We start from the raw sequence: 103200 nt of genomic DNA on the forward strand, positions 1-103200 counted from the left end.
GTTTGAGTGTAGTTGAAATGACTTTTTCTGTCCCTGGCAGAAAGACTAGAATGATGTTTTTATTTAGGGATCTGCAATCATGTTGCCATAATTTAAAAAAAATGCAACGGCTCATTTTACTCTAAACCTCAAACCCAAATTTCTAGGTAAAATAAAGTTTATCTCTTCGGAGTGTGATAAGTAACGAGGAAAGTAAAAGTGACAACTGGTACAATGGTTAAGTAAATCGTAATGATAGTTTTCACATTTTGATAGAAATAAGATTCCTTTGTTCAATTTCAGTGTATTAATCGTTAATAAATATCTTAACAGTTTTTTTATTAGGTTCCATTATTTTCATCTTATTCTCTACAACATTGCCGATGTATAGTTCTAGCTCAGTTATCATAGTTTATACAAATATTCTTACTATCAGATCTACTGGATAACTTACCACTAGTAATGTGACCATTAACCAAGGGATTTGTACTTTTGTCTTCTGGCAAACTAACATTTCTGGACTTAAGCAAAAACCGATCAATGGACTCTATTCCGACTACTTGCTCATCAATGCCTCGGTTGCTGTAGGTATTCTCTAAGTTCAGTTTGTTTTGCAAAAGCACCGCATCCTTTTGGCCGGTGCTGCCCCCTACGAGGACGGTCGCAGAAGCAGGATCAAAATTTTCATCTGGCTCGGGTGGCTCTAGGCCTGTCAGTACGGATACTGCTTCAGTACTATGTAGATCTAAAAAATGATTATACTGTTCGTTTTCGAGGGGCTTTTCCTTTTCAAGAATTTCATTGAAGGAATCATCTTCAATGGAAATGATCTCTTCATCCATTAGGCTATTGTTATCATCTTGCGGCTGCTTGAGCAGCCCGGACGAAGACGACACAAGGATCGGTTCGGAAATCTCTGAAATCCTCTCGTCTTCCTCGTTGGTTGGTTTACTCAGAGAGATGCACGTTTTTTCATCTAGGGTAAAAGTCGAATCTTGAGAGAAATCGACCCTGGTTGGATCACCCGGAGAGCTGAGTGATGAATCTCTTGGCCAAGGTGGCGCAAATTCGAGGCTCTTTGGTGGTTGCGTACTGCTTTCACTTCCGGTCATTGAACCGGACTCCGTCGTGGTCGTCACCGTAGCCGCAGTAGATGATGATTCATGGCGGGGTGATCGTAGGAAATAGTCGGGAATCTCGCGATCGCGATTGGTCGGTGTGTGTGATTGTGATGGTACTCGCGGTGATAAAATTTCATCCAGCACATCCTCAAAATTGAAAAGCGTATCATTTGAGGCCATAAGTGTTTTGTTTACTCCCATTGCTGTAAGAGATTCCATGCATCCAGTGCTGGGGAATATCAATAGATGAGAGTCTTGTTAAACTTAATTATTTGCATAAACAACCTACCTTGTGCTTTCAACGTAGTGGGAAGCCTCCTTATAGTAGGATGTTTTGTTATAAAATGATTCGTCTTCGCTCTCCTCCATGATCGGAGAAAGAGTTCGCTTGTAATTTATAATCATCTCGTTATCCTTTGCCGATGATGTCGATGGAGCATTACTAGCTTCATCCAAATCTCCGTATTGTATGCCATAATGATTCGGACTGGTATCATTGCTTTATAGAAGAAATGCAAAAGATTTACATTAAAGGTAATACAACATTGCCAAACATAAAAATAAACTTAACCGTACCAACAAAAAAAAACACAAAAGAGGAAAACAAGCTTATCGCAACCTGATACAAGTGTGGAAAACAGAATCTGAAAAACATTCCACCCCGATGAAACGCCGTTTTTCTCAAGTTTTCGAAGAAGGATATGATGATCAACGCGGTCGAAGACAGCCTTTAGGTCTAGATAAATTGCATCAACTTGCTTACCGGTATGAATAACCCGAATACAATGAGTAGGAAACTCCACCTGAATGGTACCAACAAACCGTTTAACCGATGCTGGTCACTAGATATGTACCTACTGCTTACAACTATTTAACAATAAGGCATTAATAATCTCCAAAATCTTCGAACTAGCGCTCAGCGAAGTAGTACCACGATAGTTACTAATATTTTGCTTATCACCTTTCTTGTATATTGGGAATAAAAACGAACTTTTCCAGCTCGTATGGAATACACATTGACGATGTGAATGATTGAAAAGTTTCGTTAGAGGAGTTAGCAGTGCGGATTGACATTTTTTCAGTAATGCTGGTGAAATACCATCCGGGCCAGAACTAAACAGAAACTTTAGCTTATCGATTGCTTTGTCTACTTCCTGTTCTGATATATATGTTATTTCAAAATTGAAGGCGGTACAGGGCCCTCACAGCGTGCTCGAGTTTTGTTGAGTGAGAAATGATTTCGTTGAAAGCACGTTTGAACTGCATTGCCAAAAGTTCGCATTTGTCACCGGCTGGTAGGCCATCTTTTTTTCGTTTTACAAACGACCAAAACTGTTTCGGATTTCTACGAAGCATAAAGAAAGAGATTGTAGTTTCTTTACTCACGACTAGCCTCCCGACTGCCCTTCATCTCTTGTAACCGACGATTACAGTACAGGCGAAGCGAAGCAGAGCGTCGACGTTTCAATAAGCGCAGCCGATTATTAGATCATGGAGGTTTACAAGATGCGCGCCAAGGGGAAACATGTCTGGCAACTGCCTAGAGCACAGAATTGGAGAAAAATTCAACAACATCGTCATCAACGCGGATCAAATCGAGATAGTTCCAGTTTATCGTCAATGCTGCATTCAGTAACTAGAAAATTTCCATCGTATGTAGGGGAGAACGGTCCAAAATGCACCCCTTAAGCTTTTTCGATATTTTCGCCCATATAAACGAAAAAACCCAACCATTTCAACGTATAGGTGCAAAATTTACAAACCCAGCAACATTTCACAATGATCTCCTATTCAAAACAATAAGGTTTTCATGACTTTCTAACGCATTTAAAAATGTTTTAAAAATAGGCCTGGGGCAAAACGCCCGAATGGTGGTCTAAAATGACTCAATTGCATGTAAAATGATGGTGAACGCATGGCTGTTTGTGTTTTCTTAATGGATTGAACGAAAATCTTACGGGTGAGGTGGAAGAATCGCAAATCGTTAATTTTGAGTGAATATGAAAGGATTTTGCTTACTTTTTCCAATGCAGCTCATTAATGAATGACTAATTATGAATTGTAATGGTAATATGCGTACATAAGTGTCTTATAATAGATTATATGAGAGGTTTAATGAGTGAGGCCATTTTGCCTCAGGGGTGCATTTTGGACCGTTCTCCCCTAATAGGTATTGGGCACTAACTCGATCGCAGGATGGTGAGCATCAACCGGACTGGACGTTTCTACGCTTCTACTGCTTCATGCAAAGCATGTGGTAAAAGAATATCGTTAACAAGAACCAGATCGGCACACGGCATCTAGCGTTTAGCAGTGTTAACTTGCGATAGCCCGTGCAGAAAGAATCCATCCAAGAGAGCGGAGCTGGCAGCAGAGAGACGTGAGCTAGTCAAATTGATGGAAATACGGTTAGCATAATCGGCAGACCAGTGTACATCGGAGAGATTTTGAGATAAATTGCTGTGAATTTCTCCGATTGAATCGATGTGTTGAAGAATGGCATCAGTATCATTTTTCCTATCAGGTGGCATATCATAGCATATAGACAATGCCTATACTCACATTAAATACCGATAGTACATAGATACAGCAATCAACACTCCACCGCCCTTTGACTCATTGCTGTTCACTTCATTACGGTCTGAATGCAGAGTAGTGACTTAAAAAATATTTGTGAAGAGAAGATGCGATCATCCAATCAGGTTTCAGTCAATACGATGACGTCATAATCCAACTCACTTACGGCTAGGAAAAACGATTATACTTTTGTTCGCAGTCCACGGACATTTTGATAGCAGACACGAAGACTGGAAGGCGTAAGCTTGTCAGGAAGTTAACTACGAGTGGAATTTTCGTACTTGCCTGACAGCACAGACTGGAAGCCCCTTGCACCACACCCTACTGTAGGACCGCTACGACTGTTGAACGCTGGCTGTATGAACTCGACTACATGGGGAGCGAAGCGGACTACAATGTGCATCCAGGATAATGAACTGGTGTCCTTTGCAAATTTACACTGGAGGTGGATAACGATGATACTGTTCGTGCAGTCTGGAAGCCTCTTCCACCGGACTCTACCGCAGGACCGGAATGACTGTTGAGCGCTGTCTGGAATGCGAATCGTGGCAAAGTAGCTACTGTAGTACCGGAGGTTGTGCGTCTAGGTAAGAATCTGGAGGCATTGGCATGATGAATTGTAGAACGATGCGGATCAGGGAGATTAAGTTTAGCACACCTAGGATTCGAGAAACTATCAGAAACTGAAAGTTTCATTTAATAAGAGTACTTGCCAGTGGTTGGAGTTCGGCAATTCAAACTTATAAGGCAGAGGTTCCCAAACTTTTAGATATGCGACTCACCTAGCAGAATCCCATATTGCTTGCGACCCACCAGGTACCAAATGCATTGATTTTGTGCAATTAGATAAAAATGAGTTCGCGTTAGATTGCACAAATCATAATAAATTGCTTGATATTCAATCATTGTATTTGTCACAAATTTCGTCAATTTTTTTGGATCGGATGTGGTTTGGATTTGGATGGGATTTGAATTGAATTTGGGTTGGATTTGGATTGGATTTGAAATTTATTAAGATTGGATTTGAATTGGATTTCGATTTGATTAGGATTGGAATTAGATTTGGATTAGATTTGAATTAGATTTGGATTGGATTTTAAAAAGATTTGGATTTGATTTAGATTAGATTCGCAATTCCCGACAACAGTGCACCGCATGATGATGAATTTTATCTGCTGCATAATGCTATAGTCTATGATCTTCGAAAATTGGAAAATCGCAGAGTTCTGTGATGCCAACGACATGGAGATCGAGGGATCGATCTTTACAAGGGCACGTGGCACAATGGTCGGAACCCGTGATTTGATGAACTTAATTGTTTTGTGCCCAAACGGCTGATGTGATATAAATAGTGTCTTCAGAGAAAAAAATCACAAAAATATTGCCCATATTTGAGTGGATTTTATTTTTCAATAGTACCTACTATTGAAAAAGTTGAAAATCTAACTTTTTTCACGAACGTGATAAAAAAAAGTTTCTTCGGCAAAGTTGTAGATCTAGCAAAAATATGACATTTTGCTATAAAAACTTTTTTCCTACGACGAATACTTTTGGAGATATGAGCGTTTTTTATGGAAACTTACTTACTATGGCACACCGGGACACAATATTAGGCACAGGTTTGAAGGTTTGGTGAGTGCCTATTTACACATAAATAACTAGAATTGTAACAACAGTGTCTCGCCTTTGACAACTTGTGCTTATTCTGCGTCTCGTATGAGGTGAAGCGTTTCGAATGAAGTGACAATTGTCGATACCTCCCATCTGAAATACACGGATGTTTTACGTGAGTTGTGTCGAAATCGACAATTCTCGGGTCATTCGAGACGCAGAACAAGCACATCTACTCTTTAATTTCATATGCGTATATGCGTATATGCGTATATCGAAAAAGATATGACCTTTCTCGACCTAGTGCGGTTAGATGTTTGACTGCAATGTCGATATGGCTGGGTTCATTTGTCGGTCTGGTCAAATAAATGTTCTTATGGCATAAGAGTACTATTAAGCTAGTTTCTTGGATATACAAATGCATAAATAGTAGATTGGTATAGAATCCTGGAAATTGGTAAATATGAATAAGTAGTTATGTGTAGTGGCGGATGTCACAGAAGAAGACAGGGAGAGAAATGGCAAACATTGTCGAAAAGTTATGTGATAGCTTGTGCTGCAGTGCTGCAGTAGTGATAACTTTTTCGTTGGTGCTAATTAAGTGAATAATTATGTTAAATATTTATATATTTTTAAGCCACATTTATTAAATTGTCCATTGGAAGACAGATGGCGCTTCAACTTTCTTGGGAAAATAATATTAATATCATTGATTTTTTAGTCAATGCCTGGAATGGGAGATCAACAACATCCCATCTTCCCGGGCCGGATTTAGCCGGAAGGGGGCCCCGGGGCCGACAGCTTGTGAGGGCTCCAAAATGTACAAAAAAGGTTAGTTTTGATACATAATATTTGTGGGGGCCCGGGTCCATGCCACTTCCCCCCACCCGGCCCCCTCCTAAATCTGGTCCTACTTCCATATATGCATATAAAATTACGGAGAAGTGTATAATAATGTCCTGTGGGGGAAAAACAGGTTTAAAAAATGTGCGTGTCAAGCTGAGCCGAGATCTAGCTGAAAGTGCAAGCCAATTCTCTAAGGCAACATGAAAACGCAGAACAAAATTTGGCCTTTCAGGTGGCGCACACTTTGATTATTATTTTCTTGTTTTAAATTTAATTGTTGTCTGACGACAGTATTTATTTAATTTGATGCGTTTCGAGGGCTCCCTCTCAGGTACTGTCGAAGTCGACCCTAGTGGTTTGTGTGTGAATTGGCACTCACTGAACCATCCCACCTTCAAACCATAAAGTAAAAACTTTCAAAAATGTGGCTGACATTGTGTCCCGGTGTGCCACCCTCTCCCCTATACGTATCTTATTGAAAAATAGTGTGTTTTTCTAAAGAAAACTCTATACTTTTGAATTACACCAATTCTTCGTTTATGAATTGGCACTCACGAAACTTTCACTACTTTATAGTATGAAGTCTGAACTTTCAGAAGAGTACTTGACATTGTGATTCGGTTTGCCACCTTCTCCCCTATACGCAATTGTAATCAGTGTGAAATTGACTTTAAAAGTTTCATAACTTTTGATATAGTTGTCGTAGCAAAGTTTTATATTTATCAAAACGCGTAGTTTTTTAGTGCTCACATTTTTGTAGAACATCACAAATCTGAGTTTTGTTTAGAAAAAAAGTTATACCAAAAATTCTAAATTTAAGGGAGTTTCCATAAAAAACGCTCATATCTCCAAAAGTATTCATCGTAGGAAAAAAGTTTCTATAGCTAAATGTCATATTTTTGCTAGATCTACAACTTTGCCGAAGAAACTTTTTTTTGTCACGTTTGTGAAAAAAGTTAGATTTTCAACTTTTTCAATTGTAGGTACTATTGAAAAATAAAATCCACTCAAATATGGGCAATATTTTTGTGATTTTTTTCTCTGAAGACACTATTTAGATCATTTCAGCGGGTTCCGACCATTGTGCGTGGGTCTTACGTGACGGCTTAGCCGAAAGTAAAATCGACCACATCTGCAGCATCCAAAAATAGAAACGGAGCCTTCTTTTCATTTCCTCCTCATTGGCAAAATACTTTGCATTGCGCTGATTTGTTGCAGAAAAAGAGAGTTGAACAATGTTTCAACACACGCTGACTGAAGAAAGCCACGATCCTTCGTTGAAGAACTGGGGATAGTAGATCACCGATGAGACATGGAAGCGAAGATAAGTCAAAGCCGCGATTAGCCAACAAAAATCAGTAAACAAGCATAACACTGTAACCCAGTTGGACAGAGCTCGTAGCATCCAGAAACCTGGCAACAGGTTAAGACGATAGCTGGGACCGTATCGCTAGGGGTGGATATCTGTCAAGTAGCATCACATTACTCGTGATGCATTCACAAGAAAACGGCCTCAATCTACATCAACACACCAAACGTTCCGTGCTATTGACCCACATGGAGGGCTGGGACCTGTTATTTTGTCAACAACTATGGACCCAAGGACTAGGATGGGATGATCCATTCCGTCATTACCAACTCAAATAGACGATCAACGGAAGCTGATTTGATCCGGACTTCGTATACCTGTAAAGTCTGAAGATGGATGGAACTGCAGAAATTATTTTAAGCAGAAATCTGCTAACAAGCGATAGAATACTGGATTCCATCAAAACACGACTGCAGAGGCGAGCCCAAAGGCGACTAAAGGCGACGTGATCCAATTGATTCAAATTTAGTTTTAGTTCAAATTTAGAAATCACATAAGTCGATCAAAATCTCTTATGACAACAGGTTGGTCGAGGAAACATACAGGTTTTCCAAATCGATCGTTTGCACGATCTGTAGTGCGTAAATCCCTAAATAAATAGATAAAGATATCCGATCAATGTGACTTTTCAACAGTAGAATTAATTCTCAGTATAAAGATAACATTGGAGGTTCGTTTAAAGAAAATAAAATGGGTCGTTGAACTGAAGCTTTGACGGCCATCGTTTAGAATGAGATTATGCGTTTTTCTGTATTGCCAATACGGATGTAAAATTATACTTACTCTGGGTAGCATTCAGTGGCTTCCTTGACGCCCTGTATAGAAGAGAAATGTTTATTTTATTATATTGAATCATTCACTTTATGGTAATGAAAGTATTTTGAACCACTTAACTACAGTTTTGACCTTCATATCACTGGTTCTATCACAAAATTCTCCTTTTCTTTACATGGTAGTGATACTGCTTTTCCCATGTTGAGACAAGACACCAATCTTTTTAGTTTGAACCACAATTTTCTTCGTAACTTTTTAACAAAGTGTCGGATTTTATCAAATCTAATAGTGATCAACTAGTTTTTGTACCCTGTTGACAGCAGCCATAAGAATAAAGTGTAAGCGGTAAATTGTTTCTCTGTATGACGGCTCAAACATCATGATTTTGCAACATATAAATAAAAGTAGGGTGTATACAAGGTTCCAAGGCCACCTGGACTTTTGGGTTGGGTTTAAATAAAACGAATGATGGCTCAAACTTCCTGATTTCAGTAAATATCTATAAAGAAAATTGTTTCAACGTTTCCAAGGCCAATCAAAAGTTACACGCCATGTCGACCACGATCCGTAGGGCGTGTAATCACAACAGAATCTGGAATAGCCCTAGATTTTATGGAAATCTGTAGGGAAATACAAGTTGTTGTGAAAGCATCGATCAAGAATTTTGCTGATGCAATCAGCAAGTATGGAAACGATAACACTCCAAGTCTTCAAACTTTCAATACAGCTAGTTTTTGAAGCGAAAATATGGCACTTAGGGCCGATTTCTTCACCCCCGCTTAGGCGGTAAACCCAGTTTAAGCGTATGGGTAAGCACGGTTTAAGAGATAAGCGGAGGTGAAGAAATTGGTCCTTAGTGTACGAGGAAGGCAAAACTGATCAATTGCGCAAATGTGCACAATCCTGTTGATGGATCAAAATACACCCGTTACCCTGAATTATACAAACCTGTGCATGTGGAAGCATTTCTGCCAACTGTTTCCGCAGCAAATCGTACGTCGAATCGAGATTATCATCTTCCGGCACCTCGTACGTTTCATTGCCATCGCCACATTCGTGAGCAGCATACATGCCACGGCTACATCCAGGCTGGGCATGCAAAAACCAACCCTCGTCATATGTGTTGTTGCTGAAGTAATCCTCGTCGGGTTGATGTCCCTGTAGATTCAAACCCCCGCCAGCGGCCTCACAGGCCGATGCGCTGGCAGAAAGCCACCGATCCCAGTCGGCAGTCGTTGGGCAGCCCAGTTCGATAGGGGTATTCATTGGCGTTGCAGTGGGCTTATCAGACGCTGCATCATCCACCACTAACATAGGATCGACCATTATTTCAGGCAGGGTTGTATCTCCTGCTTCTCGAATAAATGTATCTGATGGATTCGGCAAGTTTTGGGAGATATTAATTTGAGAAATAGAAACTGTTTTATTGATGGGATATATTTGAACAAGATCGTCACGATCATCATCATCATCGGCATTGGTAACATTTGGCTTGTTAAAAGTAGTAAAAGCATTTTCACATTCTTCCGGATGTGGTTTGGCATCACTGGTTGTGGAGTCTTCAAGTTTTTCGACACCATCGCCCTTCACATATGTTTCTTCGCTTGCATCACAGAACAAGGCTTGTTTAGCCAATGGCAATTCATTCTTCACTGCATCGAATGTTCGCCTAGCCAAAAAAGGCGTACTACATTCCAAAACCACACCGCTGTTGAAATCATTAAAATCATCATCCTGTAGCGGAACCTCCGCTTCCACACTTTCCTTCTCTTCACATTCCTTGATCTCCTCAATTCGGCTTTGACATAAAAGTAGAATTTCGTCCACTAGTTTGGTGGCTTCATCACGGATCAAATCGTGCATCATCATGTCCGGAGTGGTAATCTTTTCACTAATCTCAATTTCATCCATGCCACTGTCGGAGGACGAATTCTTTCCATCAAACAATGCATTCCTGACTTCCACATTATTCCTTTGGTCTAATTGTTTTTCCATGTCTTCCGGATAACCGACAACAAATTCAGATTCATCGTTGCTATCATCACTCTCATCTTCTCCATCAATGGCAATATCCAAGGCGCGCAGCGCCTCCTCTATACTATTGGTCTCATGCACGGACGAATTATCCTCCAAACTGTCCATCGGTGTGACATCCTCTTGTATCCCGCCGTCCTTGGTCGTTCCGGTCGTTGCCGCTGACGTGGTTTCTTCGCAAAAACTGGTTCCCCTTTCGCTGATACTAATGGTAACATCATCCAATCGGGTTGGTGGTTGGATAGAAATGTTCAACGGACTTGAATCATCCTCTTCCTCTAGGCCGCCGGTTTCCAAATCCGTAGAGCAACGATCAATCAATGGTTTATCATCGCCAAATCCAACCGAATTTCTAAGCGATGCGGTTTCCTGCTCCATTGAATAGCTGGTTTTAGTTCCCGGTAAGGGAGAAGCGGAGCTCAACGATTCCTTGCTAGTGGACAGAAGCATGTTCGAGTTGGAATCCTCATTGTCATCCCCATGTAACGTCACTTTTGGCAGATCCTGCTGCTGTTGCGAAGACACGCTTTCCTTTCTCACGTGGCGAGCCGACTGGGACTTGGCCGCGTATGTTTCATTCTGGTATTGCAGCAAGTGATAGTTTTCGATTCCGTCCAGATCGTGAGATGAAACGGACTCATTCTGATACTGACCTGTTTGGTCCAGAAGGTTATCGGTCGATAACTGAAAATAGTTTATAGTTAAACTAACAGCAATTTGATAGAGTTCAAAAGTACAATAAAGACATACGTTAGTAGGGCTACTGGGTATTATAGCACCGGATTTTTTTGCATCCAAAGAGTTAAGCGATTTCAAAATGGGATACTCGGTATTTTTGACCTCTTCTATGTTACCATCGTTCTCGAACTTCTGAAATGATGAAACGGTATAGTGAAAATGATTCAGCTCTATAAATAGTAAACTACAGTTTACCTTAAAATGGCCTTTTTTCTTCTTACAGAACACACACATGCCAATGAAGGCACCAACTCCGATACATGTGAGCACACCAAGCAAGGCTACATTTCTTTCACCTGAAATAAAAAATATTATAATTTTGGAGAATGTCTGATTTGCTTACTGGTGGTGATATAAAATAAATTATCCTGCAATGCAATAATGGTTAGGGTAGTGGTTCCTCCAGACATAGATGAAAAATTTGTTTGAGAAACTAAATAAGGCCGGAACAAATATTTTCGTGTCTTTATTTTATTATTTGAGGGGAAATTCAATTCTTAAAAAACACCGGTAAGTAGTTAATTTGTTTGTTCACCCACTTTGTTATGCAAAGACCAACATGAGGACAAAAGAAGGAATCTGTATTTGCTCCGGCCCATCTCTATTTCTTATAATCCCGAGGAAACAACAAAAACCTGTTTTTAACAAATTAGCCTCATTTTTTCCCATTTTTTCGATGCAGGCAAAACTCAACGCTTGTGGGCATTTGCAGTTTAGTGATTGCAAGCAATGATCCGTAACCGTCCTTTCAAATGCAGACATATGTATCCAACAAACAAGACATTTTCAGTACATCGGACTTTTGGCCAAAATATGCAATTTTTCAGAAAAACGGTTCAAATGCATTTTAGCGCATTATATAAAAACAAAATGATCAACTTTTACGATATTGGATCTCAGTTGTACATTCTCAATTTAGCTGAAAATTTATATCTTGATTTTATTCTTTGCAATACCAAAGTCTTGACCAGTTTCAATCAGAGTAAAAAAAAATATTTCGGTGAAACCAAAATTAATGTAATCAACAAAAAAAATGTCTTGAAAACTAAAGCGAAGGTACCTTTGCAGAATATGTTTTTATTCTACAACCCATAGAACTCTAAAGGTCGAAACGGAACCGAAACGACCGTTATTATCAAAGCAGTATAAATGAAAATCAATTATTTTTTCAGCATTATGTGCTTAAATATTTCCTCATCACCTAGAAAGAACATTCTAGCTTATTGGATGTGTTTGTTTTGTTTGATTTTTAGTTTTATTTTGTACTTTCTTTTGGTTACCTCTTACGGACATTTGCTCCGAGGCTGGCTGCACGCGGGAGAACCAGAACCAAGAGGTCGGGGAAGAACATCGCTCGGGGAAGGGACATACTTTGACCAATAAACGAAGCAGCTGTTTGGTGTTTGATGCTTAGCTTTACTAATATTCCCAATAATATAAATGCCACCACTCGTAGCAGCGATAGCTACTTATTAAGATAATGAATATTGTCTCTCAGTCATCTTTGTAATGAATTTGCTTTGATATTAAAAACAATAGACATTGATTTATATTGAAACTAAATTACCTTACAAACCAGTTTTAAAAAAGATGATTTTATGATGCTCATATTTACTATAGGTACATAAGAAGCGATGCGAGACAACACGAGAAAGGATCATTATGTATACTAAAAATGTCTTGAATTTCGTTTATCATAGGACGAGTTTGTACAATTCCATTAAAAACACTGAAGACGTCTTTACTAGTTTTAAGGTCAAAATACGTTTCTGAAATAATCATATTATAACAAGTTAAGACATTCTACTAAAAGTCAACATAATGTTCTGAATTTATTTAAAACGGTCGAAATCTATTTTACATTTCTAGAAGAAAAAACCCAGTTCAAACAAACGGCGCTTCCCATAAAGAAATAAATTTTTGACTTGAAACTATTTAATAACTCCTGGTGATCTTACCCCTCTTTCCCCTAATCAATTAATTCACGATACAGAAATCATCGTGTCTATTCGTGTTTGATCATCACTTTATTCACTACTATCAGTCGGACCGTCGGACTATCCCAGCTCTCTGCAGTTGATTCATCGCGTTCAGCAGCTGACAACCGTCAATGTCTCAAGGGATTTCTACATGCAATTGATTAGACACACGCGATTATAGCTTTGACTTTTGGTAGCCAGTTCGCATGACCTCACCCATTCTTGTGTCTTATGATTTGAACTTTCTTATTATAGACTGCCTGTGAGCTATATTATGCAATAATTTATTGAACGTTCCAAAATCTCACTTTGATCGAAATATCAATGAAGTAATTACCTGCAACACACATAGCTGAAAATTTATAAAATATCCGAATCTTATAATGAACGGTATGTAGAATGTTAACTTATCTCATGCTTTTCTTTTGGAACTGCTAAATATAGGGTAAGGTGAGGCAAGATGGGTTACGGGGTAAGATAGGTCAGTGCCCTTTTTAAGCAACATAAATTTAAATTTTAATATAGTTGAGCTTGCGCTGATATTTCCTAAACTTTTAATGTTCAAGTAAAACAGGCCATTTACGACTTTTTAAGTGCTTCAAATTGTTGGATAAGGCGTTACACCCTCAGAGCCAAATTTTTAGAAAAAATTTTTTGTTGGATCCTTCAAATATTAAAAAAAAAATTACATAGTCTTTCCTTCCTCGAAATCCATGGGACTAACGAATCAGCCCTTCTCATTAAAGTCTAAAAACGTTATGGCCAACGCATTCACTTTTATGTTTCTAGCGTTTCCCATTCAAATTGATAAGCGTATCGGCGTGATAGGTGCCGGAGTTGCAAATTATACTCATGACAACAACATTTAAGTAAGCCGAAATTTCCAAATAATCATGCATTCATCTGTTAGTTCTATTTATTTAAGGGGCTGTTGTGATAGAATTTATAACCACACTCGGACAGCATGTATTATTTAACAGTAGACATGGCAGAAATAAACAGCACATCATTTTCATCATTTATTTATTTATTTTCAGACAAAGCCCGGTGTGGCCTGTGCACTGCATAAAAGTCTTCTGCATTAACTCTTAAAAGGCCGGGACGACAGTTACCTCCTTCAAAGTGCAGTAAAGCGTTGACCAAATTTCATGACCCCGGAGAACTGAGCAGAATGACCTGCGCTTGATTTGGAACAAGCATTGCGCTTCTTCTTCATTGTAGATCAGACGACCTGAACTCATGAACGTTTTGATAGCGACCTGAACGGGAAGGGTTTGGATAGCTGCCGAAAACATTTTGGAGGCAGTTGTTGCGTAGGTCTCACGGGCCGAACTTCAGAACATTTCGCGCATTCTAGAATGTCATTATGGGGCACGCAGAAAAATTTCCAATAATCCATTTGATTTCTTTGAACTGAGCAGGACGACCTGAGCTTGATTTGAAACAATCATTGCGCTTCTAATTGATTGTAGATCTGACGACCTGAACTCAAGAACGTTTTAGATGGCCTTCAGTGTATTGAAATGCAGAAAGATCGGTATAACATTTCTTGGCAGGTATCCAAGTATCTGTTGGAAAGGGTTCTGATAGCTGTCGAAAACATTTTGGAGGCCGTTGTTGCGTAAGTCTTACGAGCCGAACTTCAGAACATTTTGCGCATTTTAGAATGTCATTATTGAGCACGCAGCAAAATTTCCAATAAGTCATTTGATTTCTTCGAACTGAGAAGGACGATTTGAGTTTGATTTGAAACAAGCATTTTGCTTCTACTTGATTGTAGATCTGACGACCCTGAACGTTTTGGATAGCCTTCAGTGTATTGAAATGCAAAAAGATCGGTATAACGTTTCCTGGCAGGTATCCAAGGATCTGTTGGGAAGGGTTTTGATAGCTGCCGAAAACATTTTCGAGGCAGTTGTTGCGTAGGTTTTACGAGCCGAAATTCAGAACATTTCGCGCATTCTAGAATGTCATTATGGGGCACACTGCAAAATTTCCAATAAGCAAGTCATTTGATTTCTTAGAACTGAGCAGGATGACCTGAGCTTGATTTGAAACAATCATTGCGCTTCTACTTGATTGTAGATCTGACGACCTGAATATACAATGCCATATGAAGTGACATCCAGCCGGTACGATAGGGAGGCAGATTGACAAGAGAGTGCAGAACAATAGAGACGAGTTGATAAGTGAGAATTGCTAGATAGATTATCCACGTTTCGAGTGCTGGTAGTTTCCAATCTAAATAATTTATCATTTCTCCCATTTAAAAGCTCATTATTCAAGCTGGTATAAAAAGTGTCCCTTTTTTTAATATTTAGGTAAAATTTCCTACAGCTGCTCAATTGAATTCGCTTAATTGAATATATAAAAATCACTTTGTTATTACAGAACAAATCTTAGGTTAAGGCTCTATAAACCGTAATCAATTTTACAATGACGATGATTTTCAGTCATTCTCACTAATACTAATGCAAATTTATCATAAAATGAATATTTTGCTGCTATTTTTCGACTTTCTTTAGTCACTGCATAATCATTGCATTTTTAAATGATTTGTTCACTTACCTAACTAGGGTAATTCGCCAAATGTTGAACGGCTAATTTCTTCGCCTATTGTTGAACGCACGTGCATTTCTTATGGGCGTTCAACAATAGGCAAGAATTTTAGTCGTTCAACATTTGGCGGTTTCCCCTAATTATTATTTGAAAAAACAGCTAAAAAATCACTCAAAACTGTTTTTTTTTTCCTATCGAACACATACATACAGTTATCGTTAACTCACAATTAATTTTTTATTTGATTTATTCTGGCCGTTTTCTAGATTTAATCACTCCTAAACACAATTCACTAATCAAGTTCCACTTATTTCTTCAACCTTGAAACGTAATTTCTTCACTTCACGTCGAAAAACAAAAGAAAACTGCTTCAGAAAAATCGAAGTGAGACACAAACTTGACGACCGTATTGCGAATGCAGCAACATTCGGAATTCTCAAATTCACTAGCGCAACAAGTGAAATTGTGCGCTCACAATCTAGGTAGTGCAACTTCGTTCTATCGCAGCAATACATCGAATACCCTAGCCGACACACAAACAACTCAATGCCTGCACAAGCAAATAATCAGGGGTCTGCCAAGCGGCCATGTTTCTGATGCCAGCATCAAAATCATCGATTAATTTAATACGAAGTCGTAATCATAATCGTTGAAACCTGCCATTGAAAATATATTTTAAATATCACAATATTCTGGCGAAGTAGAGCTCTTTGAGCCGATTGAAATATGAAAATTTATTAAAGACATCAATGTTCTTGTTGAAATACACCTCGCATTCATATTTCGCACAAGTTCTTGAAAAATGATGAAAAATAATTTCGTCTATTTGTTAAAAAATCACTTCGGAATAGTGGTTTGTTTACAAAATAGAATTGTCAGTGGGAAACCCAATAACAATAGAACAATGGGAAACTCAAAGATGTTGGCTATTGTCAAACTTAGAGGGTAGGATTGGGGTTGCCAGATACCTGCAAATAATCGTCTCTTCATCGTTGCCAGATTCATTTATTCAAATAATTATTGCGGTTTGTTAAATTTGCTAAAAATTCAGGAAAAAAATATTGAACAATGTTAAGCTAGCTTCTGTTGGATGGCTAGTGGTGTATACATTCTTTTAAAACTTTAATATTACAATAGATTACATATATCATAAACATTTATTGTGATGTAAAATAAACATCTTGTCATGTCTGGCAACTTAATGTAACAGCTGACTTATATTTACCACACCATTTCCACCCACTCCAGATATAAACAACATTTACGCAGCGCGAACGTGACTTGTTCCGAGGCACGAAATGAAGTAATCTTGGGACTGAGCAAAGTACGAAGCGGCAAAGTATGAAAAACTTAGGCTTAGGCTTAGGAAGCTTTTCTGGAGCACCACATCTTTGATTACTCGTATTGCAAGGACGGCGAAGAGAATCAAAATTCAGTGCAGGGTTGTTACGTAGATTCCGCCGACTAAAATCAAATCAGCACCATTTCCGCGCAGGTGTTTATAAAATTCTGGATCAACACGTGCAAAATTTACAATATTTTGAATGTTTTCATTTCAGCTCGATTATGAAATACAATCTGAATATACACGGCCCTGCTCGGGAGTGATCACATTTGTATGGAAGGTATCATACCGTTTTAATTTTTGGTGTCCGAAATAATTTCGTTTTTCAACTCGCACCACAAAATAACACTGTCCAAATTCGAGTCAAGTATGAAGTTGAGGTCGAAATACGTATATGTTAAAGTTACAATCAAGTAATGAAATTAAATGGGATAGTACGAACCCGTCTTATGACAAGTGACTGTCCAAAGTCCAAAGTTTGAGTTGAGCAAAACTGTGGTTGAGAAGTATTTGGCGAATATACACATATTATTCAAAACTAAACTGCCCACAAACGCATGTTTGTTTCATATGAATAAGAAATCCAGCAAAAATGGGTCTGATAAGCCATGAAGATTTTTTTTCTCATTCCCAATACACTAAACAGTTTTACCATCGTCGGGGGTGACAATAGGTCAAATAGGGGTGAGAATAGGTCACTGTTTCAACTACTTAGCATGCTAGTCGAATAAATTGATTGTATCTGAAGGCAAGAAGGCCAAAATATATTTGCTCTGCTCCAGACCTCCAGACTGCAGCTGAGACCGATGACCCATTATTACCCCCGATGACGGCATTTTTCGCATTTTCATGTGAAATTTTCACTCCTCTCACTAAGGGTATGTTTCAATTAGATAATTAAACTGAAATTAAACTTAAAAGTGACATTTCAATAATTATCGAATAACCCTGCTCGAAGAGCAAGATTACTTTTGACAGATATCGAATCATTTTTCATCGATGTCCTATTGGAATTGCTGGGTAGCACCAGCCATTCTTATAACGGGGTATTTTTTTAATTTTCGAACTGTCACTTTTAAGTTTAATTCTCCAAATGAGACAGACCCTAATTAATATTTAATTAATTTGTCAAAAACAGTCAAAACTGATTTTCTTAAAACTTCCTATAAAATCATATCCTCTGTTTGCAAAACTACACGTTCTTTACCAAGATTAGACCATAAAAAACTTGTCACGAAATCATAGCAAAATTTAATTTTTTGTTCAAATATAAAAGCCGCAAAACTCTTAAGCTCTACTGTGAACTTCAATTGTCCTCGAATTCTGACCTGACCAGTGTTCAGGATAACGATTTTGAGAATATTACAATGCTTAGTCAATGTTAGCTAATAGCCTATTCAGATTACGCCATTAATGACATAATAATTGGCGTTTCAGGGTAAATACGCTTTATGATGTCATTATTTACGTAATATTCCATACATTTTGCGCTGTCAAAAGATACCCGCTAAAAAGAGAAATAATGAATTTATTACGAACAATTATTACGAGAGAGCTTTCGAGAGAGCTTTCGTTCGGGTCTGTCTCATTTTGAGAATTAAACTGAAATTAAACTTAAAAGTGACATTTCAATAATTATCAAATAACCCTGCTCGCAGAGCAAGATTACTTTTGACAGATATCGAATCATTTTGCATCGATGTCTTATTGGAATTGCTGGGTAGCACCAGCCATTCTTATGACTGGGTTATTTGCTAATTTTTGAACTGTCACTTTTAAGTTTAATTATCCAAATGAGACAGAGCCTAACTGGGATGCAGGGAGAAATTCAACAAAACAAAACTGACAAGCGTCACGCTCTCTTTGCCAGAGGGAAAATTCTCTCTGTTTTCATTTCGTTTCGTAGTTGACAGTCATGCTCTTTCTGTCGCAGCAGGGTCGAATGCATGTTTGAAATCTTCTGAGCGCTGAAGAATAACTCGGATTGTGATGGTTTTGTGGAAAGCATTTTATATGATGAAAAATAATGATGATAATTATTTATTCTCCACTTATTCAACATGAATTGTTTCAAAAACAGATGCTCTCTAGAATTAACATGAAGTATTTAACTTAAACCTAGATTTAATAGAACAAATCGAATAAATTTTCAAAGTTCAAGGGCCAATGCGGAAGACAATTTAAAACGTAGGAATGGTTGTAAAACGAATATATTTGATGAATAAACATGATTTCATAAATTGTTTCAATTCTGCTCCTTGAATGGCTTAATATACTTTGGTTTTCGTGGGACAACTGTACGATTTGAATGGGATGTATATATAAAGTAGAATAACCTTAAATAAAACGTGGATTGGTAATGCATTAATTCATCCAAAATCCAGTTTAAATTATATCACATTCACACGATTCGATTTTGTTAGAAGCTGTATAATTGATTGTCGAGTAGAACGCAATGGTTCAGTTTCCATTTTTGAAAAAAAAAATACTGAGTTGCCCTTCATACATGGAGATACAGGTGGAAATACATTTTAGTTCGATAATATTTCTTGAAAATTGGTCCAATCGTCCTTTTTTTTATTTATTTGTGAGAATTCCCAAAAGTATCTAAATTTTTCTATCAAATCTCCGTTCGATCATAGTACAAAATCAAAATACTTTTTAAACTTAAAAATAAATTGAGGAATAGTCTGATTCCCCGAAGAACGGCGCACCCAACTAATGAATGTAGCTTCGCTCATTATCCTTAATGAGAGCTTCAAATCAAGACAAAATTTTCAAAACGACTTATCTGCTTTTGTAAACAAAGAGTCAAACGAAGATTTGACGAATCTGATAGCTCTCCCACGCAAACCAACACCATCAATAGGTAGGTGAAGGATTCCGCTACCTGTTGATGGTGTTGATTTGCGTGGGAGAGCTATCAGATTCGTCAAATCGTCGTTTGAATCTTTGTTTACAAAAGCAGATAAGTCGTTTTGAAAATTTTGTCTTGAAATATTCTTCGAAAATCCTTTTCATATCACCTTTTCATATTTTTTTTTATATTTTTTTTCGTAGAAACTTTGTTCAGAAAAAAATGTTCGATTGTCGCCACACAAATCAAGCATAATTTTTCATAACGACGTATGTAACAAAAGTAAACAAAACGGGGTTTTTAATACAACGTGACAATCACACGCGGCTTTATATAATACGCATCGATTTTACTGATTTCAGATCTTAAAATTCTTTAATTCAATCTTTTTGCGAATCGACGTATGTAAACATTTCTATTTTGAAGTCTCACTGTTACATACGTCGCTTTTACAAATGGAAACTCAGAGCGACCTTTGTAACAAAAAATCAAAACAAAACAAAACTGCAGTTGCGTCAATCGTGCACTATGGAAAACCGACCAATGTACACCGACGTACGTGTAGCATACCGGTGTATGTAATATTTTATCGTTTTTCACATTGAATTTGAATGAACTGAGCTTTACTGTGAAGCACGCTTATTACGTGTCTTGTAATGATGCATGCCAGCGGAAAAAAGTATTGAAAAAAGATTTAGTTTTAAAACAGTTTTAGAAAAAGTTTTGCCAACTTTCTGCAAAGGATTTCTCGAATCCTCATGTTTGTTACATACGTCGTTATGAAAAATTATGCTTGAAATGATTGATTTCGCAAATGAAATTTTAAAACTCTCCTTGAATTCAACCCTGTATTAGCGTGCAAATGAGGAAACGTCAAGATGTAAAGCTCACTGCTGCTGTCTGAACACCTCGTAATAATTGGATACCCTCTCACTTAACAAAGTCATAAATAGCCCAATCTGAATAGGCTATAAGGATGAAAAAATTGGTAATTGTAATGAGAAATAATTCATCATTCGAACTGCAGCTACTATCAAATTACAATACTTCTCATGAAATCACATGTTTTGCTTAAAATACAATGCGTGTGTAGTAGTAAGCATAAATTTACGCTGCTCCTTTTCGGTACTTTTTCGTACAAGTTTCATCACCAATACTTTTAAACCATACAGTCATTATTCTCGAAACAGTGTGATGGAGTCTTGAGCCTTAACGTTGGCCACAATAAAACCGTTTAAAATTTCGGAACTCTTTCATTCTGTTGCTCAAGCAACAGATGGCCTTCAGTGTATTGAAATGCAGAAAGATCGGTATAACATTTCTTGGCAGGTATCCAAGGATCTGTTGGGAAAGGTTTTGATATCTGCCGAAAACATTTTGTAGGCCGTTGTTACGTAGGTCTTACGAACCGAACTTCAGAACATTTTGCGCATTCTAGAATGTTACTATGCGGCACGCAGAAAAATTACCCATGAGTCATTTGATATCTTTGAACTGAGTAGGATGTACTCTGGGTATTTTTATGTGCACATTACCTTTCGCTTCTATGGTAGAATTCAAGACCTGAACTCACGGATATTTTGGATGAACTGGAATGTTCCAAAATAGTATCTTCAACACATAAAATTTATTACATATATGTCTACAATTTTTTGTGATATTTTTGATATTTCGTGATCAGATTTTAAGAAATATGACCATAACTCTTAAATCAGGGATATGGCTTTCAATATCGGTAATTACAGTAATCAGATAACTTGGAAACGTTCAAAATCACTTCTACTTGATATATTTCATGTATCTACTTTATTTTATGACGCCAGAACTTCATTGCACTTGATTACTGAAGAAATTTGGCCATCATAGCCAAAAATAATGAAAAAAACACTGACATTTTCGATACACACGCGGGGAGAGGTCTAGCGGGGCAGCACCTATACTTATTGTTCTATAAAACATTGATTAATTATACGACACATGCGTATAAAAGGATCATTATGTGCGTAATTTGTTCGGGCACCCCTAATGAAAATAAAGGAGCTTGAACGGAGCTCTCGAGTAGGAATATGAATGCTTGAATTTGACAGCAAAGTTGGGCAATCTATTTTGGATTGGAAAAGGTCTGAAATGGCGATGAAAAGCTCACTGGCCTAGGGGATGATGTCAACTGCATCCGTAGAACGCAGAAGGACGAGATGATCCTCGTCTTGAAGCGGGACGAGTTCCGCGCATAAAAAGTTGGCAGAATAGTTGCTGGGTGATGCGGTTCAGGTGAGAACCCTATTCCCAGGGGAGGTAATCAGCCTGGACGAAATTATCGAAGCCGGTAAACTGATAGCTGCACTGATATATCAGTATGGCGTTGAAATCCAGGATATCGCGATTCGGTTGAGGAAACGCTGGTCGGTATGTTCACCCATATCACTGCAAAGGTCCTGATCGGAGTCGGCTTTGCCGGAGGTGTGAAGCTGAAGGTCACAAGGCTCACACCTACCAGACCGCACCGAGGTGTTTGATCTGTGGCCCTGGCACAGACAACAAACACCCATCCAGTGGGCATGCCTGTCCGGCCTCCAGGCGGGCTCGGTAATGCAAGTAGCTAAGCTAAATCTCAACCATTGCGAGGCAGCGCAAATGCTACTCCAACAGTCGGTGCACGAGAATAAAACTAATGTTGCCTTGCTGTCCGACCCGTACCGCATCCCTGCTAAACATAGCAGTTGGGTTGCGGATAAGTCCGGAATGGTGACAATCTGGACTGGCGGGAGGTACCCCATCCAGGAGATAGTGTCATCTCCTGATGATGAGGGTTTTGTTATAGCAAAGGTAAACGGAGTTTACTTTTGTAGCTGGTACTGTCCTAGATGGAGCATATAGCAGTATACTAGGGTGTCAGATAATCTTGTAGCGAGACTAACTGGTCTTATTCCATTTTCTCCTGATGAATATACATCAAAATTAATTCAGAACATGTTATTAATGTTATTTTTCAAAATAGACATCGAATAACGCTTTTTTACGAATCAAAATCAAACAACATAGAGAAAAAGGTATAGTTTTCACTAAATTTCAAAAATTAAATAACTGGAAAACATTTCAGCTTCTAAATGTGACTCATTAATCGTCATAATCTGGGGTCGCATCAAATGATGATACTAATAATGGTTAATAACATTTCTATCATAACAGCAAAATATGTGAGAGTTCAAATGTTAGCGGCGATGGGTCCTGGTGGAAAGAGCCGATTTGAAAGATCTCTATTCTGAGCAATATCCAGTTATCGTCAACTGTAACCAAGTTAGATTTCGGACGACTTGCGAGAGTTTAAAATTTTAAGTGCACCTTAATTTAAAACATTTTTAAATCCTTTCTGTTTAAATTGTGTTTTTTCTAATATGAAAAGATTGTAATATTAGATAAAATGCACAACTTTCATTCGAAACCACTCAGCTTGATTAGCATTAGCATTTAGCAGTTCGCACAAATTCGTAGGTGGTACAAGCCAAGACTATTGTATGAGATGAGAGTACCATCACTTTCATCCGTTACCACAGATATTGATTTGGGACTAATCACTAACTCTTAGATGGAAGCAATGTACTCTACAATAGTCGAGATCTGTCCTGGCCACGTCCTTGCGAATGCTGAGGAAAGTGAAGGATGGTTTGTTGTACACCTAACTTAAGAAAGATGCAGAGAACTCTACGATCTCTCATATGTGCCACGGGAGGTTTTGGGATTGTGTGGAAGGTTATAACAGTAGGAATCGTTTTGGTATAACGTGAAACACAGAAAGAACTAAGATAGAAATACAAAGTAGGAAAAGGACGAGCCTGGAATTGAACCCACGACCTCCTGCTTATAAGGCAGAAGCGGTAGCCACTAAAGCACCGAGCTCGTCCATTCGAAACCACTCAGCTTGATGCATATTTTATCAGCAGGATGGTAGAACAGGCGTAAGGTACAGTGGGGTAAGTAAAAAAAACGCAAATATTTCACTAATGAAGCACAGAATTATTCAATTTCATTTCACAATCATACAAGGCCATTCAAATGATTGTGTTGAATAAGTGAAACATGAAATAATGAACCATTTCAACATGCGACAGTAAAAGTTTATTAAGCTGCCATGTTTATCTTTTGCATAAGTTGTTTTGCGTGTCAATAAATACGAAAAAAATTTATGTTGGTTTTCATAACACATACAAAATTAGTGCTTGGTTTTCTTTGTAGTTTTGAATTCCAGCAACAAAAGTTTTGATGTGAACATCAAAATTTTTGAAAAAAAAGTTATGACTTTACCTGTTTTTTACCACGGGTGGGGCAGGTGAAAATTTTCCGACATTGAATGCATTTCTCTCTTTTTTCAAACACAAATAATTTCTATTGAGCGTGTATGAACAAATGATACCAATTTAAACTCATTCGAAGGCTTTCGGTGATTACAATTGCAAATATATCAACAACTATGATTTATTTAGTCGAGATTTAGAAGACTTAGCCATTTACTAATTTAGACTCTTCTACTGAAATCCTAAGTGGATTGTTAATGAAGCACAACACTGATGATTCCAGGTTTGATTATTATTTCAAAGATAATTTCGCTGCATACACAAAACAACACTATCGCAAGGTTCATTATCTTACTTTAAACCTGAAACAAAAGGAATGTTGGACACAAATGGAGATAAAATGTTAGATTTCAAAAAGTTCAAGTAAAGAAAACAAAAAAATAAAAATCATTTAATGAAGGCACTTTAGTACCCTTTGACTTTCTTGAAGTATCAAAAAGCATCACAACAAAACACAATTATGCTCTATTCAGTATAACTATCGTTTGCATGAAATATATAAACAGAGAATGTGTTCTTATATCGAAAAAATCCTCTTCTAAAATTATTTTTTTCACTTACCCCACAAGTGGGGCAAGTGAAAAATTCAAACAGACTTTTTGGATTTCTAAATATTTTGTATCCTAAAAGTATTTTTCAAAAATCTTGTTCGCAGGCATATAAAGATTGGATAGATGATTTGTTATAACATAAATATGATCAATTTTAATATTATATATTCATCTTTTATGACTTGATGAACATTAACTATACGATTTCCTTTACCCACTTGCCCCACTGTACCTTACCAAAAGTCTACGAATCGCCCCTGATAATGCTAGAGGTCACAGGCGACACTCTCGACGAAGTTGAATTGAAAGCTTTGTACGCGATTAGCAGAGTCGAAGAATGGCTCAAGGAGGTTGACGTTAAGGCCCGATGTCCACGTAGCGTCTTTTCAACGCTGCGTGCACACGGCGTTAAAAGGACGCAGATGTGCATCGGGAAAAAGCGGTAACGCAGCGTCACCGCACCAATGCACACCTGCATTTTTTCAACGCCACGTGCACGCAGCGTTGAAAAAACGCTACATGGGCATCGGCCCTAATACATCACAAGACTGAGGTTGTTGTGGAGCATAACCACCATGCAGTAAGCGAGGATAAACGTAGGTACCTGCAGGATGCATTTATTGGGGGGTGTTCTTGTCAATATCCCCAACTCAGCCATATTGGATTTTTGTATGGAATTTATGCTCGTTTGTTTACGTTTTGCACTGAAAATTTATGTTTCCCATTGAGAAACAGGTTGAAATAGTTGAAATAGTAACATTTACACAAGGTAAAAACTGATCATGGTTTGAACTAAATTCGTATCATGGTTTGAACTTGTAAATGCAATCATGTTCTGCTCCTGTCCGCTAGGAGAGCTGTATGCGCCTAGCTGGAGCATTTTGTTTACATTTCCAATATGAAAAAATCGCAATTTTCATATCGACAATTTAGACGATTTTTACACGTTTCGAGTTACTAATATAATGCGAGAAGATGAATAGTAAAACAAATTTGCTTTTCTATAGATTTCCTCAGCGTTTCATGCATGTGATTAGTATTATATTTAGGAGCTACTGGCTGCTGCAGTAGTTCAAACCATGGTACGAATCAAAGTTATGTAATTATAAGGTTTTTTCAATTCAACTAAGCATAAATATGTGCACCCAGTATGTTTTAGAAAGATAATGAACTAAGCTTCATTTGAGATTTCTATGGAGTTTGGACCAAAAATAGTGAAAAAAAAAATGAATATGCATCAAAAACAATTCAGAACATGTTATTAATGTTATTTTTCAAAATAGACATCGAATAACGCTTTTTTACGAATCAAAATCAATCAACATAGAGGAAAAGGTAAAGTTTCCACTAAATTTCAAAAATTAAATAACTGGAAAACATTTCAGCTTCTAAATGTGACTCATTAATCGTCACAATCTGGGGTCGCATCAAATGATGATACCAAGAAAAAATTTTAAAACGACTTATCTGCTTTTGTAAACAAAGATTCAAACGACGATTTCACGAATCTGATAGCTCTCCCACGCAAACCAACACCATCAACAGGTAGCGGAAACCTTCACCTACATATTTATGGTGTTAGTTTGCGTGGGAGAGCTACCAGATTCGTCAAATCGTCGTTTGAATCTTTGTTTACAAAAGCCGATAAGTCGTTTTGAAAATTTTGTCTTGATACAATAATAGTTAATAACATTTTTATCATAAGAGCAAAATATGTGAGAGTTCAAATGTTAGCGGCGATGGGTCCTGGTGGAAAGAGCCGATTTGAAAGATCTCTATTCTGAGCAATATCCAGTTATTGTCAACTGTTACCAAGTTAGATTTCGGACGACTTGCGAGTGTTTAAAATTTTAAGTGCATCTTAATTTCTTAATCCCCCGATAGAACATTTTAGTTTACCCACTATATGAAAGAGGAGAGCATATACTTTCACGTGGTGGGTGTTTCAGAGATACTGATTTTTGAAAAATAACGTTTCTCCATAGAAACACCGTGTGGATTAGTAGGAAGCATAGTCAGGTCAACTTTCACCTATCACAGGTGTTGTCTGAACATGGCTGCTTCAAAAAGCTTTTGCATAGGGTCTTGTTCGCAGATTCTGTGGAGTGCCCGGAATGTGTAGGTGAGGTAGAATCGGCAGAGCATGTGATGTTTGCATGCCCGCGATTCGATGTTGAACGCAATGTCATGCTGCTTGTCAGCGGCATGGATATGTGAGGTTCTGATTCTCGCTGCAATTCGGCTGGTCGGTCTTCCGTTGGCTACTGACGTCGGAGTGATGGGAGACTGTTCGGGGAAAACGCGTGTGCACGCGCCGGGTGGAAAGCGCCGTGTTAAGAAAGAGGCAGAATCATGGCATGCTGTGTGCTGGGTGGCGAAACCGTGGAGGCGAATATTGCCTAACGGTGGGTGGTCGTTATGCTACTTATGCAATGGCACCACTTACATCTCTATTATTAGGGTATTCATATTGCACAGATATCTATATCACACATCCCCCCTCCACTATAAAAAAGTATATGTCTATCATTATCTTCTTTTTAGTATGAAGATGATAACTTTTCCTCGATTTTGTTTGTGTTTTGCTAAAATAAATTAGAATTATTATTTATTTATTTTTTTTTGTGATCCCCAATTTTTTTTATCTATTTCAACAGAACATTTTGGACATTTCAAGTCCTAAACCGGTGTCTACAACAATTTTTTTTTCGATGGCAATTTGAGCCGTAACCGATGTAATGTACATTTTCGAAAATTATGTTTATCGAAAAATGTAGGTGTTCCAGTGTTCTATCAGAAGACCATGTAACATTGCAACTCACATATCGGTGTTATCAACACTCTTAAACATAACTTTTCCAGTGGTCCTCAAGAACTGATTATGTCATTCCAAATGATAAACCAATGTATCAATCATTCTGTTATTCTGTTATTATCAACGTATCCCCGGGCCGATGATCAGTCACAATAACAAATTGTCCAGTGTTCTCCCAAAACACCCTGTGACAATTAGAGCAACAAACCGATATCAAGAATGTTCTTGATATAAAATGAAATATTTCTCGGGTACTTATTCAAAAGGACGTATGTGATTTTGTAAACAAAGATTCAAACGTCGATATGTCCAATCCGAAGGCAGTCCCTTGCAAACCAATACAACCAATAGGTAGCCGAAGGCTTCCCCTACCTGCCTGTGGTGACGGTTTGCGTGGGAGTGCTATCAGATTGGATAAATCGACGTTTGAATCTTTGTTTACAAAATCACATACGTCCTTTTGAATAAGTACCCGAGATTTGGTCAAAACCATCCAAATGTTTCATTGTTCTAGAACATTTTGTAGCAATTCAAGCCACAAAAGCGATGCCAAGATTTTTTTTTTCGAACAGATTCAAATAATCATGTGACATTCCAAGTCACAAACCGATGTCATCTTATCAACATTTTCTCCGGTGTCCGTTCAGAATACCTTGTGCCATGTCAAGCCACAAACCGATGCAACTCATCAAAAACATTTCCGATGTTCTTTCAGAACACCTCGTGACTTTCCAAGTCACAAACCGATGCTATCTTGTCCACAACATTTCCGGTGTTTTTCCAGAACACCTTGTAGCCACTTGAGCCACAATCCGATGCCAAACATATTTCCTATCGAAATTCCATATTTTTCGTTAAATAACTATGTAGTTGTTCCGGTGTTCTTTCAGAACACATTGTGCCATTCCAAGCCACAAACCGATGCAATCTCATCAAAAACATTTCCGATGTTCTTTCAGAACACCTTGTGACTTTCCAAGTCACAAACCGATGCTATCTTGTCCACAACATTTCCGGTGTTCTTCCAGAACACCTTGTAGCAACTTGAGCCACAAACCGATGCCAAACAAATTTACGAATTCTATTTTTTTTAAAGTAACCATGTAGTTGTTCCGGTGTTCTCTCAGAGCACCTTGTGACACTCCAAGTCACAAGCCGATGTCATTTTGTCATTCCGGTGTCCTTTCAGGACACTTGTGGCATTCCAAGCCAAAAACCGATGCAATCTTATCAAAAGAACATTTCCGATGTTCTTTCAGAAAAACACCATGTGGTAATTAAGGTCACAAACCGATGGCAAGCACATTTTAGATAGAATATGAAATATTATCACGACCATTTATCTTTTCCGGTGTTACATATTTCACGTGGTCTTTCATTCACATTTCAATTCGTTCATTTTTTTTACCCGTATGCCCGCATAGTATTCTCGAGGGTCCTGAACATGCAAATTCTAGAATTTACCTGGTAGGATCGCCAATGTGAGGTTCTGATTCTCGCTGCAATTCGGCTGGTCGGTCTTCCGTTGGCTACTGACGTCGGAGTGATGGAAGACTGTTCGGGGAAAACGCGTGTGCTCGCGCCGGTGGAAAGCGCCGTGTTAAGAAAGAGGCAGAATCATGGCATGCTGTGTGCTGGGTGGCGAAACCGTGGAGGCGAATATTGCCTAGCGGTGGGTGGTCGTTATGCTACTTATGCAATGGCACCACTTACATCTCTATTATTAGGGTATTCATATTGCACAGATATCTATATCACACAGGATACAACCCCGGACAACCTCGTTGAGAGGATGTGTCGGGACGAGGTTATATGTTATGCGGTGAACACAGCGTCTCAACAGATTATGTCGAAATCACAGCGCTGGTGGCGTCTTCAACAAAACCAGCAGCTGCAGTAGAGACTACTGTGATGCAGTGAACACCATGATGACCCCGACACCATGCTCGTCTCCTACGCGAGTTTATGATACAGACCGATAGGTTACTATCATAGCTTGCGATTGACGGGTGGTGAGGTTACCACCCTTGAATGTTGTGTTATAACGTCGAGTGCGTTAGAATAGGCGTGAGCGTTCTAAATAGTCCTCCCCTGAAGTATTGCTTAATTGCGGGCAGGAGGATACGGACTGGCGAAAGGGTTTTGGTTTTAGTGGGTCGGATGACCCCCTCCACACTACCTGAGTTAACCTCCTCAGGTATCTGTTTGTGGAAATCTACCCTTACCCTTGCACAAGAAAAAAAAAGACAGACAAGTCGAGTCGATTGGTATAATATAACACCATGGCTTTCCAATACTTACAACATTGTTATACGAGAAAGGCAAATACATTTCATATTCAATTAATCCCGTATTTAAAACATAATGCATTTTACACTTTTCAATTGATTACACAATAATTGTGTCTCTCTCAGGAAGTTGAGTTCTGCGTAAAACTATCGATCTGTGCATCGAACGGATCGAAAGATTCGGTGTCTATTTGTTTTTAAGTTTTTTTGTTATTCCGAATTGCGTAAAATGGATGCAGTTTCTCGAACTCTAAAATGATACAATTTATTATATTACGCACCGATCTCAAATTTAAAATTATCAAGCAAATCGTCATTGTATTTAATTATACCTAATCGTTGTCCGTTGAATGTTACGTTACAACAAAAATATAGCACCTGTAGTATCAAGCAACAGCGAAAATACTGCAACTTATTGCAGCAAAGCAACTGAAAGCGAATGCATTCGGCCTGCAGCTAGCGTTAGAGCTAAGCATCAGAAAAAAGAAGAAAAATCCGTCATGGTAACTGCAGCAGCAGTCAGCATCGCCCCAGCAGCGTATAGAAGACTATAGTCACTGTTATATACTGACCCACTGATAGACACTGGACTATCGCTATTTTTGTGGCTGGAATGGATTCTATGAAATCGACCCGAGAACACTTACCGAAAGGATGATTTGGGACGGGAATCGCTTGCGATTGGCCGAAAAAGAAGCTGAATGATGAAAGTTGGAACAGTAGACAATTCATTTTCACTTTTTATGCACCATTTGTTCGTTTTGTCGCTAGTTCGGAAGGCAGAACAAAACTTCTGACACCTTTTGCTCTGCTTTTATTTTTTCACATTCTGGTAAGAATTGAATCCTCTGCTAATGCTAAAACACACATTTTTTCACGAAAACCTACTCTACTCGATAAATAACCATTAAAACTGAATAAATCAGCACTTAGACCACTTTCTTACAAAAAAGATACACAGATTGGTCAATAATCTCAGCTTTTTTACACTTTCAATGAAAATCGTTCGCGATTGACCATTTGCACGAAAAAAAGCCTTCAGCGATTCGATTTTACGAAATTAAAATCTACTTTGACAACCAGCAGTTTAGCGAAAAAATGAACACCCAGCTGTGTTGTTACACCAAAATGCGCAGGGAATGATGAAAAAATAAAATGCTATAAAACCGCGGATGAATTCTTAGCGGAATTCGAACTTCGAAAAAGAGAATTAATCAAGCTCAGCTTTCCATAGCGACGTATTCCTAATAAAAACTCGCGGAAAACTAGATACAGTTGCTGTGAAAATTGACACTTAGTTCACAATATTATCAATTTGTAATGAAATAAACATGTATGTTTTTGAATAAAATGGATAAAATGGATGAAATTTATATCACAGTATACCCCCGCTGATCCGACAAATCTACACACTTAAAATTCGAAATTTACGATTGCCGATAATCCAACAGTCGGGATCTCGGCAATAATTTCGACGAATCTCGGTAAATTTTACCGAGCTATCGGTAATCGTATTGCCCAAATCCCGAAAACATCGCATACACGGAAGCTTGGAAGTACCCATTAATGGGTACTTTCGTACCCATTTTGAACAAAAGCGGCATAACTCATTAAATGGGTAAACGCGATTTACTCATTAATGGGTATACGCCATGAACTTCAAATAATGGGTATTTTTAACACTCGACTTTGTTTTACAAAATGGGTAAAAAAAGCGCTTTTTGTTTAGTATTTTAATACGAATTGAGGTTAGGTTATCAGAATTAATCATTGAAAGTGAACAAATAAAAAAGGCTATTTTTTCCAATTTATTTTGCTTACATTATTGTTGTCGGCGACATTATATAAATCTAAAGCGATAACAACGGTTTATGATTGTTTATGAAGCTTTCAACAGGTATCTGGGTGACGTTTTGTTGGCTCGGCAGGCAATATTTCAGCGCAATCAATCCTATTTCGCCTTGCAAGACTCCAATAGCAGCCCGCACAGCCTGCTAACGGAACGTATCGTGCCATCCTTCCGAACATTGTAGCATGCGATCTCGGCCAGATCGTGCAGTTTTTGAAGTGGATATGCTTGCACTGAACTCTCGAAATTCGATCAACTCGCCTACGATAAACGAAAAGTATTCTTCTGTAAGACAGCATCTTTATAATCCGCATTCCGGTACAGGACAAGGAAATCCTGTAGGAGAGATGTTGTAAAGTATGAATATATTGTAAAAAGGTAGTGAATACAGAACGACGGAAAAGTCCCAAACGGAGGTGCATCAGTTTGGAAAATTTGTAGAGTAGCTTACCCTCCAATTTACAGACTGTTGCTCAGAACTTAATCCTTTGGCAATTGGTAAAATCCTCGGTAAAATCACGCGCAACAAAGCACAATGTTTCAAGCAGCAACTGCAATGAAATTTGTACAAAACCAAAAAAAAGCTCTGCCAAGCACAGGAACTGATGTATATCCTAAAATTGATTATTCCTATCTAAGCGTGTATGTGCTATAAATAACTTTATAGCATTCGATATGTCAAAAGATTATAAAATAAACAGACCGATCTCTGTCGGTCTCTTTCGTATTCCATCATCCAAACGAATAACAACGTTTATTCCAACGCTCCTCCGAAAACCATCATTTTATTACCGCGATCTTCAACAGTGTCTAGTTAGTTCCAGAGTCCGCTTTGTGTTTCCCTCGGTTCGTTTACGTATATAATATTTGGCGACGAGGAAAACGGTTTGATATCGTGTGCAAAAAGTTTTACGGTGCAGAATTTGCCGGACAAAGACTAGTGGGAAGCATAATTCGTCGGACAAGAAGGAAATTGACGCACAACTTACGCAGTGGGAAGCTGATTTTGCCGGAACTACAGTGACAAGCTACAGTCGTGCCCTTGGGCGGCGGTGTGATTTCGGCAGCAGCGGAACAGAAGCAGGTGGTAGATTCCGGAAAAGTTTTCGTTGGGTACAGTGTAAGTAAAGATAAGCCTTGTAAAAGGTTGGTGCGAGCATTTTGGGTGCAAATAAAACGCCATTTTGAAGCGGCAGAAGAACGCCGGATGATTTTATTGTTCTATGTGAAAACAATACACGGAGATAATTGTGAAAAGAATATTTTTCATATTGAAGTGCCTTTTTAACGATTTTTTTATTGTTGAAAAAAACAAGAAAAGTGAATGGATTTTGAAAGCAATTATTAATTCGTGAATAATAAAATTTCTTCTTTTGGTTTTCAAATAGATTAGGACGACTCCCGGCGGACCGGTCAATTTTTTCCCTTTTGGAATTATAATACGGAGAATTCCGGTACAGGTTACACCTTCGTGGTTGGTATTCGATTGTGGTAAGTCATTTTTCTTAGCTTTATTATTTATTTTTTGAAGTTTACACCCGTTGATTAAATCTCTTAAAATTTATTGTTCGTAAAAAAGTGCACACAATTGAGTGAATCTTTTGATTCGTTGTTCGTGAAAAAGTGCATACAATAAGACAAAAAACACACACACAATTGAACAATATCCTTTTTTCGCATGAATGGCGGATATGTATTGAGAAAATTAGAAGGGTTTATTATATTTTAAATTGTTGCTCATTGGTGAAATTTTATGGAAGTTTTTTTTAGCTCAATTTATGGAAGTATTTTGCTTTTAATGTATTGTGTGTAAATTGGTTAAAACCAATCGAAATATTTGAATTCGTGTGTTTTGCGCTATTGTTCAAGATATTTTAAACATTTATTCGAATAATTTTGGATTTATTGCCTTATTCAAATTAAATTATTTTGCATATAGAAACCATGTCGTACGTAGCACCGAACATCGACCCGTACCGCAAAGGGCAATCTTTCGCATCATGGTTCAAGCGACTTGGGTACCATTTTCGTGTCAATAAAGTAGCAGATGCCGACAAGAAAGACCAGATGTTTCTTCTTGGAGGTGATTATCTTTTTGAAGTGGCTCAAAATTTGTACTTTAGTGAACAGTTGCTTGATGATGCACCGTTAGATGAAATGATTGATAAACTTAAACAAAAATTGGACAAGTCGGACACGGCCTTGATCCAGCGATTCAAATTTGGTTCCCGAGTACAGCAACCTGGTGAAACAGCCGGTGATTTTCTTTTTTCGCTTAAACTCCAAGCTGAGTATTGTAACTTTAAAGGTGATAAACAGGATCGCATACTTGATCGAATTCTCATTGGCTTGTCGGATGACGCCTTGAGACAAAAGTTATTAGCGGAAGATGGGGACAAATTGAATCTCGCTCAAGTTGAGAAAATTATTTCTACATGGGAGTTAGCTGCTTCTAATGCAAAAACATTAACACAAAACAATTCTCTTGAACAAATCGCTTCTATTGTTGGAAGTCGTGATGACTTTTTTCAACGCCTGGCAAATTTAAATCAAGGGCATGGTCCAATGAAGAGCCGAGTAGGCTACAGACATTTTCCAGGTGATGACGAGCGCAACGCAAAACCCTACAATAGGTACAACAATCGCGCGAATCATCGTTCGGAGACTGAACGGGTTAGACAAGAGCGGCACCATGAACAACAAAGGTGGTACCAGGATGCAGTGGTTCACCCGGTGGAACTCAAAAGCGATGAGCAACCAGTAAACGACCACCGAGTGTGCTACTTTTGTGGAGTTCGAGGACATGTTCGCAGGAGGTGCCCGAAGCTGGAACATTTCAAGAGGAGTCCGATCAACAACATCAACTTTGAAGAAACCTGTGCGAAAAATGACGATAATTTGTCGAATAGGATGAGTTGTTGGGAAGACAAGAGTGATGATTCGGATCCAGGTGAATTACAGTGCATGCATGTTTCCTCCATGGACAAAAGTCATCCATGTTTACTAGAACTGGATATTCAAGGCATCAATGTGCAGATGGAGATTGATAGTGGCTCCGACGTTTCCATGATTGGTAAGAAGCTATTTTTGGCTAAATTCAATGTTCCCCTGGAGGAAAGTTTTAAAAGTTTAGTAGTGGTAAACGGTTCCAGTTTGAAAATTGCTGGGGAAGTTGTTGTTTCGGTTGTATTTCAAAATATGAAGGCAAAATTGAAACTTCTAGTATTGGATAGTGATCATGATTTTATTCCTTTATTTGGGAGAACCTGGTTGGATGTTTTCTTTCCCAACTGGCGTAATAGTTTTGAAAAACAAGTAAGTGGAAACAGAATAATTGAACACAAGAACAACGACTTAATGATTTATGTCACGACTAAATTGTCTGATGTTTTCATTAAAGATTTTTTGACTCCTATTAAAGGTAATGAAGCCGAATTGGTTTTAAAAATTGACACACCTATTTATAGGAAAGCATTTGACGTTCCCAATGCAATAAGGGATAATAGTGCTGATAATTGTTTGCGATTCCCATTGGAGCAGTCAGTTGCTGATTTGGAAAAGATTGTTAGTGCTTGTGATGCTTCTGCTGTTATGGCAGAGCAACCAAAACAGTTGATTAATACGAAATGGATTCCTTCCACAAAACTTTTTGGTGAAATACACCAAGGATTTTTCTACTACAAACATCACGTTCATTTATTGAACGTTGATGGCTTTTCAAATTGGATGGAAGTTGAATGGATGAAAAATAGAACGGAATGTAAAAAATTGATAAAACTACTGTTAGCATATTTGGCTAAATTTGGGTTTCCAGACAGAATGTCAGGTAACAGTCCGTTATTCAATCCTCATGACTTCAATAACTTTTTTGAGAGGCAAGGAATATGGGTTTTGGACAGTTCGCCGTATAATCTTGCTATTAATGGCAAGGCGGAGAGAATAGTTCGTAAAGATGTAATGAGAAAGTTTCTACTTGACTCAAAATACGTAAAACTCGAGGACCTAATTGGACTATTTTTAATAAATTTTAAAAACTATATGACGATGGAAGGATTAATTTCTTCTCGGAAAGTTTCAGTATATACTTTAAAACTGTTAATCAACATGATTAATGTAAAGGAATACAAAAACAATAGTTATGTACCACTAAGTAACTGTGACAATCGTATCGAAGAAATAACCAATAGATCTAGTACCGATAGTGGTAAAATGCCTAGTAAAGATCTTTTGGATAGTCTGATGGTAGGTGACGCATTATGGTACAAGAACAGCAATCCTCACCATCAGGCTAAATGGTTGAAAGCGTATTTTCTAAAACGAGTTTGTAAAAATATTCTACAGATTACAACTGGAAACGGAATAACTACCACGGCGCACCGAAGTCAAATTAAGATCATCAACGATGCGGACAGTCGTACGCGGAGACGGATGGTGGTTTATGTCGATCCTATTGTCGATACCGATCCATTACCACCACCACCTAGTACGTATCACGAGGAACCATGTAAGGAGCCCTTCCGGGGATTCTCGGAGAGCGACTTGCGAGGACGACAAGACGAGATACCAACGGTTAAGCCGAATCGAAAACGAAAGATGGATGAACATTTGGCGCTCGATGGCCTGCCGAGGCGTTCGAAGAGAACGCGGAAGAATAACCATAAAAGTGAATTTCAATATTTTTGAATCGAAATGAATTTTGTTATTATTGTTAATATTTGTTAACTATATTTAAAAAAAAATGAAATGTTATCGAATAACTCCCGAAGAGGGAAGGACTGATGTATATCCTAAAATTGATTATTCCTATCTAAGCGTGTATGTGCTATAAATAACTTTATAGCATTCGATATGTCAAAAGATTATAAAATAAACAGACCGATCTCTGTCGGTCTCTTTCGTATTCCATCATCCAAACGAATAACAACGTTTATTCCAACGCTCCTCCGAAAACCATCATTTTATTACCGCGATCTTCAACAGTGTCTAGTTAGTTCCAGAGTCCGCTTTGTGTTTCCCTCGGTTCGTTTACGTATATAATAGAACGTGCATGAAAAATGACGACGTTTTCAGTTTTGTTTTATTGGGGGTAGTTTACCCATTTTCAAAACGAGAACATATAATCTTCATTGGGGTTAAGTACCCTTTATTTGTTTCAGAAAAAAATACCCATTTTTTGACAACTTGGTACTTATATGAAAAATGGGTAAATGAAACACTTTTAATGGGTACTCCCAATCTTCCGTGTATGTAAAAATGCATGGGGAAAAATTCCGAGAATCAAATTCCCGAGGTGTGAGGCTACCTTAAGCGGGGGGAAAACTGCAGTATGGACTTTGAACATCCGTTTAACATATAATTTATTTGGCTTTTCAGTTGTAATTTATCCACACACTAATCAAAGCAAATCACTTAACACATCTTACGTCTGGTCCCAACATCTTCTGCATCAAATGGTGTAGTTCCATGTTTTGTTTTCTTAGAAACTCACATTCTTCATCCAAGCCTTTGCGTTCTTTCAAAATCTGTAGTTATACATGAGTGGATCAGTCATAAATGTAAGATATGATTTTTTCATTATTACCTTCAAATACTGCGTTAAATTATCTTCCATTGTGTTCCACACCTTAACCCTATCTGGTGTGAATAGGTTTTTGAAATTAGCCCAGTAATCCTTAACATCTTTTACTGAAATTTTCCTGGATAATCCTCCATAGGTGGGCTGTGGAGCACTAAACATATATTGATAATATAAAAAAAAGATACCTAGATTAGATATATAATTAACGAATAATTAATTAACGAATAACTGTCTGAATGAGTTTCCACTTTTTTTTATCAATAAAATAGGTTATATGAATAGAACATTCTGACTACCGTAGACCCTTACTAATGTGACAATTTTTAATCTGAATCTCGTCTCTTTGCCAACCGACAAAATTGACCTTTCCCGTCAAACATTTTATTCGCTCGATTGATTCTTTTAGGGTCAACTTTCAACTTCATTTAAACAAAATTGAAAAAGTGCTGGTTTTCAAGATTGGTCTAACTTTTGCCCGATTTTGAGCGAACATCGGGTTAATTTTTCAGGTCGGTTCACACGTGCAGCACCTTTTAAACTTTTGTTTAAATTTTTTTTTAAATAGTTAGAGGCGTCAAAAAATATAGGTTCTTTGGGAAAGTTGACCTTAAATAAGCCAAAGAATCGATTGAGACAATATAACGAGATACAATTTTTGACGGGAAAGGTCAATTACAGAAGGTAAACGGTATAATAATTACGTTTTATCAGCACTGGCCAATTGTTGGGTGAAATCTTTCAAAGCACGTAATTTCTCGGATGGCATCAACATTGAACTTATTTCCGAATCACTCGCTTCTCCATCAATGTGTGTCTAAAAAAATATGTTTTACAGATTTTCAAAATGTTGATGTAGATTTTTTATTAGTACTTACCTTGATATGCTCGTCTGTTTCATCACTTCGTAATGAACCCGTTTCATCAGATTTTGTAAACAATTCGTTCGTTGATCGACAATGCATCTTCATTACTTCTTCAAATTTTTCTTTCAACTTTCGCACTTCATCCCAATTTAATATACCCAATGCATTAAAAACATTATCCAAACAGACGAGATTTTGCTCATCTTCAGTGTACTCCTCAATTAACTTTAAAGCCGTTTTATCAATAAGAAATCCTGCTTGTCTTAGAATCATTTGTAGAATATCCAGTATTTGCTTACGTTCGTCCAAATCGTCAAAAGTCATTAACGATGTATTTACTAAAATGAATATCATTGAATGTATATAAAAAAAAGTTTCATAACATACCTTGTGAGGGCACTAGCGTACTATCACTATCGAAAGATCCAATCTTATCTGACAATTTTTGAGCATGTTCTTCTGGAAGTTGAACTGCCTGCCACTTTAGTCCGAGGTGCTGCTCAATTAATATTTTATCTATTTCCAAAATGCTTTTTAAAACGTCCGAACATTCGTTTTTATTCATTTGCCATATAGAATGATACTAAAATATATAATATTCGGCAAACTATTCAGATAAATAGAAGCAATTAAAACCACTTACTTTTTTGTCATTTACTTCAGCGAATGTATTCACTTTCGTATTCATGTGGCTTATGTTAAATCGTAATTTCATTATATCAGATGTTAGTTTCTCAGTTTCTATCAAACAGTTCATCTGTACATCTTTGATTTTTCTTCTCAGAAGGAAAATAGTCTCGTTCAGTTTAGTCAACCTACGTTTTTGTGCATTGCGCACCATAAGGTTCTCATCTTCACGTTTCTTCAAAACTTGAAAATTATAATCCAGTTTTTCTGAATTCAAAGTGGTGTTGGTTTTGACCTTTTGCAATTCAATCTCCAATGCTTGGTTGTCCTGCTCCAATCGGATTCGTGTCGCTCTGGTCACTTCGATGTGCTCTTGTTCAATTCGATCTATCTCGTCTCGATAAAATTCAAGCTTTAAAACATACAAAAAATTAGAATAGTAAAAGTATAGGAAGCTTTCAAACTGTACTCGTTCCTTCTCCTGTTTCATTTTGATTCGCTCATTGACCGCACGTCGCGAGTACAAATCATCCCATTTCTTCGATGCTGCCATTCGTAATATGTGACGTTCTTCATCAACTAAATAAAAAAACGTATGTAACCTGTAAATGTATGATTGAAAAGGGATAAATCCTTGAATAAATCTTACTTGTGTTTTCCAATAATTCCAAATGTTCCTTAAAGGCCCTCTTCATTATTTCGATTTGACTATCGACACGCTCCACCAAACTATGTATATCCGTTGTCTGTTTAAGCAAGTCTCTTGTGTATCTTTCATCAGCTAATTTGAGCTCTTTTCGACATTCGTCTATGATAATGTCCTTCTGGTTCATTAGATCATGTATACGGTCCTTCTGCAATTGTAATTCGTCGTTGACACCCATAGGATCTTTAAGTTCTTTCAGCTCAGACCATTTTTCTGATATCGAATCAAATCTCGCAACCGCTTCAGCTGATTCAGTTTGCAACTTTTCCAAAAGTTCTAAAACACATTTTCATGATTGTTTTAAATATCAGAGATGTTCCAAGCAAAGATACCTTCTCTAATTTCTGCCTCCTTGACACGCCTTTCAACTTCTCGTTTATCGTTAGCTATACGAATATCCTGAATAAGCTCACGGCCGTCACGAAGCAGCTCTGATATTACACGATCGCTTTCATTTAAACGACGTCGAATACTTTCCTTATCGTCATTATAATTTTCCGAAATGCTGTTGAAATTGAAAGCTTTTATTTGTATATATTAGAGTGATATTAGTGATTCAGTTTCATTCAAAAATTTCGACCACTGTTCTAGTTTGAATCTGGAGCAAAATAGAACAAACTAGCTGGTTTCCCCAGCATTGTTCCATTAATGTTTTTCAAATTTTTAATTAAATAAAATTGAAATTGAAAAATATTTGAATCGCGTGATTCATTCGTTCGTATTGTTTCCACATAGTCTTTATTAACTAATAAACTTTATATGGATTTTCCTAAAGCGGATGGTTATTAACGCACACATAAACATTATTTGCAAATTTCTTTAGATTTTTGACAATAAAAATGTGTAAATTTTTATTAGTGTGAGTGATGTATATATTTACGGTTTTGTGTATTTCTTCCTTCTGGCCAAATCTTCTATCAAGTTGTGCGATTTATCATCGATTACTGCATGTGCAACTATTCCCAACAGATGCGGCAGGACCGTCCCAGGCTTAGTAACTGGTTTTTCCATGTCTACAAAATCATCGTCGTCCATTATTTTCAATAAAAATTACAAAACAAAATCAATACGATAACCGAGAAAGAAAATTTGATATATTTATTTTATTTCCTTTATCAAACAATCGATTCCGTTGCTAGGCAGCGGGATGGCAACGCTGGTTTTTATTTTTTGGTTTTCGAACATGGAATGCGCCCGTATTTCAGGAATCTGTCAAAATGAACTCTGTTTTGAAGCGACGCCGCACTAAATGTCATCCGAACGGAAATTGATGTGTCAAACGCTTGGAGTTGTTCTTTTCCGGTAACTTGTGTTGTTTGATGAACACATTTTCATCGTTCTGCGGACAATTTCCAGTAAGTTTCAGTTTTATACGCAGTTTTTCCGCGAAAAAATATCATTGGTGGCTAGATTAAAGAATCGGTTACTGTGTGAAAGTGAAGTTTTGGCCGAAAGTGGCCATTTCCCAGCAATAAACTGTAGTTGAACTTCAGCATCCCTCTAACCCTAGTAACGGATCTGTCATTTTTATTTACTTTCAGAAATGGTAAGCGATCGCATACAAGAAGTTGTTCCGGAGGATTCCCGACGTTTTGAAACTAAATTCTAGTTTAAATGGAAGGAACATGGTTTGTGATTTATATTGTTTTGTTTTAGGCCACCAAAACCGCTGCGAAGGATAAATCCAAGAATATTATGCGCGATCTGCGGATCCGTAAACTCTGCCTAAATATTTGCGTCGGTGAATCCGGTGACAGGCTGACCCGTGCTGCCAAGGTGTTGGAACAGCTGACTGGCCAGACCCCAGTCTACTCGAAGGCTCGTTATACTGTGCGGTCCTTTGGTATCCGTCGTAACGAAAAGATCGCCGTTCACTGCACGGTTCGCGGTGCAAAGGCTGAGGAAATTTTGGAGCGTGGTTTGAAGGTCCGTGAATACGAGTTGCGACGTGATAACTTCTCCCAAACCGGCAATTTCGGATTCGGTATTCAGGAACACATCGATCTGGGTATCAAGTACGATCCCTCGATCGGTATTTACGGTCTGGACTTCTATGTTGTGCTGGGACGCCCAGGTGAGTGTTCGGGAAATGTTTTTTTTTTGTTTATCTACGTTGCGTTGGCTGGTGGTCAACTGTTGTCTTTTGCGTGTTTTGTGCACGATCGAACATGTTCAATATCAAAATTATGTTCAACAAGTGCTCTGTTAGTGCGTAGTGTTTCAGTTACCAATTAATAATTGTTATACGTTTGGGACAGTATCTGAACATTTTGACGAACTACAAAAGTTTCTATTTTTTTCGGTAATTGCTGCATTATAATGAATGACAATGCATGTAAATGCGAAAACATATCTCTTTGTGCTTTTTTGACCACCCTGTTGTGTTTTTGTAGTAAACTCAATAATTTTATAAACACGAGAATGGAATAATCTGGGTTTTTCACATTTGTAGGAATTTGGTGTGAGTATTTTCACCTTTAAAATTGACCAAGTTGTGTCCCTGTCAACATTAGTCGATGGATATTCAAATATCCTGTTTTTTGTATCTTATATGGAAATACAGTTCCGTAAAGTTGACTTGTTTGTATGAAAATATACTATTTTTGTGCTAATTATAAGGCAAACAACGGCATATTCGCTAACCTACTGATAACAGTTATCAAATTTAACATTTTATTGTGAACAGGCCTGGTAGCGAGTCACTTTTTAGTGACTTGGTCACTATTTTGAGTCTAGTCATTATAAAGTCACTATTTGCATCCATAAGTCACTAAAGTCACTATTTTTCTGAAAATGGTCACTAAAGTCACTATTTTTGCATTGCCTGTGGTAGAGAAGTTCAAAATAAAAATCATTTGTGCTTTGTATTTGTATTATTATCAAGCAAACCAAATGGGAAATATACACCAAAAAAGTTCCAAGTGTCTTGTGAAAATCGTGAGGCTATTTTCGATTCATGTCAACTATGATATATTTTTTTCAATGAAATTTGTTAAAATGTGAAATTCTAACCCCAAGTAAAGAGTACAGAATTGAGGAGTATTGGAACCAGAACCACGTCTGTTGGTGAGCGTCAATACCCTCCAGTGACAAAGATAGGCCTCAGTTTTGTCACATGACAATGATGTTTGATGTTTCTCAACGTCAGGAAGAATAATGAGCGATAAAGGCGTCGTAACAGAAAGTACAGTATGACTGTTCAATTCATTTATGATTGTTAAATCTGTCTTGCGACCCTCCGAGATAAGCGGCGAAAAAAAATTGTAGACCCTGTTATGTCAAAAGTAATTCTGGCACAAGCCACTAAATTCAAAATTTTTTGATTGAAATTATTTCAGAAATATCACATTTATATGAAAAAGAAATTGAATTTATATGAATTTAGAAATTGAAATTTATTAGAATTTCTGGATTTTCAAAAACTTAAATCTTAAAAACTTCATTTAATTTTTTTAAAACATAGTTTAATAACAAGTAAAATATTTTTTAAATTTCTACATTATTTTAATTACACAGGATTCTTTTTTTTTTCTCGTATTTTTGATCGTGTGACTTTAATTTACCACCACAATCTTTGCAACATGTTTCAAAAATCTTGAATAAATCAATCAAAATCAAAAATTCACATGCGTTAAACATTCAGGATAAGTGCAAAATTTGGAAAAAGGTAATCGTGTAAAGAAAAATATATTAGCTCTTTTAGTGGAATGTATTCAACCGTCTAAGACGAATTAAGTACTCTCCATTTAATTCCACCAGTTAATTTTCGTTATCTTTGCAGATACGTATTTCGACCACAACTGTGTGGTCGTCTTCAGTGTCTCGTACTTGACTCGACTTGAAGTCGAAGTCGAGTCAAGTACGAGACACTGAAGACGACCACACAGTTGTGGTCGAAATACGTATCTGCAAAGATAACGAAAATTAACTGGTGGAATTAAATAGAGAGTACTTAATTCGTCTTAGACGGTTGAATCGTGTAAAAACAGAATCCAGTGTACTTTATATTTTTCAAACAAATTTTCAAATCTTGATTCCAAATAGTTCACTGGCTAAGAGTCAATCAAATCATTTTATATCATTATTTGCCTATTATATTTAAAACAGTTTTGTTGTAATTATCAACATAATTTTGTGACACAACTCGTAACTCACTACTCGTTCCCGTGACGCCTGTGTTACTTAATATGAGGTACCATGGCTAGCTTCTGGCTGATCCAATGAATACCATCCTCAATATCCAACTCTGTAGTACTTATGAAAGTGTCGCAGTCATTGTCCTCTTGCATCCATCCTCCCCCTTCGTACAATGAAGATGGGCGTGGCCAATAGTAAGTATCGTCGTCGGGGGTGACAATGGGTCAAATGGGGGTGAGAATGGGTCACTGTTTCAAGTACTTAGAATGCTTGTACAAAACATTGAATTTATCTGAGGGCAAGAAGACTAAAATATAAGAGACTTTTTTAAACGATTTTGCTATCCGACCTCCACACTACCGGTGAGAGCGATGACCCATTCTCAAACCCCCAGACTCATTGTCACCCCCGATGGCGGTAATCCTCATAATTTGGTTGTTTTTGCCTTTTCTTGATTTCTGATAGCATTCTATATAAGGATTTCAAAAATAAAACAGAAGTTTGCAATCTACGAATTATACCGTGACAATGCTAATGCAACTTTTAGCTCTATACCCGGTTCAAAACTTCATACAAAAGTTACTATCTGGTCACTTTTTCGGCATTTGAAAGTCACTATTTGGTCACTTTTTCGTCATCGCTAGTCACTAAAGTCACTATTTTGAACGACATTCATCGCTACTAGCCCTGTGTGAAGAATTTGTCTTCTAAAAAGCACCTGAAAATTTTGATTTTGAAACTATGCACGGTAAGTTGCGCCAGTAGTCGAGTTTAAACGTGCATGCTGTCGCCGTACTTATTTTCATTTTAATTCAACTGGCACTAGTACAAGCCGGTTGCTGGAGATGCACCGAATAGTAGTATTCGGTGTTCAGCCGAATACCGAATATTTCAATTTTTAATTATTCGGCGAAACGAATATTCGGCCGAATAATCATGCTCAATTGATAAAAATTTCAGTAGGTTTGTTCTACAAGGAAATCAATCTCGCTTAACTTTTCAAAAGCACCTAAGTAACATTTTTTCACGAATAAATTTGAATAGCGCAATTAAAAGAAAAACATGAAAGCTATTGATTGCAGTATTCATATTAATTCATGAAAAAAATGTTACTTAGGTCCTTTTGAAAAGTTAAGCGAGAAATATCTACCACCTAATAAATCAAACGCATGATTTTGTTTGATAAACTACGAATTGTTTCCAATGGAAAAACGTCTTATTTCTAAAACATAACGATCCATATTAAATGAAAATAGGATGTGCGAACTTTGACATCAAGACATTTTTATCGAGTGTCAAAGCTTGTAATCTAAATATGTTTTGATATGACTGCACAAAACAAATTTTGGCAACTACTTCATTTGGAACGCTTAACATAATACCAGAATATGTTTGCGACCAAGTTAAAAAGACGATAATAATTATATTTATGTTTGCCTTAACGGGAAAGCAAATATAAATAGTAAGAACAAAAAGTTTTGAAAATCATAAGTGATCAAATCAATAGAAACGACATAAATACCAGATTCATTAACATTTTTTAATTTTTTTTAATCAATGGTTTATTTTTGAATACCTGAATATTAGTAGAGTGTTATCGCCTGCTCTCAACTGAATTTCACAATGAATTTTTCATATATTTGCCAGTAGAGACCGAAAGACAAAAAAACAACATGTTATTTGATTTGTAACCAAGAAAATTTAATCCTAACATGCTCGAAGGTGCAACACATTGAATCCACGTTGAAATAATTGAGAGAAAAATAGTTTTCTTTATTTCACAAATTATGTAGTAGAGATGGGAGATTAATTTCTAAAGCTTCACCAGTGGTGCGAATTTTCAATCTCAGTGACTGAAATTTGTTGGATATTGATACCATTGCCTCTTCACACTCACTTCTTAACAGTGAAAACTGAAAATGGTTAGCAGCAACAATCAAAGATAGAGTAAACAAAAGACCTCTCTTCTCATTGCACACGCAGCCCGCAGTGACAGTCCATTCAGTTTACTCGCTGCTGCGTGAATGCGACGGCCCTATTAGGTTCTGCAGCGTCTGTACGTAACCTCAATCTGATGACAGATTAGTAGTACTTCGCGTTAGACTCGGAGGCAGCCAACCAATCACGAAGTCGAACCTTGTCGGAGTCAGTGGATAGTACTACTGAACTGTCAAAAAAGTTCATTTGATGAGGACCGAATTCATTCGTGACGTCATGCTGCAGAACCTAATATAAATGCATGGGTGAATACTATCACTTGAAAGACAATGACAGGAAATTTGTGCCGAATGACCATCGGCTTCAGCCCGCTGTTGGCAAACCGAGTTAGCTAAGCTACTTCTGCTTTGTCTTTCTGACTGAAAGGCACCGTCATCAGGTCGGTGGCACGACGCCATGTTTTTGTAGCCAACATCTCAATGTAAAATTCATGATAGTATTTGTTTTGTTTACAAACATCACATTTGATTCTCATTAGGATACAGAACCGTCAGTGGGATACAGTTGCGTAATGTTGGCTGCAAAACAAACCTATTGTGTGAGATAGGGATGCCACCCGGCTGACCGTCATAGGCAAAGAGGAGCAGAGAAAAATACAAACAAAAGAATCATACTCAGCAGGCATTGTTGATAAATTGCACCACTGAGCTTCACACTGTGAGGGATGACATTACAAAAATACCATAGTAGAATATTCAAACATTTCTTTCAGTAAATTAATTTTATAAATGTATTTTGAAATTATTTGACATATTCGGCCGAATATCGCGATTTACTATTCGTTAAATCGAATATTCGGCAAAATGAAAATTTTACCATTATTCGGCCCGAATATTCGGTGCATCTGTAGTATTTGCTGTGCGCAAGCCCACGTGTAACATTTTGACAGATCGCGACATTAAAAACTAATTATTAGAAATTGTGAAAAATAAAAGAGCAGATTTGTTGCCAACTGTCAAGAACAACTGTAACAAAGATATAAAGACAAAAAATATTCGAGCCAAAATTGCATTAAAACTAACACACACCGTTTCTTCGTGTTTTTCATGTAGTGTATAGCATCCCATAGTGGACCCTTCAGTCATATTTGCATTATTACAGAGTAATATAAACATTTTTCTATGAAATTCCTTCGGGACACCTACTTTACATTCTAATGATTTGATACATGCATTAAAAATGCTATGGAAAGTAAAAATATATGGATTTTTTTTTTACAATTTTGTAAGAAAAACAAAGTGCCCATTATAGGAACATTTTGGGGATGGGATAATAGGGATGAAGAACATTTCGAAACGGTACACGAAAATCAAATGAAATGTCGACTATAGGGAAGCGATTTGCTATTATGGACCCCCAGGGTCCATAATAGCAAATCGCTTCCCTATAGGACTATACACTCTGAAAAATCTTCACGTCATATTTACCTGAAAACGAATGTGGTTCTCATCCACCATACTTTTCACGTAAGAGTGACCTGAATGACAAGTAACCTGAACAAATTTTAGTTTCCTTGAGTTACGTGATTTATCCGGTGACTCTGACTGGATCTTCCAGTACTAATGACGTGAAGCTTGAAAGTAGTTACGTGTTTGATCAGGTGAACCTGACGTGATTTGTGCCTACTGGTTGCATGAAATTTTAGTGAAAGCTACAAGACAGCAGGTAACCACTACATGTTTTAAAATGTATTGCAATATAGTGATTTTGGAATGAATACAAAAATGAACAGGGACTGCCCATAAAAGGGAATCTTTTTCGCGTTGTTGTTGCATTGAAACATTGAAATACCGCCATTTGGTCATTGCGCTTTGGAGTTACCACAGAAACACTTTCGATGAAAAAAAAAGTTATCGGCGGATGTTGAATGGAATTTATCAGATTTGTTGAGAAATAATGTCAAATTTTAAAACCAGTTTCTTGCTCGAAAATTGCTAATATTGCCGCTGTTAATTAACCAAAAAGAAGTGGAACAAAGACTACAAATTTTATACTAACGCGACCGGAAAACTGCAGCTCTAGACTTCCATGCAGCTTCCTTTTCTTCCACATCATTTTTCAACGAATCTAATAAATTTTAACCAACCTCCGTTGTTTTTTTTTCCAAGGAGGAAAAATGCAGGCACGGAAAATATCCACCAAGATGCACCTGAAATATCACTTACCTCCGCGAAGCCTCATTATGTTTAGGTTATGTATCTGTCATTCTTGTTTACAATGCAGGTCTTACGCAAATGCCGAAGCTGCAATCACACTAACACAATCTCACTTAAATTGTTTACGTGGGTATACAGTCATATTCGCCAAGATTTTTAGTAAAAGTTACGTGAATTTCAGGTGAGCATTACTAACGTCACGTAACAATCGTCGTTTGTTCAAGACAGACGAGTTACGTGATTTTTCACGTGAATATGACGTGATGATTTTTTAGAGTGTAGGACAAATTAGGTCAGAGTTTTAAATTTTAATTTCAACGAATAACGTTGTGTATTTAAGCGTTTTATGTATGTATTGTGAAAGGGAGATGCAGAACTTGATATTAGATATCGCGAAGATAATTTGTTGAAAATTTCCTCTCCTTATGCCAGGAAAACCAAAATTCCGCTACTAGGTAAAATCATAAAATATTTGAGGTGGTTATACTTGATACTTGATGGGCTACAGCTCTTCGATGAACCTACGCCGAATGGAGTATCCTTCTCCACTGGACTCGATCCTGGGCCAATCGCTTCCAGTCGCCCTGAACATTGAGCGCCCTCAGGTCCTCTTCAACTGCAAAAAGCCATCGTGTACGCGGCCTTCCACGAAGCCTGCGGCCTCTTCCGGGTTCTCTACTAAATATTATCTTCGCTTGGCGTTCTTCCGGCATACGAACAACGTGACCAGCCCACCGTAGTCTTCCGTGTTGTATAAGCTTAATAATATCCAGCCCTTTATATACCTGGTACAATTCGTGATTCATGCGACGCCGCCAGATACAGGTTATACAACAGAGCCACAAATCGGACATCTTGAAAACCACGTGCTTTTTTCAGTCAATTTTCAACAACACGGATTGAGAGAACTTTAACGCCACATAGTGGTGATACAATCGTAGAATCATTTAATTACTTATGCCATACAATCGACTTCATTTGCAGCACTGTATGAAAAGGAGTTTGTCGTATTTTACCTATTTAAGATGGTAGCGGAAAAACATGTGGTGAATTTAAAATTTACCACGGGACTGATTGAATAATCACGCATTTGTTGTCCGAGTTGATTAAAAAGAAGGACACACTTTTTAAAACTTAGCATTGTCCGATTTACACGCAACAAGTTGCATTCGATGGGGAATGCGGTACCATTTTTTAAAACTTTATTTTAAAAAAAAATCTATTCGATCGGGCATTGCATTTTGGAATTATTAAAAAATCATCATTGGAAAAAAAACACAAATTAATAAAAAAAAAATCAAGAATGATGGCAATGCATTATTATTATTGTCTTTATTTAAGAGGCTTTCAGTTCTTGGCTGGCTCATCTCTGGCAATGCATATTAATTAATGCAAAATCATAGAAAAAGATGCGATATAGACCCCTACACTACCGTAATCTGGAAAAGTGACTTAACCGCCATTTTACAACATGCATGTTTTCCATTTTTCTGTTAAAGAGCTCGATGAGTAGTACTCGTTAACACCATTTTTAGAAAATGGCGTATACGTCACTTTTCCAGATTACGGCAGTACAGTGTTTTTTTATTTTTCTATTGTGATTTTTTCAATACATTTTATGATACACGAAAAAGGCATCATCACCACTTGGTGGATTAATCTGGGTTATATATACGTATTATATAATACGCATTTGCTAGGAATAAGCCAAATGAACTCAAGATACCTTAATTAAAATCAAGAACCTTTCAGGGGTTAAGCGAAAGAGTAAATTATTCCTTGAAAAGCACGCATCTGCTTCTGGAATTATGGAATAAGAAAAACGAGCAGATGGCTATTCTGCCCAGCCCTTAATTGCATAACTGGCCCATATACTTCTTCTTCGATGGCATTCCTACTGAAACTTGGCCTGCTTGTCAACATAGTATTCTATTTCAGGCCTGGTAGTGGGTCACTTTTTAGTGACTTGGTCACTTTTTTCAGGCAAGTCACTAAAAAGTCTCTTTTTTCGACCTCAAGTCACTAAAGTCACTTTTTCTCGCAAAAAGTCACTATTTTTAACTATTTTGAAACTATTGACTATTTTTGAATGAAGCTTTATGTATAAGTCGGATTATGCTTTGTTCATAGCGGAAATGAAATTACGGATCTTGGAAAAATGATCGCTCTGAAACTTCGCCAGCCATTTTACTCGCTACTCTAATATTGGCATTTCACCAGTAGCTAATTGACCTTTCCCGTCAAAAATTTAATTTGCTCAATCGATTATTAATTTTATTTAAAGTTAACTTAACCCATATTTTTTAAGCCTCTAAGTATTTTTAAAATTAAAAACAAAATATTTAAAAAGGTTTTTTTTAGATTTGGCTAACATTCGCACGATTTTGAACGAACAGCGGGTGAATTTTGTCAGACCGGTTCACACGTGCAGCATTTTTCCAACTTTTGTTTTGGATTTTTTAAATAGTTAGAGGCTTGAGAGCGAGTCGAAAGAGAGAGAAAGTTGACCTTAAATAAGCCAAAGAATCGATTGTGACAAAAAAACGAGATGCAGTTTTTGACGGGAAATGATATAGATATTATATACAGGGGATAAAGTTTCCCCATTTTTGAAGATTGCATGCGCTGAGATACATCGAAAATGAGAAAAGTGGATCAAGCCTGCCCAGTCTCCCCTATCAATTGCACTATTGGCGGTTCAGAATAATCTTTTCAATTTTAGATATTCTTCCTTGTGCTTCAAGAAAACCAATAGTTCATCAACTATCAAGGCTTGTTATTTAGTGCATACCTAAAACAAACAGAAAATTGTTTTATCACAAAGCGGTGATATTTTGGTAAAATAAAAATATTTATTTTCAAATCGAAATAATGATAGTTGCTTCTATTATTGTACTGCTCGAATTGAAAGGCGATACTTTAAATATGTAAGGGATCCTCAAATTAATTTTGCTGTAAGAACATGAGAAAATAAAAGCCGTTTTTCCCTCCCAACTTTGATCAATATTTTGGAATTTTTCAAAATAAATTTGGTGATAATTTATACATTTGAAATAGCGATTGTAAAAGATTCAAAGCGTGATTTTTTTAGATTTTGTTATATTCGTTATATTTTGATAACTTTTGAATTTGAAGACAAGCCCGACGGTTTTCATAATTTTTGTTTCGTTTTCTACCAAAACGATCCGTACTGATGTTCCTTTCGAACTATAAATTCCTAGAACTCCCTAAACCAAATCAAATCTGCATCTTTCTTAAGTAGGTGTTCAGCTAATCCAGTGATCGTAATTTTCACTCATTCTCACGAGATTTTTGCCTACAAGTCATTTTTCGGGGAAGAAAAACAGGTCTTATGAGTAATAAATAACCATGTTTCGTTCACTTAAAATGGCGCAAACGTTTGACTCATAGTTTTTAGTAGTCCTTCTTTTGACTGATATTTAGTAAAATTTCCTTGGTATAAAAAGAGAGGGCAAAAGTTAGCGTGCACGATTTTCGTTTCTTTTCTGAGTCCGTTATGAGAGAGTGGTGAGTGAAAGATGGTTTCCGCCACAAATTACGAAAAAAAATATTCTCCCTCGACACAAAAACGCTTAATTTCGTCTCATCGAAATTGCAACTGAAACTGAAAGTCACTATTTGGTCACTTTTTCTGCAACTGAAAGTCACTATTTGGTCCCTTTTTTCGTCAGCTTTGGTCACTAAAGTCACTATTTTGAGCGGCATTGATCGCTACCAGCCCTGCTATTTGCATTTCCTCGGTTACTTATTGGAAGTTTTTCTACCCAAGATTTGCACAATCATATATTCTAGTCTCGTTTGTGATTGATTAGAAATTAGTGAAGTTGAAAGGAAAAGAGAGCCGACAAATGTTCTTCAACTGCCACAGTAGAGCCTACTGTGACACTGTGGACAATAACCTTCCAATCACAACGATGGACACCGCGGGTGAGCTGCGGGGATCACTGCGTGGCTCATACGTAGTGGTCGCTTTTGCTTGGGCGTAACCATTCTAAAATGAGCGTCTATGGTCGTCTGTGTAGTGCTTCATTGTATTGGGCGATCAAGACTGGTTCAAAGTGTTTTGGTCTTAATGTGTCTGGTGAGAATTTCTATACGACTTCCATCCCCACACTAATAACGCCTCTATGTAATGTAAATGGCAATCACTAGCACAGGAGATGGGAGTTACCAGTTAAAAATCAAAATGAGTTAAAAAAGCTCGTTTCGGCATCCCATTAGAATACACCCACCCTTTCATTGCTATCACATTGGCAACCCGTTAAACAAGACGAACCTCTGCCATAGAACCTAACCCCCAGATTCCAATAAAATTTCGCATGAAATCGTGGCGAGTGCAAAGGTGTTTTCGACTTGCAGTGGGTAGAGATGTCGTAAAATTTCGATTAATCGATTATAGTAACTAATCGATTACTTTCGATTTTTGACGATTATTGAATCGATTCATCGTTGAGTAGTAATCGATTATCACAACGATTAATCGATTAGTCGAAGTAATCGACATCTAAGCGTTGTCGTAAAATCCCGATTAACCGACTAGTAACTAATCGATTACACTCGATTCTTGTCGATTATTGAATCGATTAATCGTTGAGAAGTAATCGATTATCACAAGGATTAATCGAAGTCGATTAATTTGCGACATCTCTAGCAGTGGGCGAGTGATTGCATCATCAATTCCTTCCCATCCCCGATAAACCGTGAGGACAGTGCTAGCGCCGTTATCAACCATTCAAAATACTAGAGCTCTCGGAGTATGCACATTAAGGTTGGCGAGCAAATCTCATGCTTCCATCCATTGATTCTCTGTGCAATTGCGATTGTTCTGGTCAATCACGGAGTAGCAACTGCGAAATGCACGGTCATCATGCTTATGCTCAATCCAAATAATGTCTTCGGTAGAGTTCGTTTTTCGTCCAAGAGTTCTGTATTTTAATTTAATACTGCTGTGTTTAATACACGGAAGAAATAAACTACCCAATAGTGATTTCAATTCAATTCACCCAACCTCGAACATCCGTACGGGTAGCCAAAATTGAGTAAATGGGGTCGAAGTAGTTTGCCTTTACTCCCATATTAAAAAAGTACCCAACGGAAAATTTATTTACCCAACTGGAGGTTTAATTCACTCAATTTTGAGTTCAGGCAATAGGCGAATTTGAGTAAAGCTCATCGATCATTTCGACATCTGGTGGTCGTCACAAGAACCACGAAAAAAGTGTCGTTTGCCAAAAAAGTGCATTGGCAGCATACGGAGGGAGTACGGTTTTCGCGTTTTCTGATTAATCCAATCATTTATAAGTTTAAAAAACTCAACGCTGGGTACTTTTTTTTTCTTCCGTGTAGCTTTGTTATTGTTGGTTATTATCATTAGCCAGGATGCCTTTATTGCCAATGTAACCCTAGTCAGTCACCTTGTATTTTTGTATGGGAATTTATGCTCGTTTATTTACGTTTTACACTGAAAATGAACTCCCCCGCCCCCCCCCCCCTCGCGTTGGTTATTCCCATCCACTGACGAAGTCGTTTAACCTATACATACAAAAGGGCCTTGATCGTCGGTTATCGGTCGCTTTCCCCCCACTTTATTCGTTTTTGGTATCGCCGCAATTTTCATTTCCTTCATGTGCTGTCGATGGAGAATGATGTATGATGGAGTCTCTCACTGAATTGGAATTTCGAAGGTTATTGTATCCTCGGCTGCAGCCGATGTGCTTTTTTGTTTTCAAGAATCCTTTTCCAAGTATCGACATTCAAGATGTTGTAGTGGCATACTGGGCCCCGCGTAGTTGTTTGACTGGCATCTGTTTCACTCTTTCCAAAGTGCAGATCTAAGAACCGTTCAACCACGCAGGAAGACCCCCATATTGTTTTCCTTCTCCTTCCTTCCCTTTTTCCTGTATTGTCGCTCAAAGTTCTTTAAAAATAGTGAACAACTTTGGGCTTGATTCCCGCATCTTAGGGTCATGACCTCCTTTTCCAGTCACCTCGCATCATTGCATCAACCCGATTACGCCACCCCTTCATGGCTGCTTCAACGGGGATGCTTCTGGACTTCTGGTGTTGAGTTGGAGGACTATGGTGAGTGATTGGCTGCGGTCTTATAGGGCTAATCACGCCCTGTTCTACTGCAGTCGCTACTGTACTGGGAAAACCTACACATAAAGACAAGTTTTACTTGCCATTCACAAACAATTCACGCTTAAAACTACAATTCCTCGAATTTCTCGGCAACACTCATCACACAACCAACACTTACAAATGATTAAAATGTTAATGATTGACGTACACCCAGGTTTTTCTTTTTCTGCGGTCGGAATTCATTAATTTCTCGGATAACCTGGACTTTCACAGCTTTTTAAATACCACCCGAATTTTTGAGTTTTTGTAATTTTTTTCGTGGGATTAACTTATTGTTTCATTGCCACTGAAGGTCTTGAACGACTAAAACCAAACAGTGTAAAAAACCTGGGTGTATATAATAATGACAATCCGACTTTCGCTAACTAGATGGAACACATGATCACGATCACAAAACAACAATCTACTAGGGAAACTGTTCCATTTTCCATCTCACTGAACATGTTCATCTCATCGTAGAACAAGGGAATAATGCACCAATTTCGTCGTTTCTTTTTGCTAACATGAGTGAGTGCTCACTGCTGAAATAAGTCACAGGAATGAGAAACAAATCAAATTCCTTTCCCATGTTTCGTGGGATGAATGTCGGAGCTATGGGATGAAGTCTAGGAGCAGTAACCCAATTATCTGCAGTATTTAATAACCAAAAATACGACAAAAACAAATCTTACAATTGTATTGTATTGAAATGTAAAATTTTGGTGCGGCGTTTGTATTGGAGTCTTCCAGATTTGTCTATGCCGGGGTTTTGTACGGATTTTTGTGCATAATTGTGTTAAAATCTACCGTCCGCTGGTTGGTTGTATGTTATTAAAATATTGACAATTCTCAATTTTCATTTTACCATAACTTTCCAGCTCCTAACAACGAATTAAGCAGTGTTGGAATATCGCGTAATATCGTCGTAATTATTAACTTTATATTGTCTAATACAAATCGACTAGTTCAGAATAGGCATATACAATAGCTTTCCGTGAACGATTGATTATTTGCGTTCGGTTTGAGAAAATAACTATCGAGTACATGAAAACATCGCCGCAGTTTAAAAGAATCACTAATAAACAAGCACTCGCCACGAAGGATAGATTGTTTGAAATCACGTTGGAAACACATAGATGTAATTCGTAATCATTGTTGGTGGTCAACCTAAAGTACAAATAAACAAGTCTATCGCTAAGATATTGATTATTTTTCTTCGCGTTAGATAAATATAAAACAATCACGCTAGCTGAATATCGCGAACAGGTGAAAGATAAATTAACAATAGCTCTACGGGAGCAATTGATTGTCTGCCCTTACGTTGGGTGAACAATGACAAAACTGACTGACTGACAAAACTGACCGTAACTCATCTATACTTTGTTCTCGCGTCAACATTAACATGCTAGTTACTTGGATTACATCACTCACCAAAGTGAATCCTGATCTAAGTAATGACACTTCCTTTCCCTACTTACAATACTCCTTCCCGTAACAACCGTAGAGATGCAGACGATTCGTCGGTCTCTAAAACAACGATTGTTACACTAACATTCCTTCCCTTCCCTCGATGATCGTAAGGACGTGGCCGGCGCCGTTATTGACCCATTAAAAGTTGAGCTTTCGGAACGTGCACATTGAGGATGGAGTGCTAATCCCAAGTCCCATCTGTTGGTTCCCTGTGCAATTCCGCTAGTTCGGGTCAATCACGGAGTAGCAACTACGAATTGTACGGTCATCTCATGCTCATGCTCATGCTCATATTGTCGCTCAAAGTTCTTTAAAACCGGTTTGCAGATCTTTACTGCTAGCCAACTTTTCAATCCCTTCTTTCGTGCACACTCTCTTGGATCTTTGAAATACTGCTGCTACTTGTTTCAATGATAACGAGAATAATGTTTTCATTAAATTTTCTTCTTGCTTCATTTTTTTCTACGGTTCATATGTTTTTTTTTCGATCACCATATTTTCAAAGTGTATCTGCTTTTCTCGCTATTTCCCTTGATAATTCTTCGAACTTCCGTTTTCAACTTGTCTGCGCCATGTCCTTCCGTGAGTTCCAGCTTCCTTAGTTCTTCTTTTACGTTTTCATCAAATCAGGCATTTCGCAAATTTATGGGAAATGGAGATGTTTTAAAAGATAGTAGTAATAAGGAATGAAGTATGAGGTGAAAAGATTATCTCCTGCACTTAGTTTGCACTAATTAGTAGTTTTATAGTGATGAGATTTCAATTTTACTACCAGTGGAAAAACGCCATCTCTTGCATTAATCGTTTTGACTGCTACCTTATTCGCTAAATATCTCTGCAGAACCTAACGTGACGTCTATTGCTGATGGTTGCTTACCCACTTCGAAGACAGTTCATACACAAAATCGATTTCTTGTAGAACGGCCAGAATTTCGTTGTACAGCTAAGCATGTTTACCATTCTTAGTAATTTGTTCGCCTTGAAGGTGATACTAACTCGTTGAGATGGTTGGGGTTTCCCATCGGACCATGTGTTCAGTCTTCTCATTCCCAGAATCGGCACCTCGCAGTGGATATACTCTTTCAGTTTTTCGGTTGATGGTTCTATTGGGATTCCTGCCATGACTTCGCTGATCTAGATGAAATGCATAGGGATATACGCGATTTAGTAGTTACCGCCTCTTTTTTCTAAAAACAGACCACATAAGAAAGGTCTAAAAAGCAATCACTCACCTTTTAAGATGTTATACCTAGTGCGATTCTGATAAAGAATTAATAATATTTACAAATTATGTAAAGTAGACTTATAGCATAAACATAGTCGAGTATAACCAACCGATGGCGGATTTTGATTATTAATGTGACGAGAAATTAATAGGACGAGACCAGTGGCATTCTAGCTGAAATTCCGCTTGAGGCCCTTTCAAATCATTTCAACAACACTTGTACACCTGCTGGTATATATTGCTATATTGACACTACCAAGCGAGAGGTGGCGATGCTTCGTTTTTATATCAATGTAATTTTGCATATACAGCAGTGACAACTGTCGTTGAATGGCGTAAGTTTTGAATGTTACTTTTGTACACTCTAGGTGGAGAGCAGTCATAAAGAAATTTGTAGTAAACCGCTTGAGTTTAGTATGGAGCAGTAATCAGATCTCATTTATTATTTAAAGTTGCAAAATGCAATAAGGGTATAAAAAATCAGAAAAAAAATTGAAGCTTTTCTACCTAGGTCACATATCGCTGTGATGCGTAGTTCGTGAGAACGGGTGATTTGTCCATACAAGAAAATTCATTTTACTACAAATGTTGTGGCGCCATCTCTTTCAACCAGCACCTTTGGCCCTGTCCTATTCAACCAATACAAACAGTAGTTCAAGATTTAGCTCCTTAGTGTAAGAACCCCGACAATTTCTATTGTTGCACAATAATTAAATGTGATCTGACTCCTTATCGGATGGCATTCAGTCCTGTGCAAAGAATAATTCAATGACTAGGGGTGGACAGTCTCGTGAAGGTATCCGATACATTATGAGCTATCCACTGGTCGTACATTTAATACGTGGTATATAATTTTAGATCAATAACTTCATTGAACATTCTTACTTATTTCAACGTTATTTTTCTATCATTTCCACCCACAGGATACAACGTTGCTCAGAGACGGCGTAAGACCGGCAAGATCGGTTTCATTCATCGCCTGACTAAGGAGGACGCCATGAAGTGGTTCCAGCAGAAGTACGACGGTATCATCCTGAACAGCAAGGCGAAGTAAAATGCGTTCCAAAACCAAGTTTTTACTGTCTTTGTAATAAGCTAGAAGTAACACAAAAACAAAAATATGAAACCTTACGAGATTGATCTTCAATTTCATGAGAAAATTCCACAATCGACCATATTTTTCCTTATTGAATAATGATTATTATGTAGTTTTTACGCGTTTCAGAGAAACACAGTTTGCCGCGTAGGAAAAGTTTAACGGTGTCCGGCTCTTGCTGAAACTGATCACTTTGCATTTCAGAGCGTTAACTTGTTAACTTGTGACGGAGTCAATATATTGCTGTAACCAGGGTTGGTCATTTCTCACACTTCGTCTTGAAATGTGTAGAGATTTTACAAATAAAGAGAAGTGTATTGATTCACACTCGAGAGCGTTCACACATACGTGTGATTGAAGCCGAGAGAAACATGATCGATAAAGAGTGAGAATATTTTCGGTCGCGTGTGTTTTGATTTTGTGTATAAAAAGGTCTATGTTTAGGCGCTCACAACAGCGTATTTACATGGAAGATTTAGAATATAGCCTAAATGTATGCATTTTGGTAAACAGCAAATTACCATTTTCCTGTACTCTTTACACTTGTGAACTTGTGCGACGAATAGTGGGTACTACGCACGCTCCTTCATACAAAGATAAAGTGTATTTCTGCACAATACACTCGGATAACAGATCGAGAAAAGAGAAGTTTTTACGCCTTCTCTTGAATACTCCTCAGAGCGAACCAACCCTGGCTGTAACGTCGACAAATGAACTTATTTATGCAGTATATCTTCAAATCATCAGCGTACATAATCCGATATGGACTAAGTTGGAGGCACAAATCATTGACGAAAAGTATGAATACTGGAGGGCCAATTGCACAGAATTCGAAAAAAATGAATATGATGATAAAAATGTAACCTGGCTTAGAAACCTCGCAGTTAATGAAGTGAAGCTGCGAGGCGGCTCTGCCAATAAGAAGAAGAAGCTCATAGTCTGGACGGCACTTTAGGTACATTACATTTTCGTCCCTGAAACCACTAGTATCATCTGTTGCACAATCCACTCGAATCAGCGGCAGCCATGATGCATTAGGGTGCGACCAGAGTAGACGCGAAATACGATGCGAATCGAAGCGTCCATACGATTTGACAGCTCCTTATTATTGATTGTTATTCCTTCGCGTGTGGTTTTCGCGCGACGTCGTGTAGACGCGTCTATTCTGGCCGGCACCTTACGTTTGACGCATCGCATCATGCGGCAATGGCAATGCATCCATCCCTAATCTGCCGTCATACGCATATTTGTCCCATGTTTGCTGGGATTTCCTATGTACATGGGACAATTATGCGTAGAACGGTAGTAATGCAACCCAGTGTTCGAATTGGAATCTTGTAGGATATTGGTCAATCTACACCTGGGTGGTGCGAAAAAAATCTATTTGGTTGTCAAAGTGAAGCCAAAATTTTAAATTGTGCCGGAGCCAAACATTGAAGATTGTGGTTATGTTCGTTTTAGATCTTATATTGAGAAGTATTGTTATTATTTGGGGAAAAAATAAAAATAAACTTAGCTTGAATTTGCATTCTTTTCAACAAATATATTCACATTATATTTCGAGTGGAAAATGAGTATGAATGCAACTAAAATGCACTCGTTACGAGATTTCATGAGATTCAGCAGCTGATTGGAATAGGAATGTATGTAAACCATCGTAAAGTCATGTAGTGTCTTGCGCATTTGTGCGCCTTCATGCAGCATGGAAAGAGAAATCCGAACTCTCCATCTCCGAATTGGCAATCCTACAATTTTCAAATAAATTTTATGTGTGCTTTAATAACCACCCGCTATGGGAGATTCCACATAAAGGTTATTAGTTAATAACGGTTATCTGTGTTTCCACATATATTGTAAACGTACAATAGGTGCTATAGGTGGACACGGTCGGTTAGAGTAGCCGTTCCATCAAGTGTTCGTTAAAGTAGTCGCAAGAGTATTTGTTCGCTGTTGGTTTGAGCGAGACAAAGTAAACGTCAAAAAAATTCCAACCAGCAATCTGAGTGAAAGAGCGAATATTTGTTTACCGGCAACCACGTGCTTTTTGGCATTTGCATTTTTGGCGGACAAAAGTATGAGCACGTGGCCCAGTAGGTGAGGGGTAGTTAGATGTATATGATATTTATTACCTGATCGTGAGATATAAAATGTTTAATACTTGCCCCGAAAAACCGCGAAAAAATACGAAAAAATATTTCATAAAGTTCTGCGACTGTAATATTGAAGAATTTATTTCATTTGACTAAATATTTGTAATCATTAAAATTAAGTTTTATAAGACATTAACATTGCCGTTCCCCTCGACTCTTGCGCTTACTCTGAGTAGCCGTAAAAGTAATCGGGAAAATCTTGATAGCGAGTAAATCCACAATATGCTATGCGAATTCACATAGCCGTTATGTGGGAAATGCTATAGTCAAAATTTATGTGTGCCACACATAATGGATATGATTGGATTTTTGACAGTGTACGCATCCTACGCCTTTGCTTGAAAGGCTACTGGAGACCCAAGATCACAATCGCCGTTACAAAAATCATGGGTAGGCCAATTACGCCCATTTGAAAAAAGTTCCTAAAATCAATCTTAACTTTTTTTTTTAAATATATATTACATATATATATGTACATTTTTTTTCCTAAGCAATGGAGGGGGAATCTGTTCAACAGACATCCTGGGTTGTCAAGGAAGGGCAAACGAGAGAGGCAGGACTACATCCCCGACCCACTAAACCGTTTCCATTGCCGCCAAGCCCATAGTCCCTTCGGTACAACCAGAAAGTAATGCTTCAAAGGGGGCAAGTGCACAACGCACCCTCGAGGTTAGCTGCGTGTCCTTGCAGCACCGAACATCGTGACTCGCTTTTTTAGAAGAACACCATTGTATCGTGCCAGCGCATTGCCGGCTTTCCAGGTGGCCTTACCACGCCCAATGTCAGCGGAAGGTGGGAAGGGTTGACTTCGCGCCTGCTTCCCTCTGCACGACTGGTATCAAGAATGATGATGCCGCGTGCATACCAAATTGACCTCTCTGCGACAGGGTCTATTCGCCAACACACAGAGGGACGCCGACGCGGTGCCTACGCCTGCCCCAGCTTTGACGAGGACCCCTTTCCGTCCTCGGGCTCGGAACCCGCCCGATTGACCGACGCCGCGAAAGCGACGATATCATGTTGTTCTTCGCGCGGCCACTTGTTCGATAAAAGGATCGAGTTCGACCACAGAGCATGACCACCGGTATGACCCATGAAGCCGACTCCGATCCCTTGGACCACCTCTTATTTGCGCTTGAACTAGCCATCCTTGAGTCCACGCGCTACCTTCTGTGTAGCTCCGAGACGATTTGGGCGATAGCCGATAAAACGGCGTTCCAGCCAACTTCATCTTTACACATCCTCCGAACTAGGTTGTCCGGGGTAGTGTCCAGACCACATGTGGCAAGCATGTGGTCACGCATTGCGCGAAAACGTGAGCACACGAGCAACACGTGTTCCTCCGTTTCCTCTAAACCTGCGAGGCCGAGCAAGCCAGCTGCGTTACCTGCACTGTGATTTTGCAGCACGCTTAAACGCCGGGCACATCGAACCCCCCATGGGGTGCTTGCTGTTCACAGCTTTGCTGGAACAAATCAAACAATTGGGAGGGTTCGTGCAGCATTGTGCAGCTCATGTCCCTCCAATCCGCAGCGTCGGCAGAGATTGCTTCTGTCAGGGCCTTTGCAGTCCAATTGCTGGTGCCCCGGTTCCAGGCACTTGAAGCAAACTTGGGGTTGCTCGTATATGCCCACAGGGCACACCGTCCATCCCACCTTGACGCTCCCTAACTTTACTACCTTGAAGGCGTCCGCTGCAGATAGCCGAACCAATGCTACCTGCGTCCCTGTCGGACCTTTCCGTAGCCGAACGGCTGCGGTGGGCGTCTCCACTTCACACTGTCGCCGCAGTGCCGTGACGAGCTCTTCGACTTCGGTGATCTCGTCCAGGTCTTTAACCCTTAGATTCACCTCCGTCGTGAGTGCTCTCACCTTGACCGTCTCGCCTAGGACTTCCTCCGCCAACTTCTTGTAGGCGGTGCCCTTTTGCCCCGCTCGAGGATCATCTCGCCCATCCGGGTACGTCTTATTCGAGGTACGTCGGTGCCGAGTTCACCGAGCTTGACGTCACTCCTCATCGCCTTCAAGACGTCCGAGTACTTGGCCTCGTCCGCCGTGATGACTAGGGCATCGCCTCTGGAGCAATTGGCGCCTACCCTAGACTTCTTGCTACCCTCATTCGCCTAGGCCTTCGTTTCGGCCCTTGACGTCTTCGGTTTCCTCTTGTTCTTGACCAGGGTCCAGGAGGCGTCATCCCCCTCTATTTCCCTGGACTGGGCGGCTGAGAGCTGCCAGCCTGCCGTAACCCCATACCACCGTCTTTCCTGGGTGGACAGACCTTTCCAGGTCCTTCCTCCCCCGGTTTTGGAGGTACCTGGCCGGGGTTCAGCTTCCCAGCCCCACTACCCTTGTTCGGGGTAGTAACCCTCCGCGTTTTGGAGCGGCCCCCGGGGAGCTCATCCCCTGGAGACTGTCTCCCCCGTTTTTGTGTCTGCTCCGTTGGAGCAGTCACCCCTGATGTGCCCGCGAATACTTGAGCCTCAGTCTGGGTAGACTTTGGCACCACCATGTTCGCTGGCACGCCCTCGGTCGATTCGACCTTGCCCGAGTCCACGAATGCTTGGGCCTCAGTCTGGGTAGACCTCGACTCCACGGGTTTCACGGGTTTAGACTTGGCTATCCCGACCGCCCTCTCCAGCTTGACATCCAACATCGACTTTCGAAGTTTCAGCAAGCTCCTCTTGAGGTCCTTACTGATATTATGCTTCGATGACGCAAAGTCGATGATGGCGTCCAGCTGTTCCGTCGCCACCTCGAAGGCCGAAAGCCCATCGCGTTTGCGGTTCATCGTCTCCACAAGCCATGGGCCGTCAATAACCTCTACCGGCGTTTTTTTTAGTCGAGATGAGGGTTAAGTGACCCACGCTGGCGCTGCGCACTGAGCTGCCGACTATTGCCTCTGGCCTCCTAGGCGGAGACCTGAACAACCCACCTTTTGCGAAGGGGTTGTCGCCTACACTACTACCACTAATTGAAGAATTGACTTGGTTTTCCATTTTGGTCCCACGAGTTGCTCGGGAAAAGAGGTCCACCACGCCAGAGCCCAGCATGACGCGGTAAGGGACAATTACTGTGGAGGGTGCCCCACAGGCTCCGTTAAAGGCCTAGCTCATTATTTCACCCCCCTGGCCATGCATCCCCTCGGCACGGGTCGCTTAACGCCTTGGGATTAGGGGTTAGGGACGATGGTCCCGTTGGTCGCACCCACTCATTCTAGCTGATGTAAGAAGGACAACAGTGCCCAGGCTGCACTACCAGCTAAGTACGCAACCCTTAGCTGGCGGTCAATTGTCATCGGAAGACCCGTGGAAGCGTGAGATTGGAACTTGTGAGGACAAGAGCTGTGTAGGTCGCTCCTTCCCAGATGTCAACTCACCATTTCGCAGCCCATATATATACAATGTATTCCTTTTAGCTATGTAGGTTTTCTTTTAACCTGCGCTTAATGCGGAAGCGTCATTTACAGTATACTGAAAAAATAAATTTCCCCATACTAATTTGCATGCAAACTTGAAATCGCTTGTGCTAAATCAGTTTTAATCCTCAGAGCTCAAATTTTCAGGGGACACTCAGAATATGGTAAAGAATCAGATGAGCACTGTGGAGCAAAATCGATTTTATGAACCACCCTTAGACATATCCGCTTATCCGGACCTCACTAATCCGACGACTCGTTAGTGTTAGTTCGGATTTCGCTAATTCGCGAAGTCGAAGCAAAATTCTTCACAAAAACAATGACAGTTCTTTGTGGGTTTTTACAGTAGAGCAACAGAGAGGAGGAGATGGCGGCCATGTTTCACTCAAACTCTGACAGATAGCAATGGGATTTCCCATAGGAGGGAAGAGCAGAATTTGCTTCGACTTCGCGAATTCGGAATTTTCCGGATTAAAAAGTATTAACACCCATTTAAACACATTATGCTGTCAGTTTTCAAATTTGTGCTGTAATTTTGTTTTGGTTCATTTGTATGGATTTGACAGTCGGATTAACGAGAGGAACCCCGAGAGTCCGGCCATACATTTGTCAGATCAGCGGGGGTATACTGTATATGTACCGTAGACCCCCGGTAATATGACCGTTTTTAATCTGAACACTTTTTAATTCAAGACAAAATTTTCAAAACGACTTATCTGCTTTTGTAAACAAAGACTCAAACGTCGATTTTACAAATCTGATAGCACTTCGACGCAAACCAACACCATCAACAGGTAGCCGAAACCTTCACTTACCTATTGATAGTGTTGGTTTGCGTGGGAATGCTATCAGATTCGTCAAATCGACGTTCGAATCTTTGTTTACAAAAGCAGATAAGTCGTTTTGAAAATTCCATCTTGAATTTGAACCCCGTTCGTTTGAACATCGTTCAAATTAAAAATGGTTCAAACGTCATTTAGCACGTGGAATCGAGAAAAGGAAAAAGGGAACATCGTGAAACGGTACGCAGAATCAAAACAAACGAGTAAAGAGAGCAGCCAGAAACCGCAGTTCTTTTGATGCAAATAGAGTTACTAGAAGTTCAAATTAAAAATGAACCCTGTTAATTTGAATGAGGTATACCGTTCAAATTATCGGGGGTCCACGGTATAACTTTTTTGTGGACGTTCCAGCAAAAAGATATTTTAGTTACTAGATAAATATTGTAGCTACTGTTCCCTTTGTTCTGCTGTCCGAAACATGTGTGGTACATACCTATCAAATCGTATGGATTTTCCTTCTTTGACATTTAGCTCCCCTATCCTCGCCAGCAAAAGATGTTCCGGACAGCGACGACAGCGACAATCTTTATCTAGTAACTAAAATATCTTTTTTCCATCAGCAACATCTTCAGCAAAGTTTTTCGGCATATAATTGTTTCACTCTAACGTGCACCACGTCAGCCCATTAATCGAACGTGCTGTCAAATAATGCTGTCACCTGCACGAACGAGCCGTCCTATCTGTCAAACATCTCCAAAACTTGCTTGTAATCATTCGAGTGTTTTGTATCGCTGGCTAAAAATTGTGTAAAATAATTTTACAGAATTATTTCTTTTAAATTGATTAACTGAAGTCGCAGCAAGATGCCAGACCATCTAGGGGATGATATGCGTAAAGTGAAGATAGATAACAAGGAGGCAGAACCGGAAATTGAAGGTAAGAACTGATGTATCTGAAAGCGGTCAATGACACCATGTCAAATATTTTCTTTAAATGTCTCCTTTATTCATAAAATAACTTTAATCTCAACTCTGATCACAGCCCTCGATGAAGTGGATATTGAGCTTTTGAAAACTTATGTGAGTATTGTGCATTAATTGTATGTACCTATTAAATAATTAACACAACCATAACCTCAAACGTTGGATCCGATTCCTGCAGGGCCAAGGCCAGTACCACAAGTCCATCAAACAGATTGAGGATGACATACAAAAATCAATCAAGCAAGTCAACGAACTGACCGGAATCAAGGAAAGCGACACTGGTTTGGCTCCGCCGGCTCTCTGGGATTTGGCTGCTGATAAGCAGATCTTGCAGAACGAACAACCCTTACAGGTAATATTTAGAATAAAGATGTCTGATATACCTAGTTTGCCCAGATGAAGTACTTAAAATTTGCATAGAAGCAGACTGTTTTTTTTTTTAGATTTTTCCCGTTGGTTGATATTGCTCTGCAGAAGGGCTAATTAGATTTTGCATTATTAATTTTCAAAATAATATGATCAATATAGTAATCATATAGTTAAATTAACTAAACAAAAGTTAAAGAATAAAAAATAACTAGATGCTAAGATATTGGAATCTATCGATCTTTTCCACTGCATGCCCGGTTATCGTAAAGTCGGATGGAATGTTCTTGCTGACATCCAAAGAATAAGTCTTGTTTTTTTTTAACTTTATAAAAAAAATTAAGTTGTTGGCGTTTAGAGTTCTGCTAAAAATGTTGAGTTTCAAACTTCCTAGAGCTATAAATTACTTAGAGAAACAGTGACGCCTCATACCGAGAACCAATGGTCATCTTTCTAATAGAGTAATCGGGAAAGTCTTCAATTAGAACACCAATCAGAGCTATTGCATTATTGTGTGTAATTTTTGATGTATTGGGTTTGCTTCCAAATTCCATCTTGATTGTTACATCTTTTCTATGTATTTACAGGTTGCTCGTTGCACGAAGATCATTAATGCTGACTCGGATGATCCCAAATATATTATCAATGTAAAGCAGTTTGCTAAGTTTGTAGTTGATTTGGCCGACTCGGTCGCGCCTACCGACATTGAAGAAGGAATGCGTGTTGGGTAATTGAGATGGGTAAAGATTAGAATATCAATAGATTTTGATTAAAATCCTTATTTCAGGGTGGACCGTAATAAATACCAGATCCATATTCCCCTACCACCGAAAATAGATCCCACTGTGACGATGATGCAGGTTGAAGAGAAACCTGATGTCACCTACAGTGATGTCGGTGGATGCAAGGAGCAGATCGAGAAGCTTCGCGAAGTAGTAGAAACACCTCTGCTACATCCGGAAAAGTTCGTCAATCTGGGAATTGAGCCGCCGAAAGGAGTTTTGCTGTTTGGCCCCCCTGGTACCGGAAAGACTCTTTGTGCTCGGGCAGTAGCGAATCGTACAGATGCTTGCTTCATTCGAGTCATTGGATCGGAATTGGTTCAGAAATATGTCGGAGAGGGAGCTCGTATGGTGAGAGAGTTGTTCGAAATGGCCCGATCTAAAAAAGCTTGCCTGATCTTTTTTGACGAAATCGATGCTATCGGAGGGGCTCGTTTCGATGATGGCGCCGGTGGGGACAACGAGGTTCAAAGAACCATGTTAGAGCTGATTAACCAGCTGGATGGGTTTGATCCTCGAGGAAATATCAAAGTACTGATGGCAACAAATCGCCCGGACACGTTAGACCCAGCTTTGATGCGCCCTGGACGTTTGGATCGTAAGGTGGAATTTGGACTACCAGATTTGGAGGGTAGAACGCATATTTTCAAGATCCACGCTCGGTCGATGTCTGTCGAGCGAGACATACGTTTCGAACTGCTGGCCCGTTTGTGTCCCAACTCTACAGGGGCGGAAATTCGCTCAGTATGCACCGAAGCAGGTATGTTTGCGATTCGTGCAAGACGTAAGGTGGCTACCGAGAAGGATTTCCTAGAGGCCGTGAACAAGGTTATCAAGAGTTATGCTAAGTTCAGCGCGACTCCCAGATATATGACTTACAACTAAGTTAACTATATTATTTGCGTATCGCTATTGAAGCGTAATGATGATATCGATATACTTATACTAGAGCATTCGATTTTATTAATCCGAAAATTCTATTCATATTTTTTACCTTCATAAGACAGCAAACGACATTCGAGATCATTTCACCCAACGATTGGGGCCACTCTTGTGATGACAATTCGAACGTCGTCGTTGGTCGAATAGCTGGTATCCAAGAAATAAATCACATCGAATGGAAAATTTACAATAGATAACCTATGAAATTGATGTGAATTTCCTTTTGATCTCTTTGGATTGCGATTGGGAAGCCGGGAATTATTCCCGACCCGGTCAAGAAGGTTTTCGTGAGGAAAGTGTATACATAGTGCGGGAATAGGGTATACATTGTGCTTGGCACAAAATAAGGTGCTGGGTAATGGGGTACATGTTAAGGCCCTGTGACCAGTAGAAGTAGTCCAGTGTCGGCGCCTGGATGAAATAACAAAAGCCGGAGACCTGGTAGCTACATTGAGGTCAGTGTGGCGTCGAAATCTAGGATAATTATGTTACCTTAATATATAATATATCCGATGAGTATGATGGGAACGGCAGTTGGATTGCGGACAAGTCCAGAACAATGTCAATCTGGTCATGCGGGAAGTATCCAATCCAGGAAATAGTTTCATCTCCTGACGATGAGCGTTTCGTAATAGCCAAAGTAAACGCTTAACTCTTGTAGCTGCTACTATCCTCCTAGATGGAATACAGTGCAGTACATTAGTACATCGTTTACCTTTCCAACGGTAGATTAATTTTTTTGTAGGTGGTCAATCGACCAACGATGACGATTTCATCGGATTTGCTTGTGTTTGACTTTTGCACATCACCGCTATGTGGTTGCCGCTTGGCCACACACATTGTATTTAGCACTGTGCGATAATGCTTCCTTGACGATGATTTTGATTGCATTTTGTAGGCGCACTAACTGGTCTGAAACCATTAGAATTGGCAGGTAACTTTAATGCGTGGGCAATGGACTGGGGATCCCGGTTCACTAACGCCAGTCGCTAGCGTGACTGAACGTAGTCCTGTTAAAAGAGAGGCAGGTATCCGCGTTCAGACGGCAGACAATGAATGGAGGGTTCATGAGGGGTTTACTTCGTGCGACCATCAGGAAGTACGGTTTATGGTCAATAGGACGAGACCAGTGGCATTCAAGCTAAACATCCGTTGAAGGCCCTTTCAAATCTTTTCAACAACACTAGTACACCTGCTGGTATAAATTGCGATATTGACACTATCAGGCGAGAGGTGGCGATGCTGCGTAGTAGTCTGCGTATCGGCCTCTCGACCCCGACGTCCATGGTTCGAACCCAGTCTACTGGACTTTGCTTTTTTTCAAATAAAAATCGTCATTCATAAGGCAAGATATTGAATTTCATACCGATTCCTTGTGGCAAATTTTCATAAGGCGTTTGATTGAAAACCATACGTCCATTTTCCTCAGTGAGGAGCCTTGTCACAAAAGTTGTCATTTTGTTAGAAAGCACAATATCACAAGCTAGAGATGGGCAAAACAGCTCATTGCAGTGAGCGGATCTGATCCGTTCAGCTCATTGAAAAGAGTCAGCTCCTTGGATCAGCTCTTCAGTTCTTTAATGCTACATATATTAAAACATAATTGTTAATATTATTATTTTAATTATTGTTCAAAAATTTGAAAAATTTATGTCATTCATTAATTTATTCATTCATTCATCATTCATCTATTTACCTCACTTTGAAAATTTTAAAAAGTTAAGCTACAGTGAGGTAATAACTTCTATTGAAAAACCGACAATTTTAAACTAATAACATTTATTACGCTTTTTCTGACCGTCTAGTTTTGAAGTCTAGGAATTCATTTAGAACCATCACATTTATTTATATACAAAAACTTAATCAACATTATTTTCTATTCATAATTCTAAGTTACATTTTGTTGATAACGTTTCTCAAATCGTTAATTTGAATAATTCATATGTATATGAACCATATCACGTGTTTCAAGTTTTCTCTTCATACTGGGTGCAGTAAATCAATGCCTCGTTTGCGCGCACTTCTAACTAAGGGTATGCGATAACACACTTTTTCCTAACGAAACGAAACGAAACGAAATTTAAAATGTCTATGTTGATTCGAAACGAATCGAAACGAAATATGGATTTACTTTCGAGATTTCGAAACGATACGAAATCAAGGTCCATTGAATTCGAAATTTTACGAAACGAAACGAAATTTTAATTTTTTTTCCGCGGAATTTTTTTTGAGTTGGTTTTACATTATATACGCAATTCTAATTTAACTTTTTCGAAGTTAAATATCTGTTTTGCAACCAATAGAGCTATAATTACAGAAGAAGCAGTCTATGATAAATTGCCGCGTTCCCGTTTATAAACTAAGTTTCCAATTCCAATGATTAATAACGATGCTGGTCACGTCCTTACAGTCAATTTTGGATTAGGAGAGATTAGTTTCCCGAGCAACACACATGAGGCAAAACAAATTATGTGACTTATACTCGGACTTATATACAAACGAATTTGATCACATTTGAGTTGCTGCATTACCAAATCGGGAATCGTTAGTTAGTTGAAAAGGTAATTCATGTGGAGCCACCTTGGTAAGCGACTAAACGAAGTCATTTTGAAAACCAGAAGACGAAAACCATGTTTCAAATCAATCCGACGCATAATCAATGTGCTTCGTTTAATAATCCTCTACAACATGATCGATTCTGCACTACGTAATTTAGTGCTCTTCGATGCAGACATTATTTTTTTAATCTCGTTTTCTTCCGCACTAGCTAGCATGACCAACATCAACACGATTAATAGCACACTGATTAAACAAATTTCTGCTCGTGAGGCAGATTTTTTTCAGTTTGCGTTTCCTAGACTAGCTGTCGTCCCGTGACCAGCAGTAACACGATCAATTCTGCACTCATATTGTGCAAATAGTCAAATAATATCACAGAGTTTACATTTAAATCTTGTGGGCTGTATGTACATTTCGAAGATTCACCGAATATTAACCTTTGTGTTGAGTACCTTCAATCTTTTGAACTTTTTATTCTTACTTTTAGGTAAGATTCTAATTGTTGCTTGAACGTGAAACGTTGGATTATGTTTTCCTTAGGGCCTTCCTAACTCTTAAGCGGTGCTTACTCATGCGCTTAAACCTAGTTTGAGGCCTAAGCGGAGATGAAGAAATTGGCCTTTAATAAGAAAGAGGCGCTAAAAAAAACTTCACAAGGGCCCTAGGAATCCACGCCACGACTTTGGCGCTTCAACAAAGTTATACTGATCTGATTTATATCCAATTAAATTTAAAGATACTTTTCGTTTTCTTTTAGATATTTCCAACAAAACACTGAAGACGTTTCGTAGAAGAAAACTAAACTCGTATTTGTCGACTCATAAGGGGTTTATTTAGTAAGCGTTAATAGAAACAGCTGTATAGGGGAGACTGGGTAGACTTGATCCCATTTTCTGATTTCCGATGTATAACAACCAAAAACAAATAAACATACGCGATTTACACACAGACTCTCTAAGAAATATAGTATTTAACTTTACTGATGTGTGACAGTCCTTAAATTATTGTTGTTATTGATACACAATCGATTTTTTGGAGTGCTGTCAAAAATTGTCATCGGGGGGAATTGATCCCTCTCTAAGAACTTGCTTTGATAAAATTTGAAAGGTGCCCTCAGATTTTTTAAATATTTTCTCTTCAAAATACGCGGAATTATCGAATTGCTGTGCGTATACATGAGCGATTTTTGTTATTGAATTCGACAGCACATGCAATTTTAAAATTTAGGGAGACTTGATCCCCTTTCTATGAGATCTACGCAATAAATAATTTTTCCTGCCAACCCTTCATCAAATCCGTCAAATCAACAAAAAATTAGAAGCCTAAGAACAGATTTAAATTTTTTTGAATTTTTTCGCCAAATTTTTGTATGGGTGACTAACGGGGGATCAAGTGTCCCCTTATTGAGGCAATAACTTCAAATCCAAATATCCTAAAACTTTGATGGAATGTTGACATTTTCATCAGTACAGATCATTCAGCATATTTATGGCTTTGTGTTGTGAAAAAACGAAAGCATTTGGTCATTATTATGAAAAGTTGTTCAAATTTTGTGTGGCCAATAAAAAAATCTTTAGGAAGGTCAAAACATACAAACCGCCTTGCAGAATAAATAAGGTTGTCAATCCAAAAAATAACTCACCACATAAAGGTCATTTATCTAGAGAATCTTTACTAAAAAATACACTAGAACCAAACAACTTTAGTTCTCGATAAAACAGGTCAAGTCTCCCCGGGGATCTAGTCTACCCTCCTTCCCCTAACATATAAATGTAAAATGAAAAAGCTGTTTTTTATGATTTTGTTCAGCGGCGCAGCCAAATTTTTTGATAATATAAAGCATGATTTAAGTTCAAATTTGTTTCGAGATTCCGCGAAATTCCGTTTAATTTCGTTAGAAGCTAGTTTTTTCTAGCGAAATTTTTGTAATTTTACGAAACGAAACGAAATCAAGAAATCAGATTTCGCCATGCTCAAATTCCGCGAAATTCCGCGGAATTTCGTTTCGAACCACCTGAAACGAAATTTTTCGAAATACCGCATATGCTTACTTCTAACCCTTCTAACCATGCGTAGTTGACATTTCCATACAAGCGAGCCCATTCATTTATATTGGTTCCCGAAATGCGAGAGAAATAAAAACAAGAGAGTAAAAAAAACAGAGCACGGTGCTACAAACAAACCGAGTGCACATGTAGCAGTGTATGCTGGCGGGAAAACCCGTCGCAAGTAAAAGATCCGCTCCGTGCAAGACACAGCTCCCAGTTCGGTTCGTTTGAACCACACGGTTCGCTCGCTAGAATCGGTCGCGACTGATCCGGATCGAGATCCGTGTCGCACGGATCTGAGCTGGTGGCGCAGCTCTCGCTTCCATGTCGCAGCAATTTCGAGCTGGACGACGACATGAGCGGAACTGAGAGTTGTTCGGATCTTCGGATCTTTTGCTTGGTACGGTTCGTTCGCTACCGCACTACTAGGTATCTTTTGTGTGTCCGTTCGTAGCGCCGAGTATGTGGGTATGGGTTAAGAAATAGACGGCAAGCTAGATTATTTTTGCTTGTGTATTTCTTATTCCTCTCTGCAGCAGAAATGATTTCTGTTGCTTGGCTAGATGGTGCTGTCGCTTGGCTTGATGGTGCTTGAGGTGCAAATAATAAACGATCAGCACGTGCGCGGTACTGGACTGGAATGCTCATACAAGCTCGCTTGTGTTGTGTACCGCGAGCGTGGTATTTTCGTTTGTGCTGTACAAAATACAACAGCGCGCGTACTCGAGTGCGTACGCTTGAGGGAGTTTCTCTAGGCGCGTGTTTGACAATGATTTCATCAATTTAAAGTGAGCTGCTGAGCTGGGCTTTTTTAAAAAAGATCCATGGCTCATCAGCTCAATGTAAGGAAGCGAATCTTTGGAACAGCTCCTGAGCGGAGCGCCCATCTCTATCACAAGCTAGTCAAAAAGCAGCTTGGTTCAATTTGGTAGAACCCCGACCGTTTGTACCCGCATATATTTCCAAATTCTGACTTACCGAGACCGATTTTTGCATATGATTTTAAAACCTGCAAAAAAACTGGAAAACTCAGATTTTTTTCCCGGATTTCGAGAAGACTCTTTGAGCTTGGAAAAAAAAGTCTCTCACAGTATGCGCTAAATACATATCGTAATGTACATATACACTGAAAACAATCTTCCTTCTATACAGAAATGATAAATAAGTAAGAGACTTTTTCATTCTTTTTTGGATTTAATGCCTGCTATTAAACCAATGGTATATGTAGGAAATAATATAAGAATGCTGAGAATATTGTTGGAATTTTTCTGGTTTTGATGCAAGAATGATTTTTAAGAGCCTGGTAAGCACTATCCATGACTGCATGAACAAGATCAGCTGTTGACATGTGTTAAGAGTTAGAAAGTGTAAATTGAGATGAACTGAGAAGATTGTTGGAGTTTTTCTGGTTTTGATGCAGGATTGATGTTTTAGAGCCTGGTAAGCACTATCCATGACTGCATGAACAAGATCAGCTGTTGACATGTGTTAAGAGTTCTTCTTCTTCTTCTTATTGGCATTACATCCCCACACTGGGATAGAGCCGCCTCGCTGCTTGGTGTTCATTAAGCACTTCCACAGTTACTAACTGCGAGGTTTCTAAGCCAAGTTACCATTTTCGCATTTGTATATCATGAGGCTAACACGATGATACTTTTATGCCCAGGGAAGTCGAGACAATTTCCAATCCGAAAACTACCTAGACCGAACCCAGCCACCCTCAGCATGGTCTTGCTTTGTAGCCGCGCGTCTTACCGCACGGCTAAAGGCTGCCTTACACCTCGGGAAAATTTTCCGCCGGAATTTGGTCCCCGTGTATTTTAAAGGGGGCCGGGATTTTGATTTTCCGTGCCCAAATTCCGAAAACATCGCATATGCAAAAATACATGGGGAAAAAATCCGCGGACCAAATTCCCGAGGTGTGAGGCTACCTTAAGGAGGGCTGTGCGGTAAGTTAGAAAGTGTTAGAAAGAGTTAGAAAGTGTAAATTGAGATGAACTGAGAATATTGTTGGAATTTTTCTGGTTTTGATGCAAGAATGATATTATTTCCTACAGTATATTTTATACGGGTAGCTCCTTGGTTGTTGTCGACACTTTTTACTGCCGCTGTCAACTGGAAGTAAAAAGGTCGGTACAAAAGATATTTTAGTTACTAGATAAAGATTGTCGCTGTCGTCGCTGTCCGGAACATCTTTTGCTGGTGAGGATAGGGGATCTAAATGTCAATGAAGGAAAAATACATACGATTTGACAGTTTAGTACCACACATGTTTCGGACAGCAGAACCGAAGCGACAATCTTTATCTTGTAACTAAAATATCTTTTGTCGGTACCGATCATTATAAATATAGGGGAACGGTCGGCACTTCATCTCATAGCTCCCATTTTCATCCCATCAGAAACAAAGCACTGAAAAGGAATTTGATTTGTTTCTTATTTTTGTGATTTTTTTCAGCAGTGAGCTCCTATGTTAGCAAAAAGAAGCAACAAGAATGATGCTGTTTTGCTTTGTTTTGCGATGAGATGAATATATGTTCAGTGAGATGAAAAACGGAACAGTTCCCCTATATAGGGCGCTTGCTTGTCAGTTTGTGTGCCCAATAGATCCCCTTTGATTTTTCTGGGAAACGCCTTGTAATAAAAACTGCGTTTCAAACAGTTTCCCAGCAAAATCAAATTGGATCTGTTGGGCACACAAGTCGACATAGCAAATGCCCTTATATTCACGTTTTGGGTAGATTTTCCGTTGTCCTGAAAATATTTAATCTATAGGTAAAATGTAAAGTCGCATCATTTAGTCAGTGGTGAACGCACTACATATATCGAATATCAATATTTTAATCTTTTCAGTAAAACATTTTCAAATATTCATTTCATACGTGTAGTTCTTTCGCTGCGAACAAGTGGTGTATATTTTATTCTCTCCTAAAGTTGGATAAATAATATATTGCATAATCTGTGTTTTTTGTGAATTCGTTACAAAACATAAGTCAAACCTGTGTTTCCTCCATTCGAGTGATTAATATTATATAATTTATTAAATTCATATAGTTGATAAGTATTTATTTCACAAAAAGTGCTGTTGCAGCCCATCTGCGGCCCGCGCCACTATAGAATATATTTTGGCCCTTTGGATATATCGGCCAAGAACTGTCAAAAATTTTCAACTTCAGCTTGCGTCGGTTGTTCTTCGCGAAGTGCGGTTGATATTCGTCGATTTACGTGTGAAATTTTGCGAATATCGAAGTGAAATTACTTTCAATTTATATATTAAGCATCAGTGTAACATTATCAAGTGAATTTTCTATACGAAACAATGGATTCAGTTGTTAAAAAGTGAAAACCTCAAATTGCAAATGGTGACGCACGCGGCGTTTGGCGTTTGAGATTTGACAACCTCCCTTTCTACCAACACATCCAAAGACACCACTACGATCAAAACAGTCCCGTATCGGTGAGTTTTGTTGTCAAACAACAGCTGATTGCCCAAAACAAAGTACACGTGACTTTTGTTTTCAAGGACTAATTCGATTGTGTGCGTTTGTTTTTATTTTTGTTTTCTAGTAAACATGGCTTCGATGTATGCGCAGACTACATCGTCACCGCAAACACAACAGGTGATTGATTCAGTACAAATGAACCATTTTCGGAGCTTTGTAAATATGCTGGCCGATCCAACCGCGAAGGATGAAATAAAATTGAAGGCGGCCCAGGAGTTGAGTGAACATTTTGAACTCATCACACAATGCAGTTCATATCCGGGTTTCCTCGATCATTCGTTGAGAATATTTCTGAAAATTCTGCAAGAGGGCGAACCGCAGTTTATCTCAGAACTGAATTTGCAACAGGTTCGTAAAATAATTTTGGAAATGATACATCGATTGCCCACTTCGGAGCTGATTCGACCTCATGTGAAGCAAATCATTGTGCTGGCAATTAAACTACTGCAAACAGACAATGAGGAGAACGTTCTTGTTTGTTTGCGTATCATAATCGACATACACAAACAATACAGACCACCATTCCACCCGGAGATTCAAGACTTCCTGTCGTATGTAAAAACGATTTACTCCGATTTGCCAAAGCACTTGACTACAATGTTCGAGCCAAAGCAACCGATACGGGTCAAAGATCTGAAGGAGGTTAATTTTGAAGGTTTGCTCCCGGAAACATTTACCATTACCTCGATTCAGGTCGAAAAAAAGACTGCAGACGGAAAATTGTCCACGGTTACGGTATGTTATTGATGTTAATATGCCAAAGATACATTTTAAATATTGTTCTCACTTACAGTACAACTTGATTCCAAAGGGCATCAATTCGTTGAAGGTGTTGCAAGAATTACCAATAATTGTGGTATTGATGTATCAAATATACAAAACCAACGTCCATCAAGAAGTTGTTGATTTTGTTCCACTGATCATGACAACCATCACCCTTCAACCTTCTTTGATCCATAAGTATGTAGTCATATAAAAAAAAGAACCAATGCAACGACCAATTTGTTCATGGATTATGATTTTCAGGAATTCCCCGGCATTTAACAAAGAAATATATGTGGATTTCATGGGGGCTCAAATAAAGACATTAGCCTTTTCGGCTTACATCATCAGGCTGTTCCAAGATGTTATACTGACCCACGCTCCAACTATGGTTAAAGGCATGCTCAATCTACTAGAAAGTTGTCCCAAGGAAGTAGCACATTTGAGGAAGGAGCTACTTGTGGCAACCCGACACATTCTAGCGACTGATCTTCGCAACCGTAGGATCTTGAACATTTGGTCGCTTTGAATATAACCAGTCTAATTGCTTTGTTCATTTTCCAGACTTTGTTTCGTCCATCGATAAGCTATTCGATGAGGATATTCTGCTTGGAAAGGGCTGGACTACGCACGAGTCTCTCCGTCCGTTGGCTTACTCTACTCTGGCTGATTTGGTACATCACGTACGGCAACACCTCAGCTTACCGGCACTGTCGAAGGCAGTTTATCTGTTTGCGAAAAATGTGCACGACGAATCATTGCCCACGAGCATTCAGACGATGTCCTGCAAGTTACTGCTCAATTTGGTGGAATGTATCCGACTTAAAAGTGATGTGGAACCAGCAGCGAGTCGGGAGCTACTCATCACCATGCTGAAGGTGTTTACTCAGAAATTCCACACTATTTCAAAGCTGCAGCTTCCGCAGATAATGCAGAAATGGTAAGTGTATGTGAAAAATTGGGATTCATTACCGCAGATTGTTTACCATAGTATATACCTACACTGTAATTAACGGTGATGATATTTTGTTGTTAATAACAAGCCCGGTGTAGGACATTTTCGGATGGGAAATAATCTCGACTTTTCTAGGCCTAACTATCAAAAGTATGAAACAAACATTTTTTTATTCTATTGATCTAATTGTGGTAAACAAGCCTCAAAAACCAATGTATAAATCCTACTTTTCAAATAAGGTAAAGAGATCGCCAAAATATCAGATAATCGTCTTAAAACAATATGATATGTACTAGTTTTGTTTAATCCAGAATTCAGATAGGGGGAAAGACGGCTTTGGCAGGTTTTGTTCTATTATTGTCAGGAGGGTTTTTGTCAACCAAATTTTATGAAATTTGGCCACAATATTCTTTGATATGCAAAGAATGTTTAGGCCAAATTTAAGCATAGTCAGTCATAAAAAACCCCCCTGCCAATAATAGAACAAAACCTGCCAAAGCCGTTATTCCCCCTAACTCGCATTATACAACAATCCATTTTATTGCATCTTCTTCAGGAAATCGTTCAAGCCGGAGACTACTACTACAACCAGTACCACACCTGGAACGCCATCCACCGCTCAAAGCACTCCGGCGCCAGGAACCACGCCACAACATACTCCACAAACCCCGGCGGTTCAGGACAGCACCGTCCCCAAGGATTTCCTTGGAATGGATCTATCGGAGAATTCCTTCAAATTGACTAGCATTGGCTTTCCCCAGCCCAACAATCTCAACGTAACTGAATACCGAAGTTTAGTAAAAACGCTCGTCTGCGGCGTGAAGACAATTACGTGGGGCTGCCCTGCGGCTAAAATTAACCCCAACGACCATAACATGCCAGCTTCCAAGCTATTCAATCCCAACGAGATTCTAATTTTCATCGATTTATTCCACTGGGCTCTGGAGGCGCTTGACATATATACGATCAATGTTCCAGCCATGGGTATGCCGCAGGCTTTGCCGCAACAGAAACAAGCTCTACAAATGCCTCGCTCTAAGGAAGAGAAAGAAGTGCTTGAACATTTCAGCGGCGTATTTTTGACAATGGATTCGCAGAATTTCCAGGAAATTTTTGCCTCTACAATTGATTTCATGGTAGATCGACTGTACAAGAACTCGGCCCTTCAGGTGATTGCCAACTCGTTTCTGGCAAACCCCAAAACATCTCCGCTGTTTGCAACGGTTTTAGTTGAATATCTGCTGGAAAGGATGGAAGAAATGGGATCCAACATCGAGCGATCGAATTTATATCTAAGACTGTTCAAGCTAGTTTTTGGAAGTGTAAGTTTGTTTGCAGCTGAAAACGAGCATATGCTGCGGCCACATCTGCATAATATTGTTAACCGTTCTATGGAACTCGCTATGACGGCCAAAGAGCCGTATAATTACTTCCTCCTGCTAAGAGCACTGTTCCGCTCAATCGGAGGAGGATCTCATGATCTTCTATATCAAGAGTTCTTGCCGCTATTGCCGAATCTATTGGAAGGACTCAACCGTCTACAGAGTGGATTCCATAAGCAGCACATGAAGGATTTATTCGTGGAGCTTTGTCTAACTGTGCCAGTGCGATTATCTTCTCTGTTGCCATACTTACCAATGCTGATGGACCCATTAGTATCGGCGCTAAACGGTTCGCACACGCTTGTTAGTCAGGTATGTAATTTATTTATAATATGGAATCCTAATTTAAAGCATTCATCGTAGTTAAAAGACAACTGGTAGTGAAGGTTTTCTAGATAGTAAGTGAAAACAATTTTAAATATTGCAGGGTTTACGAACGTTGGAACTGTGTGTGGATAATCTACAACCGGATTTTCTTTACGATCATATTCAACCGGTCCGAGCCGATTTGATGCAAGCATTGTGGAGGACACTTCGTAATCAAGACAGTGCTGCGGTTGTCGCATTCAGAGTGTTGGGCAAATTTGGCGGTGGTAATCGAAAGATGATGATTGAACCCCAACAGCTACTGTATCAGGAAAGCGATGCCATCCAACCAGCCGTTGTGGCCTACTTCCAGGAACATCGCAAACCTATCGACTTCCCGGTCGATAAAGTAATTGAGACGGCGTTCAATGCTCTAAAAACCAGTACCACCGATCCGTTCTATTGGCGGCAAAGTTGGGAAGTGATTCGCTGTTATTTGGCGGCAGCAATCTGTCTGGATGATGATAAGCATACTTTACAAAAGCTTTTTATGCACCCGAGCTTCACCGACAACAACGTGGTTGCTACTGGAACTCATTATACTTTGCAGGATAAGCAAGCTCGACTTACTCATCAAACAGCGCTAACAGGAATGTTTGTAGCCGCCGCAACCAAAGAACTACGTGGTTCCGTTCTCCCTACAATGGTAGCAGTCGTACGCCACTATACGATGGTGGCCATTGCCCAGCAAGCTGGTCCCTTCCCTCATAAACACCACCAGATGAATAATGGCCTTGATCCCTTGGTGCTTATCGATGCTTTGGCAGCTATCATGGGTCATGAAGAAAAAGAACTCTGCAAACCTGGAAATTTGGCTATGGTTCTGATTCTGGAAACTGCAACCAATATTATGGGATCAAAAGAACGAGCATGCCGCTTGCCAATGATGCAGTATCTCGCCGAGAAAATGGCTGCGTTGTGTTACGAACGACCTTGGTATTCAAAAATGGGAGGTTGCATTGCTCTCAAGTTTCTTTATCAGAATATGGCTATGAGGTGGTTGTACCAACACTTGTTCATATTTCTCAAGGCTTTTATGTTCATCATCATGGATCTGACTGGGGAAGTCTCTAGTGGAGCCATTGACATGGCTAAAAATTATTTAGAAAAGATGTTGAAAATTTGTATGACACCTCTGGACAGAGATTGCAAAAACGAAGAATTGATCTCAACGCAGAAGAAAGCTATGTATGACGTTATTCATGAGTTGGTGAGACAAGTGACTAGCCCGCATACTCTGGTGCGTGAAACGGCCATGGCTTCGCTGAGGCTAATTGCTGAACTTCAAGGTAAAACAGTAACCGAAGTCATGAGCCCACATCGTGAAGTGTTAGTCGATATGATTCCTCCGAAGAAGCACCTGCTTCGGCATCAACCAGCTAGTGCTCAGATTGGATTGATGGATGGCAATACCTTCTGCACAACTTTGGAGCCGCGGTTATTCACTATTGGTAAAAACAAATCCAATCAGTTTAAATAATTTACCAGTTTTCAAATGTTTTTATTTTCTCGTTCTAGATCTCACTATACTGACCCATAAAGTTTTTTATCATGAAGTACTGACACTATCCGATGCAGAAGACACTACTTTGAACAAGTTGGATTGTTACAAGACGGTGACGAATTTGATTCCGCTTAGAAAAAGTGCCCTGCGAGCGTTGGCAGCTTGTCATTACATACCAAATGGGTGCCGGGAGAAAATCTTTTCCATTTTGTTCAAAGCATTGGAAAAGAACAATGTTGAACTACAAGAAGCGGCATTCGAATGCATGCAAAACTTTTTGCAAGGATGCACCGTTGATAAGGAGACCGTGAGTTGCATTATTGATTAAGAATATTTTTTTCACTTCAAAGATCTGATTTCAAACAGAACATTTCGCATGATTCGTTTCAAGCTCAGTCGATTATTTTGAAATTTCTTGCCTGAACATTTGAAGAATCTCGGAATTCCTTTATAATAACATAAACTATTGAAAGAATTCTCAATCTTGCATTTTAATATTTAAATAGCCAATAATTCATATTTGCACAAACATCTTCATGCGGGATCCATCATTAGCTCATCGTACATTTATACACTTTTAGATTCACGCTGGTATTCGTCCTTTACTGATGCAACTAGGTGACCATCGTAATCTGACGCTGAATGGCGCCAAGCGCTTGTCCTACTTAACGCAGCTGTTCCCTTCAATGTTCAACGAAAAACTATGCGATTCGCTGCTACAAATTGTCAAGAAACTCCTGGAAAGCTCAATCGCAGCCAATAAGGGATCTAACTTTTTGGCAGCATCGAAAACAGGCGAAACGGAGCAAAAGATAGTGACAATTATTGGCATTTTCCATCAAATTCCAGCCGCTTCGGCTAAGTTCATCGATAGCCTCTGCAAACTGATTTTGCAAACCGAGAAAAGTCTGATGATTGAGCCGTGTTCGCCATATCGTCCACCGTTGGTTAAGTTCCTGCTTAAATTTCCGAAGGAATCTATGGAATTGCTTTTGAGTGATGTAAATGTGAAAGATGCCCAATGGAACCGTTTTATGATCTATCTACTGAAGCACAAGGATGGTTTACCGTTCCGGAATGCTATACAGGAGAAGGGACCTAGGTTGATTCAGCTCATATTTATCAATTCGGAGGGAAGTGTGGCCATTGCACAGGGGTAAATAACTCAAGAGCTTACCTTATGTATGCTCATTCATTTAATTTATTCTTTTTTTACTCAGGAAACCAATTGAAGATAGGTACGAGGCTCAGAGACAAGCCATTCTCATCATTTTCACACTAATAGAATTTGACAGTCCTTGGATTTCGAGTCAAACTGACATCATTGCGGCATTGAAGAACATATGGAAGAATGATTTGTATAAGGTGAGTTTTCGTTTATTAATTCCATTGCAGGAGATAGCATATATTTTCAAACAGAGCATTTTAATGCTTACTCTACTAGCTTGGACTACCTACATGATTTAGTTTTACTTTTGTGTTGAACAAACATATTTTCATTTTCTTTTTTGACAAATTTCATTATTTGAGGGGGAGTTCAGATTTTTTTGGGAAAATAATGAGTTCATTTCACCAAAATAACATTCAAAGTCAAGGTTTGAATCCAAAGGAGAATGAGAAAATCTCTCACTTATCATGTCCGTATACACTCTCGATAGGTAGCATATGCAGAATGCAGAACAGCCCCTAGATGAGCGACAGTTACACAGTCACAAAAATAGCTCGTGTGGTTTTATTAAAGCTTGGATTTCAATATTTTCTACAGTATTTGGTTCCTCATGAAACAAGGATTCTGTACAAACGTTTACATGTTGGAAAAGACCGTTATTACGACCATACAAGGCATTTTTGTGCCTGTGTAACTGTCGCTCATCTAGGGGCTGTTCTGCATTAGGTCCGTTTTGTGTGAAGCAAACACATCTCTGTGTTATTGATTTTAAGCGTGTACCGTGAAAGACGTTTTTCGGTAGCTGTTACGATAATGAACTGATTTGGGGGGCTACATCCTATGATAAATTTCTTTTAATGCATTTCAACTTGTTTTACACAGCTGTGCGAAAAAAATATGGTCCCAACATAAAATGAGCGAGAACAAAGCGTTTTATTAAACTTGTATAATACAAGTGCGATAGTTTTGTTTTCATGGCTTGTTATGATTCGAAGATGTTTTTGCCTCTCTTTTATCGTTGTTCGTCATCTATTGAGAGCGATTTCTGCAATCCCTGTTCAAAGTAAATTATCTGACACGGTTGCGGATTTCTTCGACGCTACGGTGTTGGGAACCACTGAACCACCAGTAACACTACCATCACCAACACTGCTAGCTTACTGGTAGCAGCTCGTCTGCTACCCGTTGATGCGCGATAGCAAGAACAACAACAATATCCTGCCATTATGTTTTGTTAATGTATTCAGTCCGCGCGCTTCCCGCGAATGTTTGTTTATGTTTTAGTTCGTCTTCTTCTTCGACGCGTACATAACAGTGGCGACGAGAAAAAGTTAATTTTGAGAACATTTCCGCGCGAGAGCAGTGAAAGTGTTTCCATCACGGAAGAGGCGGAAAATTTCAGAAGCCGTCATGTTTTCGCCTCCCGGTGATAACCCGTCGGGATCAGTGCTGCCGGTACATGGACTGCAGCAGACACCGCAGAGTAAATTTCAGCAGCAGGGAGTGCCAATGAAGAATCAGCAGCCGCCGCCGAATCCAATCATTCGACCACGATTATTCCAACCCAGTGTTTCCCAAGCCAGTACACACGTTACACTAGGTTAACAGCAGCAAGTGCAATCAAATGTTTCGTCGATCGATCCGATGATGCTGCACTTCTTCCAGCAGGTGCAGCAACAGTTCAACCTGCAATTCCAGCAGCAGCAGGTGGAAATGTTTCGGACGGCCTTCTCGGCGAAGGAGGCTTCTCGATTCGCTTGCGAGTAACATCCGCGAATTCCGGTACCAGCCGGATCAAAACGTAACCTTTGCTGGATGGTACGAGCGGTACGAAGATCTATTCGCTAAAGACGCCATTCGACTTGACGATGAAGCCAAGGTAAGACTGCTGCTACGGAAGCTGGGCCCATCGGTGTACGAGAGGTACACCAGTTACATCCTACCGAAGAGCCCGAACGAAATCCGATTGCACGACACAGTGAATAAACTGAAAAGTTTGTTCGGCATGACAGAGTCCGTGATCAGCAGGCGATATCGGTGCTTGCAAGTCACAAAGCAAATCGCCGAGGACTACAAAACGTTCACCTGCCGGGTGAACAAACTCTGTGTCGAGTTCGTGTTGGGGAAGCTATCGGAGGATCAATTCAAGTGCCTCGTGTTCGTTTGTGGGTTGAAGGCGGAAAGTGATGCGGAAATCAGGACGAGGTTGCTCAGCTGCATTGAAGAACGGAACGATATAACCCTGGAGCACATTTCGGACAAATGTCAGCGGCTTCTGAACATCAAACACGACACAGCGATGATATAGACAGCGTCTTCGTCGGCAGGAGTGCAGCAAGTAAAGAAACTGTACAACAGAAGTTTTCGTTCCGAAAGAGCTTCGCCGGGGTCAAGATCCGGCAGAAATCGGAAGAGTATCGGTCCAGCAAGCTACGGAGCTACGGTGCTATGCACTACTCCAAGGACTGTTCGTTCCAGAAACATCAGTGCAACGACTGTGGGCAACATGGCCACAATCACAAAGACGAATACTGTTCCAGTGCGAAGAAGGTCAAGTCTTCAAACAAGTGATTCTCATCCAAAAAGCTGGAGTTTCAGTGTAGCTCCGAAGTGGTCATCAAGAAGAAGAAGCGCATCGGTCGATTTTTCATCGTAAAGCAGGAGCTTAACCTGGTCGGGCTCGATCTTATCGAAGCTTTCGTTCTCTGGTCGGCGCCTATGGACCAATTTTGCAATCAGGTCCGCAGTCATTCAACGATCGTCAACTCTTTCAAAGCAGACTTCCGGAAAGTCTTCGGCGATGCACCAGGGATGTGTACGAAGGCGAAAGTAAAGTTTACGCTGAAGGAAGGCAGATCACCAGTGTTCCGACCGACCCGTGGCATGTACAGCACCGTCGACGCCGAGCTGGATCGGCTAGAAAGTACCAACATCATCACACCGGTCGACTTTTCAGAGTGGGCCGCTCCCATCGTCGTTGTGCGGAAAGCAAGTGGCGCAATCCGCATATATGGTGACTACTCCACGGGCCTCAACGACGCTCTTCAGCCGCACCAGTATCCGCTTCCTTTGCCGGAAGACATCTTCGCCAAGCTGGCGGATTGCAAGGTATTCAGCCAAACAGACTTGTCAGACGCCTTCTTGCAAGTAGAAGTGGACGAAAGCTGTCGGGAGATGCTCACCATCAACAGTCACCGAGGACTCTACAGGTATAATCGGCTTTCACCAGGAGTCAAAGCAGCACCCGGAGCATTTCAGCAGTTCGTAGACACGATGCTTGCTGGTCTCGAACGCACTTCGGGATACCTCGATGGCGTTTTGGTCGGCGGAGTCGACGAAGAAGACCACAAACGCAACCTACAAGCAGTTCTTCATCGCATCCAGGATTTCGGATTCACCATCAAAACCGAGAAGTGCACGTTCGGCCAGCGACAGATAAAATATTACATTTGGAATTAAATGGGATAGTTCAAACCCGTCTTATGACAAGTGAAAACATTCAACTAAAAAGCTCAAAATAATTTTCTTAAGTTAAAATACGTTGGACACCTTATCGATGAGCACGGTTTGCGTCCGGATCCAGCCAAAGTCGAAGCCATATGCATATGCCAGTGCCGAAAAACGTTTCGGAAGTTCGTTCGTTCTTGGGAGCGGATATTCGTCCCGAGTATGCGCAAGCTTTGATATCCGCTCGATGAGCTGCTCAAAGCCGACAATAAGTTCGCCTGGAAGGCGGAGTGTGAGAAATTCTTCGCTACCTTCAAGCAGATTATCCAGTACGACTTATTGCTGACACACTACAATCCACAGCTCCCCATAGTAGTAGCAGCGGATGCATCGTCAGTGGGCATTGGTGCGACCATCAGCCACAAATTTCCAGATGGGTGGCTGAAAGTAGTCCAGCATGCATCCAGAGCGCTGACACCTGCAGAGCAAGGCTACAGCCAACCATGCATGCTCTGATATTTCCTAAAATACGATGGTAATTTTGTAATCATTGAAACTATGATAGCATAAAACCGAAATTTGCTCTAGAAATAATGCAAAATAACGGGATGAAAAGTTAGCAACAATATTTTCTTCTTTTTTGTTGTTGACAAATTTTTTCGGATTTTTGTCATTATTATCTCCTTGTCGTTGGTTCTCTTTTATCGCTTGTTTCGCATGCGCATTAAAAAAAAAGATTCCTGGCATCGATGCACTCGATCATCCCGTCGGCGCGTACATAACATACCTTCATGTCGTCGGCATATAATACTTTCAGGCATTTAACGTCGTTCATATACAACAGGAATAAAAACGGCTTTAGATGGCTGCTATGTGGAACGCCGGACCAAAACGGGAAAGGGCAGTGAAATGTGATCTCCGATTTTAACCTCGTCCAGTTAAACAGGATTGAAGCCATCCAAAAGTGGGGTTTGTTAATGCCTAATTTTTCGAATTTCACAATGGCGATCTGATGATTCATCTTGTCGAATGCTGCGGAAAGGTCCCATTTGTCGAATTACAAAGGAAGTGAAACACGTTAGGTTTAGTAGTAAGTTGATCGTTTAGGCAAAAAACCGTGTTGGTCGTTCGATATGTAATGTGCGTACTTCTGAACCAATTCCTTGAGAACAATCAGCTCAAACAGTTTAGCGCAGCTATTCCCCGGTAATTTGAAACAATCCTCTGGCATCTTTTTTTGAAAACTGGGAATAAATATGACTGTTTTCAGCAGTTCAGAAACACTCCGGTAGTCAATGAGAGGTTGAATACAGCAGGTTATCTTGAAGAATTTTCAGTAGAACTCATGCAATATTTTATTATTTTTCAAAACAAATTTTGATTTTACTCTTCAAATAATTTAATTTGGCCCCAAAATTAGAGCAGGGAAAAAAATAGTTGTTTCAGCCTACACAAATGCATACACATCTCTCTCAAATCTACATGTTATTAGAAATATATTACTTCTTATTAACAAATTCAATAATTATATTTTTCAGACTTGTCAGTCATCCGTGGTTTGCGATATGTGGCATCTGGTGGCAAAGATTTTGATTGAATACTTTTCGCACAACACGAATGAAATACCGCTGCTGTTCCAACTGTTAAGAGCACTGTGCCTTCGATTTATACCGGATTTCCAATTCTTCCGAGATTTCCTGCAAAACACCGTCTGTCAAAGCTACACCGTCGATTGGAAAAGGAAGGCTTTCTTCCACTTTGTGGAATGCTTCAGCAGTCAAGAAGTTTCGCAGGATCTGAAAGCGAAAATTTTGACCATGGTAATCATTCCAAGCTTTGCTGTTAGTTTCGAGAAGGGCGAAGGGAATAAGCTTGTGGGAGCACCACCGGCACCGTATTTAGAAGATGAGAACAACATCGTGTCGGTGTTCATCAACAAAGTCATTGATCCGGAGAAACCGTTTGCGAATGAAGATGCTGTGAGGATTGCTTTGTTGCAGTTTGCATGCTTGTTGGTGGAACGAGCTTCGCCACATATCCATGATGGAGATGCCAACAATAAGCGGGAAGGAAACAAGCTGCGGCGACTGATGACGTTTGCTTGGCCATGTCTGTTGCCGAAGAATTGTGTAGATCCTGCTGCTAGGTACCATGGCCATCTGTTGCTTAGCCACATCATAGCTAGGTTAGCAATTCATAAGCGGATCGTACTACAGGTGTTTCATTCATTGCTAAAGGCTCATGCCGTTGAAGCTAGAACGGTGGTTAAACAGGCACTAGAAGTACTTACACCAGCAATGCCGTTGCGCATGGAGGACGGAAACACTATGCTGACCCATTGGACGAAGAAAATCATTGTCGAAGAAGGCCATTCAATGCAGCAGCTTTTCCACATCTTACAGCTACTGGTTAGACATTTCAAAGTATATTATCCTGTACGGCACCATTTGGTTCAGCAGATCATCAACTCAATGCATAGGCTTGGCTTTACCGTCAATGCCACCATAGACTATCGCAAGCTATCCGTTGAACTGGCGGAAGTAATCATCAAGTGGGAACTTCAACGTATCAAGGAAGAAACCGATGGTGGCAGTAGCACAACGGAAGACGAGGATAATAAACTTCAAACGGACACTAAACTGCAGCTAACTGGTGCGGTGAAACGAACCGCTCAAGATGAAGAAGCTCGAAAGAAGTTAGCCACCGGTAAGTTTTTTTTGTTGAATATAAACGATTGCTTTGCTACTTTCTATGGAATGTACTTTTCTTTAGAAAAAGTTAATTTATTCAACTATCAGAAAAAAGTAATGAACAATAGGCTCAAAAAACTGACAATCTAAAATGACCGCTTTTATATACTACGTACCTATCTTGAAGCGTCTTGGAACATTTTTTTTATCTAGAATCGGCACCCATGTTTATAACTTAGTCTGACGCGCCACTGATATTCAATCAGAAAAAAAAACTAACACGATTTTTTTTTATTTTGACAATTGTATGGTTTTTTTTTCCACAGGTGAAACTAATCCTCAACCATCTCCAAGTACTTCAACTGGAACAACAACCGCTGGTGTAGCTCCTAAAGTTGAAGGATCCGGTAGGCCAATTGATCGGGCCCATTGTGATGCGGTGCTAAACTTCTTGTTCCGAATGGCGTGCCAACTCAACGATGTCTCAACTACTCCAGGCACTATATCGCCCGGAGAAAGTTTGTCCAGAAGATGTGTCAACCTGCTCAAGCTGGCCATTAAGCCGGAGGTGTGGCAGCAACCCTTTGACTTGAAGCTAACATGGTTGAACAAAGTATTCACTAGTATTGAAGGACAGCAGCCAAACATTGGAAATATTTGCACTGCCCTGGAGTTGTTGACTTTCCTACTGACAGTGCTAAAAAAGGAACAGATTCTAACTACGTTCCGTCCCTTGCAGCAAGGTCTCTCTGCTTGCGTTACTTGTCCTAACACCCGAGTTATCAAATTGATGCATGGACTCCTGACTCGCCTTATGTCAATTTTTCCAACTGATTCGCATCACAAACATGATGAGTTGGAAACTCTTTACGCCACCATCAGTAAAATGATATCCGATAACTTAACAGCGTTCGAGAAAAATGCACAAGCAAATCCCTCAACTTTGTTTGGAACCCTAATGACTCTTAAAGCAGCATGCACTAACAATCAAAGCTACATAGATCGACTTGTAATCCCGCTCATGAGATTGCTAAACAGACTGACAAAGGATCACCTAAGCGGGATCGCAAATAATCAAAACGGCAATGGTGAGGCTGCAACTAATACCGGATCAATTGCCCTGGAGCTACTCGTGGTTTCGCTGGATTTAGTGAAGAACCGAGTAGTCGTGATGAGCGTAGACATGAGAAAGATGTTTATTGGGGGAATTCTAGTGGGATTGATCGAGAAAAGCAACGATGTAAAAGTGATTAAAGCAATAGTCAAGATGATTGAGGAGTGGATGAAAAACAAAAATTCTCCGGTCACTGTCTCGCAAGCACCAACCTTACGTGAGAAGTCCATCCTATTGGTTAAGTTGATGCAGTACGTGGAGAAACGGTTTGCTGATGATCAGGAATTGAATGGACAGTTTTTGGAGCTGGTGAATTACATATATCGCGATGAACAACTCAAAATAACCGAACTGACTTCCAAATTGGAAGCCGCTTTCTTGGCGGGATTGCGTTGTAACCAGCCGAAAATACGAGCCAAGTTCTTCGAGGTGTTTGATGGTTCCATGCGACGCCGACTTCACGATCGTTTACTCTACATCATATGCTCTCACGCATGGGATTCGATTGGACAGCACTACTGGATTAAGCAGTGCATCGAGCTGTTAATTTTGACGACGAACACCACGACGCAGATTCAAAACAGCAATGAGAATCACTTGCTGCCAAGCATATCTTCGGTAAGTTTACACAATGTTATTAATATTTTCAGTTAGAATCAAATCTATTGATTACCATACGAGTTCAAGTGATTATTGTAAAATCGTTTTCGGGTTGGAACCTGTAAGAACTCATAAACTGCTCAACTTCTCATTATCAAATATCTTACAAATATCTTCCTATACGGCCCATGATTTCATAGTTTGACGTATCAACCATTCGAAATTTCATCGAGTTTTACTTATTTCGCGTTTTCTGGGTTAATTGAACCGCTGCAGCATCGAAACGCTGCTTGTTCCAAACCTCATTGCCAACCAACCAAGTGCCTACGGGTTAAAATGTTTTAACTTGGCGATGCTTATCCCTACATTATTCGAAATACATGCGGAATTGCAATGGTTGTTTTTCAGAAATTTTATTTATTATTTTTAAACAAAAATCCGAGGGAGGAACATTTTTTTTTTAAATATTTGTATCGGTCTAATGTGTCAAAACGAGAAAGGCAAAACATACTAAATATTAAATATTCTATCTTTTATCGTTTTCAGGTTATCAACTTGGCCGAGTCAGATGAGAAGAAAAATTTCGTAATCTATACATCCTTGCAGAACGACCCTACGGAGACGTTCGATCCCATCGAAGACAAGGAGGACGCTTTTGATATGGACATGAGCGTGGATTCGAATATTTCCCGACACGAAGAGAGTGAGCGTCCTGTTGCCAATCGTCAGGCCGCTTTGGCCAAACTCATAAGTCGTCAAGCAGAGTTTTTGGAAGCAAGTCGTAAAGTTCGTACGGAACAATTGCTAGTGGCCACCGCTCAGCTGTGCCACATGGACACCCAACTGGCGGAAAGGGTGTGGCTCGATGTGTTCCCGCGTCTATGGTCAATATTGGACCACGGCCAACAGCAGTCATTGGATCGAGAAATAGTGCCATTCCTATCCTCCGGAACGCATATTATTCAAAAAGATTGTCACCCAAGCGCACTGCATACGTTCGTGGAAGCTTTATCACATTGCGATCCACCTGTCTACATCCCGCCAAACTTGATGGCGTACTTAGGTAAGGCGCACAATTTATGGCACCGCATGACATTGATGCTAGAGGAGATGGCGCTGGATTGGCCCAATAGAAAGGAAAGCATTTCTGAATATGCGGAATTTGATGAGGAAAATTGCCGAGATGGATCTTACGTTATGGACCCTCTTTCCCAGATGTATTCTTCATTGCACGAGGAGGACTTGTGGGCTGGATTGTGGCAAAAGTATGCTAAATATCCAGAAACAAACTTAGCAATTGCCCATGAGCAGATGGGATTCTTCGAAGAGGCTCAAAGTATTTACGATTCGGCAATGACTCGTTTCAAACAAGATCTCAACAGTGGGACAACTCCGCTAGACATGAATAGTGAATTAGTTTTGTGGGAAAATCACTGGATCCGATGTGCAAAAGAACTCAACCAATGGGACATCCTTATGGACTACGGTCAACTGAATAAACATAAGAATTCTTTTCTAATAATGGATAGCGCTTGGCGGGTTCCGGATTGGACACTCATGAAGCAGGCACTCTCCAAAGTGGAACAAACCTACCCGAAACAAGTAGGCTACAAGTTTAATCTTTATCGAGGTTATCTGACCATTTTGAATCAAGAGGAACAACATCCGTCTGTGGAGCGTTATGTTGAGGTGGCGTCCGCCTATTGTATGCGCGAGTGGCGCCGGTTGCCACCCATTGTTTCGCACATTCATCTTCCCATTTTGCAAGCCTCACAACAAATTATGGAACTGCAAGAAGCAAGTCAAATTCATCAAGGTGTGGTGCAGAACAGAAGTTCGTCTCTACATGATATGAAAGCGATCGTTAAAACGTGGCGCAATCGATTGCCGGTCATTGCGGATGATTTGTCTCATTGGAGTGACATCTTCACTTGGAGACAGCATCATTACCAGATTATCACGTCCCATTTGGAGCAGCAGGGTGACAGCAATGGGCCATGTATGCTGGGAGCGCATGCTTCGGCACAGACAATCATCCACTTTGGTAAAATTGCCCGCAAGCAGAATTTAACAGGAGTTTGTCAAGATTCGTTATACAGGATTTATACGATACCTTCGGTGCCGGTCGTCGATTGTTTCCAGGTATGATATACTAAGACTTTATCACACATGCCTCAATAAGAGATTATGATTTAAAATTCATTAAATTTTCCACAGTAACTTCCTTCTAAAGGTCTGCAAGTTTTTGATAGTTACAGTCGCGATTCGCTGGTTGGCCCACGACCTCGGCCCAACTAACAAATTCGGTTTTTTAGTTGGGCCAACTGACAGCCATTTGAACACGTGTATTTCGACTTGAACATCACAAATGGTGTCCAGTGACGCCCAATCCCGTTTTCCGTGTTTACATTGAATTTTGACGTACGGTTGCTTTTTAGTTGGCCATGGCCCAACCAGCGGAGGCCCAACTAAAAAGTGACCCAAGTATTAAAATCCCAACCAGAGAATCCCGACTGTAATTTATTGTTCTTCAAATATGTGACCGCGTCTGCTAAGAACTTACATGTATTAATAATCCCTTGAACTTCACAACTCGTATGGTCTTTTCTATATCTTTTCTAGAAAATCCGGCAACAGGTCAAATGCTGCTTACAGATGGCTGCTGTCAATAACAGTCGATCGGAATTGTCCGAAGCACTGGAGGTAATTGAACCAACCAATTTGGACTACTTTTCCAAGGAAATGACGGCAGAGTTCTATGCGTTGAAGGGACTGCTGCTGGCCCAGACCGGTCGTTCTGAAGAAGCTAACAAAGCATTCAGTGCAGCTACTCAGTTGCACGATACGCTCATCAAAGCATGGGCCCTATGGGGAGATTATTTGGAACATATTTTTACCAGAGATCCTCGCCAAATCAACCTCGGAGTGTCTGCAATGACATGTTTCCTGCATGCTTGTCGGAATCAGAATGAAAGCAAGTCTCGCAAATATCTAGCGAAAGTGCTGTGGCTACTGTCATATGACGAAGATAAATCTCTACTTGAGGCTCTTGATAAATACGCAGTTGGAGTGCCACCAATTCAGTGGGTACCGTGGATACCTCAACTACTTTGCTGTCTGGTACAGTACGAAGGAACCGTTATCCTTAATTTGCTAAGTCAAGTGGGACGAATGTTTCCTCAAGCAGTGTATTTCCCCATTCGAACGCTCTATCTTACTTTGAAAATAGAACAAAGAGAAAGATATAAAAGCGTTGAGGCATCTGCCGCGGCACAAAAAATGGCAGCAAACAAGACTGAAGCAGGAGCCGTTTCTGGGGGTGGTCAAGTTACTATTTCCACTCAACCTGGAGGTTCCGGCACTCAACAGCAACAGCAACCTGCGACTCCCGGCCAACCGGGCCAGGCACAACCCGGAACAGAAAATCAACAATCAGCCGCCGGTGGTAATCTGCAGGCAACCACAACACCTATCCGAGCAACACCACCTATGTGGCGATGCTCCAAGATTATGCATTTACAGCGTGATATTCATCCAACGGTTCTGAGCTCTCTAGAGGGCATCGTCGACCAAATGGTCTGGTTCCGCGAAAATTGGTACGAAGAGGTTCTGCGACAGCTACGTCAAGGATTGACAAAATGTTATGCAATTGCATTCGAGAACCGTTGCTCGGTTAATGAGGCGACTATAACTCAACACACGCTCAATTTCGTCAAGAAGTTGGTTTCCACTTTTGGCATTGGAATTGGTATGTCGCATGATTTTTTACATTGCTCAATTTATAACCCTTCGTTACATTCACAGAAAATATCTCAAGTTCCGTTTCGTCGAACTTCTCGTCGGCCGCTTCGGAGTCATTAGCGAGACGGGCACAGGCAACAGTTCAGGACCCCGTTTTCCAGAAAATGAAAAGCCAGTTCACCAGCGATTTCGATTTCTCCCAACCAGGTGCCACCAAACTCCATAATCTGATCAACAAGCTCAAAATTTGGATAAAGATTCTGGAGAACAAAACTAAACAACTGCCGAAGTAAGTTCTGTTTTGCTATTTTGTTGAAATAAATTTCCATATAAGTATAGAAAAGTATTTCTATACCTATATTATGTTTACTGTAGACACGACTGGTCAGAGGAGTGATGATCAAATTTCATTAAAATTCGCATAAACACATACAGAAGACAAATCTTGACGTATCACATTAACATGCTTTTCTATTTCTTTCAGATCTTTCTTGATCGAAGAAAAGTGCCGTTTCTTGTCCAACTTCAGTCAGAAGACAGCAGAGGTCGAATTGCCTGGGGAACTTTTATTACCGAAACATTCACACTACCACATTCGGATTGCTCGCTTTATGCCACGAGTGGATATCGTGCAGAAGCACAATACCGCGGCGCGACGTCTCTACATACGTGGAACCAACGGCAAGATCTATCCGTACTTGGTAGTGAACGACACAGGCTTGGGTGATGCCCGACGGGAAGAACGTGTCTTGCAGTTGTTGCGTATGTTGAACAACTACCTTGCCAAGCAGAAGGAAACTTCACGGAGATTCCTGCACATCACAGTGCCACGGGTGGTGGCAGTCTCACCACAGATGCGTCTGGTAGAAGACAATCCGTCAAGTATTTCACTGCTCGACATTTACAAGAATGGGTGTACCAAGTTGAATATTGAGCACGATGCGCCAATCGCCAGGTATTACGAACGCTTGGCTAAGGTTCAGGCTCGTGGTTCGCAAACCAGTCATACAGTGCTGCGAGATATTTTAAGAGAAGTACAAACCACGATGATTCCTAAAACTATGCTTAAAGATTGGGCAGTCCGGAATTTCCGCTCGGCAACGGACTATTGGCAGTTTAGGAAGATGGTGAGTGCTCATAGTTGGAATACTCTTTGGAGGGAAGAAAGGTTGGGACGCTGCGGGTGTTATATCGTGGACCCCCAATAGTTTAAACGCTCCTTATCTAAAACAAAATCTAAAATTGCGACATCAGAAAATGAAAAAAAAACTCGACTGTCGCGAGCCCTCTCTTTAGTTTTTAACTGGAGCTATAATATTCCGTTCATTTGTAGACGGTCTGCCTTTCGAATTTTTCTTTTCTTTTTGATTCCGCCTCTCGTGTATTGAATCTTCTGTAACATTTTATACACCATCGTGTTTCCATGATTTTCAACATCGCAATAATTTATCATTTCAGTTCACTCTCCAATTATCGTTATCCTGTCTGATGGAGTATTGCTTGTTCCTTACTCGACTGAACGCCGATATGATGTACCTCCACCAGGACTCTGGTCTAATGAATGTATCATACTTCAAGTTCGACGTTGATGATAGCACTGGCCTGTTGGATGATAGTCGACCAGTTCCATTCCGGTTGACGCCAAACATAGTGGAATTCCTATCGACGATTGGCGTTTCAGGTCCATTGACGGCTTCTACCATAGCTACTGCGCGGTGTCTGGTGCAACCGAATTTCAAGCTTCCCACCATTCTGCGAGCTATTCTGCGAGATGAAATCATTGCTGTGCAGAAGAAACGAATTTTAGATGAAAAGATCATCGATCTCAACACGGATCTCTCACAGGAAAATCCAGCTGTGGAAATCGATTCAGAGACTGTTATTGGTACCGTGAACAAAGCTGTCAACAACATCATGGCCCGACTGAATTGCTTGGCTCGGTTTGATAATTCTGAGGTGAAGAAGATGAGTACACTTGTACAAGTAGCCAGCAATGCGGATAATCTTTGCCGAATGGATCCGACGTGGCATCCTTGGTTGTAAGGATTCTTTATCTAACGATGGTCTGAGTGTTTTAACTATTGTTTTAGCAGTTAGAATAACAATTTAAACTTTTTTTTCTTAATAAAGTATTTCATCAAAAAACTTTAAATGTGGGTATTTTTTTTAGAGAAATTAGAGAAAAATTCAAGGTTAATATTGCATAATTTACTATATCAAACAGTGTTAGATAACATACACAGCTTCTTGCGCGTTTTTTCAATCACCTTATATCAGGGGGTACGGGGGTTGAGGAAACAACGCGTATTGATTTTAATGTGTGTTCCCGAATATACTGGGCAATATGGGTCATCATTTGGGGCAGTATACAGACCTGACACGACGGCCCTCCGACGAGATAGGAGGTTTGCGCAGGCCCAATAAGCCGTCTAAAAAAAACTATTACTCGTTACAATCGGCAACGAATGAAGGATCACGATTGGAAGCTTGGAACATGGAACTGCAAGTCGCTAGGCTTTGCAGGTTGCGACAGGATAATTTACGATGAATTACATCCTCGCAATTTCGACGGAAATCTGCTGGACATGACAGAAAGTGTGGAAAATTAGGAGAATTCCAACAGATATGGTTGGTAACGGGGAAAATCACCGTTTGCTTAGACGAAAATTCCGGTTCAGTTTTAGGAAACAGTTTGTTGAAGCAAGCTAAACCCCGTGTTAACAATTGCTGGCAACCCAAGATATTCTGGTACAGCCTTTGTTTGGATGTACCCTTCTGGTACTCCATCGCTCTAATTCTTTTACATCATGTATACTACCAAATTCAGAAAATAAATTGAGTGTTATTTGCATCGTTGATCAGACCAGACGCGTCTTCTTTACGGCCGCAGAAATAACCTTTTCTGTTTTTTTACAGTCCACTGTCTCCCGAGCTCGGACACAGTTGTTGTCACACTATTTAATATTTATAGCATAGGCCGGGTAAATTTAGCAGAAGTAAATATGTTTGAATGAATAGAATGCTTATCATGATAACTAAACGACGCTAAATTTAATAGAAAATACTAAATTTGTAATGTTAATAAAATAATAGCAATCATGTTTAGGCTGGAAGCAATGCAGTTTAATTAATACATTGATGCAGTTGATGACCGCTAGTACTGTCGGACAAGCAGCACATGAGGTCACTTCATAAGGAAGGTAGTGCCGCAATATTACTCAGGGTAGGTTGCTTTTCTGCTCTTGTCGCTAGCAGACGTTAAATAGCAGGTCGTTTTGGTATATGGTACCTACCTACTAGCTGTCGGTATTAGTGCAGTGTTGTTTTGCGCTTTCTTTGCGCTCAGCGATGTCACGGCCAAGCGAATATCCTTAGGACATCCGTCGAATATCTGAATGGTCATGGGTTGTGTACTAGCAAGTATGTCCAGCAGGAACATGTGGCTCTAGTGATACCTAATCAAAGTACCAAACATTCGTATCCTAATCGTCTCTTTTGTCACTTTTGGTCTGTATATCGCGCTCAAATTAAAATAAAGGGTGGCATCAATGCACTCAGAAATCGATAGATTTGATCAAGTTTCAATGCATTCAAATAATTCATACTTTTATTCGCAAACTTCAATTTTCATTTTGTCCACCGATAGCTCAGACAGGGAAATTCGGCCGGTAATTCGGATGGTTCGGCGTTTTGAAATGGCTCACGAAAAACACTTCCGATTTGCTTAAGGTTTGCTTTATTACTCAATTTGAATTGGTACAGTGTTGCTGGTAATGATTAAAAAAATGTAATTTTACACAACAAAAAAAAAGATGAAAGTAACAAATTAAAATTAACCCAACGTTTTACCGTTCATTCACCCCCCGTTGATAATTCAGTTTCAACAGAAGGCATCAAAGCAATCTTCGACACAGCTCGTTTATATTCACCTCCTGCGGTTTTGACTGTCACCACACGAACAACATCGTCGTCACCCGGATGGACAGCTGCAATTCGTCCAAGTTTCCATTGCTGCGGCGGTTGATTTTCCTCGATCAATAAGACCAATGCACCGACCTTGAAACTTGTGTTCACCTTCGTGTTCCACTTTTGGCGGCCTTGCAGATGATGCAGATATTCGCTTGACCACTTGCGCCAGAAGTGCTGCTGCATTTGTTGAACGTGTTTATATCGATCAAGTCGTCCCACCTTCTCATCTTCGTAAGACGGTACTGGTAAAGCTACCCCAGAACGACCGATCAAGAAATGAGACGGAGTCAAAACGGAGTAGTCGCTGGGATCGTCTGACATTGGACACAATGGTCGCGAGTTGAGAATGGCCTCCGTTTGAGCGAGGAAGGTGGTCATCTCCTCGTAAGTAAGTCGGGTTTCACCCACAACCCTTTTGAGGTGATATTTCATTGATTTCACCCCCGCTTCCCAGATCCCACCGAAGTGTGGGCTTCTGGGGGGAATGAAATGCCAGCGGATACATTTTGCTCTACAATATTCCTTTACTTTCAGTTGGTGTTGCTGGTCTTCGAACAGTTGCCTGAGAGCTGCCAATTCGTGATTTGCACCGACAAAAGTAGTGGCGTTATCACTGTGTATATCACTCGGCAAACCACGACGACTGGAAAATCGCTTTAGCGCCGCAATGAAGTTGTCGGTCGACAAACTGGAGACCACCTCGAAATGGATGGCCTTAACGACCAGGCAAACAAACACAACTACGTATCCTTTGTACAGCTTCGTACTACGTCCTCCAAGTTTCAGCATAAATGGACCGGCATAGTCTATTCCTACCTTGGAGAATGGCGGTGACGGATTTACTCTACAGCCGGGAAGGTTACCGATGTACTGGATGCCCGGTATGGGACGCTGGCGTGCACACACCTGACACGACGTAACCACCTTTTTAATCAACTGCTTAGCATGGACAGGCCAATAACGTTCACGAACGATTGCTAAAAGCCCGTTCTGGCCGACGTGAAAATGTTCTTGATGCAGCCCACGAACAATGGATTCGGTGATGTGATGCTTCTGTGGTAGGAGCACCTGGTGCTTGCCATCATACGGAATAGAAGAATATTTTAAACGACCACCAACTCGTATTAACCCATCGTCGTCCACAAAGAGTGCCAGATTTTGGTACGGGTGTTGCTGAACGGAGTTCGATTTTAGTGACTTCAAAACATCTCCGTAAGATTCGCGTTGGACAAGCAATAATACAGATTTCTCAGCCCTCATAATCTCGTCGACAGTAATATCACCAGACACCTGTTTCTTGTACACCTTACAATCGATATACCGATGAATATACGCCCACGCTCTCTGGATCCTTCTATAACTGCTGAGTCTGTTGAGCACTATCGTCGGTTTCACCTTCACAACTGACAACACCACTGATGGTTTTAGTTCAGGTAGCATCAATTCATCAAACGATTCAGGTTCACATGACGTGAGCTGTACTTCCCAAAGCATTTGTGCACCGCACCACCACAATTGTTTTTGCAGCAGATCTTCGGGCAGCTCACCCCTTGATATTACATCAGCAGGATTATCTTCGGATCGTATGTAACCCCACTGATAAGATTGCGTGATCTCCAAAATTGCAGCAACACGGTTAGCTACGAACGGATTTAGTGCTAGAGGTGATTTCTTAAGCCAGCACAGAACTATTTGGGAATCACACCACAGTTTCACATTATCAAAACTCATCTTTGTTGCAGCTATTACCTTCTGCATCAATTCCGCCAGAAGCTTCGCACCACACAACTCGAGTCGTGGTATCGTCATCGGCTTGAGAGGAGCCACACGTGATTTGCTGGCCACCAGGTTGACATAGACCTTCCCACTCGAAGTGATGCTCCGTACATAAACGACAGCTCCATAGGCCCGCTTCGAGGCATCCGAGAATCCATGAAGCTCTACAGTAGTCACCTCTCCTTGAGTTACACAACGAGGTTTGCGCATTTGATTCACAACTGGGAGTTGTTGCCGAAATCGATACCATGTTCTCAACAGTTCCTCTGGAAGATCCTGATCCCAGTCAAGACCCAATCGCCAAATGTCCTGCATTATTAACTTGGCATACACGACAATAGGACCTCAAAATCCAAGCGGGTCAATAAGTTGTCCATCTTTCGATCTTGCATGTAGTTGGCACCCCAATGCAATCAATAGCTGTAGTAGCAGGGAACGTGAAATAATCATCCTGGGGGTTCCATATCAATCCCAAAGTCTTGATGCTGTTGCTGAAGCCGGCTTCGTCAAAGTTAACTGCTGCTTGGGAATTACATTCAACACATCTACATACATTGTTTGAACAAAATTTGTGTACTTCGAAGCCACCACGACGCAACAATAGCTCCGAAAAGATTCGAATAACTTCTTCGACAGACGAACCACCAGTCAAAAAATCGTCGATATAACTGTCATCCTGGATAACTTTCCTTCCGAGTGAAAATTCTTCGCCTTCGTCACTGGCCAGTTGAATCAACACCTTCGTCGCTTGGTATGGTGAACTAGCTACGCCATATGTTACAGTTTGCAGCTCATATACCTTCAGATGCCCTTCACTGTCCCACCACAGAATTTGTTGGTATTTGCAATCATCTTTATGCAGCCGCACCTGTCGATACATTTTGAAATATCGGCGGTCAACACCACCGGGTGGACGCAGAATCGGAGTATGATCGTTGCGATGTCATTTTGCACCGTGGGTCCAACTAAGAGCGTTTCATTGAGCGAGAGGCCTGAACTGGTTTTCGCTGACGCATCAAAGACCACTCTTGTTTTCGTCGTTGAACTGGAAGCCTTATAAACAGCGTGGTGTGGAATAAAGTAACCACGACCAACCGAATATTCAGCCGCTTCCGTCATATGACCCAGTGATAAATACTCGGATAGAAAATTGTAGTACTCACCACGCTTAGTTGGATACTTAGCAAGTTGGACCATCAGTCTAGTTAGCCGCTTTCTGGCCACTTCAAAGGAATCACCTAGTTGATGTTCCATACCATTAAATGGTAGTCGCACGACATATCGCCCAGATTCTTCGCGGTAATGAGTGTCCTTGAAATGCTGTTCAACTAAATATTCAGCTGCAGTTGTAGCGGTCTCCATTTGTACACTTTCCAGTTCCCAGAATCTTGACATTGTGCGGTTGAGTAACTCCTCATTCCGATTAAGTTGACAAACACGACGAGACGACTGGGCTTTCCTGATGGATACTGATCCTGCCACGACCCATCCTAATTCCGTTTCCGCTAACGTTACGTTGTCGATGCCGAGCTTCAATCGGCCGTTTTGACTATGTCGAAAACAATTCGTTTCCGATGATCATGTTTATTTCACCAGGTGAAGAAAATAGAGGATCAGCAAATCTTAGTCCGGATGGAATTGGCCAGTATCGGGTGTCTATCTCTAGAACCGGTAGACTCGACGTTACTCGAGGGACGACAAGAAAATCCAACGGTGACGTGGCGAAGGAATTAACACAGGACTGGAGCCGTGTTTCTAACTGGTACTTCACTCGTGTTTCCATGCTGTTCAAGCCGCTGATAGGAAAATCCACAGCAATCATTTTTAACTGAAGCTTGCTGGCCAGCTTCTCGGTTATGATATTGCTGTCGGATCCGGAATCCAGTAGAGCGCGACATTTGACAATCGTATTGCCTTCCCGCTACTAATACTTGTGCCGTCGAGAGAACTACTTGCTGTTTAGCACCATGGACATTAGCACAAAGAGTGGTTGCATTGCTGCGCGGCTCTGGGGTCTTCTTTTGTGCTTGCTCCTCCGATTCCGCTGAACGCTCTTCGTTATCTTCTTCATTGCTTGGATTCGCATCTCGACGGGGCTCGTTGTAGTGAAGCAAGCTGTGATGCTTGCGACCGCACCCTTTAACCTTGCAGCCTTGCTCCGACGGACAGTTGATGACGCGATGTCTGGACTTGAGACAGTTAAAGCACAGTGTTGCTTTAGTTACAACTGTTTTTCGCTCATGTAGGGGCATACCTTGGAATTTCGGACAACGATAAATCGAGTGCTCTGCTTTGCAGCATGGACATATTTCCTTTGCAACTTGTACGAATGAGTTAGATGGCACGTGCAGCTTCTGATTTACTGGTTGTCGCTTCACTGGACCTGATACTCCCGTATGCACTGGGGCTGTTGTAACCGATTAGTGCGCTGAAGTACACGTCCGCGTTCGCGCAAGAACTCCATGAATTCATCAAATTCAGGAAGATTGCCACTACCCAACTTTGTTTCCCATTGCTCTTGGGTCTCCTTATCCAGTTTTTGTATAGGATGTTGACTAGTATGAGCTCCGCCAATCCTTCGATGGGGAACCCATGTCCGTGCAATGCATCTGTATGTTTTACACACACCTCAACGAGCTTCGATAGGGACTTACCACGGTTATCCTTTGTGATTTTCGGGCAATCCATAATGGCGTCGATGTGGGTGTCCATAATCAGGCGTTTGTCTTCATAGGCATCCTCCAAAATCTTCCAGGCGGAGGCATAATCACTGTTGTTAACAACTTCCTGGTCGATTTTATCTTTCGCATCGCCGGTTAGCGAGTTTCGAAGATGCAAGATCTTCATGGCATCAGTTTCGTTTATGTACCGGGCCATGATACTCTGGAACAAGCTTTTGAAGCTATACCAGTTGTCAAGAGTCCCATTAAAGGTTGGAAACGGAGCCTGTAGGTGAGGAACTGGAGCCTGCACATACACCGGTGCCACCTGGGCCTGTTGTGGGAGTGGCGCAACCGGAACATTCTGGAGCTCTTGGACTTTCAGCTGTTGCACTTGGTCAATCCGCGTCTGTAGCTTGACGTAGATTTCGTTATGCAGCTCTTCGAAGTTGGAATATTCGACACGCAGCTCATTCCGCTGTTCCCTCGGCAGAAGGCTGACCATTTCGGAATACACTTTTTCGAACTCATCTGATGCCCGGCGTAAAGTCTCTACGTGAAGCTTAAGCAGATGAACGCTGATACCTTCTTCTTGCAGCGCAGCATTCATTCGCAGCAACTTCTCGGTTAGAAGTGCCTGCTGATCGGATAAAATCTCCAAGCTTTGGGCCATTCTGCGCTTTGTATTCAGCGCCTGCTGTGCTTGTTTCTGTTGGGCTATAGTTGGAAATTGTTGACCCTCCTCGTCTTCTCTGCTATGGGATCCTGTAAGCGCGTCCAGAATATTTCTACGTTGAACGCTACTTAACGGTCTACGAGGGGTTTCACTGTCACTCATTGAATTCTTTTGCCTCTTCGTTGGCCACAATTCCACACACGATTCGAACACACTGCTTCCTTGGATTGTTCGCACGCCAAAATGGCGTCGATTTTACACTCGCGAATAAGAAATCGCTCAACACAAATTCCAAAATGGCGACCCAAACCTTCGTTCCATGGGTAGGGCGGGTACAATATATTCTCGGATTGTTCACACGCCAAAATGGTGACTATTTTGCATACGCGACGTTGAAATCGACCGACACTATTTTTTCCAAGATGGCGTTCCAATCCCTCGTGCCACGGGCACGACTGATACACTTTTTCTCGAACTGTTCACTCGCCAAAATGGCGTCTATTTTGCACACGCGACGTTGATACCACTCGAAACTGTTTTTACAAAATGGCGACCGCCCAATCTCGTGCCACGGACACGTTTGGTACAATCCACTTTTATAACTGCTCTCTGCCAAGATGGCAATTTCCGGCTTTATTGTGCCACGGGCACACCGGCTTGGTGGCGAAGCACCACCAACGCGTTGTTTGGCCTTACGCTGAAATTAGTACACGGTACTAATCACACGACTCGCGAACGCCGGAAACCACGAAAACCGTCCGATGATCCGGGAGAACGGACCAAAAAATGTCCACCGATAGCTCAGACAGGGAAATTCGGCCGGTAATTCGGATGGTTCGGCGTTTTGAAATGGCTCACGAAAAACACTTCCGATTTGCTTAAGGTTTGCTTTATTACTCAATTTGAATTGGTACAGTGTTGCTGGTAATGATTAAAAAAAATGTAATTTTACACAACAAAAAAAAAGATGAAAGTAACAAATTAAAATTAACCCAACGTTTTACCGTTCACATTTCAATACCAGCTGTTACCACCACAAGCGAGAAAGACAATAAAGTGCAAAATGATAGTGAATACTGTCCAATTTCGCTTTCCGCCTACCGCTTCACGCCCGACGTGGGTTGAGATTGCCAAATTTGTGCAGCAATTGAATGCAGATGTATCGTAGATGGAAACAGTTTAAAAAACAGCGATGGATCGATCGCTGTTCATAAAGTTCGT

General features: G+C 39.9%; 8 protein-coding genes across 9 annotated transcripts; 4 read left to right on the forward strand and 4 right to left on the reverse strand.

The window, feature by feature from the left end:
- Positions 1 to 267: 267 nt before the first annotated feature.
- Positions 268 to 30879, reverse strand: LOC134227666 (uncharacterized). Of its 2 annotated transcripts, none has more exons than XM_062709327.1 (7): positions 30443 to 30879; positions 11245 to 11345; positions 11062 to 11178; positions 9226 to 10995; positions 8287 to 8318; positions 1390 to 1599; positions 268 to 1329 (listed from the first exon to the last, which is right to left on the reverse strand). In XM_062709327.1, the coding sequence occupies exons 1-7, from the start codon at positions 30525 to 30527 to the stop codon at positions 378 to 380; spliced, it is 3267 nt and encodes a 1088-aa protein (XP_062565311.1). In that variant the 5' UTR covers positions 30528 to 30879; the 3' UTR covers positions 268 to 377. The 2 variants fall into 2 exon arrangements, with proteins under 2 accessions (XP_062565311.1, XP_062565309.1); XM_062709325.1 differs by having other exon boundaries at positions 11062 to 11181.
- A 1410-nt stretch (positions 30880 to 32289) lies between these two features.
- On the forward strand, positions 32290 to 36327 carry LOC134222259 (uncharacterized). Its single transcript, XM_062701402.1, has 2 exons — positions 32290 to 32764; positions 33038 to 36327. Exon 2 carries the CDS (start codon positions 33589 to 33591, stop codon positions 36325 to 36327), a length of 2739 nt encoding a protein of 912 aa, XP_062557386.1. The 5' UTR covers positions 32290 to 32764; positions 33038 to 33588.
- Positions 36328 to 36963: 636 nt separating this feature from the next.
- LOC134227668 (dynein regulatory complex protein 1 homolog) lies at positions 36964 to 40553 on the reverse strand. Its single transcript, XM_062709329.1, has 10 exons — positions 40299 to 40553; positions 39751 to 39923; positions 39362 to 39694; positions 39182 to 39291; positions 38729 to 39124; positions 38473 to 38668; positions 38098 to 38423; positions 37924 to 38036; positions 37226 to 37373; positions 36964 to 37166 (listed from the first exon to the last, which is right to left on the reverse strand). Exons 1-10 carry the CDS (start codon positions 40451 to 40453, stop codon positions 37050 to 37052), a joined length of 2067 nt encoding a protein of 688 aa, XP_062565313.1. The 5' UTR covers positions 40454 to 40553; the 3' UTR covers positions 36964 to 37049.
- A 248-nt stretch (positions 40554 to 40801) lies between these two features.
- On the forward strand, positions 40802 to 57676 carry LOC134227669 (large ribosomal subunit protein uL5). The gene is made up of 3 exons (XM_062709330.1): positions 40802 to 40964; positions 41075 to 41492; positions 57469 to 57676. Exons 1-3 carry the CDS (start codon positions 40962 to 40964, stop codon positions 57597 to 57599), a joined length of 552 nt encoding a protein of 183 aa, XP_062565314.1. The 5' UTR covers positions 40802 to 40961; the 3' UTR covers positions 57600 to 57676.
- A 7043-nt stretch (positions 57677 to 64719) lies between these two features.
- On the forward strand, positions 64720 to 67066 carry LOC134227670 (26S proteasome regulatory subunit 7). The gene is made up of 5 exons (XM_062709331.1): positions 64720 to 64923; positions 65029 to 65066; positions 65149 to 65322; positions 65924 to 66063; positions 66124 to 67066. Exons 1-5 carry the CDS (start codon positions 64851 to 64853, stop codon positions 67001 to 67003), a joined length of 1305 nt encoding a protein of 434 aa, XP_062565315.1. The 5' UTR covers positions 64720 to 64850; the 3' UTR covers positions 67004 to 67066.
- Positions 67067 to 74557: 7491 nt separating this feature from the next.
- Positions 74558 to 95050, forward strand: LOC134227672 (transcription-associated protein 1). Its single transcript, XM_062709334.1, has 17 exons — positions 74558 to 75123; positions 75234 to 75904; positions 75963 to 76129; positions 76196 to 76431; positions 76496 to 76871; positions 77443 to 78580; positions 78696 to 80085; positions 80153 to 80445; positions 80720 to 81294; positions 81359 to 81503; positions 86292 to 87459; positions 87770 to 89175; positions 89704 to 91299; positions 91780 to 92905; positions 92962 to 93187; positions 93383 to 94025; positions 94357 to 95050. Exons 2-17 carry the CDS (start codon positions 75239 to 75241, stop codon positions 94939 to 94941), a joined length of 11736 nt encoding a protein of 3911 aa, XP_062565318.1. The 5' UTR covers positions 74558 to 75123; positions 75234 to 75238; the 3' UTR covers positions 94942 to 95050.
- A 1700-nt stretch (positions 95051 to 96750) lies between these two features.
- Positions 96751 to 98958, reverse strand: LOC134222260 (uncharacterized). The gene has a single exon (XM_062701403.1). It carries the CDS (start codon positions 98956 to 98958, stop codon positions 96751 to 96753), a length of 2208 nt encoding a protein of 735 aa, XP_062557387.1.
- Positions 98959 to 99444: 486 nt separating this feature from the next.
- LOC134222261 (uncharacterized) lies at positions 99445 to 100038 on the reverse strand. Its single transcript, XM_062701404.1, has one exon. The coding sequence runs from the start codon at positions 100036 to 100038 to the stop codon at positions 99445 to 99447; it is 594 nt and encodes a 197-aa protein (XP_062557388.1).
- Positions 100039 to 103200: the final 3162 nt, after the last annotated feature.

This window comes from Armigeres subalbatus, chromosome 3 (assembly GCF_024139115.2).
Source record: "Armigeres subalbatus isolate Guangzhou_Male chromosome 3, GZ_Asu_2, whole genome shotgun sequence".
Taxonomy (NCBI): domain Eukaryota; kingdom Metazoa; phylum Arthropoda; class Insecta; order Diptera; family Culicidae; genus Armigeres; species Armigeres subalbatus.

Bases quoted from the DNA above. Each gene is read 5' to 3' on its own strand.
- LOC134227666 (XM_062709325.1), bottom strand. From the start codon at position 30,527: ATGAATTGTCTACTGTTCCAACTTTCATCATTCAGCTTCTTTTTCGGC. The intron at 8,319-9,225 runs GTTTGTATAATT...TCTTCTATACAG, and splicing joins AAATGCTTCCACATGCACAG to GGCGTCAAGGAAGCCACTGA. The intron at 1,600-8,286 runs GTAAGTATAATT...TCTTCTATAAAG, and splicing joins GCCACTGAATGCTACCCAGA to CAATGATACCAGTCCGAATC.
- LOC134222259 (XM_062701402.1), top strand. From the start codon at position 33,589: ATGTCGTACGTAGCACCGAACATCGACCCGTACCGCAAAGGGCAATCT.
- LOC134227672 (XM_062709334.1), top strand. From the start codon at position 75,239: ATGGCTTCGATGTATGCGCAGACTACATCGTCACCGCAAACACAACAG. The intron at 75,905-75,962 runs GTATGTTATTGA...TCTCACTTACAG, and splicing joins GAAAATTGTCCACGGTTACG to TACAACTTGATTCCAAAGGG. The intron at 80,446-80,719 runs GTGAGTTGCATT...ATACACTTTTAG, and splicing joins GCACCGTTGATAAGGAGACC to ATTCACGCTGGTATTCGTCC.
- LOC134227668 (XM_062709329.1), bottom strand. From the start codon at position 40,453: ATGGACGACGATGATTTTGTAGACATGGAAAAACCAGTTACTAAGCCT. The intron at 39,125-39,181 runs GTACAGTTTGAA...TATGTTTTAAAG, and splicing joins TGAAACAGGAGAAGGAACGA to CTTGAATTTTATCGAGACGA. The intron at 38,669-38,728 runs GTAAGTGGTTTT...TATATATTTTAG, and splicing joins CTGAAGTAAATGACAAAAAA to TATCATTCTATATGGCAAAT.
- LOC134227670 (XM_062709331.1), top strand. From the start codon at position 64,851: ATGCCAGACCATCTAGGGGATGATATGCGTAAAGTGAAGATAGATAAC. The intron at 65,067-65,148 runs GTGAGTATTGTG...CGATTCCTGCAG, and splicing joins TTGAGCTTTTGAAAACTTAT to GGCCAAGGCCAGTACCACAA. The intron at 66,064-66,123 runs GTAATTGAGATG...TCCTTATTTCAG, and splicing joins GAAGAAGGAATGCGTGTTGG to GGTGGACCGTAATAAATACC.
- LOC134222260 (XM_062701403.1), bottom strand. From the start codon at position 98,958: ATGCAGGACATTTGGCGATTGGGTCTTGACTGGGATCAGGATCTTCCA.
- LOC134227669 (XM_062709330.1), top strand. The intron at 41,493-57,468 runs GTGAGTGTTCGG...TTCCACCCACAG, and splicing joins TGTTGTGCTGGGACGCCCAG to GATACAACGTTGCTCAGAGA.
- LOC134222261 (XM_062701404.1), bottom strand. From the start codon at position 100,038: ATGTCAAGATTCTGGGAACTGGAAAGTGTACAAATGGAGACCGCTACA.